Raw genomic sequence first — 116,807 nt, forward strand, 5'->3', positions numbered from 1 at the left:
TTCTCAAACTCATTCCTCAGGACCCCACACAGTTCATGTTTCCAGGTCAATTGAATATTTTTGAAATGTGACAGTTGGTGATATACCGGTGCCCAGCTGGTTGGCCTGGAAAACGTGACCTGAGTACCTACTGTAGTTTGAGGACCACGGATCTGCACCGTCCATAATACTGTAGCTTACATTAAAAGACATGGGGCCATATTATCTAAGCTTCAAAAGTGATAAAATGTAGAGTGATAAACAGCCAGCCAATCAGCTCCAACCTGCCATGTAACAGACTGTGTTTGAAAAATGTCAGACAGCAGCTGATTGGCTGGCTGTTTATCATTGTCCATTTTATCACTTTTGAAGCTTAGAGAATCTGGCCCATATTCTTCTAGGGCCAACTCAGATTAGCTACAGATTAGTTGATAATACACAGGCAGTAACTATATTCAAATCTTTCCTATTGTGATGTTGGACAATATTTCGGGATGAATAAGTGGCCTTTAGGGAGCATTTTCTCTGCCACGAACTAAGTCATCTCAAGCTGGGCAAACAGTGGTGCTGAGTAATCGCTGATGGCTAGATAAGAAATATTACTAAATATTATAAAGCAGTTGTAGAAGTATATTGTTATCATACGTTCTTGGTGTGCTGTTATTTATTGCTTGTTTAAAAACAAATGATCCCGTTGGGGCCCATTCATTTTAATTAACTGTAAAACAATAGTAACCAGAACGTGGCCACACATCTGTTATGCAAGAACGGGTCATAAGGGGGAAAATGATCTTCTATTGATACGGGCCGAGGAGTGGAAAGATTTTTTGTTTCACACAGTTAGAGCAGCGCGTATTTTCCTGATGTAACTTCTCCATATGGTTTGTCGGTTTGACGGACAAAAGCAGGTCATAGAGATGTTAAGCATTAAGATGATGTGTTTCCAAAAGTGTTTATTTCCCATCCTCTACCGCCGGGGAAAAATAAACTCAGAGAAAGTTTCTACCACGAGGTTTTGTGAGGTAATGATGTTTTCACGACCTATAGCAACAGTTTCAATGGATTTCAATATTGAAGACATTAGTGGGCTATTTTTAAACATCAGCGCACACATTTCTTAAATAAACTGTGGACACAATTGTCCCATTGAGAGGACAAAATATAATGGCTCTTATTCTGGTTGACTTGCTCGGGCGCGAATTTGCATGCTTGCGAATCAACCAAAACCCGCCCTGCGAATGGTGGTACGCCCACCCCCTTTCGCACACACCGGGTTCGTTTGCCCGGCATGAGAATGGATGTTTTACATAAATATCCATTCAGTGGGAATCTCCCCCATCTTTCGATGGTCGCCGAACATCGAATGGTGTTGAAGGCGCAAGCATATGTAAGGGTGGCCCGACCATTCGTACATATGAGCGAAGAAATGCAGGGAGTTGGGCGGGCAGCTGACATCCGGTTACGTCAGCTGCCCGCCCCCTGCACGTGTGTCATGAACGCATGAGCATGTGTACGCCCAGCGTTTTTATGGGAATACCCATGAAACGCTGGGCGTTCACATATGCTAATGCCCCAGTCCAAAACCCCACGCCCCTCTCCGCCCCCCCCGCTCGCAAGACTTTTCGCGGAGTCCACACGCACCCAGCGTATACACATGCACAGAAATTCTGCTGCAAATGTGCATACGCAAAACATCGGTCCCCCGTGCGAATTCGCCCCCGAGCGAGTCAACCAGAATAAGGACCTATATCCAGAGAAGGAAGTTTCAGTCTTTATAAGTGCTGGTCCGGAACCTGGGTGGCCACATGCACTCAAATGGGCTAATTCTGACCTGTTTGGTCAGGTTCCAATTCGGCCTCGTCTTCGATGGTGGGGTGGTCTGTGCATGCGCGAATATGCGCATGTGCAAATTCCCTGCGGGAACGCCTTTGGCGAGTATAGCACTCGTTGTGGCGTTAGCAATGTGAGGGGCGGGTAGGGGGCGGCAGCAGGCGGATGCAGGGTTGTCGATACCTGCATGGGACAGGCAGCTGATGTCACATGACATTAGCGCCCGCCACCAATTTGGCGATCTGCGGACATCTGAAAAGTAAGTATGGATTTACTTTTCAATGCGAAGGATGAAGAAATCATACGATGGTCAGCGACCATCAAATGACTTTCGGCCGCATGCCAGGGGATGTGTTCGTGTAGACATCCCTTCCCATGCTAGTGACGGCATTCAGGCGCTGGGGGAGGGACGACATTCGGGCGGGTGACATTTACCTAGCGAACAGGTCTGAATCAGGGGTGTGAAACAAAATTCAACCGGAACACAATAGTTCTGCGCAAAACTAGACAAACAAAAGTAAATTGATAGCTTCTGGCTGTGAAGTCCAATCCCCAAACCGCCTTCCCAGATGGCGGTGAAAACAACTTGGAAAAAATGAGTATCACCAGGGATACAAATGGGGGTCGGTCCTCACTATCAGCGCTCACACAGATATGATTCAACCACACCTCCCTTAAGGTTTTGTGGTGATCCTCTTCTCCAAATAACCGATAGCAAGAGTTAGGGACCATGGACCATTTTCATACTCCAGATCCACACACACTCCGTCCACAATGGATATCCCACATAGGAAGAGAGGAGAAGAACAATTGCGCAATACCACTTTTTATTTATGTACACACAATAAGACAAATCAATGATAAAAATACACAGATCCAGTCGAAAGGAGAAGGGGTGGAGTTGACCATATAAGATGGACAACCAGGTGAAAGGCTCTCTGAATGGGTATAGACGGTGACAGATGTTAAAAACCCGGGTGGCCACAGCGTCCGTCCACAGAGAGGTCACTCCTTCTCCAGATCTCCTAGTCTATAGGTGCAGCCTGCTCCAACGCGTTTCGGACACCAATGTGTCCTTTTTCAAGGAGTATGGCTGCAATGGCGCTAGTCACCCTATTTATAGGGGAACTGTCTGTAGGAAGTCCAATCATCAGTGTCAGTCCGCAATTGCGGTACTGACTTCCGGTATCGGCTTACAACTTCCGGTCGTGGTGTTGTGAGGGAACAGACATGCCCCACTTCCGGATCGGACATCAACTTCCGGTGGCGGCGTTACACAGTTCATGCCACACTTCCGGATCTCGTGCTTCATGCCGCAACTACATAACGGTGATATGCGGCTAGTGACTGCGAACGGAGTTTGTTTACGTCTCCATGGCAACTTGTCTTTCTTAGTCTGTCACGGAGATCTATCTCTTGATATAAGAGATATGGATACATTCGCCCACTTTGTTTTCATATCGGATAGGACAAGTCCATTATAAGCAGCACTATAAATATAAAGTGCATATATTAGAATATTAAATTAGTTAAAAAAACATAGTTATATGAAAACATTAAAAATACTATTAAATATGTCACAGGAATTATATCTTAAAAAAATACAAGAAACATGATGGCAGTAAAAAGACTAAAAGAATTTATAAAAACCACTTTACTTCAAAGTCGGCATTAAGACCATTGGGTTTGAAAGTGTTGAAGACATTTTGAAGCATGACCCAGTTCTTGGTGAACATCTACCCCCCCGACCTAATTTCATTTATAGGCGGGCACCCAGCATAAAAAATAAGGTGGCCAGTAGTTTCCTTCCCACAGCCAAACGCCCAGGTAGAATACTTACCAAGGGGTTCCACAGGTGTGGTATGTGTAAGGGATGTAGAGAGGTGGGTAGTAATGGTACCAGCAAAATGTCAGATATAACCATAAATGGGACCAAACACACTATAAGTGATTTTATTACCTGCAATACCAGGGATATAGTTTATGGAATAGAATGTTTCTGCCACAAATTTTATATTGGGCGAACCTCACGCCCTTTTAAAGTTCGACTGTGTGAACATCTTAATAATATTAAGAAAGGGTTAGAATCTAACTCTCTCTCCCAACATTTTAAAATGGTACATAATTTTTCTACAGCTGGCATTGTTAGATTTTTTGGCATTAAGATCGCCCAGACTGGCCCTAGAAACAAAAATATAGGGACCTGCCTGGCGAGAGAGGAGATGAGACAAATCTACAAGTTCAACACTCTCAAACCCAATGGTCTTAATGCCGACTTTGAAGTAAAGTGGTTTTTATAAATTCTTTTAGTCTTTTTACTGCTATCATGTTTCTTGTATTTTTTTAAGATATAATTCCTGTGACATATTTAATAGTATTTTTAATGTTTTCATATAACTATGTTTTTTTAACTAATTTAATATTCTAATATATGCACTTTATATTTATAGTGCTGCTTATAATGGACTTGTCCTATCCGATATGAAAACAAAGTGGGCGAATGTATCCATATCTCTTATATCAAGAGATAGATCTCCGTGACAGACTAAGAAAGACAAGTTGCCATGGAGACGTAAACAAACTCCGTTCGCAGTCACTAGCCGCATATCCCCGTTATGTAGTTGCGGCATGAAGCACGAGATCCGGAAGTGTGGCATGAACTGTGTAACGCCGCCACCGGAAGTTGATGTCCGATCCGGAAGTGGGGCATGTCTGTTCCCTCACAACACCGCGACCGGAAGTTGTAAGCCGATACCGGAAGTCAGTGCCGCAATTGCGGACTGACACTGATGATTGGACTTCCTACAGACAGTTCCCCTATAAATAGGGTGACTAGCGCCATTGCAGCCATACTCCTTGAAAAAGGACACATTGGTGTCCGAAACGCGTTGGAGCAGGCTGCACCTATAGACTAGGAGATCTGGAGAAGGAGTGACCTCTCTGTGGACGGACGCTGTGGCCACCCGGGTTTTTAACATCTGTCACCGTCTATGCCCATTCAGAGAGCCTTTCACCTGGTTCTCCATCTTATATGGTAAACTCCACCCCTTCTCCTTTCGACTGGATCTGTGTATTTTTATCATTGATTTGTCTTATTGTGTGTACATAAATAAAAAGTGGTATTGCGCAATTGTTCTTCTCCTCTCTTCCTATGTGGGATATCCATTGTGGACGGAGTGTGTGTGGATCTGGAGTATGAAAATGGTCCATGGTCCCTAACTCTTGCTATCGGTTATTTGGAGAAGAGGATCGCCACAAAACCTTAAGGGAGGTGTGGTTGAATCATATCTGTGTGAGCGCTGATAGTGAGGACCGACCCCCGTTTGTATCCCTGGTGATACTCATTTTTTCCAGGTCTGAATCAGGCCCACAGTGCAATCGGGCAGTTACACAGAGCAAATGCGCCTTTGGACGGGCCGTCCGGCACAATTGCATGAGCAGAAAATGAGTTGGTTCCACCTTGTGGACATTTCTATATCTGGCAGTAGGAGTTTACTTGATAACTTACCCTAATATGAGTAACTGCCAAGCTGTGCTAATTATTCGGGATGTGTTCCACATTCTGGGGATGGGGTTGCCGGCAGTCGAGTAGGATTAGGCTTAGGTTGTGGGGTGGAAGGTAAGCGGTGTTAGGTTTAGCGGGGTAGGAGGAGAGGGTACCGACCTATGTCATAGGTGATGTGCACTACAGTCCACCTCTTCCATCCCGCAGGCTAACTCTAACCCTTCCCTATCTCAGCCTAACCCCCCCTCCCCTCCAGTATCTCACCCTTCCCTCCCACAGCCTAACTCTAATGGTAGTTGCTAAATCCAAGTGGGCTAAAGGACCTTCCACACCCAGGGGGAGGTCCCTTCTTCTGACCTTGCCCCTCCCCCTCTCTTCCCCTGTCACGTGACAGGTACTTTAGCCCACTTGGACCTAACCTAACTCTAACCCTCCAATTAGCGTCTATCAGTAACCTTGATGTCCTGCAGCCTAACCTTAACCCTCCCCATGTTGGCTAACCCCAACCCACCCCTCCTATAGTCTAATGTCGGCACTCTGCAGTATGCTGTTCACATTTTTTATGTCGACACAACATAATACAACCAACCGAACAACTTGATGTCATTAGTACATTACCCCAGCAACTTGAAAATTAAAAAAGTTATAGCTCGCAGCCTACCGTCAGATCCCAAAGGCATTTTTAAACCTATCCAGATGATAGATACAGAACCTCAGTCATCAATATTCCCACTTTGCACAACTTCATAGAAAATTAATTTTAAGATACGTGTCTCAGCGGCTATAAGGGGGAACGCATAACTCCATGACAAGGCAGGCGTTAAAATGTCAATACCAACTTTCCAATCACTTTCAGAAGTGGAAATGGAATCTGATTTGGCGAAAATAGATGGAGTCTCCACCAAGGAAAACATTTCTTTATATTGTGGCTGTGCTAAAGCAATTAATAGAAATGTTGCAAACATTTATACATGAGATTTATAGGTTAAAAAATGAATCATAATTAGTTAGGCTTTAAGATGTATAAAATAGCCAAAACCAACAGCGAATCCAGCTGAGGAAGGTGAGGTCATCCCTTGTGCGAGCCTAATAAGTTCGGCCACCTGTAGAGATAGAAACAGGCAGAAGAATGAGTTTTCCAGCCGTGGACGGAGGGCGAGATTCCCCTGGATATAAATGCTCTACAGTTATTTCCACCAGCCTCAAAGGCGATTTTAGTAATCCCTTTATTTATTTCTTGTAAACACATAAGGCCCCATGCTGTGTTTGGACACATTCACCTCCAAATTCACAGGAAGAGATATAAAACGCAATTCTGTGCATATGCAATGGTGGACTAATCACAAGAAGTGCGCAGCTCTGCGCCCTGTCACAGGGGTGGTTTACGTCAGGCGAATAGCATACCCTCCAACATCTTAAGTGCAGACACCAGTACACATTCGGAAAGGGGATGTGGCCATGGGTAAACAGGGAGTGGTCATGGGTAAAGGTGACGTGACCATGCCCCTGTCTGGAGGTGTACTGGGCATTTTTTCCTTTTATAAAGTGATACCCCTTAACACCAAGCACATGCTGCCTATCTCCTACACAGAACTCATTCCACCCATTCTCACCTCGCTTGTTCAGGTCATACCTCACCAGCAGGAAGTAATCTGCCAATCTCGCCATGTCCCCGTTCTCGTGCTGCTCTCTCAACCCTGGACTCCTTGAGCTGCCGCCAGCTTTCCTCCCAGTGTCTGCCCAGCCCGGTATTGCACATGCACGAATCCTGCTGCTGGAATTGGTGGGTGACAGCGGAAGGGTCTGCGTTGCCACGTGACACGCACATTGGCAGGGACCCACAATGCATCACTGGGAACGGGTGCAGAACATGGTCAGAACCGGATTCAATTTTCTTTGGACCCGCTGGGTCCGTGGATGAATCGCCTGTCAAGCTAAAGAGAAACAGGAGTCGCTGTTTGTTAGCCAGTACAGACATTCAAAAACGGTACTGTACCGGGTATATCGGTACAGTCGGAGCGCCTGGAATCAGCCCTTACACCCAGATAGCGGAGAACACGTTCACTATTCAGTTTGAAAATATAAAAAACATTCCCTAAAAGAGCAGGTACTGTACAACCAGTGGCATATTTATAATGGGTCAAGGAGGGCCCACACCATGCAATGATTCAAGGATTATACTTTCTGGCCTCCAGGGTCGGCAGCCGCTGTGTAGCAACAAAATCTCCAGAAAAATGGAACGGCAGCCATTTTACTGGTGTTTCGCTCAAGCACTATAGAGAAATCACAGAAAAAATGGCCACCATGCCCATCCGGCTGCCACAGCAGCAGAGTTTACTAGCAATAGAGCTGCCCTGCCGGCTAGGAAAGAGGAGAGGTAGGCCGATGGAGAATACACACTGGTCCCCTCCGCTCCCTATGTACACTGCTTCTTCTCATGTACCAAGAGATAAAGGGGGAAATTTCCTAAGATGGGAGTTCTATTTCACATGAGATGTTGCTATGGGCAACCAATCAGAATCTACTTTTTATTTCTTTAGCACCCTCTAGAAGATAATAGATAGTATCTGATTGGTTGCCCATAGCAACAAATCAGCTTCTGCCTATAATTTTATAGAACGTACTTAATAAATGCTAGCTTAAAGGTGATTGGTTTGTTACTTTATTTCACTGCCTGATGCATCAAAATTATAATTCCCAGTGTTTAGATTTGTGCTATCTCCATTCCCCTCCTCACATCATGTCCCTGTCCTTGTCACATGCAGCAGTGTCATCACGGACATATTATGCATGTCCTGATATATAGTCTGTGCAGCTGCACCCCCCAGGGGTGCTTGGGGTGTGTTACCTCCACAGTATTTGTTCACAGATTGTCATTAATATGTGCACCAGGTTTGGTGTAAATTGCTCCAGTCATTCCAGAGTTATGCTGTATGCTGAAATACTCTGTGCTGCTGCATCAGCCCTAGGGGTGTCTTACTCCCACAGTGTTTGTTCACAAATAGGACGTCATATGTTTACCTAGTTTGTTGTAAATTGCTCCAGCCATTCCAGAATTATGCTGTCTGCTGAAACACTCTGTGCTGCTGCATCAGCCCTAGGGGTGCTAGGGGTGTCTTACTCCCAGAGTGTTTGTTCACAGATAGGAAGTCTTATGTGTACCAAGTTTGTTGTAAATTGCTCCAGCCATTCCAGATGTATGCTGTCTGCTGATATACTCTGTGCTGTGCCTCACCCCTCAGGGTGGTAGGGGCAGTGTTGCCTACCCTCCTGGAATGGCCGGGAGGGTCCCGGAAATTGGGTCCCCCTCCCGGCCCCCCGGAAAGGGTGGCAATCCTCCCGCATATTCCCCCCAGCTCCCGCTATGTGTCCCTCAGTGGGGGGGTCCGCGGGTAAAATGCCGCTAATGCGTTCGCGGCATCGCGATCGTGGCATTTTAGCCTCGCCCCCGCAAGTGCAATGCCTTAAATACTGGCATTGCACGGCGGGGGCGGGGCTAAAATGACGCTGTAGGCACGCCCCGGCTCTTTTTCACTCCCGGCTATGGCCCCGCCAACCTGCCTAACAGAGCTGGCTGCCCTCTCCCAGAGAGGGCAGCTCAAAATTCGGCAAGTATGGGTAGGGGTGTGTTACTCCCACAGTGTTTGTTCACAGATTGAAAGTCATATATGTACAACGTTTGGTGTGAATTGCTCTACCCATTCCGGAGTTATGCTGTCTCCTAATATACTGTTCTGCTGTCCAAACTCTAGGGATACTAGAGGTGTGTGACCCCCACAGTGTTTGTTCCCAGATTGTAAGTAATATGTGTACCAAGTTTGGTTTGAATTGCTGCAGTCATTCTGAAGTTATGCTGGAACATACTGTACATATGAGAATACAGCATAAATTGTTGTTCTTGTTTAATAAAATAATAACTAATTAATTTTGATTTGGAATTTTTCTAGTGAGCTCAGAGATTATTGTCAATCAGTGCATCAGTGTGCAGTGGCAAACGCAGGATTTTTAGAGGGGGGTTTCCAAATGTAATCCGAAATCTCCCACACTACAGTGCATTGGAGTAAGTACGGGAGTCTGGAGGAGCGGTAACAACCCTGAAATTTGGTCTTGTTATACAATAAATTCTGTATGGAATACAGTATTAATATTTAACAGTACAGATGGTCTACAGTATAGGCTGTTTTAAACATTTAAATAAGATAAGTGGTAAGGAAAAGTTTAAACATATAATAAATAAATAAATAAATAAATAAATACACACACGGACTAAGCTCACAATCTCCCAATTCATGATAAGGCTCCTGTCTCTTCCTCCTGGCAGCTGCTCTCTAATCCATTGCGATGTTTGAGGGCTCAGATCCACACATACAGTAAATGTGGTAGAAGCTGGTACACTAGGCATGTGCAGCAGCTCTGCTCTGTCCCTTACACTGCATGGTGTGGTGGCAGCTCTACTGATCATATTATATACCAGCTATTGTCATAATTTAAGGCACTTGCCTTAACTTGCAACCAGAAACCCCCCCTGCGTTTGCCTATGGTGTGAGTCGCACTGAGCATATGTTTTGAAGGGCTTCTATCAGTGGGTGTGATCGGTGATCTTGGTAATCAGAATGTGTGTAAAACAAAAATTAGTTATTAATTAATTCAATTTTAACCGTAATTCATTTTGATTACAAATTTTTTAGTTGCCTCGGCCGTGTTTTAATACGCACGTACAGTATGTGAGATTTCACGATCTTGGCATGTAAACTGTGGATTTGTATAGAAAAACAGACAGAAGGACACATTTTTACTTTTATATAGTATATATATCATACTTAGCAACTTTTTTTTATCTCTTCTCCGGGAGGGGCGAGACTTGGCTGATGTCGGCAAACCCCGCCCCCATGCACCTCAAATGTGGCAATTCACAGGTCCACGGATTGGGGAGGACCCGCAAAATCCCGGACTCGGTGCCGCGGGTAAGGGGGGTGCGGGGGCAAAGCGGGAGACTTGCCTACCTTCCCAGGGGCCCGGGAGGTGGACCAGATTTTCCCGAGCCTCCTGGCCATTCCAGGAGGGTAGGCAAGTATTATTTATATATACAAATGAAGCTGGTTAATGCTGGCAAATAGTCGTTGATAGTAGTTATGATGATGATCAGTGTGTGCACAGTGTTTGCAGCAAGCATAAGTATTGCTAGGCGTTAATGTATCTATGAGAGAGTCTGCATCTGTCCATAGTTACGCCTCCCATCCCTGTAGTCTAAATAAGAGGCTAGTATCAGATTGGAGTCAATCTTCTTCCGAACCTGTGTGTTCTACCTGTTTTCTGGGAATATGCAGAATTCATTTACTTACTTTGCGTAATGTAAGCTGGTGTATGTCCAGCCCTGTGTCAGCCACATAGCGTTCACATGACAATATGGTAATACGGTCTATGCACAGCGCAGTAGCTGAGTCTGTGCACTATGGCCCAGCACCCCATCACCGATACACGTGATGCCATGACTAAGTGTCATGGGGTTACTTGGCGACTACGAGTAGGGCTGGCATGGGCATTTTTTGTAATCAAATACTGGGACAGTGACAGGGAGAGTAAGTGACTGGGGAGGCAAAGGTGACAGGGACAGTGACAGGGAAAGTAAGTGATTTGGGAGGGATGGGTGACAGGGAGACAGTAAGTGATAGGAGGATATAGGGTGACTGGGGAGGCAGGGAGGGTACTTTTGTATTATCACGGCGCTCAAGTTTCTTACGTACGGCACCGTAGGAAAATCGCAACGCATGGGCCATTTTAGGCGCCGTGCGATGCGATTTTCGTATGTAATTTATTCACTGCTCTCTTAGCCCCGGCGGATCGCATAGCATCGCACCTCCCGCAAAATCGCATGCGATTGTATAGGGTGTGCGATGCCATTACATTAGCTATACAATAATAGGTACTTGTAACCTAGAACAGCGCCCATCGCGGGCATCGAATGTACATCGCATGCCATTATAATGGCATGCGATGCGACCGATGCGATGCCCGCGATTTCACATAGAAATGAATGGTAAAAGGTAAATCGCGTTGGTCGCATCGCATGTGGCCAAAAAACCGCATGCGATACGACCGACGCGATTACCGCGATTTACATAGGGAACAATGTTAAATGGCCCACAGACCCCAAATAGCCACCCTGAAGTGTGAATTGGCCCCCCAATTGTTAACGCCACCCCACGATCAACGTCAACCCGAAGCGTGTCGAGCGCAGCGAGCCCACGAGGGGCGGCGGTACGCGTCCTCCGACCTTTTCATACCCCCACTATCCACGTCGGCGTGGAGTTGAGAATAGAAAGTGTGGTGAGCGCAGTGAGCCACCGAGCCTGAAGCGTGGCGAGCGCAGCGAGCCCCGCGAGGGGACGCGGATACCTGTGAATTGTGTTGGTCGCATCGCATGCGATTTTTTGGCTGCATGCGATGCGACCGACGCGATTTTTTTCCTTGCGATGCCTAGGATCAAAATCGGCGGCGCCGTTCTAGGTAACAAGTACCCAATAATATAATTGTATGACACCCCCCAGTATCCACGCCACCCGAAGCGTGGCGAGTGCAGCGGAACGCGTCCTCCGACCTTTTCATACCCCCACTATCCACGTCGGTTTGGAGTTGATTTTATATAGTGTGGAGAGCGCACACGCAATACATGTCAAGTAATCCGCGTCCACTCGCCACGCTTCGGGCTCGGTGGCTCGCGACCCTATATAAGATCAACTCCTCGCCGACGTGGATAGTGGGGGTATGAAAAGGTCGGAGGACGCGTTCCGCTGCGCTCGCCATGCTTCGGGGTGGCGTGGATAGTGGGGGGGGATTAAACCGCATTGTATGTCACACAATAATATTATTGTATAGCTAATGGAATGGCATCGCACACCCTATGAAATCGCATGCGATTTTGCTGGAGGTGTGATGCGATCCCCCGGGGATAAGAGAGCAGTGAATTAATTACATATGAAAATCGCATCGCATGGCCCTTAAAATGGCCCATGCGATACAATGCAATTTTCCTATGCAGAATAGCCCACTAAGCAAATTGCTTAGTGGGCGCTGTGATAATACACAAGTACCTGTAGGGGTGACAGGGACAGTGACAGAAATAGTAAGTGACTGGGAAGGCAGGGGGTCGCACGGAGACAGTGACAGAGATGGTAAGTGATTTGGGAGGGAGGGGTGACAGGGAGACAGTAAGTGATAAGAGGATAGTGGGTGACTGGGGAGGCAGGGGTGAAAGGGACATAATGGGTAATAGGGAGATAGTGGGTGACTGGGTGGCAGTGGTGACAGGAAGATAATGAATTCCTAAAACTGAAAGTCCTATTATCGCAGAGAACTGATATTACAGCAATGTAATTAAACAATTATTTTAATTGATTGGTTACATTCAAATGAATATTAGTTCAGACCACAAAATGTCTGCTTCCCCTCTGTTAATACGACAGGTGCCATAATTGTTCCCTTTGATTTCCACTGGTTGCAAACTCATGAATGGTGGATCTGGACAGCTACCTCAGCTGTGTTGTTGGCATTGTCTAACAAGGCTTTTCTGCACTTTGTCCCTACCATGGCCACTGAGCACATGATGTCACATGTGAAGGGGGCGGAGCCCATGGCAATTGCAGCTCTGACCGGAGCAAGACTGTAAGACTTGCAGTGTGCATACCAGGAGGGTCCAGGTAACCCCCTACTAGCCAGATGCAGGGCCATGGGTGATTAATAGTTCCCACTATAAGACTCAACCACGCTAAGGGCCTGATTCAGACCTGATAGCTAGGCTGCGTATGTTCTATGGGACACCCATTAAATGCTGGGTGTTTCGCAGCCCGCGCCCTACCCTCCCCTCCTTGAGCAAACAGCTCGACGACTGTTACAATTTGCCAAAGCTGTTCGCCCCTGAATACGGACCTGTGCGAATTGGTCTGAATCAGCTCCTTAGTTAGCAATATGTGCAAAAAAAAATAAATATATGCTAAGTAAAGCCACACATAGGGGGTTATTCTGGTCGAATCGCTCGGATGCGAAATCGCACCCTTGCGAATCAACCAAACCCCGCCTTGCAAATGGCTGGCTGCCGCCACCCATTCGTTAGCACGATTTGCACGCATGATTTGCGCACAGTAACATCCAATCGCAGTCCAGGGGGGACCTCCCACATCTTTCGATGGTCGCCGACCATCAAAAGATGTGGAAGGCGCACGCATATGTAAGGCAGCTCTGGGAAGGAAATGGACGGTGATGTCATCCGGCCGCACCCTCGTCGCTGCCTCATTAGCATGAGAACATCCAGCGTTGTCATGGGAACGACCAATAAACGCTGGACATTCTCCTATGCTAATGAGGCCACCCAACACCCCTCTCCACCCCCTGCCCTGGCTGTGTGCAGTAAGACAAAATCGGTCCCTGTTCAAATGTAGCGCTGCTGCGAATGGACCTGAATAAGGTCTATAGAATGTGATAATCCTGCTGATATAATTGCATACAAAATGTTATTTTCATATTGCAATCCTGCATCGCAGCCTCAAAGAGCTCAGTACAGGCCGAATCCATTGCGGCCTTCCAGCTATTGTTACCAGATACCACAAGTCTGTATTTAGAATCATTTTCAAAGCACAGACTTTTGGGGGAACTAAAAAGAGAAATGAAATGTTAGAAATACCCCGTCGTATAAGTTACTATTATTGTTTCATATATTTTATTTGGCAAAATGTTTTCTATTTTGGGAGCCTCGATGAGATCATTTTATTTCTTTCTAATAAATCTTATGTTTCGTTACGGTTCAGTAACTAAATACAGGTTTTCGTCTTTATTTCCCCCTTTCTTATAAAAAGTTTCAGCCCTACTATCAATTATCCGGAGGCACATGGCAGAGGGGCTGATGGATTCACTGCTCTTATGATATTTAAAAATACATTTCGGACACGCAACAGATAAATCATGAATATACAGAAAATAAAAAGTAGAACCAAAATGAATGACATATGCCAGCCTACTTAATGGAGTTGTATTTTAACCATTGAACTATATAGAAGGTCTAAGTTTAGTTGATTTCAAGCTACATTAAATATGAATGGTATTAGCTGAATATAGAACTGATCCAAAATCAGGGGGACAGTCCCAATTTTAGGGGACTGTGCCATTGTCTTAGGATTTTTTCCTCTGAGATCAGCGTCTTTTTGTTAGGGATGGCCATTGACCATTGATGATTCCAAAACGTGGTTTATAGTCAATGTAGAATAGTTTTGCCATTGTTTCCCTCCATCGATGTCAAGCAAAAACTATTTTTTTTTCTTTTTTCCCCAAGGGGCCAGGAGATGGAGCAAAGCTCCGTCCCGGACAACCGTGAAGCCCCACTCCATGTTTTTGATTGTCCCGCAGGCCAATCAGTCAAAGAAAATGGATGACAATCAATAGGTAAACACATTGATGGTCATCCATTGCATAGTATGTCACGATTGATGGCCAGTTGCACTATTGTCATTGATGGCAACGGCAACAATGGCCATCCCAATTTTTGTTTTAAAAAAATGCTGATCGTGGGGATAACCACACCCAAAGTGACATGCCAACACCCCGTCCCAATTCTGAACTCCCAAATATTGGGAGGTCGTGTATATTTAAATGGCATGCATGGTGTATATTTGGAAGCAGTGGATAAAGATTCTCTTGAGCAAAATGTTGGTTCGGAACTCTTACCCAACGTAGAATAATATGGGTCATTCGTTCTCTGTTGAGAGCCTAGGTTGCCAAAAGGATAACTTGGCCTGGGTATAGCAAAAGCTCCACCCAAATACAGTAGGCCCCTCCGGGGTCTTGTTCTAAAAATTGCCACTGATACCAATTTGCACATATTGGGGCCAATCAGCTTCTGTAATGTTTCAAACACAGCTTATAACATGGCAGTTAGAAGCTGATTGGAGAGTGATAATGTGGAGCCGATTGTCTGGCACTTTATCTGTCTCCACTAGGTTCAGTACATCTCCCCCATTGTAATTTGAATTCTTCATATATATAGCTATCTATCACACTCTAAAATGTCAATTAGAACCTCACTGGTTGCTATGGGAACTTCAATACTTGTCTTCTTCAGAAGGATTGGACCTTTACCCATAGAATCAATAACTTAAAGAAAAAACAAGACAGAGGTCTACAGTATGTACTAAGCCTTGGAGAGAGAGAAAAAGTGGACAGAGAAAAAGCATCAACCAACCAGCTCCTGGCATTTTTCAAAAACAGCCTGCAACATGGCAGTTCGGAACAGATTGGCAGATACTCTATCTCTTCCGAAGGCTTAGAACATAGACCCCATTGCTTTTAAAAACCAAGTAAATGAGGGAATCCTGACAGGTGTACCATAAGTATGTTTACCCTCTCCCTGTCCACCCCACTACCCAACTCTTCCACCCCCCAGCGTAACCCTACACCTGCCTGCTAGAGGCTGACCCTGAACTACCCACCCCGCTAACTAAATCTACCCCCCCCCCCTTTCCACGTGCCTTAACCCCTTGAGTGGTAAGTTTTGCCGGGGCAGGACAAACCTACCAGGGCAGGTTTGTTCTGTACCAGCAAAACCCACCACAGATTGTAGGAGCCCCCCCTCACCTTCGCTCCGGCCGGAGGCTGAGCTCCCCTGCCCCCGCTGCCCCAGCCGCTAGTCACAGCAGTGACTCGGGGGTGTTCCCATCGGGTCAGGAGGACTCAGGCGCCTGAACTCCTGAGCGCTCCCGAGTCCCCCCGAACCTGCCGCCTACATCACTGCTGTAAAGTGAATGGCGGCTGGAGAAGCGTCAGGGATCAGGGGAGCTTCAGCGTAGCAGAGGTGGTGGGGGGTGTGACCGGGGGGGGGCTCTAGAGGTGGTGCACACCTGGACACCATTGGCGCACACCTGCATATTAGTGGTATGCCCGGAAATGTTCCGGGGCAGCCCGCTGCGGTGGCACAGCTGAGCACAGAAAAAAAATTGAAGGGCATACCACCCAAGGGGTTAACCTAACCGCCCCACTTACTTACGATCAGGAAGCTGGAAGTCAGGATTCCGTAGCTGGCATTATCAATGTCGGCAATACGGCGCTAGCCTTCTGCCTCTAGTCGTGATGCGTCACTAGTTGGTATTGTGACTGCTGGCATCACATCCGCCTGGACATCCCTTGTCCTCAAGTGACTTCTTGCCTTCACATTTACTGGGTGCCAGATTTTCTGTCCGTGATATCACAAAAGATCAGTCGTTCTTCTCCAACAGAATGAAAAGATGATTCCATTAATGGAGTTTACCTCTTCGGCATTGTATCATGGTAATCAAACTACTGGACTAGCGCTTTTTCCAATGTCTACTTAAGCTGCTGGAAAGTTTTGTTTTATTGGAAAACTTAGCAGGTTTTAATTGAAAGCTTTCGAAGTCTGTGGGCTACAGAATCTGCCAGCAATTTTATGTGCCCACTCTCGTGCTGAAAGAATAGGTTTTATGGCCTGCACACACTGTATTCTATAAAAGACAATATTTAACACTAGAGACTTATTGTTTCAAGGTGTTCGGATATCAAGAGGAAAAAAAAGAAATTTTAAAAATATTTCTTTTTTTTAGAACGTGTTACTGGGGCTCCACATAAAGATACACTACCGTTTAAAAGTTTGGGGTCACTTAGAAATGTCCTTATTTTTGAAAGAGAAGTACATTTTTTTTCATTGTAGATAACATTAAGACAGACTATGCAGATCTTCCTAGCAAGACGCTCATCGTCTGCTGATCCGCTCTGCCAGTCCCTCCATTGGTTGTCTGTATTTTACCGTATTCAATATAAAATACTTCTACTCGCATATAAAGCTATTAACCATACTGCACCAGCATATATCTCCTTACTTATCACAAAATATCTCCCATCTCGGCCACTCCGCTCTGCACAAGATCTGCGTCTCTCTTCTGCACGGATCACTAGCTCCCATTCACTATCACAGGACTTTCATCAGGCTGCTCCCACCCTATGGAATGCCCTTCCACGCACAGTCAGACTCTCCACTAGCCTCCAAACTTTCAAGCGTTCCCTGAGAACTCACCTCTTCAGGCAAGCCTATCATATTTAAGTACACATGCATAACCCTCTGAGGCACTAATGTATTATATAGCTTCTCTTCTGGAGTTACAACTTGGTGGGACTGCTATGCTATTACTGGTGCCTGTCCTTGTGTTTCAGTCCTATGTCCCTATAGAGTGTAAGCTTGCAGCAGGGCCCTCTTACCTCCAAGTCTGTCTGTTGTTACCCAGTTTATTTTATCACTGTCTACTATTGTAAAGCTCAACGGAATCTGCTGCGCTATATAAGAAACTGTAAATAAATATAGGTTAATGTGGTAAATGACTATACTAGCTGCAAACTTCTGTTTTTTATAGGAATATCTACATAGGTGAATAGAGGCCCATTTCCAGCAACCATCACTCCAGTGTTTGAATGGTACATTGTGTTTGCTAACCCTTGTGCAATTATGTTAGCACAGCTGAAAATGGGTTTACTCCTAACAGAAGCTATAAAACTGTCCTTCCTTTGAGCTAGTTGAATGTCTGGAGCATCACTTTTATGTGAAATTTGATGGTATATCCTTTTTTTTAGAAATGAAGGCTATTCCATGCAAGAAACTGAACATTTCCTGCAACGGTGTGTACTACTCCCTTCAGAGAACAGCACAAACAGGCTCGAACCAGAGTAGATGGTGGTGCAGTCAGAGCAGCTCTGTCAATAAAATCAGGCTGAATATGGTTCAAGTTGCTGCCTTCACAGTGTTCTGATGGAAGGGTCTCGCTTAGGTCTGATTCGAAGAGAAGTGCTGATGCCATCTTTACTGTGAATGTGTATGCAGCTCTGCGCATAAATGTGCAAATGTCGCACACACTGGGAATTGCACTGAGACGCCTTCTGGCTATTCACAAAGCCAATGATTATGTACAAAGGCGCAGCATTGGGTGCAGATGTCCATTATCAGAGCTCCGAGAGCATGCCGGAGCCATAGGGTTTTATTTAGCGAAATAGGAGTTGTATTGAAGATAGGATATTGCCCATAACAACCATATTCCACTCACTATTTATTTAGCACCTTCTAGAATATAATAGATAGAATCTGATTGGTTGCTATGGGCAACAACCCATCTTCAATAGAACTCCCATCTTAGTAATGTACCCCATAGTGCCTGTGCACAGGATTACAGTTTGCGAGTGCCCCTAAACCAGTCAGTACACACCTGTGTTTGAGCCGCCTCTTCCCCTTTACCTCCAAACGTCCCCAGCGTGCCATTCATTTTGTGAAAAACTGCAGATGGTATTGTAAACTGGAGTTATGGATAATAAGATCAACAGTATATCAATAGTCTATAGGTCAACGCCAAATGGTCAACAGGCAATAGGTCCAAAAGGCGCAAATGAAAACAGTTATATGGTCAAGAAGTTCAAAAGGCAGACATGCTAATTGTCGACACAGAAAAGGTAGACACTTTATTTTAGCCCTAAACCAGCTCATAATGCCCAAGACCAACCCCCCCCCCCCCCCCCCACACACACACACACACACACACACACCAAGTGCATTGTGCCTAACACTATCCTGAACATTCACCCTAACCGTCCCCTTTCCCAGCTTCACCCTAAACCTCCTAACAAGTGGCTAACCCTAAAACTGTCCCAAACCATTAGAAACCATGCGTCAACCTTTTCTGTATTAACCATTTGCTTGTAGACCTTTTGACACTGTTCACCTAAGTCCATGTAGACCATTTTACTGATTGACTGTCTATCTCCCATCCAGATACCTGTGAGTTGACCCATGTGCAATGCAATGCCCACACATGCACAGATCATTGATTTGAACGTGACAAATTGGGGGCCGGTTCTGATGTCATGTTAAGTCATCCGCCCATCCCGAGCAGGCAGGGGAACGTCTGAGTTTCCGATGGGCCCACCGAGTGTTTCTATGGGAATGCCCATGAAACGCCAGATGCCCACCTCGGAACTCCACTCAGACAACAAGCGCCCTGGAAAATTAAATACTCCCTAAAGGTGCTCGCTGCAGGATTTTGCACATGTGCATTATCGCATATGCGAACAGGTTTGAATTGGCTTTTTTGGGTTGCCCTTTCCACCCCTTACCTATTTTAAGAAAGAAACCCCATTGTGGCCATAATAGAGTGGGCACACGGATTCAGCAGGCAGTCTGATTTTAAACAAAAGAAAAACATTCTTACAGTATAAAAAAGCCATTCTGTTTTAAATATAGAAGAAACTATTAAAACCTATAAAGTCTTACACAGGAAGACTTTACGGATATCAAAAAATTAAATTTTAGTTTGAAATCTACACCACTTAGAGGCCACCATGTATAACAAACCAAACTGGGCACAACACAACTTTCTCCAATGTATTTTTACTGAAAATATGGTTCATTCCCAAAGGAAAATACAGTAAAATTTACAAGTGAATGTTGGCTTTCATTTCTATACATGTCAATTGTACAATTTGCAAAACTTAAAAAGTTTTGAACTTTAGTTAAATTTAATATTTGTTATCACTTCTGTAATCATTAAAATCATAACGCTATATTCCATTTAGAAAGCAGAGCAAAACCTCATATCCCGATGTTACATCACAGAAACGTATTTATCACATTTAGGTGATTTGATGGAAGGAAAAAAGTCTCAGCTGCTACTGTACATTAATATCAGACCATAGAAAGATTCACACACTGCTGAAATACATAACACAGGTCTTTCACTAGTGCAGTATTGGGCAGTTTGCAGAATGGTATCTTGGCGTAACCGACAGGATCTGCTAGCTGGCACGTTTCAAAAGAAAGTTTCTCTACACAGGGGGCAGGTAGACTTGTTGCTGGAGGTAAACCATTTGTACTAAAAGACAAAAGAAAAGATAAAACATTTTAATATGCTACACAATGATTTCAATGCACAAAATCAGTAAATCTCTGAACTCTAATGGTGCCCATACACTAAGGCGATATTGCATACAATCTTTCGATTTTGACCGCATCAGTGCGATAAATCATAGGCTTGTATGCACATCGAATGTGTCACCTGACGCAATGTGTGGGCTCGCCAGTCGAATGTCACATCAAATGTTGCATGTGCAATCGCTTGCAATGCGCTTGGCAGGCATCAGGAGAGCTGGCGAGTGTCGGTGTAGCGGAGCGGGAGGAGGGCTGGTGGATGGTGAAATTTGAAAAAACATTTAAAAAGAATGGACGGCCCTCGCATTCAGGTAGCCGCTGATTGGCTGAGAGAGCTCTCAGAGGGCCATCCGTACTTTTGAATTTTTTTTTTTAGAATTCTGCCACCTGTCTCTGACTACCCCCCCTGTTCCGCTACAATGATACCCGCCTGCGACATTGAGTACTGGGAAAAAAGCACTTACGATGCCATCCGATGCGACATCTGAACGTACAAGTGTATGGGCACCATAAGGATGATCATTTATATAGTGCCTACATACAGTACTCTACAACACTGTACAATGAGTGAGGAATTATGGACAAGTTAAGATCATCACGACCGAAACAATGGCGCAAGAGCAAACTAATTTCTAGAATTTACACGGTAAAGAATATTTTGAAAACATTGTAAACACACTCAAAGGGGGATATCCTATTATCCCCCGAATCCTCTTCAACTGATGGTCATTATCACGGTTTCCAACAAGCAGCCATTTTTACCAGCCAAAGATGGACTGGCGAATGGGCGAAAACACATGGGATCGGATAAGACCCTGATCCCATTTGTTATTACAGGTCCCAGCGGCTACTTATTGTGGCTTATGCTTTGCGCACCTCAGGCATGTGAAGCATAATCCCTGATAACAGTAGTTATCAGGGGAAAGGATGCCAGCATCAGGGCTAAAGGATAGCACTGGCCCGAACCTATTATCATAGGTGATTCACCGCTGCTAATAGAATATCCCACACAGGGTTTAAAATAGAATATACAGCTTGCAGTGGTCCCATGAGTGGTAGTGAAAAGAATGTTGTGCAATGCTGTAATTGATACGGCATATGTCATTTACGGAGATTGCGGAAATGGGTTAAAAGCCTCATTATGTCCCTGCAAGTGGGAGTTGTGGACAAGTAGAGTGAGGCTACAAGTAGCAGCTGCTACTGATGCACTTAGGGCATATTCACTATCTCACTTCTAAATAGCTGTATACTGAGGTCATCCAGCCACTGTCTTCCCTGTGTATCGCTTGGTTGGTACGTCCAGAGGGCGAGTGTGTTCCAGGATGGCAGCTGTTTACAATAGAGTATTCTTCGGAGTTCTGTGTACAATCGTTAATGTCAATCTTGACAGCAGTGAACCATCATCTACATTTTGCATAGTCAAAAAAGAAAGTACAGGGTCTGGTATGGTACGGTACGGTACGACATTGCACTCTCCCGTAGCCATTAACCCTTGAGTGGCAAGCAAATTTGTCAAAATAGGTGTGAAGTTTGCTGTAATGTTTACCTTATACTAGTAAGCCCGCACAACATTTTTATTTGAATTTATATAACAAAATGTGAGCGAACGGCATTTTGTTGGCACACAAAGGGTTAAACCACCACCAGGATCAGCAGGGATTTATACAAAATCAGTCACACACACAATATACAAGTGTTATACATAAAATGACTTCGCATATTTTCCCTGTGCATCCTGATGACAGGTGTGGTATGACCTCCCGATAGTCAGGATTCAGACAGAGGGTTGAGCTCCTTGCGGTCTCAGTGGATCGCTGAGTTCACCACAAGGGAAACAGGCCCCGGAATTTGGGATTCCGACTAGGGCTTTTAACAGTCGGATTCCGAAGTCTGTCTACTGGCCGTTGGAATCTCGAGTCAGGCAGCCATCCGGCACCCCCTGGTCGGACTGCATTGTGACAGCATTAGCAGATGTGCATGGAACCTGGCAGCTCACTCACATCTTGCATTGCATTTGGCTAGATGTATGGGGACACATCTCTTTATATAGTTGTGCAGTAGGATCTGATTAAGACACAGCAGTCTCTGTAAGCTCCTAGAAGCAGGGTCCTCCGACTCCTGTTCCCACATCCCTATTCTCTAGCTCTCCAGTGGTAGCCTTCACCAACTCAGTGGCCATCTAGCCTCGAATTCCTCTCACTCGCATGTGCCTATTCCAACATAATCACAGCCCCACCTAAGCATATAGATGGTCTGCTCCCACAGTGCCTAGATTTATTGATTACAGATCCAGGACCAATCAGAGTGCTTATTTCTGCTTCCAACCTACACAAGCACAAGCAGAACTACTAACCTGCCTCTGCGTTGCTCAAGGGTCAGCAATGGAATAGCTGTAGGTGACAGGGACAGGGACACACTATTCCCCGAACCTGCCCTATAGTCTCTGGATAGAAATGTCCAATATTAACAGCAAAGCCTTTTTATTTTTTTATATTACCCTTGGACTACATCAATACAAATACATATCACTGCGAGCCCGTTATTATTGCATCATGTGATGCGTCTCAGATGATAAACAAAAGATAATGCCAAGCATTTTTTATAGTCAGGGTGGACAAAACAATCTAAAGTGAAGGATCCAGGGAAAACGGCCATACATGTAACATCACCCTCGCCAGCAGCAACTTGTTTTCTGTTAGCTGCATTGGCTACGTGGCTCCTGGGATTTCTCCAGCCCAGATCGTAACACACAAGAATCAATAAGATGACACTTGTAATCCCGTTACATAAACAGCGTATTAAGAGCGCAAGATCCACATGTAACACCTGGGTTCTTAGGTTCATCGAAACAGGAAAGCGAGGGCCATGCACCGGCTAAAGATGTTTTTCCTAGAGATCAGATACCGGGGCACAGATTAGGCAGAAGAGCCCGAGGTTGGAAACCTGCTATTATTTAAGCTGCCTCGTGTCTCATACATTTGCCAGACATTTTCCTGTAAAGCAGAACTGCAAGTACTGAAGGGCTGGACTTAAAAGCTTAAGTAGGATATTGCTGGCTATGGCTCAGGAGAAACTACCACTGCAGAGAGAGAGACCATTCCTGGTGGACAGTGTCCCCCCACCCTCCACCCTGCTCGTAAACACCTGGCCGGCCAAGCGTGGGGATTATCTGCAGCTATTACTGGGAAGAGTAAAAACAAAAACATCTAATATTAACAAATAAATAAGTTCATTAGAATCTAACAAACCTTTCAAAGTAATTAAAAACCCTGCAAAACGTTAGAGCAATTATTACATAGTTACATTTATATACTGCTTATAACCAGTGGCAGCTCCGGCACAATTTAAAATTCAACGACTGCTACCAACTGCCATTCCAGAGTTTGGTATTGGTAGTGGCGGTACAAATGAATGGGTAGCCGCTGCATTCATTTGTAAGGGAGTTTGTAAGAGCGCCTCTCCTGCCCGGCACTTCCCCACTCTGCAGACAATAGGTGTGTGCCTCCTGGCCCTGATCAGATGCGATACAGATGGAGCCATCCTGGCGATTCTACGGCCATCCGCCACCATTCGCCAGCCAGCAGAAGGGGGCTTGCATGCCCTCTTCTGACGGAGCACACCGCTGCCCGCACCCCCCTAACCCTGCTTGTCTCCCTGAAGCGGAGACGGGCAGGGTTTCCGCCATCCGCCGCCGACTGAAGGGGACGTGCATGCAGGTGAGAAGCTTGCGTGTCCCTGTCAGATGCAGCGCCTCTCCGCCAGCAATTGCCAGCTCAGGGAATCTGGCTATTACCTAGGCTGGCTGAGAGGCGCTGCATCTGTACATTGCGGGTGTCGCGAGTTGGCGGGGTATCGCATACGCATCGCCCTAGTGGTTGGGGGCCTTCAGATCTCCAGTCTACGATCCAACGCACACAGGAATGTGCATTGGATCTAATGACGATTTGGCCAGTTATCATCCAATCTGTTGGGCCAATCAGTCGGAATGGGATGAAATTAGGCCAAATCGGAGAAGTGTATGGGCACTTTAGACTACATGGTCACCAAATGTCTTTCAGGCAACAAAAAGGCTGCTTACCTTTGTGTAAGAGTATAACGTGTATAACACAGTCGGCAGTATTCAATGAGAAAAATTTGCCCTGTTTTATGGCGAATTTGTGCTTTTTTCGCCTTGGACGGAGCATTTTGCTCTCCAAAAGCGAGCAACCCTATTCAATGTGAAATATTCGCCGTCTTTCTAAGTGATTTTCGCCGTCTCTCGCCGTGTAGCAATTCTCCATCTTTTCATGGAGAGCTGGAATGTGAACTTTTAAACTAAAAGGTTTTTTATTTTAATTTTGGTGTAAAAAAAATCAGGATTTTTTTTCTGTGAAGGGGCATGTTATTTTTATTCATGTGCTTATAGCACATGAATATATATTTAATTTAAAAAAAATATATTTTTTTAATTATTATTCTTTTTTTACACAGAGCAGCCAGCAGGGGGCCGGAGCGCTCGAGCTGCTCATTAGATATTCATATATTCACTGCATCCGATCATTACATATGCACGATCGGGTGCAGTGAATACTGGGTCCCCCGCTGGCTATAGGGGGGGGGCAGCTTGTGCTGCCTGGGTCCCGGGGAGCCCCCTCCCCTCCACATATGTTCTGGGGCATCCAGGGAGACTTTAATCTCCCTGGCTGCCACCGTCCCACGGCTCCCTGCCAGCTCCCTGCCGCGGACGCTCATCCGCTGCAGGGGTTAAGACTCGCCGCGAGTGGCGGCGAGTCTTAACCACATTGAATAGAGTGAGCAGGAGTGGCAGCGAGCCCTCCGGAACACGGCGAGTACATGGCGAGAGAAAAAAATCTCTAATTTTTCACATTGAATACTGCCCAGTATTGGGAAATGTGGAGGATTCCTTTAGGGACAAATTAATTCAGCTTCGAAGCTTAAATCCGCCTTGAAGTACTGAAGATAGCCAAATTCAGCATGGATGGGTAATTATTAAATCAAAGCGATTATCGAATGACTGCGCATTCGTACCGTACGCATCGCACATGCGCGAGGGGAAATAGCGACTGAAAATGCGTATGGATCGTAAACCCAATGGAACTGCAGTTTGACTGACAGGAAGCATTTGGGGGTGGACACCTGCCGTTTTCCGGGTGTGTCAGAAAAAAGGCAGGCGTGTCCCCACGCATTTTAAGCGAGGGTCTAAGATGTCAGCGCTGGCCTTGTTCAGCCTAAGTGGCAGATTAGTGGCAGCCTCAGTGCTACTCACATTCGCACACACACAGCAAAGTCTCTCCAATGTTCCGAGAATTGCGCGAGATCTGCGGTTGGATAGCGGTAATCAAACTATTCGCAATTCATTCACAAATTTGCACGGGGCGTTTTCTCTTACTGTCTGGACAGCGGCATTCTACTCGCAGACAACTGCAACTTCTCAGATTAGCGATACACACCGAATTAGGCCCTTATTGCAGATCTGTGCTCACCCTCTCCTGAAGCTTGAACAGAAATCTGCAATAAGTAGAACCAAAAGGCATTACCCCAAAACTATGGGCAACTTTCCTGGAATATATGGGTTAACCAGCATGTGTCGCAGGTTTACCATGCAATGAAAAGGGCTTGTAATTGAATATGTCTGGGTAGAAAAGCCCTTTCCCTTGCACAGTGAGCCAATTTGAAGACATTAGCACACAAGACTTCTGGGAGATGTACAGCCCCACTAATGCCAGGGATAGAACGATCCAGCGGACGCAGCCAAGACATAATCTACCAGTATCGCAAATGTGCAGGACTGCCATTTTCTCCGACATACATCACCATACCTTGACAGCAATTTGAGTCCTGTTGTTGCTTATTCTCCAACATAAAACCGAAAACACGGACCGCATAATTTTTTTTGGTCCGAGACTGTTGTTACAAACTTCTTACATAAACGTAAGTTCTTACATAAATCTATCTAATCCCTTTGGTGACATTTGTAACAAGCTGCTTAGGAGGGTGGGACTTCTTAATCTACCATCACTGTGGTCAAAGGGGGAGGAGTCTTTCAAAGAATTGAAAAGCCCAGGAACAAAACAAAAGCTTAAAGCGCACTAGGTTACAGCAATACTATGTATAAGTGGACTCATGTGCTGACTATCAGAATGCTGTTATGGCCACAATCACGATGTTGACAATCAAAAAGTTGACATTAAAATATTTACAACAAAAAAGTTGACAATACAAATTTTAGTATAAGGTAAATTTGCTGATGTTAAGGAATAGGTCAAAATTGGGTGTCGGCATTACTTACCGGTCAACATTTTGACTGCATCAACACTGGTGTCTGCATAATGAATGTTTGCAAAACCAACGACGACACAAGTATCAAGCTAAACGGTAATACTTGACCTTATGCTTTCTTATATGAACAATTTTGAACAAAAGCAGCAGTCATTAGTCTACTGGTTAAGGTGTAGCGTAACAGTTGCTGATGACGCTTCATTGTAGAAAGTCCATCACCGTTAGCTCTTGGCTCACCAGCTCGGTTGCCGGATGACTGACCGGCAGTCAGGATTCCGACATTTATTACACAGACGTCGGAATCCCGAATGCTAAAAGCCTGACAGACCGGCAGTGGTTATTCTCCCTCATGGGGGTCCACGACCCCCATAGAGGGAGAACATAATAGGTGGTGAGCGCAGCGAGCCACTGTGCCCGCAGCGTGGCAGTTGCAACGAGCACGCAAGGGGCTTTGTTGAGTTCCCCCCGCTGTCTGAGTCCCCGCAGTCGGGATTTGTCAGGCTAATGACTGTCGGAATCCCAACTGTCGGTGTGTTATACCACACCCCACCGGCTCATCCAACACATTCCTTAACTATGGGGCTTACCAAGCACTCTGAGTGAAACTTCTTCTTGCAGGTCCTGCAACCTTTTTTGGGTAGAGAATAATTTGACCCATGAATAACAGAGAAGCAGATCATGCAATCTTCAACGCCTTCAAACCTCTTGTCCACATTGTTCTTCCAAAGGGCTAGGCCTTCCATTATACTTCCGTTCTATGGAAATCACACGTAAAAAAGTCAATTATTAGCTTTTTGTATTATTTTTACACCTTTCTATAGGAATGCATATGGACACTAGAAGAGAACAGGAGTAATGCGCTTTAGTAATGACTTCCTTAGCAGCTTAAAATCATCAAATTTTGATTTTAAAACAGAGGGCAGCTCTAAATACTCTAGGCTCACTGGATGAAAGCAATGACATTGTTATTATGGAATAGGGTACTACAATGACAAAATGAAGACTGGAGACGAAATGCATTTCACTGCATTAGACATAATGGAGAGGTGAAATGCATATACATTAAATTATACACTGGAGGCGAAATGCTTATACACTGAATTATACAGACTGTAGAGGCGAAAAGTGTATACACTGAATTCTATATACAGGAAGCAAAACACGTATACACTGAATTATACACGGGAAGCGAAATGCATATACACTGAAGGCGAAATGGGTATACACAATTATACAGACTGTAAAGGCGAAACACGTATACACTGGAGGCGAAATGCGTATACATTGACATACAGACTGTGGAGGCGAAACACGTATACACTAAATTATAAACACATTTTAAAGAACTAGTATTTGTAACATTTGAAAGTACTCTAAAAACAAGACTTAAACGTTTACTGACATTTTTCCTCTCTGTATTTTTATAATAGACAAAATAGTACAGGAAAGTAGAATATGTATGTGGTAATACATTCCCTATGTTCTATAAAAGGTACAAAACTCGCAAGAAATTACTGAACCACGTGTAACAATTCTCAAACAATAAAACAGATTGTTGATGTGATATTAATTCATTACTAGCATGTAAAGGGCAGAAAAAATTAAAATGCCCGAGGGCAGGTAAAACGGAATTAACAGAATCCACTAACATTGCTCAGAGCCTGCACCTTTATTGTGCTAGATAGATAGAGATCATTACAGTCACAGATAACGGATCCCTTTCTTTATCATAATGCTGTCTCTGCATCCCTGTGTGTATACTCTGCTCAGTGCGGTTCGGTGCGTTTGCTCTAAAAACCAAATGGACCGCACATAATTTGCCCACCTGGTGCGTCAGGTAAGTGTTGAGTTGCAGCATCCAGTTGCGCCACTGCTGAACGGCCACACCTAATCTCCGGCCGCTTTCGACAATGATTGACCCCAAGGGGTAGTTCTGTGGGAGCTGGATAATGAGCTCAATACAGATGTCGTCAACAGAATAAGTAGCGATTACCTCCCGGGTAGTAGGACGAGCTTTCACCTAAGCGCACACAGGGTTAAAACGGTATTAATGTGGGGACATAAGATGGCTACAAAAACAGATTACAAAAATAAATAAAAATTGTCCCTTTCAAGTCCAACGTCTAGTCAGGCTCAACAGCCCTAGCGCTAGTAGCAGATCCATTGGTGAGCCACTTTAAAATAAGAACATTAACATCGTTCAACATTCAATGTAGACCATTTTTAAAGAAAAAAAAATACAATTATTATAAACCAGACTTTTTGAATTGCAAAACAAGAAATTGGACTGCAAAGGGTTAACATTTTCCTAAAAACAAAATTCCATATCCTGATACAGTAAATACTCGGGATAAGTTTCTGCCTACCAAATACACTAATGTCTCCATTCTGTGGGGTAGAAGTATGACGCAGTCATAAGGGAGGAGAAGTGAGCCAGAGAAGTGGCCCATGGCAACCAATCAGCTGCTCTGTATAATTTTATGTTATGCAAATTATAGATGTTACTTCAGTGCTGATTGGTTGCCATGTCTCCAGCCTGTAAGTAGCTGTAAGAGAGATATCCCAGGTTCTCCCATCCCTTTGCAGCAACCAGCCAACCAACAATGAGAATTGGTACCTTGCAGTTTAGGTATAGTTACTGTGATCATTATGGAGAGGTTTTCAACTTTTGAAGAATGAAGAAATTGCCCAAAGCAACCAACTAGCTTCCACCTATTATTATTTTTTTTTTTTATGTACTTGGTAGATTCTAACTAGCAGCGGGTTGCAGTATACCCCCCTCTGTGTATGTCTGCTGTAAATGAGCAGACAAGTAAGTCAGGCTGAACCCATTAATCAGCCTCTACAGCCAGATGAGCTCTTTGTGCTGGGTGTAGATGAAAAGGTTGACAGTCATGTGGAAGACAGCAAAATGTCAACATTAAAAAAATGTCAACATGCAAAAGGTCAAAACTTTTAAAAGGTCAATATGAGGTTTTTCGGGTCTCTGCAGACACCCGTCAACATGGAGTCCCAATAATCATGGCGCGTACCCTCGCATGGCGCCCTTTGTACGCCATGCTTCGAGCACTTCTGAGTCCATGTCAAGGTTATAGCATGAAAATCTCCTAAAATTGGGAAAACCATGAAAAACCCAGGTCACAACTCTCACGTTGACCTTTTGATGTTGACCTTCAACTGGCTAGTTTGGCTAATGACGGGGACATAAAGGGATCTATACAACCAACCACCAGCAAAGCTGGAATAAGCCTCTCCTGGTGCAAAAGCGTGACTGTCAGTATACATATAAAGGAACTTACGGTCATGCCATCGAAGACTTGCGTGCTGCACTGTACAGCGATGATTTCCTGAGAAGACAGCACGCCGCTGACGTACTTGGTGGTGAATTTGTCAACCACGCTGAAGATCCTTTTGTCGCAGCCATTCCACCACAGCCGGACCATGGCCGGCAAGTCCTGTAAGGTGATGTGATACACGCAGCATGCCAAATGGGGAATCTCGTACTGCAGCGCGGCGGATCCTGAGAAATGGGAACAGAGAAAAAAAAACAGAGAAAAATGCTGGACCCCTTTTCTCTAGTATGATGGACTCAATGAGGTTTTCCACATCATTACTAGTTCCAGAAATAATTTTGCACTAAGAGGGTAAGAACTTACCATACACAAGTTCTAAGCAGGTTATACTTCTCCATTAGAGAACATAAACATGTATAGGTTGCTAAATCTTCCCCGTAATTCTCCACATAACACATGTTAGAAGGGATGCAGTTTGCACCAAGCAAAACTATATTAATTTGTCATGGAATATTGGGGCAGATGTATTAAAGCCTTAACAAGAGATAAATTCAAGGGTGATAAAGAGATAAACGTCCAGTCAATTACATCCCAACTGCCATGTTACAGGCTGTGTTTGAAAAAAGTCAGTAAGGAGCTGATTGGCTGGACGTTTATCTCTCCTTATCACCCTTGCATTTATCTCTTGTTAAGGCTTAATACATCTGCCCCAATGTCCATTAAAATACCTTCCCTTACTGAAACAGAAAATCTCTGTCAGTACCCTGCACACTGATGTAACAACTGGACACTCGGCGGAAAAACTCTTTTTTTAGCCGCACCCCATAGAGGTGCTGAGATAACGATAATAATGTCAATGTAAAGTATAAACATCCTAAAAGTAATTTTATTTTGATATTATGTCGATCTTTTTGCTGTTTTCTACCCTAGAAGCCATCATAAGAAATGTAAAGTAGAGACAAAACCAGCAGATTAATGACAAAAGAAAGAGGTTTTTATGCAGAACATCCATTTGCAGCCCTGCGGGAAACTCGCCGAACGAGGGGGGCGGCGTTTAATCCACATGCAACGCTGTGAAATTCGCAGTGCCCCGTGTGGACCAGAATAATGTCCAATGTCTACAGTGACAATATATTTATGAATAAAATCGGTTTATTTTACTGACGGATATCAAATAAAAAATCTTACCATTGTAGGATTACTGACACTAAGTTGTGCTAAAACGAATATCTTTTCTACAGTGTATTACGTCTCGCTAACGATTAATTATGTAAAGATGCAGATATCCAGCTTCCAGCGTCATGATATATTCTTATCGCAGCCAATCCCGCCCTTCATCAATCCTCTGTAAAGAACTTTATTCTATTAGCTCTGTGCTGGGTAGCCCTCTCATAATCCTATTTCTCTAATTGCTTTGGATGTGTGCCGTTGTGATTCCAGTTCCAGGGAGAGAGATAAATGTTGCTGATTACTTCTTGGCTGATCTCCGCTTTATTATCCATGTTTCAGATTAGCGCAGAGATGACACATTTTGGATAGAGAACAAAACACACCAATGTACTCATGTCTGCACCCACTAAATCTGCAATCGCTGACATTCTACATAAATCGCTGTCTGTGGTTTATATTCCCGTGACTTTACTTACTGCGGGACATTCAGCTTCACCGACTTGTTCACAGGGTGTAAACGTTCAAGCTACAGTCTCAATGTAACTGAAAAATTCCATCTATATACTGAATATATAAAAGTCTAAATCCTTATCTTTTTGAGGTGAAGTACCACCAGTGACCACTAGAGGCCACTCAATGGACCAAATGACTCCTTAACAGAAAGTGAAACCAAAATAGGGATGGCCATCAGTGCAGTCCCATTGTTGGTTGCCATCGATGGCGACACTGCAACCAGCCTTCAATAGTAATAAATGTGATGGATGACCATCGATAGTTTTACTTATCGATGGCCATCCCTTTTCTTTGACTGACTGGCCCGTGGGCCAATTAGAATGTGGGGGTGGGGCTTTGTGGTTGTCGGGGGAGGGGCTATGCTAAGTGTCCAGCACTTTGAAAAAAAGAAGCAAAACATTGGTTTTGCTGTGCCAACGATGCAACATCGGCCATAAACCATCAATGGTTTTAAATCATCGATGATCGATGGCCATCCCTAAACCAAAATGATCTGTTTCAAACTTGGTGGATATGGAGAGAGGAGGGAGCTGAGAAGAAAGAATGGAGGTAGGAGCACATAGGGACTAAGCTGTCATTTTGACGGGCTTGTAACTAGTATATAATAGATAACACAGCCGTTCCCACTAATGATACAAATGTGTCCTCATACATCTAGCCCCAATATGCCATGGAGAACAAGGTGCATGGCGTGTGCCAGGTCCACCCAAATCCGGTAACGTGCCTGTTCTTTTTTGCTGAAATTGATACAGCGCAGTGCGACTAGAATGCACGAGGAGACTGCGCTGATGTGATCTACGACACATATACTGTGTGTGACTGAGTCTGAAAGCAGAACGCAACAGAACAACCGGATAAAAGTTGTGGCTGCATTGTAGCACTTTGTGTACAGAGTCAGAGACTCAGCCGCACACAGAAATACAAATGGCATATCAAATTAATCAGCGCAGTCTCCTCATGCGTCCCATTAACATCGGGTGGGAAATTTTCGAAATTGCGAAATGCGTCAGATGTTACAGGTTCCAGTGGATAGGTGTGCACTGACGCAGTCTCCTTCACTCACCTTCTACAGTTAAGTTTAACTCTTCGGTAAAGAAAGTTTTGAGGTCCTTGCCAGCTGCGTCGCTCGCTTGCATGGGAGCGATTGGTGTATGAGGCATAAGCTTGAACAAGTTGTAAAGAAGTTTATTTAAACTCTTTGTCTTCCGCAGATACTGAGAATAGAGGGCTCGTAGCTGGCAAAACAAAACAAAAAACACTTGTCATACATTTCACCAATATATAAATGAAGTGTTAAAAAAGTTAGGAAGCTATGAGCAGTAGAAAGGGGAGGAGCATGTCAGAGCAGGGGGCGGAGACAAACTTACAAAAACGCACTATTTTTTATTCTTCTTCCCCTCCCCCCACAGTATCACACAGCATAGCAAGCGGGATTGGAATATCTTTAATGTTTACAGGCTGCTAGGAGGGCATTCCGGTTTAGTCAAAATAAATTAGCAAATACATTTAGCCAATAATTAAGGCATTTCTATGTGGTTTAAAGTCACATAAAGCTTAAATATACCTAGTTTTCCACCAATTTAAAACTATTCACTCTTAAGCCAGCAACTCAATTGATTAATTAAATGTGAGTATCCCCCAGCTCTGAGATGTATCATTCTGCACAGAACAAGTGACCCCAGGTTGTACCCCCCATCTGATCTCCAGCCTGCATACCACGGTCTGATACAGGAAGGATGGAACGTCAATATAGATAATAATTACATACTTGAGATGGTGCAGCCTTGAAGAAAGTCAGAATTAGTTTCCACGTAAGAAGATAACCCAGAACAAAGCAGAACTCTTCTTTTAGCGGCTGGATTACGGCAAACTCTCCCACTTGGATTCCTTCTAGCAGACTTTCGACTAAATCTTCCTGAAGGGCCAGGACAGACATCAGAGCCGCTGGTGGGGACCTGCGTGCAAACAACACATTGTGGCGTATAAGGGAAAGGGGGCAAGGTGGTGCCACAGACAAGGCAGGCATTGGAGACTCGGCTACCACAGTCTTCAATGGGTATGGATCATTAGGTCTACAGCAGTTAGGTCGACATGCATTGGGTCAACACCATTAGATCGACATGCAGAAAGGTCGACATGTCATTAGGTCGACACAAGCATTAGGTCGACAGTCAAAGGGTTGACGTGGGGGTTTTCACTGTTTTTTTTTTTACACAAATGCCGACATGGACACTGAAACGTAGCATCTAACACAATTTTATTCTCCCACCACCACGTCCTTGTAGATGGAAGGGCATGAAATACCGCCTGTCGGCACATGTCTACTCAAAAAACAGTGAAAAACCCCATGTCGACCTAATGCTTGTGACGACCTAACGACATGTCAACCTACACCCAAATCGACCTAGACCCATGTCGACCTATTGGTGACTACCCAATGTTTGTCGACCTAATGACCATATCCCGTCTCCAATGCACCAAATTAAGAGCCTGATTGATAGGCGTACACTGTTGTATTTGTATCTGCAATCCCATATGTAGCTTAATATGTTGGTGCTGTAACCAGCTGGAAATGCATTGGGACGAATGCACAGAGCAGGCAAAGATCCTTTGACAATCAATACCCTATGTAGCCCTATCGTGTAGAAGGTCCACCAGTGCCATGTCTTTTGGTTATGGGATGGCAGTGGTCGGAAACAAGTCAGCGTTTTTGCAGGCACACTTCATTACCTTCCGCATCAATCGGTCCCTGGCTGTAAATCCTCACTGCAAGCGGAATTGCGCACTGTGACCGTACTGCATGCGGCTGACAAGTGCTCACAGGCATTGGGTACAGGCCTTAAATAACATAGATTAGGCAAAATAATCTTCTAATGCCAGACAAGTGTAAAACATTGGTTTGTACAGGTTGTGACAAGGATCACATACACTGGATTACATTTCAAATAAAAAGGTATTACAGACAGACATTTCTGTAGTATTTCAGTAGATCACAAGCAAGTTAGAGTACATACCACAGTTTTACAAACAGGGTGCTGATTCCATTACAGTAAGTTCTAGGACCCCTAACACTAACCTCTTTCAGGCCTATCACCTGGCCAGCTGGTCCAGCATCAGGGGCCCTGCCTCTTGTTTCTCAAAGCATTTTAAAACCAAATGACAGGTGTCTGTAACCAAGGTTGCTTTACAGTTGACCACACCTAATACCTGGCCTGGATTCAATGCAGCCACACTATGCTGATCTATATCTCAAGTAAGTCCCTTATGATCCTGCCACAATATAGAACTACAAAAACACAAAGATAAATAAATACACAGCAGTATTGTTCTAGCTGACTTCTCTGCCTTTATATCATAGCTTGGCCTAACGTGCCATAGATTGGACATGGCTCACATTGCTCCACTCTGTTCTCTGCGACAGTGATGCGCAATGCACACCACTGAGAATTATGGTACCCCAGCACCTCTATTGGGTGCAAGGGAAAATGTAAGAAATTGGTCCTGAAATCTTACAAGCATTGACGCCAAGTTAATTAACCCCATTGTACAGGGAATGTTAGGAGTGTATGCACTGATTAGCGGTGTGTTATTCTTGTTAAATCTGCACCAGATCACAAAACGCCTCTCACGGTTTAAAGCTTGCAATTAAATCGCCAATTTAGGGCAATCACACGGTTAAACAGCACAAAGTCTATGGAAATCCCTGGGATCATTTTTTTTCCCCTTTAATGGTGGTAATAGGAACAAAAATCTGGCACTTTTCAAAGATGAAGAAGAAATTCCGTACGGTTAATAGGAACATACTGGGAATGTGAGTGCTGGGAATAAACGTCTTTCACATTTACTTAATCAAATTTGAATTATTGCACGTTAGATATTCATTTATTTTCGTTGTGCAGGTTTGTGCCAATGTTTTTCCCACTGAAATAAACCCAACCATACTACAAGGTGACAGATCACACTTGCTCTGGGCAAACCGTCATCTATGAGTCAGTTTTCAGTGGGGATGTCCCTCTAGGAACAGTATAAGCTCGAACAAAAACGAACAAACGCATCTGCTGGAAATGGGCAAGTGTTACTCCCTTTTTAGCCCTGAACGGTCAGGAGGGGGAACCCCCCCCAAATGCTAAACTATAAAGGTCTCCACGTGCAGGATTTAAAGGGGAAATCCACTTTTTTAAATGATCAAAATAATAAATGATGGAAAAATGCAATTATACAAAAGGGCCTGTTTCTGGCCTAAAGTGGATGATGTGGCGCTGGGGTATGGGTCATTGGGGTCAACCACTGAACGTCGAGATGGCTTAGGTTGACACCTGAAATAGGTTGACATGCCTACGGTCGACATGGATGGAAGGTCAACACAAGCATTAGACAAAGGCTAGGCTGACATGTAAAGGTCGACATGGGTTTTTCAGCTTTTTTGTCCCAAATGTCGACAAAGTCAACATGGACACTATTTGAGCGAACCCAATCACCTCGTCATGTTTCAAGCACGGCGCCTTGCTACGCACGGCACACTCTTCTATTCTCCAAAACTCTGCCCTGACACTTCCATACCACGCCTCCCTAGGCTCCCCTAGCCGCACCAGTGGCGCTCCCCTAGCCGCACCAGTGGCGCTCCCCTAGGACTCCCACAGCCACACATATGACACATCCTTTCTTTTTGCAAAGACTTAAGGTGGCCATACACACGCAGATTTATCTTCTGTTCCGGTTGGAACAAAAACATGGTTATGGATGACAGCAAATGACAGTTTACCATTTGCTTGGAAATGCCGGAAAACTGACAAACTGTCACTCATCCATAACCATGTTTTTTATCCAACCAGTTAGATCTGAAGATAAATCTTACTAGTGTATGGGCACCTTTAGATCCCCTCCCAGTCCCCACCCTGAACAACCCATGGATCTGCAGCTGCCTACAATAATAGTGATGTTACGCGTGACTACATACACCATTGGAGAAACATGAGCATTCGGGGCTACCAAGACCTTTTGGCAAATGCACAGTAGCAAATAATCACTCCTTTGCCAACTTTGATGCCACGCCCACTTTTGAATCAGGCCCATTGTGCACAGAAACTGCCCTGCTGTGAGAACGAATACCGCAGAATATTTTTTTTTTAGAAATAATAGGGTTGAAATAAATAAAAAAATAAAATGCATTTAGAAACCAGAAGCAGGGCTCCTGATGCTGGACAAGCTGGCCAGGTGATAAGCCTGAAATAAGTAAGTGTTAGGGGTCCTAATACTTACTCTAATGGAGTCAAATTCCACAATGTTTATGGGCATGAATTCAGGCAAAATATTTAATTGCATCTGACAACCAAAAGGAAACAATGGGACTGACAAAAGAAGAATGTGGCACTTACAAGGCGGGTTCTTCTTCTTCATCGGATTTCAGGTCATCATCATCAAATGCTGGCAGATCAACCATAATTCTGTGGATGGATACATACAGGTCTGATCAGCAATCACAGCATTTATTACAATACAGCATGAGTATACCCATTCCAGCTAGGGATTAATAATTATATACACACTCTAGTTGGATGGACAGATGGAACGAATTCCCCTTGTGAAGCAAGGTGTGTATCCACCTACGCCATCATCTTGGAGCATGACAACATTCGGACTGCAATTAGCTCATACACTAATATAAGGTAAGCGTTGGTCTTTGATGCTGAGATTTTCCCACAGGGATTCCCAGCCACATATGGTGCCAGTTTTTGACAGCTGTTGGCAATTTCTATATTTCTTTCAAGAATCATGGCATTCCGTCACCGTGGCGAGTATTTGATCAGTGTACGGAAATACATTTACGTAAACAGTCCATCCCAATAAAATGCTATTAGTACCTTTGCTAAATAATAGAATATGGGACAGCCTGCCATAAAACTATCCTTTGTTCTCCACAATCTGTCTCAAAACCATGCTACATGCATCTAAAAAATATATAGAAAATACGATCACACCTTACACAAGACACTGCTAAAACTCTAATCTATGCTCTCATTCTTTCCTGCATTGATTATTGCAACTGCCTACTTACTGGTCTTCCCCAATACAGACTCTCACCACCACAATCCATTCGGAATGCAGCTGCAAGGCTGATCTTCCTCTCTAGATGTTCCTCATCTATGGACCCACTCTGTCTGTCTCTCCAGTGGTTACCTATTTACCGTACTCAATATAAAATACTTTAAATTACGCACAAGGCCATAAACCAAAACGACATCAATGTACATCTCACAGGATCTAGGTCTCTCGTCCCCAAGTGTTATTCTCTCCCATTCACGACTGCAGAACTTTCTTTGGGCTACACCCATTCTGGGGAATGCCCTCCCATGGACAATAAGAGTCTCCAAACCTTTAAACGTTCCCTGAAAACTGACCACTTCTAGCACATTATCAGATTCCAGAACCGCCCACATAACCTTTATGAACCTTTCCTATCCAAATACATCCCCACTGTACTGTCCAACCATATCCTCACTTATTATCTCTCTTACCTTTCTATCTCCCTGGCTCCAGGCCAACATTGCTGGCTCACTGTCTCATACAGCACCAAGAACCTTTGCAATCTAGTGGACCTATGGTATATGCCTATTAATGCCTATTTCCCTACAGATTGAAAGCTTGTGAGCAGGGCCTTCTTATGGTGCCCATTCACTAGGGCGATATTGCATACAATCCTTCAATTTCGACCGCACCTGTGGAAGGAATGTATGCACGGCGAATGTGTCACCCAACGTGATGCCCGGGCACGCCGGTCAACTGTTGCGTCGATAGATATTATGTGCTGCACATAATATTTATCGAATTGCATGAGCAATGGCATGTGGTTTTTAACCACATGCGACCGCTAGTAATGCAATTAGCGGCAGGAACGCTTGCAGGGGAGAGCTGTGCAGGAGGGCTGGTGTGCAGCAGAATTAAAAAAAAAAAAACATTCAGAAGAGCTCTCTCAGCCAATCAGCGACCACCTGAATGTGAGGGCCGCCCATTCTTTTAAAAAAAAAATCAAAATTCTGCCGCCCGCCGCTGACCACAACTGCACACCAGCCCTCCTGCACAGCACTCCACTACACCAACGCCCACCATCAGCCCTCTTCCAGCACCCAATGTGACATTGCAGGTGGCATGCGACATCAGTGCTTGAAAAAAGCACTTGGGCACCATAAGATGTGTATGGGCACCATTACTTCTATGACTGACTGTAACTACCCAGTTTTATCACTGTTTCCAATTTTTAAATCGCAACTAAATTTGAAGCACTATATAAAGGGGATGCAGTTGAAATCCCGACCGCCGAAATTGCGATCCACGGATTTCGGCGTCGGGATTTTGACCGCCGGGATTTCAAACCAATCCTATATAAAGAACCTTTTAATACATAAATAAAAATAATTCCACAGAAGTCTCTTATTTCCATCCATTTTACAGTCTCTCCATTCACTTTTTCTGTTATATCTCTGTAAGCACTGCTGGGAAATGTTTAGAAATCGGCAAATTGAAGAACGTCAGTGGAGCTGCCCCTTGGAACATTCCACTCCGCACAATTACAGCGGCTGCTTCTTGCCCGCACCTCAATACCCAAGGAGCAGACATGGGGCAAGTGACATATTCTGCAAAGCGGCCAGCAGCATCCCCTTTATATACACTGGTTGCCAACTGTATCCTTGGTCTTCTAAGTTGGGCACACTGTAGTATGGGAGTGTGGGTCAAGTAGTGCAGAAGCTTAATATGTGGAAGCAGTGGAACTATAGTGGGTGCAGGTGGTGTTTGCTGTGGGGCCTGAAGCTGCCTGCCTCTGTCAAAATCAAAGAGTGGAGGCCCCCATACATGATCACGATTTGGGACGATTTCACCTGTTCCCAGCAGATGAAGCATAAATCAGATGCCTTTGATGTCCTGTCGGGTCCGATGCGCGATCCTGTGCACATCGGACCTGTAAGGGGGGGAAGCTGGCTGGTTTTTATTACACCGCCCGGGTCTTTCCACAAGTGATGGATCGTATGTGAGGGGGGTCCAAGTCGGATGTCGGATCGGCATGCTGGTCCAACCTCCGAATTGGACCCCCCCTCGCATAAGATCCATCACTTGTGAAAAGACCCGGGTGGCGTGATAAAAACACGCCAGCTCCCCCCCTTACAAAAGCTAACTAGTACAACCACAAACATCTGAACACCATGGACGAGTACCCCGCTAACTGCAAAGGCCTCTGGGTAATGGTTCCAGAGTTTTACTGGTGGAGAGAGCAGGAAGGTTTTTCTAAACAATAATAATAAAACTGGACTCTTCTGAGTTATAACAGAACTGATTAAATAGATAAAAGTTATTGTTAGCAGATGCCTTTCCATACGGCTTCAACTTACTTTTAAGGTTTAATAGCCCTCAAAGGTCAGCAGGAAACAAGTGGGACAATATCTGTATCTTTCAGCATACCACGGCCTGTCTATGCGTTTCAGGATTTATTGCAGGGGCTATTATTGTTGACTGGAATTACACCGAATTGCAGACAAAAGTCAGATTGTTGTGTATGTCTGAAGAATTGCTAAAAGGCCCAAGGGAAGCCAAGCATTGGACAGCTAGAGGCAATGCATCTTCTTTTACAAAATCCTCCTGTCACTGGATTGTCTGCACTGTAGTAAAATCACTGCACAAAAATGCTAGATATGGGGGGGACGGTGAAGTCAACAAGGAGGAATTAAAGAAAGGCATGGTAACTAAACAAACAGAGGAGCTGGCACCCCACGTGGCGGAGGGAGACATACACGGTGTTCTTACTTATTTAGCATATGGTAAACTGCGACCTGCACGGCTCTCTCTCTGTGCAGCAGGAGTGGGGCCAGAGTGTTGAGCAGGCTTTGTAGACGATCACTGAGGTTGGTCTTCTGTCCGGCCACAAACTTGGCCGGGAGCTTGTGGTTCAGCAGCTGGTCCTTTGTAATGAAACGCAAGGCTTGGCCAAGCGATTGCAGGACGGGGCTGTGATAAGACGTCTCTGAAGCCTTGCTCTCCCCTACGCAGGACAGACGCAGCCGAAGAGAAAGGAATACAAAAAAAAAAAAGGATTTAAGCAGAGGAATTCCACAGATGCATTTTTAAAATGTTTAGTATGACAAAGACAGAACTTGCTCCCTGATGTAGTCAATACACAAAGACAGAACTTTTGTGGAAATACTTCTTCTTTAAGATTTTACGTCATTTATAATGGGATATAAAACATTCTGAAGATGAAAACAGACCAAGAGAGAGACAGAGACTGACCAACTACTGCCCTAGAAAACCAGATTTAATTTCTATATTGTGTATTTACGGTATATACAATGTATAACAAGAATCACAGAAAATACAATAGTGTTCTCGCACCAATAAAAGCCGTTTCCTATTGCAGAGATTTTTTTATTTACAAATTTACAGATCAGAGCAGTTTATCGGTTTATTGTCAGAGGTGTAAGCCCGCTCCTCTCTGCAAACTGTTCCCATCTACCTGAAATGCAGTATTAAGATCTAGTACGGGGTTCCCAGCATCTGCATTTGTTTCCCACAATCAGTAGAGTGATTCCCTCTGTACACATGGAGCGATTTGTCGCTGAGCGATATATTTATTTATTACCGGTTTCTTATATAGCGCACACATTCCGCAGCGCTTTACAGAGAATATTTTAAACATTCACATCAGTCCCTGTCCCAGTGGACCAAAAGAAGAGGAAATATAGATAAACTATAGTAATAAGGCGCTTGGTATGGGTGTGCTTGGCCAGGAGCAGCAATCCAGAAAAAGGAGGAGTCACCTCCAATACAATATACACAAGAAAAGGGAACGGTTGGATGCGCTAGTAAACACTTATAACATTATAATTGTATGGAAAGAAAATCTGGTCAGGTGTGAAAAGGGGAATATACAATTTAATATGCAAAACAGTAAAAAAAATGGTATAGTACACAATATTAAAATTCAATTTGGACAGGAGGTTAATAGTCACCCATTTTGTTGTTCGTATGCCAGTCGTTAATCACCTACGCGTTTCGCTGGCTACAGCAGCTTTTTTTAAAAAGCTGCTGTAGCCAGCGAAACGCGTAGGTGATTACTTTCAAAGGGACCTATGGTTAACCTTACCCTTGCCAGCAAAAACCCTTGCCAGTGTCTATTTCATCTGTACACCTGATTCATCCAAGGAATCTCACTCCTAAGTGGTTTACTACAAGCTATACAGGGAGAAAAAGTGGACTGGTCCAACTACCACCATCCGTGGCACACAGAATTTCTTGGAGGTACGCCACCTACTAAAGGCCCGGCAACTCTTTGTGGAAGTACCAGAATATCCCCACTCTTCCTAAAAATACCAACCAACTGGATTACAAATCTTTTGTGTTCCTTGGACTACCATATAAAAAGTACCCACTGGGGTTCCCTCTCAAGGACTGGCATACGAACAACAAAATGGGTGACTATTAACCTCCTGTCCAAATTGAATTTTAATATTGTGTACTATACCATTTTTTTACTGTTTTGCCTATTTAATTGTATATTCCCCTTTTCACACCTGTCCCAGTGGAGCTTACAATCTATATTCCCTACCACATATACACACGCACACAGACATTCTAGGGTTAATTTGTTGGGAGCCAATTAGCCTACAAGTATATTTTTGGATTGTGGGAGGAAGCCGGAGTACCCGGAGGAAACCCACGCAAACACGGGGAGAATATAAAAAAACTCTGCACAGTTAAGGCCATGGTGGGAATTGAACCCATGACCTCAGTGCTGTGAGGCAGTAATGCTAACCATTACACCATCCGTACTGTAACAGGCACTTCATCACTTCTCCCCCATTATCACTTCTTCATACATCTACCCCACCGGGTGTACACATTAGCCGATATGTACAATATTGTTACTAATATCATGTAAAAAAACCTGTACTAATGTGTACGCACCTTACCCCTGCAGCCTAACCCAGTATGTGTGCACCCTCCTCTTAACTTCAACATTCCAACATCTTTCGACATTGCTGCCTATTGACATTTTAACAAATGTCAACATAATCAATCAGTTATAACTGTATCGACATGATGGATATTTGAGTACATCCTCTTGAAATTAAGGCCAATAATGATAAAATTATGTGGGTTTTTTTGTCAAGAAGCAAATTTTTTTTTTTTTTAACAAACTCGTCTCAGCTGTAGCCTTGTATGTAGTAGTAGTACGTTTATTTATAAGGCGCCACAAAGAGTCCGCAGCTCCGTACATAGCAACATAGTAATGGTAACATAGTAATGTTTAGTGAATGCATACATAGAAAACCAAAGTGGTGCTTGGCAGAGCCTGGTTGCTGATGCGGCCTGGACATTATCACAGGATCAGTAAGCATACGCAGTTGTTCGATAATAGCCTGGCTTGCGAATTCGCTCCCTGGCGATCTTATCTGAATGACCCCATAAACCTATTCAATGGCATTTTTATCCATTTGATTCTTTGGTTTTAGGACATAATAAACGTCACATGGAAAGAAGAGTCTTCTAAGATGAGTCAGGAGTACAAGATAGCCCTCCTGTTTGACAAGAAACTTGTCTATTAAAGGTTCCAACAGTGGCTCTATGACAACCTCTCAAACTACATTTAATACCCAAGAAACCAAGGGGGAGATTTAATAGGATAAGAGATTTAGAAAGTGAGAGATTTGCCAAGAAACCTCCAGTTTTTTTAAAGCTCCAATCATTTACACTGCAAAACCAGTTTGATTTAGCAGTGTAAATGATTGCCGCTTTAAAAAACTGGAGATTTCTTACCAAATCTATCATTCTGATTCTCTCGCCCTATTAAATTTCACCCAAACATTGGCAAAAGAAAATAAGAATCAAAGCCCAGTTATGAGGTTATTGACTGATAGTTCACTACTTTCAATACACCGCCTGTTGAACAAGTCCCAAATCCTATACTATCACTTGGCTGTAGATGGTTTCCTTTATATTCTAGTAGTGTGGAAATTGCTTTCAATGTAAAACCTTCCCGTATTCAAAGTCTCCGCCCAACCGCCAGTGTCCAACATCTTGGGTTTGTCTGAAATATCAGATTTCCTTGGACTAGTTCCAAAGTCTGGAGGAACATCGGCTTATCACATTGGCATTCTTAGCTTTGATGTATCCAACACATTTACCTACAGAAGACTAATGTAGGGTACACACCAGAACGACAAGGGCCCAATCCCATCAATCTAGATCCAATCCCGACCGATTGGATGTAGATTGTAGGTAGATTGGGCCCTTTTTTGCCTGTTCCGGTCCGCTCCCGATCCGAAGTGCGGCCCCGCGGGTCGGTCGGTATTCAGATCCTACCTGCAGCAGGTAGGATCTGAATAACGACCATACACCCGTGTGCGGGTCGCGATCGGATCGGAACCCGCTCTCGGAGCACATTGTCAGCGGGTCGGGAACGAATTCGGGCCCGTTCTGATGGTGGGGGGGGGGGGGGTCTGCGCATTCCAGTATCCAACCCGGCGAGGCGGTCACGTGTGCGTTTTATGTCCCCATGAAAACACTAGGCATTCCCATAGGAACACAGGCGGGTCGACCATTAAATGATTCTTCTCCCCTTTTGCCGCACACGGGCGGCCATATTTGGCCCCTTCCGACCGGGTCTGAATTAGGCACTTTGTGCGGGTAAGTCGAGAAGTCCATGGAGTACCCTAGCAGGGCTATTTGAGGATAAATGTAATGTCGGACACACTGGTACGCAGCCAACTGACGAGAGTTGGGGGCTGTCCGTCTGGTGCTTCCGCGCTTACTGCATTACGTAACGTTCCATTTCCCCATAACAAGATACCAGTAAGTAATTACCTGCAATGTCTACCAGCATCAGTAACAGTAAACTGTGGACTCCGTCAGAGAAGAATTTATTCCACTCGCAGATAATGTCGGCGGGAAGCTGGTCAGAAGTGCTCGCGGTGACGGCTTGGAAATAACCAGATAAATCCGATGCCAGGTTGCAACTTGCGCACGCAAACAGCCGGACAAGTGGAACACGGTAGAGCCTCGAGCTCTGACTCGCGGTCTGAGAATGAAAGACAAGTAATAGATTAGGCCAGGGAGATGCTGTGTCGCACCAACATTTTTTCCATCTTATCTAGAATTGAACGAACCTGCAACACATTATGCTGCAATAAATAAATCAAAAAACAATCCTTATAATGACTACCAGAGCAATAAAGAACATTGAAATTTGATTTATACTTTTTTTATTGATCCGTGCACTTCGGCTCACGCATAGGCATTAAGGGTTGCAGAAGAAAAGAAAAAAAACAAGGTTTAAAATAAAATCGTTTCCAAGAAGAGCGGGCAAAGTGCAATTAAGATAGTTACGAAGTCGCTACGGTATTTATAGCTCAACACTGCCCTCTGCAGGAGTACTCTGGTAACTGCAGGTGTTTAGACCAAGGCATTACAACACTCGCCCAACTAAGCATCACACAAATCATTTCCCAGCGTTGCTCACGACTTAGCATAAATCACAACAAATGCAGCGACTATCTAGGAATGAGCCTGCTTGCTTCAATGTAACATGTCAGACCGCTACAGAATGATTCAAAGAGGGCCCATGGTCTAGACATTTTCACTGAACAGCTGCTCTAACATAACGCATTATCAATCATGAACAGATTTTGTATGTTCTAGATCCCTGGAATGAAAATAGGGCTTTACATGCCACTGGTGCGATACGCGATGCACGGAACCTTCTTGTGCACAAACGAAAGTCGTGTTTTGGAGGAGAGTGACGCGGGGGAAGTCTAACAATTATTCAGTCATTGATCAGTGTACGGCACACAGATCCTGTGCAGGCTGTATACATGTTTAGCAAGGGAATCTATAAGGTCCCATTGATAATATTTAAGGACGTATCTCCTAGGCAAGGAACGCCGCTCATTTATTTCATATGAATGACAACAGCCATTGACAAATTAAAGATTAATGTTCAATTCACCAATCCCCATGCATAAAAATCCAGATTCCCTGATCCCAGCGGGGATCTCGTAAATAGACATTTTTATTTACATACTTAATTTGCCCGATCCACCGATGGAGCTCCAATCACTGATGGTTGCCGATCAGTGCAACCAGATGGCGTATCGTGGCTTCCAACGGATAGGCCCCGCTGGTGTATGGGCCCCTTTATTTACATTTTCAACAGAACCAATCAATCTATTTGCCAAATAATCAGTATTCTATGTCACATGTTACACAAAAGGTAGACCCCTTCGGTGTGTGGTAGAGGAAAAAAAAATCAGAGAATGATAAACAACGGGATGATTGGGAAGTCGCCTATGTGCCCTCACACAGCAGCATCACCAGCCAAGTAGCACTGTGGCATAGGCGAACTGGTGTTTCTATGTGGCATAATGTGTATTAGGGGCACTACAGTGGGGCGAATTGTGGTGTGGAGATTATTGCTCACTTTTCAGGCATATGGTGTCCGAAAAGCTGCTGGTCTCTAAAGTAGAGAACCAAAACCATATTAAACTCTGTGATGAAGGGATCTAAAGGCCGGGAAGCACCCTCCTTATGTCCCCATCTGTTATACAGGGGCCAGCAGACAGTAGCAGCCTGGCTCCTGTGTTGACAACCAAAACTCCACCAGAAAGTCAACCAGATATTAGTTGGTGCTCATGGGTATGGCACAGCAGGATGTACGAGTGATCTCAAATCGCAGCAGAGACAACTTAGCCCAGGATATGAATACAATAAGAGAAGTCATGCTACTCACCTCCAACCACGTCCACATGGAGCACCTTATGAAATCCCACTCGTCTGCTCCCAGAGAGGGCAAAGCGGAGGCGGAGTATCTCAGCAGGAGAGACAAGAGTCTGATCATTTCTACGTTTAGGCCGATCAGCTCCAGGCTGGCGTCTTGCAAATTGCTGCACAAATATATAGACATTCCCATTTACATCATATTTAATGTATGTGGTGCACCACTGTAAGTTGCAAACTTATAAAAATAGATAACATTCACAAAGAAAATGTTGGGCCCGGCAGTAAGAGAGCAGACGAAACACTTATTGGGGTTGTGACCATACAAACTATGGGGCCCATTTATTTAAGAGTTACTAAAGCTTTTGGAATTGCCCATAGCAATCATATGCTGGTTGTTTTGGGCAACATCACCTTGGGGCTTCATAAAGCACCGGACACTTTACAGACTTCAGCTAGGACACAGCTGGTCTTCACTCGACAACAGAGATGGCCAAACTGGTCCTCCAGATCTGCCAATGGCCCACCTTTTCCAAATCACCTCGCTGGTGCACAGCTGTAGTAATTACCAACTGTCACAATTCCCAGACTCCCTAGCTGGTGCACAGCTGTAGTCATTACTAACTGCCACATTTCCCAGATCACCTCGCTGGTGCACAGCTGTAGTAATTACCAACTGTCACAATTCCCAGACTCCCTAGCTGGTGCACAGCTGTAGTCATTACTAACTGTTACATTCCCCAGTTCACCTATCCGGTGCACAGCTGTAATCATTACTAACTGTTACATTCCCCAGTTCACCTATCCGGTGCACAGCTGTAGTCATTACTAACTGTTACATTCCCCAGTTCACCTATCCGGTGCACAGCTGTAGTCATTACTAACTGTCACATTTTCAAACTTGCTGCATTCATTCCTACTATAGATCCACAGGTGACCTGAGACACATGGACTGTTGGTAGATCTTGTGGACAAGATTCGCCACCCCTGCTCTACAATGTGTATTATCTAGGAGTACAACGAGTCTCATAATGCCAAGGGCTTGTGGCAGAGAATAACCCAAGTAAATACCATGAAACACAACAAAGAGTTCATCAGACATAGGGTGGGCAATCCCGGGATCCCAGAATTTGACCCAAAACTGCTGAGATTTCAATCCCGGGATTGGAGTTTTCAATCCCGGTATTTCGGGATTAGACGGCGCATGCAATCTAATCCTGGGCAGCGTCTGAGCACCCGCTCAGATGCTGCCCGGCTGTTCCCGATACCCGGCCTACGGTTCTGCGCAGCGTGACTGTCAGAGGTCCTGCCATCCGCCCACTTCCACCATCCCCATGCGCACCACGCCGCCCAATTTAGGAGGCACCCTATCTCTACCGCACACTAGCGGTGTGTGTGTATCGGTGGCCTCGCACTCCGCTCCGGCCACCGCTACACTGGTAAGTGAATGTGCGGCGCAAACGCTTTAGGAGGGTGCGGGTGATTTCATTAAATTAGGGATGCTAATCCCAAATCCCGGGATTGAACGAATGCCAGGGATTGGCATCCCTAATCAGACAGCAGGTCCTTCCCACTTCTCCGCTTACCAGTCCAACCTGCGAGGCTTCCCTGACCTAACCAGCTGCCTCCATTTCTATATCCCTCTGCCTACAGAACAGCAGGTTACAGCACCAAGAGTCTCCAGTCCTCTCTTGGTGGACACAACCTCTCCCACCACTAGAACAATTATACACCGAGGGTGCCAAACTTACATCCTGTATTCAATTTCCACCTACTTGTTCCCGAACACAGTCCTGCCGGAATGCTAGAGGTATATTTTCTTAAGTGCGGGTTCTTATAAGTGAAGATGTTGCCCATAGCAACCAGTAAGATTCTACTTCTTATTTAGCACCTTCTAGAAGATAATAGATCGACTCTGATTGGTTGCTATGGGAAACATCCTATCTTCAATAGAACGCCCATCTTAGGAAATGTACCCCTACCATTTAGCCAACACCTTCAAGGAGCAAATATTTAGATTTTGTCTGGTTGCTATGGGCAACGTCCCCACTTCTAAAAACTCGCTTTAGTAAAACATACCCCCTAGTGTCGATCGCTCAATATCCTAATGGCTTCCATTTTCTGTGTGGTACATGTGGAACGTTCTGGGCTGATGCAGGATGTCAATTTTAAGCGACAATTATATTTTTATTTGGACTTCAAACTTTATGTATAGAATGGACCCTGACAAGGAAATTATAACCTAGTAAAGTTCGGTACACACTGGGCGTGTATGGGCAACGATGATGGGGAAAATCGCAGGGCTGAAAATCACTCAATGCATACACACTGAGAGATTTTCCCAGGAGTAGATGACTTTCCATAGCAGGGCGCTATTGAAAGCTGTCCACCCCGTCGCTCATCTGCTGGTAATACTAGCAGATGAGCGGTGGCCAACAACCATGATGCGGTAGTGCGCATCAGTGCGTGACGGCTTTGGAGTTGAAAGCAGCTCGACCTTATCTTAGAATCCTTACCTTAGAATCCTTAAGATCGCAGTGATTGCTAAGATACATACAGTACATGAATCTGCCTGTGTATATGTATTAGGGCGGAGTGAAAAAACTGAAATTGAGAAATTCAAAATCGGCTAGTGTGGGAAAGTTGTGACTTGACCTGAATAAGAAACGTGCAAAAGCATTTTGATCTGAGTCAACATCTTCTGTTCTGGCAAGAGGCCTGAAGTTTCACTTTTTAGGTGAAAATGACGAAATCTATGAAGATGCTCCAATCTAGTTACAATTATGTCAGGATGTCTTAGAGTGGTTCATTAATATACTTTAGCATAGTAAAAAACAGTACGAGCTTGTCCTAGTGCAAAGTGACTGACTGGCGGGAGAAAAAATCCCTAATAATTGACCCATTTTCATGGTCACAATTGTGAATATTGTGTGTTTTCTCCCAAACGTGTTTATAATAGAAGAAGCACAAATACTCTAAATGGAATTTCATTGACACTGTGTGAAATATAACACTGCATAATAGCCCTTAATCAGACCTGATCGCAGTACAAATTTGTTCTCAAAATGGGCAAAACAAATGCTGCATTGCAGGTGGGGCAGATGTAACGTGCTGAGAGAGTTAAATTTGGGTGGGGTGTGTTGAAACTGAAATCTAAATTGCAGCAGGTATTTACCCTGCACAGAAACAAAATAACTCAACACAAATCTAAAGGTGGCCATACATCTACAGATCGATTGTCAGATCTGGCTGGTTGCAACAAATACCTGGTAATATCTGAATGACAGTTTTTGGCAGTTTTCCAGCATTTCAAAGCAAAGTGCTTTCATCCATTACCAGTATTTTGTTCCAAACAGACAGATCGGACAATAAATCTGTAGATGTACTGTATGACCACATTAACTCCCTCTGCACATGTTACATCTGCCCCACCTGCAGCTGCATTACAGCATATAATTATGCCAAAGATAAGCCAATATATTAACAGTTAAATACATTAAAGTGCATTATGCTGTAATAAGTATTGCTGATCAATCCTGCCTAGCAGGGCTGTCTTTTTGTATGGGCTTAATGGGCACTTGCTCAGGGGCCCCCGGCGTATAAGGGCTGTATGTTGATAGCTGAGGATCCCCTTTTTCCAGGGATACCAAAATTTAGAAAATCGGCCCTGGGGAACTGCAGATATCCAACTTCAAAGCAGCAGTCCACATCCGACCTGTTAATTACAATTTCCAGTCATATTTCTCAGGTTCTCTCTGACACTAGCGGCTTGTCTCTATCATGCCCAGAACCAGAGATATCAGCCTTCAAGCAGCCGGTCCCTGCTCCAGCTCCAAACGTCTGGTGTAGTTTTATATTTTTGTCAATGGATTGCTCTCGCTCCTGATCTCTGATAACCAAGTTCCCAGCACCTCCTGAAAGTTGGGACTCTAGGTTTTTATACTAGGCTAAGAAATCTATTTCCAGATAATGGCGATATCTGCAGTCAAACAAGCTGCCCTTCCACCGGAAAATGACGAATATTAAGCCCACTCCATTATCCAACCGTCCCCTGTGTATAAAACACCCCCTACCTCCCTGGAAGTCATTTACAAGGGACCCTTCATACAGCTCAGTGCCCCCTTCCACACGTTAGTGTTCACCCTCCCACCACCTGTGCAGTAAAGGAGTAATTAGCAGAAGTTACTGCTCCAGGTCCTACATGTTGAATGGAAGATAGAGCACCCCCTGCCACCCGTGGGACATCAAAGCTGCTGCTGATAGCACCCCCCATCCCTAGGAGGGGAGAATGGGTAAGGGCCCCAGTGCATTGCTTTGCCCAGGTGCCCACACTGCTGTTAAGACGGCCCTGCTGCCTAGAAATGAACACAGTGATTGGCATATATGTACTGCTGGACACCACTCATAGAATGATTAACCTGTTATTTTTTAAATCAATGTTCTTGTTTTTTTTCCCCTAAACATTAGATGTATTTGTTTATGTATTTATTTATTTACAGTTTCTTATATAGCTCAGCAGATTCCTTTACGCTTTACAATAGTAGACAGTGATAAAACAAACTGGGTAATGACAGACAGACTTGGGGGTTAGAGGGCCCTGCTGCAAGCTTACAATTTATTACATCATAATACACTTCAACGTATTTAACAGTTAATATATTGGCTTATCTTTGGCATAATTATATGCTGTAATGCAGCCCAATCACGTTCCCAGTATATGGGATGCAACACTGTTTTTCTGTCAATAAACAGAAGTGATATGTAAAATGATACATTAGACAGTTTACACTTACTTGTAATATTTATTGTAACAGTTACTGTTTTTCAATAACAGACTGCAACAGTTATTTCTTATTTATATACACAGGATTGTCTGTCTTTGTATATCAGCGGTGGCCAACCCGCGGCTCGCGAGCCGCATGCGGCTCGCCGAGCTGTAAACTGCGGCTCCAGCCTCCCGTCTGCAAAGCGGGGTTTTGAATTTGGCGCCAATTCGGCTGCCAAATTCAAAACGCCGCATCGGCGGCCAATAGGAAACGACTGCGGCGAGCCATCAGCGCTCGCCGCGCCGTTTCCGCCCTGCCCCCGGCGTCTGACATCAGACGCCAGCGGGAGGGCGAAAAGTCTTCTCCACGCCGGCGGAGCGCTCCTGAAGACGCGAGAAGCCGCCGGAGGATGGCGCAGAAGACGGCGGCGGGGAGAAGAGTTCCGGCGCCGCTGAAGAGGCCAGAAGACGCCGGGATCAAGACAGAAGATCTCCGGCGCCTTCTGCAAGAAAAAAGAAGATGGCTCCCGGAGAGGCCAGCGGGGGTGGGAAGCAAAAGAGCTGACGAAGCTCCCCCCAGCAGCCTCTCCCAACACCAGGTAGGGGCCTTTGGCCTCCTACCCTCCATCCACCCTAGACCACCGGGTGTCGGGCACTAGGCCCGTGGGCAAATTCAGGCCCTTCTGGCCTGTGTGCGCATTAGTCGGGCCCTCTTGGCCCGTGGCTCATTTATTTGCAGGTGGGGCAGATGCAACATGTGCAGAGAGATTTAAGGTGGCCATAAATCTACAGATTTATTGTCCGATCTGTCTGGTTGGAACAAAATCCTGGTAAAAGATGAGAGCAAATGACAGTTGACCATTTGCTTTGAAATGCTGAAAAACTGTCATTCAGATATTACCAGCTGTTTGTTCCAACCGGCCCAATCTGACAATCGATCTGTAGATGTATTCCCACCTTTAGATTTGTGTGAGTTATTTTGTTTCTGTGCAAGGTAAATACCGGCTGCATTTCAGTTTCAACACACCCCACCCAAATTTAACTCTCTCAGCACGTTACATCTGCCCCACCTGCAATGCAGCATTTGTTTTGCCCATTTTGAGAACAAATTTGTACTGGGATCAGGTCTGATTAAGGGCTATTATGCAGTGTTGTATTTCACACAGTGTCACTGAAATTCCATTTAGAGTATTTGTGCTTCTTCTATTATAAACACGTTCAGGAGAAAACACACAATATTCACAATTGTGACCATGAAAATGGGTCAATTATTAGGGATTTTTTCTCCCACCAAAGTCAGTCACTTTGCACTAGGACAAGCTCGTACTCTCTTTTACTATGCTAAAGTATATTAATGAACCACTCTAAGACATCCTGACATAATTTTAACTAGATCGGAGCATCTTCACAGTTTTCGTCATTTTCACCAAAAAAGTGAAACTTCAGGCCTCTTGCCAGAACAGAAGATGTTGACTCAGATCAAAAAGCTTTTGCACGTTTCTTATTCAAGTCAAGTCACAACTTTTCCACACAAGCGATTTTGAATTTCTCAATTTCAGTTTTTTCACTCCGCCCTAATATGTATACCTGACTCTTTCATACATGAAATCATCTGCGATCTACATCTTATCCAAAGCACTTAAAAGAATTGTGTAAACTTGCAGTGAGCAAAGAAGCCATGCAGTATAACACACCTAGTTATTGCGATACACTGTCAGCCAGTACAGCTTCCTATGTACTTTATATGCAGACAGAAATGTATAGACTACTTACTTACCGGCTGAACAAAAACAGATTGCCGTTATCATTCTTCCATTCCGAGATTAGCTTTAGTATGGCCGGCAGAATCTCCGGAGATGGAATGGACTCAAAATCCAGGCATGAGCAGATGATCGCCAGATAACCGAATCCACCTGGCAGGAAATCACGGGGAGAAAATCAAAAGCGCACCTTTTATGCTTGTATAAATTGTAACATAATAATAACTAGGTGGCCCCTGAGAAAAGTTCAAATGCGAATAGGCCAAAATTAAACCTTGTTCGATTTTTAACCCTTTTTAGTGCCAAGTGAATAGGCGTGAAAATTGGCAAGCAAACATTTGTATTCATCATAACGACCTGTAATGTTACCTTCTATAGGAAATATCTTTTTTTTTTTTTTTAACGCCACAATTTTTATTTGAATTTATATAACAAATGTGAGCGACGCTGGTATTTTTAGAAGATATTTTGCACATCTCCCACAGAGATGTTTGCACACAAAGGGGGGTATTCAATGCCAGGGTCACGGCAGTCGAGCTTGCTCGACCGCCGTGAACCAGTCACGTTCTCGGTCAGCTCGACCGAGAACACGCAGGCGGGATTCAATGTCCCGCCTGCCGGGGAGCGAAAAGGGGGCGTGGCCGCGAGTTGCGGCCGGGAAGAGGCGAGCTGCAGCCGGCAGCTCGTCACTTCCCGGCTGTTCTCGGCAGAACAAGCCCGACAGCTAGTGATGTAGGGCTCGTTCTGCCGAGATACCCTGCTCAATGCTGTCGGGGAAGACAGCATTGAATAGGGCCAGGCGGGCATCTCCCCGATGGGAGGTGCTCGCCGGAGATTGAATATCCCCCAAAGGGTTAAGCAAACAATACAGTGTGCAATTCTACGGTTCCTCATTTATGGATTTTGGTTAATTATGTATGAATGGAGAAAAAGGGATCGTCACCAAAAATCACCTTTTATAAAATAATATATATGATGATGAAATGAAGAATGGGTAAGGATATGACAAAGTTGGCCATCTAGTCTCCTGAGATAGCTGCAGGGTATCACACCACACAAGGCAATGAGTATGCTGTGGCAATGAACCCAAATAGGATAGAAAGATGCTAAACTTATATCTTATTTATTATATTTTGAGCAAACCGCCTCAATTTATGACGATATTACATATCCAGCATGCATGGGGCATAGCGTGTACTGAGGTATTTACATCACGCCAAAGAACAGAATCTCCCAAACTCCTCATCCCATTACTTCAGCATGTGAAAAGATGAAGAGTACGCCCTCTAGTGTTCACTCACCATCTGTACAGGACACAGCTGAAGCTGTGCAGGTCATAAGCCTGGCCGTACATTGGATTATAAGAGACTCCTTTTCTTCATTTCTTAAAAATGGAGACAGGCACTGGACAGTGTGCAGCCGGCCTTGGGTCACAGGAAAATACCTACGTGGAGACAGACGGAAACATTTACCGTACAGCATAAAGATATGGACACGTTTCTTCAGGATAAAAGTGAGATCTGCATCATGACCAATCGCAGTTCCTTCCCAGTGTACTCAACGGTAACCCGTAGTAATAGCCTGCAGATCAGGAAACTGCCACATAAAGCCCACCTCAGCAGAAGGGAATTGTACGGACCACCAGCAAAACTACAATTCCCAGCATGCCCTGCCACAGGTTTAGCATTCCCTAAAAGTAAAACTGTGGCAGGGCATGCTGGGATGTGCAGTTTTACAACGGCTGTAGAGTCACAGGTTAAGCCAGAACCAATTTAGTATATGCACAGCTGATACTATAAAACAGTCCTCTCAGCTGGAAACTCCGGGACCTATAAAAGAACAGACGACTGACCCTTCAGTGTTTGCCGTCAGCAGATCCAGTTCCTCACATCCAGGAATCGTCAGACTCAGGAGTTTGCGTAGAGTCAGGGACCAAAGCGTTCCGCTCTCTAATGACCTGTAAATGGGAGAGATTAGCTTCCATTCATTTATGCAAAACAAAAAAGGAAAGAAGACACAGGAATGAGAATTAGTCATAATCCCCAATTCTGATCTAACTGCCAGGATCTTGGGTGAGTTATTAGAAAGACAAAAAACATTCTGAGAAGAAGGGAGAACAAAAACCCCTCTTCCCCGTGACTCACCGGGTATAGAGCAACGTCAGCAGAGCAGGAATGCGGTCGCCGAGTCCCTTTAACCTTTCATGGGCTATGTCCATTGTGCTGAGCATATCGCAGCTCTCTGTAATAACAGCCGGGGGTCTCTCCAGCTCTGCGCACCACTGTAAGCTGTAGAGCAATTCTGCAACTGAGAAACCATAGGCGGATATTAGGGTGTATGACAGCTGTCCGTCAATAAGCTATTGGTGATAATATCGTATGGGGCCTACACATGGGGTGATTTTAGAGAATTTTCTACGCGATCCGACTTAATATGACTAGATCACTTAGAAACTGTCCGAGTGTAGGGGCAATAGCGATGTGGGGCACCGCGTGTGGCTATCGCCCGGCGATAAAGATCCAGCATGCTTGTTAGATCAGGTCAGGGCCAGTGATCTCACCAAAGAACACTGGCCCCCGTCAGAGGGGTTATTCTACGGGTGTGGATCGTATTGTCGACTCGACTTAGGTCGACAGTCATTAGGTTGACACTGTTGGGTCGACAGGGTTCTAGGTCGACATGGGACAAGGTCGACAGGTGTGTAGGTCGACATGGGACAAGGTCGACAAATGGGTTAGGTCGACGTGGTTTTTTCACTGTTTTTGGACCCGAATGTCGACAGTCGACATGGACACAGTTTAAGTCAACCGCAGCCGCTCGCTCTGCTTTGGGCTTAAGTTACCACGCCCTAGTGGATGGTAGGCCATGAAATTCTGCCTGTCGGCACATGTCGGCTCGAAAAAACAGAGAAAAACCCCATGTCGACCTCGCGACCTGTCGACCTAACCCAATTGTTGACCTAAAACCATATAGACCTTGTCCCATGTCGACCTAGACACATGTCGACCTTCATTCATGTCGACCTTCATCCATGTCAACACAATGACTGTCGACCTAAGTCGGGTCGACAATACAACCGCATCCTATTCTACTGCTAGACTGGGGAAATAGCGGCGGGCCCTATTCAATGCCGACATGTGCCGACAGGCGGTATTTCATGCCCTACCATCCACTACGGCGAGCCATGGGAGAGGACGCAGTACACGTAGACAGTGTCCATGTCGACAGACACAAAAAAAACATGAAAAACTCGTCGACCTTTAGTATTTCGACCTTTTGACCATGTTGACCATTTCACTGTCGACCTTTGGACCCTGTCGACCATTAGGGGTCGACCATATGACTGTAGACCTAGACAATGTAGATCTAATATACCATAACGGTATCATGGATAACACTGGCCCTGACACCGGCGATTATATATTTATCCAGTGCACTGGGCTGGGGCGATAGCAATGCGCGGGGCGGTGCAACGATATGGCACCTACACACCGTTATGTGCGGCCATTTTATGAGCGATCTAGTTAAGGAAAATGGCCTGAAATCGCTACGTGTGTAGGCCCCGTAAGAGGGAGATGAATTTTACTAATGGAGGGGGGTGCTGGATTTCTGTGCATCTTCTTCAAATACTGCGCCTATCACCCTTGGTGTCTCCGCAAGTTTCACCTCCGGTGTCACCCAAAGTGAAAGACAAATTAACATAACAAAAGGGGAGGATGAGGTTCTGGGAGTGGAAGAGAAACAAAAAAATGCTGATCGAAACAAATTCATATTTACATCAACTTCAACCTCGTGACCTCGAGAGCCAGGATCTGTAGGTCGCAATTCCCTTACACACACACACACACACTCTAAGTGAGCAATGGCTAATTGGAAAAGCTTTCTAGCTGATGGGTGGCTGGAACAATCCGCAATGTTCCCGCAGCGTTCCAGCTGGCCAATTAATGGACACTAATTGCGTTTAACCTAAACATAAGTTGTTCTGTCCTAGAATTGAGATGATGTTTTGGCAGCTTTAACGATCACTGAATGGTAATTCCAAAAATTAGAAAAAAAAATGAAAAATTAAACTGTCTGCTACAATAAAATAAAGAGGGAAATGTTTTCCAGCGATATAAAAGAAGTAAAACGTTTCACTCTCCGCATTCCAATAGAATGTGCTTACCAGCAATGTTTATTTTCATTTCAATGTCCTTGTCTATAACAATCGTGCCGTCCTCTAGCACTCGAAAAGCCATTCTGCTCAGTAAAGCGGCTGTGCAGAGGTGGTGGGGCAGCCAAGTCTTGGAGAATGATTTAAGATCTGTCCCAGATGTTTCAGAGTTCAGGCTTAATCTCCCTTCCAAGAGCGGTTTGCTCGACCACTGTAACAGAGCGGAGCTGTCACAACAGAATCAATGTGCTTTCAGCACCTCGTTCGTTTCAATTACAGATCACAGGAACCTACCTTCGGGTCATTACATGCATAAAGCAGTAAGTAAGGAAACACAGACCTGTCCGGGGAGACACTGGCGCATCTTCTGCCATCCCTCGTCATCCGGCATCATCAGGGCCATGTGCTCGGCCAGGAAATTAGAGGCAGAGGGCCCAGATTCCAGGATCTTGTTGTGCAAGTTATCCACGGCGCTCATTAGTGACTGTAGACTGGACAGACAGAAGTTCAAATAGACATTTAGCCCTCAGACAATGCAGCAGGGACATTGCTGAACAGTTTAGAATGAAGAGGTAGCACTGGATTGGGGAGCCAACTATGGCAATAACTCTGGGACTTGAATCACTTGGCGTTGGGAGCAGTTGTATCCAATAACACAGTATTTTAAATAATAACAGTAAAAAATGTTGGTTCTACATGCAATAGCAATGCCAACAGGGTACAAGCCATAGCAAAACCAGTCGCAGGTAGAGCAGAGTTTATTACAGCAGATGGTGGACATCATTTTAGAAGAGATGGATCAAGCCTTAAGCTGGCCAAACATCTACAGATTTATTGTCAGATCTGGCTGGTTGGAACAAAAACCTGGTAATGGATCAGAACAAATGACAGTTGACCATTTGCTTTGAAATGCTGGAAAACTGCCAAAAACTGTCAAGGTGCCCATACACGTTACAATTATTGTATACATTATCGCATCTCAGCTATGAGATGAGATCTAGTACAAAAACCCTGTGCAGCACACACTTTTTGTACTAGATCTTATCTCATCTCAAAACCGAGATGCGATATTGTATACAATAAGTGTAACGGGTATGGGCACCTTCACTCAGATAGTACCAGGTTTTTGTCCCAACCAGCCCAATCTGACAATCAATCTGTAGATGTATGGTCAGCTTTAGTGTCATTTTAATGACTACGAGATAAGGGATCGGTTACTTTTGGGCACCTTCTCCATATTATCTCTATCTCTTTGAAACGAACTTAGAACCAAGATAAGCAGAGCTCAGTCACAAGGTAGCACCAATTCGTATATATAATCAGCACCACAGATACTCCCCCACCACCCTATACAGTTTTATACTGGTTCCCAGGAAGAGTCTCCTAGATTTTTAGCATGAGATGCAAGCTTCTTATTTCTAATTGGAGTCTTATATGCAGCCAATCAGGCCCTAGTTTTCTGTAGGGGCCTGTTGCAGTCTTGGAGCACCCACTGTGTCCTGGCAATGTGTGTGACTTACAAAGCAAATGCTGTAGGTGCTAGATGAGGTTCTGGCCAACACCACCATTGAAGTCCAACGGTGATATTCAATTGGCACTTGTCGCGGATTATGTTTCAGGTGGCACCCAAAGCATAATCCCCGATAATCAGCCTGCAAATCTGCAATATTGGATGGGTCCGGGAGGTTATTTTGGGTCTCATTTGTTATCGTCCAAAAATAGGACCTTTTACACACAAAATAAAAATGGCCTCTTATTGGATAACCACAATGGTGTGTGTGGGGGTGTATCTGATTAAGGGCAAGGGTATCAAATGTATCTAAGTCAAAGGAGAACGGTATCAAGTGTAGCAGCCATGGGTGCGAGTACTCTAGACAAAGAGGAACACAATCATAAGGCACATAACTAGTATTTGGTATCTACAGTTTCATAAAGAACAATATTTCGCATTTTCCAAAAAAACAAGGTACTTCAGCATTAACTCTACTAACATCCAACATTTCCGAAATTATTCGTAACCATCACAATGCCCACAAATGATCACAATGAACTCAAACTGCGGCCTTACCTCTGCACAGTCAGGAGTGACGCCTGAACCTGATCTCTGATCCACGTGGCAGAGCGAACCAAGAATGTGCTTCCTTGCGGGATACTGTGACACTGGAGCACGAGCGAATTCAGACCAGCCTCCCATGTGTGCTTCAGCTTCAACATCAGAGTTTCTAGCAGGAATACACAAGATTTACCAACTGTCCATTCACAACATTACTAACAGGGTCTTAAGCCCAGCACTTTTGTAGATCCTGAAACCTGCAACAAAGAGGTTTGTGTGTGTGGGCATTGTAGTGCCAATCTCAGGACACACCAACAGTGCATGTTTTCCAGGTCTGCTTTCACGCATAGTTAACGACCCCCGTTGGCTGGACATGGAGGTCAATTCTGGCTATGTAGCCAACGACCTACATGCGGAGTCCCGGTAACCTCATTGAACCACATTGTTCATTATAATGTTCAATGTGTATGTGCAATATCATCCACCCGTGTTAGCGATAATCAGCAGTACCGTGGGTCGTCTACTATGTACGGGCTTAAGTGTAACAAGTCTCAGGTAGTAGCAGTGGGTCTCTGTGGTTCCCCACTATTTCCCAACGCATACGGATTATAGATGATTTTCCTAAAGTACACCCCTTAAATAAGAAGTGTCCAAGATCATATTGTGGAACATTTAGGCTAGTGTGTCCGGCACACAGCCGAACGCCCTAGCACCGACCCTGCCTGTACTTTTTACGTCTCCGCTCCGATCTGATCTCACCTTATTTAGAGGACAGGACATGTGACAAATGCCCAGGATTTATTCATAAATATTTATAACCAAAGTAAAAATCCTGTTTTGTACTTGCCCGGTTCCGTCAGTTTATTCTTGTCCTTTTTTGTCTGATCTTACTGTGATCTAGCACATCCCTAAGTGCAGGTGACGCATCTGTTAGTATAGAAATAGGTCTATAGTGGCATTATCACAGTGTGGTGCAGCTAGGGGTGAGCAGTGCATCAAGCACTATCTGTGTATGCAACACATTATTACTTCTGTGTTATTCCTACATCACAGTGTGGTGCAGCGAGGGGTGAGCAGTGCATCAACACTATCTGTGTATGCACCACATTATTACTTCTGTGTTATTCCGATATCACCGTGTGGTGCAGCTAGGGGTGAGCAGTGCACCAACACTATCTGTGCACGCACCACATTATTACTTCTGTGTTATTCCGATATCACAGTGTGGTGAAGCTAGGGGTGAGCAGTGCACCAACACTATCTGTGCACGCACCACGTTATTACTTCTGTGTTATTCCGATATCCCAGTGTGGTGCAGCTAGGGGTGAGCAGTGCACCAAGCACTATCTGTGTATGCACCACATTACTACTTCTGTGTTATACCGATATCACAGTGTGGTGCAGCTAGGGGTGAGCAGTGCACCAAGCACTATCTGTGTATGCACCACATTAGTACTTCTGTGTTATTCCGATATCACAGCGTGGTGCAGCTAGAGGTGAGCAGTGCACCAAGCACTATCTGTGTATGCACCACATTATTACTTCTGTGTTATACCGATATCACAGTGTGGTGCAGGCTAGGGGTGAGCAGTGCACCAAGCACTATCTGTGTATGCACCACATTATTACTTCTGTGTTATTCCGATATCACAGTGTGGTGCAGCTAGAGGTGAGCAGTGCACCAAGCACTATCTGTGTATGCACCACATTACTACTTCTGTGTTATACCGATATCACAGTGTGGTGCAGCTAGGGGTGAGCAGTGCATCAACACTATCTGTGTATGCACCACATTATTACTTCTGTGTTATTCCGATATCACAGTGTGGTGCAGCTAGGGGTGAGCAGTGCACCAACACTATCTGTGTATGCACCACATTATTACTTCTGTGTTATTCCGATATCACAGTGTGGTGCAGCTAGGGGTGAGCAGCGCACCAAGCACTATCTGTGTATGCACCACATTATTACTTCTGTGTTATTCCGATATCACAGTGTGGTGCAGCTAGGGGTGAGCAGTGCATTAAGCACTATCTGTGTATGCACCACATTACTACTTCTGTGTTATACCGATATCACAGTGTGGTGCAGCTAGGGGTGAGAAGTGCACCAAGCACTATCTGTGTATGCACCACATTATTACTGCTGTGTTATTCCGATATCACAGTGTGGTGCAGCTAGGGGTGAGCAGTGCACCAAGCACTATCTGTGTATGCACCACATTATTACTTCTGTGTTATTCCGATATCACAGTGTGGTGCAGCTAGAGGTGAGCAGTGCACCAAGCACTATCTGTGTATGCACCACATTACTACTTCTGTGTTATACCGATATCACAGTGTGGTGCAGCTAGGGGTGAGCAGTGCATCAACACTATCTGTGTATGCACCACATTATTACTTCTGTGTTATTCCGATATCACAGTGTGGTGCAGCTAGGGGTGAGCAATTCACCAACACTATCTGTGTATGCACCACATTATTACTTCTGTGTTATTCCGATATCACAGTGTGGTGCAGCTAGGGGTGAGCAGCGCACCAAGCACTATCTGTGTATGCACCACATTATTACTTCTGTGTTATTCCGATATCACAGTGTGGTGCAGCTAGGGGTGAGCAGTGCATCAAGCACTATCTGTGTATGCACCACATTACTACTTCTGTGTTATACCGATATCACAGTGTGGTGCAGCTAGGGGTGAGAAGTGCACCAAGCACTATATGTGTATGCACCACATTATTACTGCTGTGTTATTCCGATATCACAGTGTGGTGCAGCTAGGGGTGAGCAGCGCACCAAGCACTATCTGTGTATGCACCACATTATTACTTCTGTGTTATTCCGATATCACAGTGTGGTGCAGCTAGAGGTGAGCAGTGCACCAAGCACTATCTGTGTATGCACCACATTACTACTTCTGTGTTATACCGATATCACAGTGTGGTGCAGCTAGGGGTGAGAAGTGCACCAAGCACTATCTGTGTATGCACCACATTATTACTGCTGTGTTATTCCGATATCACAGTGTGGTGCAGCTAGGGGTGAGCAGTGCACCAAGCACTATCTGTGTATGCACCACATTATTACTTCTGTGTTATTCCGATATCACAGTGTGGTGCAGCTAGAGGTGAGCAGTGCACCAAGCACTATCTGTGTATGCACCACATTACTACTTCTGTGTTATACCGATATCACAGTGTGGTGCAGCTAGGGGTGAGCAGTGCATCAACTCTATCTGTGTATGCACCACATTATTACTTCTGTGTTATTCCGATATCACAGTGTGGTGCAGCTAGGGGTGAGCAGTGCACCAACACTATCTGTGTATGCACCACATTATCACTTCTGTGTTATTCCGATATCACAGTGTGGTGCAGCTAGGGGTGAGCAGCGCACCGAGCACTATCTGTGTATGCACCACATTATTACTTCTGTGTTATTCCTATATCACAGTGTGGTGCAGCTAGGGGTGAGCAGTGCACCAACACTATCTGTGTATGCACCACATTATCACTTCTGTGTTATTCCGATATCACAGTGTGGTGCAGCTAGGGGTGAGCAGCGCACCGAGCACTATCTGTGTATGCACCACATTATTACTTCTGTGTTATTCCTATATCACAGTGTGGTGCAGCTAGGGGTGAGCAGTGCACCAAGCACTATCTGTGTATGCACCACATTATTACTTCTGTGTTATTCCTATATCACAGTGTGGTGCAGCTAGGGGTGAGCAGTGCACCAACACTATCTGTGTATGCACCACATTATTACTTCTGTGTTATTCCTATATCACAGTGTGGAGCAGCTAGGGGTGAGCAGTGCACCAAGCACTATCTGTGTATGCACCACATTATTACTGCTGTGTTATTCCGATATCACAGCACGGTGCAGCTAGAGGTGAGCAGTGCACCAAGCACTATCTGTGTATGCACCACATTACTACTTCTGTGTTATACCGATATCACAGTGTGGTGCAGCTAGGGGTGAGCAGTGCACCAAGCACTATCTGTGTATGCACCACATATTACTTCTGTGTTATTCCGATATCACAGTGTGGTGCAGCTAGGGGTGAGCAGTGCACCAAGCACTATCTGTGTATGCACCACATTATTACTTCTGTGTTATTCCGGTATCACAGTGTGGTGCAGCTAGGGGTGAGCAGTGCACCAAGCACTATCTGTGTATGCACCACATTATTACTTCTGTGTTATTCCAATATCACAGTGTGGTGCAGCTAGGGGTGAGCAGTGCACCAACACTATCTGTGTATGCACCACATTATTACTTCTGTGTTATACCGATATTACAGTGTGGTGCAGCTAGAGGTGAGCAGTGCACCAAGCACTATCTGTGTATGCACCACATTACTACTTCTGTGTTATACCGATATCACAGTGTGCTTCTACCTGATAAGTGAGCGGCATCGGCTGGCTGGGCACACAGCTGGAAGACGGTAAGGAGCAGGTCCTCCGCTGACGGCATCTGCAAGCAGTTTTTAACTGAACGGAAGAAGTTGGAGGCGACGTCGCAGATAAAGGACACGGACTGCTCAATGTCACCGGCCTCAGAGAGGTCTTTGGCTTGAGTCAGGGCGCAGTGAAGTTTATCAATCATTTTCTCCATGTAGCTTTCAGCAATCAATGACTCTAAACAAATAAATAAATAAAAAAGTGAATGAATGAATGAAAAAAACAATTGTTCAGACATAATTGCATATGCCATCCTTTCTAGTATCCTTTTGGGGGTCGACCTAGACATTGGCGGATTATTTAGACCTAATCGCAAGGCTGCTTTTTTAGCAAATGGACAAAACCATGCTGCACTGCAGGTGGGGCAGAAGCTGTACTATATATGTTGATTTTTCTAAAACAATGAGTAAAATAATCAATTCTAATTGCAAAATCATATGGGGTTGTGCGCAGAATCCTTACTCGCCCGCAGGTGCTGCGCAAGTCTTAAAACTGAGTTTTCTCAGTGAGTCCCGTGTATAAAGGGTATGGATATATTTGGGTTTCAGCAGTAGCGCCAGATTTAAATGAACCTGTATGGCGAGTGGCATCCTAGCTGACCATAGAGAATGCTACAAAATCGGAGCTCTATAAAGCCAGCAAGGGTGAGTTCAGTGTACAGGTGGCACTAGACAATGGGCAGAAGTCACGGTAAAAGGGACAGGAGTCCGGGTTAACCCTCTCCAGCATGTGGCGTGAGTACAGCAGCAAATCATTACTGATCAGCAATGGCTCCTACCTTTTATAGGTATGGGTGCTGTGCCTATCCATGAGGGTGAGGAGACTCCAGTGTCCTGGATCCCCACGCCTGCACAATGGAGCATGCAGGTTCCGGTACCCGGCACAAGCGGCAGCTTGAATATGCATCCGTAACCCGCCAGCTTCAATAGGCTGCAGCCCATAGAAGTCGGAAAGATCTGACAATCAGGCACAGACTGGCTTCCCAAAGAAAGTTAGCTGGTATGGTAGCTGGTATGGTAGTCCTGGAGGGAGTGAATGCCTTCCAATGGAACTGCCTGTCATGTGCATGACTGGCAGGGAGCATATCCAATAGTGAAGCCAGAGAGCAATGTAGTCACACAGACTGCAACTGACTCAGCTGAGCTCACTAGAGTGGCAGATTTGGAGCCCTGCGGCCCATAATTTAAAATCGATCATTGATACTGATAGAAGGGTAACCCAGTTACTAGAAACCCTCCTGGTGTCAGTTTAAGCCCAGACAGCACTGATGGGGTTAATGTATCAGTTTATCATTTGAACCGACACATCCTGGGATAAATCCGGCTCTACTTAACCTTCTGCCCTGTGATGACCATGTACAGTGCACAGACCATTACAGCATTTACATATTTACACAACGGACTGGTATAAAAAGATTAATAGACAAGATAGTAAGAACGTATTCCAAAAAGAAGTACTCCCCAATCCCTTTTAACTAAGCAGATAAGGAAAATCCACACTTATGAAAAACCTTTGTTGATCGTAGATGTTCTCTTTCTTCAGCCAAGGAACATTACTTTTATTTCAATGTACTATTATTAATGATGACGGTAAAGTGTAACGTTGGCATCGCGATGCGCCTACGGTGAGATTACAGCGATGTTTTGCTGTAACACATTATTCCATTGCATCATCTGTACTCACCGTTCTTAACATGCTCCGAGAGAACTAAGCTCAGCAGGGACCATTTGTCGCAGCGATGGGACTCCGGCTGGGCCGTCCTGCCCGTCAGACCACTGGTACACAAATCACTTGCTAGAGAGATCAGCTTGTTTCCCAAAACATCACCTTTCAGCCAATCAGCGATCAAGGAGTGTTTCAGAGGATCTGAGCAGGCCTGATTAAAAGGAAAGGCAAATAAATTCATTTAAAAAGGGAGACCAAATAAAATAATAATATAACATTTTCCTCCCCAATCATCTAGTGCAGACAGAGATACCATAGGACAGGGATGGAAAACATTCGGCCCTCCAGCTGTTGCTAACTACACATCCCAGCATGCCCTGCAACCGTTTTAATATGGCCAAATAGCAAAACTTGAGCAGGCCATGCACCTCATTAGTGTCCCATAAACTTCTGAAATTCTTGCGTGTTCTTACCCAATGAATTTCGACTGGAGACCAACTTTAAAAAGATGGTCTCCCATTGAAACGGATTGATGGTACGGTAGCTATCGGTGCACCCCCCCCCCCCCCCAAGCAAACATATTACCAGTGACCGAAAGAGGATCCGGATTTCATCTATGCCCTGTGATATCTGTGCCGTGCTTAAAACATCCATTAGAAATGGATCCGGCTATTTGCTCTTGGTTTTTATTGGGTTTAATAAATTCTGTGCTTACAAACTACACCATTACATAGACTTATTTTTTTATTATACCAACTATATGACTTTGTGAGCCGGCATCAATATCTGGAAGGATTTATTCAGACGCGATCAGTAAGTTGATGTTAAGCAACTAGATCATTGCCGGTGGGGGTGGTTACAGCAACTACTGTTAATGAATTTAAATCAAAACTGGAGGCATTTTTGGCCACGGACTTACTCAAGTCAGTAGGTACAAGTCAAATAGGTTGAACTCGATGGACTAACATTTTTTTTCAGCCTTAATTACTATGTTACTATACTCACAGAGGGGCGTTATTTCCCCATGTATCTAATTTCATTGCCTTCTATCTATTCTGGCTGGGTCCTAGTCTGCACCAAATCTTTAACACTTGGGACGATATAAGATTAATGGAACTATATCAGGGAGGGATTTCAATTAGCCGCAGTTATTTGCCGCGGGCTAATAGACCCCCAAGGACTATTCAATTAGCTCTTAAGGCAGCCCGCAGATGGCACTTAGCAGGGATTATTTTTTTTTAAAGGTCTGAGGAGACTCGAAGAGAAATCTAAAAATAAACTGTTAACTGTGAACCCGTAAACACAGAGGTCTGGGAGCTTATCCGGATTCTGGGTCAGATGCACTAAGCTTCAAAAGTGATAAAATGGAGAGTGATAAACAGCCAGCCAATCAGCTCCTAACGGTCATGTCACGGATTGTGTTTGAAAAATGTCAGGCAGGGGCTGATTGGTTGGTTGTTTATCACTCTCCATTGTATCACTTTTGAAGCTTAGTGTATCTGGCCCTCTATGTGAAAACAGTTTATTTACTGGGCAAGAAAAAGGGTCTTTAACTGAATATCTCCCTACACATACCCTCCAACATGACCCATTCCATTAGTTACAAAATGCTGCGTTCCTGGACTTCCCTGCCAGTGGCAGTTACAGTGGTGAGGCTCCAGCACAGTACAAAATTCAAAGGGGGGGGGTCACATCAACTGCCAGTGAGTCCAGGACAGTGATGTTTGGGGTGGCAGTAGGTGTGGCTCCCCTATTACAATATTGGACTGTGCTGCAGGCTCACATCTCCAATAACAAGTCCAGGAACAGAGCATTTTGTACCTAATGGAATGGGTCATGTTGGAGGGTATGTCTATGTTCATTGTGTAGCCTCAGGTACATCTGCATTCAGTGTCACAGAGTGGCGCCGTGCAGCACAGAGTGGCGCCGTGCAGCACAGAGTGGCGCCGTGCAGCACAGAGTGGCGCCGTGCAGCACAGAGTGGCGCCGTGCAGCACAGAGTGGCGCCGTGCAGCACAGAGTAGTCCTGAGCTGTGGTGGGGCCTGTAAAGTTTGCTATGGGGCTCCATTAGGTATGGCCCTTCCCTTACTCAGAATATGCAGTTATGAAGGAGAAAGGAGATATTATTTCCTATACATGGCAACGCTGCCAACAGTAATTTGGACACAATACTAGGCAGAAAACATCTGGCAACAGAGGACAATAAGGATTGGAGGTACCACAAAAGTGCGGTATTAAACAAAGTGCAGCGACATATATATTTTTATATATATATATATATATATATATATATATATATATATATATATATATATATATATATATATATATCAATCACCAAAAAGGGTAAACATCCAGAAATACCCCGAAAGTAATGGAATATCGACAACAATAGGTGTTAAACACACAGGCGCACAGTGTAACCTTTTCCTTTTCCTTCTCAGATGGAAGCCTACAGCGTGGACAACGCGGTGCCGATCTAAGGATACCATCACCTGTTCCGGACTTGTGAGTGGGACCTTCATTTGAACCTGCTGCTACTATCTATACCCAGCTGTTTGCCCCTTGGGGATATCTTTTATGCTGTCATCTTGGAGATCATCTTTTAACCAAAGATTAATCGGCACTATTTCCTCTTTATGCTTTGCCCCCTATGTCACATTGTGTGAATAGGCGGCTATCGTTTCAAGTTTTGAACCCTGTTATTGCAATATCATCTATGTCAATCAAGTGATATACGGTGACTGTTTCATTTATTTTTATTGTGGAAAAGGCTACACTGTGCGCCTGTGTGTTTAACACCTATTGTTGTCGATATAACATAGGACAATAGCTTGCCTTCCTCTTCATAGATTAATAGCCTGCTAATGCCACAGCAATCAGTCATTAATGATATTCCCAGCAAACACAGCAACAGGCTGCAGATTACATGGTAAGGGTCAGTGTTCTGGAACGCACACTGTGATATGGGGTACAGGGACCATAGACATTACCTTGCGAATGATGTGCAGGAAAACATGCCACTGCAAGTCCATCTGGAACAGAGATAATAATCAGACATTAGCTGTGTATCTGGGGATTTTAAAAGAGGATTACCAACGTTTATCGATTTCGTTTTGCTACACAAATGGTCCACTCCTGCTCCTTCCAGGATATCGATCCTTCTGACCTTCTCAGTAATGTGTATCTATATATCTAATTTCACTGCCCCATGGTGCAAACTGGGTTTGCAGTGACGAGGCTAGCGTTCATTCTAGCTCCCTGCACTTTGTAAAATCCTTGCAGTTCCTCCTTCCTGCCCGGGGTGTCACTCTCTGCTGTGGTGTTTCTACAACAGTCTGGTTTCTATCTCAGAATTGACATACAGTACAAACCAGACTGTGTGAGAAGTACCACAGCAGAGAGACACCCCTGACAGGAAGGAGGAACTGCAAGGATTTTTCAAAGTGCTGGGTGCTAGAATGAACACTCGAAGCGATGGGCTAGTTTCCACTCAACCAGGCTGCTCCTTATGTTGCACAAAAATAGGGACTGAGGATTGGTCCAAGTGGATTGACTCCGGATATATCTGAATATGGATGATATTATCTTGTATAATATTGGGATTGTGAGGTAAAAGAGCCCTCATTACTTTAAATGAACAGACTTGGACTTGTTACTTCATAACCTACGTTTCTATTAAAGTTGTAGGACTTTAGGACTGTATTGCTATTAGGGTGGTATTCGATTAGCCAATTTTAAATGGGCTTTTCCATTCAGAAACACATAGGGCCCACATAAAAAGCGACGCAGTACACAGACGGTGTCCATGTCGACTGAGTTGACATTAGGGGGGGGGGGGGGGAGGAGTGAAAAACTCATGTTGACCTTCCCATTTTCGACCTAATGCTTGCAGATTGTGCCGACCGTTTGACCCTGTCGACAATAGTCATGTCAACCTTAATCCAGTCCACCCTATGACCCATACCCCATCTATGGCCAGGACACGGGTAAATAGATGAAGGGAATATATTATCAGACCCGTGCCTTGCATATGTTAATAAACAATGTAGTTGTTAATAATCAAAATGTATTTTTATTCTTTGACAGTGCAATTAATGCGTTTATGGTTCAGATGCGGTGTGCTGAGTAATTATGTATGGTACGGCCACATCATCGCTGCCTGCAGAACTAAGTAACTGATACTTAGGGGGGTATTCAATCCCCGCCGCTATTTCCGACTGGGGAAATAGCGGCGGGCGCCTATTCAATGCTGTGTTTCCCGACAGCATTGAAGAGGCAGGTCGACAGAACGGGTAGACAGGGATTTGGCCACAAAAAACGCCGGGAATTCAATCTCAGTATTAGAGTGTGCACGCGCAGTCTAATGCCAGGCCGCGTGTGAGCACCCGCACAGACGCTGCCTGGCTTCTCCCGTCCGCAGCTCTGCACAACGTTACCTGGTCAGCCAGCCCCGCCCACCTGGCTCCCGTCTGACCGGCTTCCAGCTGTACTGCCTGTGTGGCTCCCGCACCGCCCCTGCCTGGCCTCCGCACCGACCCCCTGCCTGGCTCCCTCCTGCTCAGCTCCCACACCAGTCCGGCTCCACCTGCATATGGTAGGTAAATATGCGGTACGGTCGGGGCTTTTTCTTCTTTTTAATTAGGAAAGCCAATCCCGGGATTGAGGATTTTTCAAACTCAAATCCCGGGATTGGAAAAATGCCCCGGGATTGGCTTCTCTAGTCGTGACCCGGGATTAATCATCTAACTCACCAAAATGACTATAAAATCATATATTTGTTGGTTTCTAAGTGTTCAAGCACCCTTAAAAATTACCTTTGTCAAGTCGTTCAGAAGCAGTTTTCTTTCTAAAGGTTCAGGACAGCAATACAGAACACTGTACAAAATGTCTACTAAAAAATCGGCCACTTCTCGGCTGCCTTGTTGCAGCCACACGGTTAATTTCTCATGCAGAAACTGCACTGCTGGATTTCCGGCTTCCTGCGGCTGGCCCTTGTCCACCAAATCCTTGCCAGGACTTTGTTCTAGGAGCACCTGGAACACCCTGATGGATGGCAAGGCGCTCAGGAGGACAGCCAAGAACCTCAAGTGTCGGTCAGATCCTTGCTCAGAAATATAAACCATGCTCAGCTCCGCCAGCCTGCAAACCAAGTCCTCCAGGCGCTCCTGCCTCAGCTCAGTAAGGTGGCTCTCCTTACCGAGAGCCATCAAGGCCACCTGAGATTCCAAGGGATGAGAATCCACTCTGAGGTCTACGTTTCCAAGGTCTTCTTCATCTGTAAAACGGATCTTTGCTTCCTTCTTTTTGCAAGTCTTCACGGAACTGTTTGGGTTCTTCAGCACCTGAAGAAGTCCAGATACCCCGGCTAGTTCCCTCTCTTCTGCTTCAATGACATCGACATGCCGCACGCACACATGTTCCAGGCTCTCCCAAAATGAAGACAACACATTGGTGTATGCCTTGGAAAGGTCACCGCTGTCCTCTTGGCTTTCTGCTTTCCTTTCCCAGGAACGTAGGGTTTCTTCTACTTGGCCAAAGAGTGGACTGTTCTGAAGTTTTGGATCTTTAAACGAGGAATCGATCAGTGGGATTAGCTATGGAAGACAGATGTGACAGGGTTAAACGGTACCTGCACCATCTTGTTATGCATCTTTTTTTTTTTAAATCTCTAATTTTCAGGCACCATAGAGAAGTTAACATCAAAAACAGTGTGTTACATTCCATGGTACTTGTGTAGTTTCACGGCGCCAGCATGCTACTTCCGGGTGTACGCTCGCCACGAAATATGTCCAAAAAAGTAACAACTCCATGCCAACATGGATAGTTCATACCTCCACTATCCATGTTGGCATGGAGTTGATTTTAAACAGCGTGGCGAGCGTAGCGTGCCACCGAGCCCGCAGCGTGGGCGAGCAAAGCGAGCCCCGCTGGTGCCGTGAAACTACACAAGTACCCATTCCATTAAAATACTATTTTTTTTTATTGATCACGCTACCAGTAAGAGAGAAGGCTTCATCCCAATAAGTAAAAATGGTACTTATGTATTATCTGGGCTGACGATTTTTTGATTGTATGCCTTAACTTAAGGCATACAATCAGATGCGATGCGATGCGATGCGATGACCCGATTTTTCCATAGGATTCAATGTTAAAATGGACTGAGTCCATTTTAACATGGAATTCAATGGGAAAAAGGGGTCCTTTTCATACCCCTACTATCCAAGTGGGCATGGAGTTGGATATAAACCTGTGGCGAGCGTAGCGAGCCACCGAGCCCGAAGCGTGGCGAGCGAAGCGAGCCCCGCGAGGGGACGGTATTCTGTGTCCCCTCACGGGGCTCGGTGGCTCGCCACGCTTCGGGCTCGGTGGCTCGCCACGGGTATATATCCAACTCCATGCCCACTTGGATAGTAGGGGTATGAAAAGGACCCCTTTTCCCATTGAATTCCATGTTAAAATGGACTCAGTCCATTTTAACATTGAATCCTATGGAAAAATCGGGTCCATCGCATCGCATCGCATGCGATATGGTCGGATGCGATGCGATGGACCCGATTTTAAAATCGGCAGCCCAGTTAGTACATAAGTACCGTAAAAATAAAGGGACATTCCCACCAAATAAGCATAAAATCACCTTTATTTCCACAGTTCCTCCAGCAAAGGTCTGGAGACATTGGGAAAATAATATGTAATTTATCAGGAACCAGATACCAACGTTAGTAAACGTTAAGAGTTTTCTTTAATATTGGTCTTGATAGAAGCTTTAGCTGTCCTAGTCGGATATCTGTCCAGTCCTCTTCGTCTGTGCTAATCTCTAGGAACAGATGTATCAAGCTGAACAAAGTGATACAATGGAGAGTGATAAACAGCCAGCCAATCAGCTCCTACTAGGGTGGCTAATCCTGGGATCGGGATCGGCGGGGTCCTGGGATTTAGCCCCAAAATGTCCGGGATTTCAATCCCGGGATTGAAGTATCCAATCCCGGCATTTTGGGGTTAGACTGCGCATGCGCAGTCTAATGCCGGGCAGCATCTGACCACCTGCTCAGAAGCTGCCCGGCTGTTCCCGTCCCGGCATGCGGCCTGCGCAGCGTGATTCGGTCATAGGTCACGCTGCAGCGCTACACCACCAGCGCCGGAACCCGCTCCCTGCCGGCTTCCCCCATCCACACACATCATACCTGCCGCCTGACTGCTGCCGCCTGCCCCCTACGCCGCTCCTCAAAAGTAAGTGATGGTGGCGCCGGAACCCGCTAGCCACCAGGCCTCCCCCAGCCGTACGCATAATACCCGCCGCCTGCTTCTGCCCCCCAAAAGTGAATCAGTGTGGGGCACAGGGGCAATTTTTTATAGGGATGCCAATCCCGGGATTGGGCATTTTTCAATCCCAATTCCCGGGATTGAAAAAATGCCCCGGGATTGGCATCCCTAGCTCCTACCTGCCATGTCACAGGCTGGGTTTGAAAAATGACAGGTAAGAGCTGATTGGCTGGCTGTTTATCATTCTCCATTTTATCACTTTCTGAAGCTTGATACATCTGGCCCTAAGCCTCAGGGCTGTAGCAGTCATGGACAGCGATTAAATGGGGGCGCCTACTGTTTTTGTGGGCACTCCCATAATACACTGGGCGGACATCAGCGACCGTGCCCAGCACATCATTGAGAGAACGCCCCAGCAAGTGTGAAAAACCCCACCATCTGAGGACGGGGCTGAATCGGCCCCATAGTTACTTACTCTTCAATATCTTCCACAAAAAAGCTTTAAATTAATGTTTCTGACTAATCTCTACAGCAGTGATGGCTAACCTTGACACTCCAGCTGTAGTTGAACTACACATCCCAGCATGCCCTGCATCAGTTTTAGCATGGCCAAATAGTAAAACTGTATAAGGGCATGCTGGGATGTGTAGTTCAGCAAAAGCTGGAGTGTCAAGAGTAGCCATCGCTGCTCTACAATAAAACAGACTGCTGATAAAAATGATGGCACTATGACGACAAGTAACCTGAACTCTGACCCCTCCCAGCAGTGTCAATTGTGTCACTTCCTGAGTAACACGCATCTGCAGTGTCCAAACACTTTTGGCAGTCCCCAATCGCGTATCATGTCACAATGTACAACACAGACAGCCCTGACGATATTCCAACAACAACATCACAACATTAACCAAAAATATACAAAAGTATAGATTAAAAGTAAAATGAACACAGTGATAAACAGACTGCATGAAAAGGAGAGAACGCAGTACAAGAGCAAAGCTGAGGATTTTTCAAAAAAAGACAAAGAAATGAAGAGAGAGAGAGAATAAATGTTAAGTTTGAGCTATATAATAAAATCACATGCTGATAAAAAATGATTTCATCATGTTGCTGAGCTTCCATGCACCTTGGACCTAGCACCTACTACTGATTCTTATTCAAAAAATTAAATAAACTTTCACAACCATGTCCCAGTATGGCTGGAAAATAGATAGACACAGAGGGATAAGAGAACGAGTTGAAAAAAAAAAAAAGAGTAAGACAAGAGAAGGGTGAAGAGAGGAGGTAAGAGCAAAACGGAGGACAGTATTCAATACTGATGCCGATAACTTTCCCTCAGGGTATTCAACGCCCCCCTGCAGCGAGGTTCACTCGCCATCTTCCACCCTCGCATGTTCCCTGAGGTGAAAACGGCGAAGCTCGCCACAAAATGCACCGTTTAAGGGAATCCTCGCCGGCCTCTCACGTTGAGGATTTCCTTAAAACATCAAATACGGCAAGGGGTTTTGATGGCAAGGATGGATTTTCCTCGCCGTAAAAACCCCCTCGCTCTCGCCATTGAATACCACCATATGTAGCAGGAAACAAAGATAAAAAGGGGAGAGAAAGTGGTGGAAGGGTGTCAGAAGGAAAAAAAAAACAGATGTGAGTGGGATGGAGAAACTCAGGGCGTGGGGAAAGCCATGACAACAGCTAGTGGCTATATACCACATATCCTTATTAGTTATCTCAGTAGACCTGTAACCAGTTATCTGGCCCCTATTACATATTACTGTTCAGCAGCAGTAGTTTTGTGGACCAATAGCTTGATCAGGGAACCACTTGGACACAAAAACATAAGAAGGGCTGGAATCCGGATTAAGGGTCACATAGGCCTACAGTTGAAAACAATGAAGGACCTATTGTGAGAAGCGGTAGGGGTGTGGCCAGTTCTGCGTGGGAGTGGCCATTGCCATGTGGATGTTTACACCCCTGCACTATCAGCCCCACTGTCTCCCCACACAACTAATATCAGACTCTGTACATCTCATACTTGGTCTGTAATAAGCATCTGACGGAACCGGATGTGTTCCTCTCCATCCCCTGCGTTTTCCTGCATGGCGAAGCGCAGGCATTCCGTGTAGGTGGTGAGAATGGCGGAGTATTCCATGTGGCTGGCGATGGCTCGCTCGCTGGACAGGCTGTTAGGGTAAGAATCACACAAAAAAAAATCAAGTTCCATTGTTGCTACTCATTGCAGCCAGCAGCTGACTTCCAATAACAGCCTATAAACAGTGTCACTTACGGTATGCGGATTGCAGCATTTTACAGCACAGTTTCCAGTTATTAATGTGTAGGATTAACCTGATTGGCAGGGGCTGCCCTGCCAAAGGGAGTAATAACGCAATCAGTTGTGTCCGTCGTTCGGTTGATTACAATACATGTAATAAGTTGCTGAATAGAATACTTGGGGGCTGGAATGTTTCCTGCGAGGCTGCATGTTTTCTGCCAGCAAATATCATATAAAACTGCTCTAATGGTTCCGTCGTCCTAATAATACTGTAAATAAATACGGGTAATGGGAGAATACTTTGTGCTCGCCAGATTCTCTCTCCGTCATAGCTAGTATTCTCATTTTTGCAATGTGATGCGTTGATTAGAAATAACTTTTTCGTTTCTTTATTTACCAACCCGTGGGCCTGATTCAGCCAGGCTTGCTAAGCAGCAGTCGTTCACTGCTCAGCGAGCCCTGAAGCGGCCACGCCCGAATGTCCCCCGCCGCCGCCCATTCCCCTTGGTACCATGCAAAAGGAAGCACGAGAACGAAATTCCTCGCATGTGGCTGAAGGGGAGGGAAATCATTTTCCCCTTCCGAAATAGAAGTCAGTCTAATCTGTCTTATTTTCAATGGTGTCCGCCAAAGACGGGGCGCGCGCTGAAGTCATGCAACATCATGGACAAAAACCCCCAGTGGATTTAATAAAGAACAACAGATCTGCTCTGTGTATTCAGATAGAGAAGTCGTGCGCCACTTTAGTACAGCTCACTTTGGTGCATCAGTCATTTTGATTTAACAATCTGGGCTCAACCATGGATATTCATTAAACCTGGACAGTTTTGCTAGCAGTATGTGCCACCGTAATGCCCGGCTCCCCGCTGCTAGTGCTAGTATGTGCCACCGTAATGCCCGGCTCCCCGCTGCTAGTGCTAGTATGTGCCACCGTAATGCCCGGCTCCCCGCTGCTAGTGCTAGCAGTATGTGCCACTGTATGGCCTGCAATGCCGGCTCCCTGCTGCTAGCGTTAGTAGTATGTGCCACTGTACTGCCTGTAATGCCGGATCCCCGCTGCTGGTGCTAGCAGTATGTGCCACTGTACTGCCTGTATTGCCGGATCCCCGCTGCTGGTGCTAGAAGTATGTGCCACTGTACTGCCTGTAATGCCGGATCCCCGCTGCTGGTGCTAGTATGACACTCTACAGCCTGTAATGCCGGATCCCCGCTGCTGATGCTAGCAGTATATACTACTGTACTGCCTGTAATGCCGGATCCCCGCTGCTGGTGCTAGCAGTATATACTACTGTACTGCCTGTAATGCTGGATCCCCGCTGCTGGTGCTAGCAGTATGTGCCACTGTACTGCCTGTAATGCCGGATCCCCGCTGCTGGTGCTAGAAGTATGTGCCACTGTACTGCCTGTAATGCCGGATCCCCGCTGCTGGTGCTAGAAGTATGTGCCACTGTACTGCCTGTAATGCCTGATCCCAGCTGCTGGTGCTAGCAGTATATACTACTGTACTGCCTGTAATGCCGGATCCCCGCTGCTGGTGCTAGCAGTATGTGCCACTGTACTGCCTGTAATGCCGGATCCCCGCTGCTGGTGCTAGAAGTATGTGCCACTGTACTGCCTGTAATGCCGGATCCCCGCTGCTGGTGCTAGCAGTATGTGCCACTGTACTGCCTGTAATGCCGGATCCCCGCTGCTGGTGCTAGAAGTATGTGCCACTGTACTGCCTGTAATGCCGGATCCCCGCTGCTGGTGCTAGTATGACACTCTACAGCCTGTAATGCCGGATCCCCGCTGCTGATGCTAGCAGTATATACTACTGTACTGCCTGTAATGCCGGATCCCCGCTGCTGGTGCTAGCAGTATGTGCCACTGTACTGCCTGTAATGCCGGATCCCCGCTGCTGGTGCTAGAAGTATGTGCCACTGTACTGCCTGTAATGCCGGATCCCCGCTGCTGGTGCTAGCAGTATATACCACTGTACTGCCTGTAATGCCGGATCCCCGCTGCTGGTGCTAGCAGTATGTGCCACTGTACTGCCTGTAATGCCGGATCCCCGCTGCTGGTGCTAGAAGTATGTGCCACTGTACTGCCGGATCCCCGCTGCTGGTGCTAGTATGACACTCTACAGCCTGTAATGCCGGATCCCCGCTGCTGATGCTAGCAGTATACACTACTGTACTGCCTGTAATGCCGGATCCCCGCTGCTGGTGCTAGCAGTATGTGCCACTGTACTGCCTGTAATGCCGGATCCCCGCTGCTGGTGCTAGAAGTATGTGCCACTGTACTGCCTGTAATGCCGGATCCCCGCTGCTGGTGCTAGCAGTATATGCCACTGTACTGCCTGTAATGCCGGATCCCCGCTGCTAGTGCTAGCAGTATATGCCACCGTAATGCCGGATCCCAGCTGCTGGTGCTAGTATGACACTACGGCCTGTAATGCCGGATCCCTACTGCTGGTGCTAGCAGTATATGCCACTGTACTGCCTGTAATGCCGGATCCCCGCAGCTGATGCTAGCAGTATATACTACTGTACTGCCTGTAATGCCGGATCCCCGCTGCTGGTGCTAGCAGTATGTGCCACTGTACTGCCTATAATGCCGGATCCCCGCTGCTGGTGCTAGAAGTATGTGCCACTGTACTGCCTTTAATGCCGGATCCCCGCTGCTGGTGCTAGCAGTATATACCACTGTACTGCCTGTAATGCCGGATCCCCGCTGCTGGTGCTAGCAGTATGTGCCACTGTACTGCCTTTAATGCCAGATCCCCGCTGCTGGTGCCATGATCCCCCATAGTAGGCATTGTGACAAAGAACCCACTTTGTCCTCTTCTCCCTGGCTAAAAACCTGAACACAATGAATGATGCAGTCTACGGCCCGGCTTATAGACCGAGTCATCTGGATATACCTCATACATACCCTAGGATTAAAGAGTCAAACAAGGTGCTGTAGAAGTCCAGACGAGTGCTGGTTATTTCGTGCGGGATTCTGCTAATAAACGGGAGCAGGTTGGGGAAGATGACGGTAGCCAGGCCTCTTCCGCCCTCTCTTAGGACTGTCCACAGCTTGGGCAGTACGCCCTTCTTTAGATTGACATGATCCCAGCAGTTCTGGAATGAACATAGAAACATAATCCAGTAGCGATCTGTACAATAAAATGACAGCGCTACTAAGGGGGGTATTCAGTCCTAGGCTACATTTACGTTTTTGGGCAAAATCACCCTATTCAATCCCCAGGCCAATTTTTCGCCTAGTTGAAAAATCTAGCGTTGCCGAAAACCACGTAAATTAGCAAAATTGCGGCAAATTCACATAGTGTGGGCAAGTTCCTGACAGTTTTTGCCCATGCCCAAAACAAAAAGGGGAAATGGCATGGGCGAAAACGTACACAAAAACGGGTGAAAAGGATGCTCATGATTGAATACGGATAGGCGAATTCTGCAGTTTTTTTTTTTTCACCTGGTGAAAAACTCGGCCAAGATTGAATACGCCCCTAAACGTGATCCAATAGGAAAGTGGATCCTGTAACAGTCAAAAACACATGAATGTTACACGACCATAACGTAGAAGATATTTAAAACGATCAATGAAGTTGCATGTATTTCTGGTGTACCGCTAAATAAGAGGCCCGAGGCACCACCTCCAGGAGCCTCATCACAGGGAATATAGAAGGAAATGAAGTGCCTAATACTTGTATCAAATAACAGACATTATGGGCATTATTCAGATTTAGAGATCAATGTCATTTGTGGAACTTTATTGTTTTGGGCGGGTTTTTTCACATTTTATAAACGCGCAGAACACAATCTACGCGTTTCACATGTGTACGACCAACCTGCTCTTGTGTTTGTGACAGAGTCTTAAGGGCATCAAGATGAAAACCTGCCTGCAGACGCATTTTGTGTTCCGGTCACTGAATAAAGGCCCCATAAACCTCCTTCAAGAGTCTATCAGTTCTCTGTGCTGCTGCTTACATGTTGTTAGAGAGCAGAGTTCTCCAACATGGCCTCTAACACTGCATACAAAGGCACTAGGACCCGGAAGCACCAAGTGGTTGACCTCCAACCATCTTTACTGTGTAGAGTGTTACAGTACTATGCAGATGCCAAATACTTCGCTCCTGAGGGGATACCATGCACCTCCAGTACAGCTACAACTGACAAATGTTATTAAACACGGCAATACCTCTGTACCTCTTGATACCACAAAACGCCTGCTTAATCTGAATAAGGGCCAATATACCATGGGCAGCTATTGGTCTCTGGCACATCTGTGAGTGGTCAGTTATAAAGAATGAGTAACGCAGGTGCTCTTGCCCTTAGTCTAACTCAGTAAAACAAGGATATTCCAACCTGCATTCGGCACATTTGAGTATAAAACAACACATGTGAAAAGTAACATATTACAAATGAACCACGAAAGAACGGCCAGCAGTCAGCTTACCTCTATGGTGGTTATAGTGTACAGGACAGACTCCCACAGCGCCGGACACACCACAGCATCGCTGTCATCAATACTCAGCAGCACAGCCAGACACACCCGGGAGGCCTCAGCGTTCACAAGGGCGGGAAGATGACGGCACAGCGCGGAAATCAGCTCGAAGAATGCAGAACGGATCTACACAATACACAGACTATTCATACAAGGAAATACAGTAGTCCACAGGTGCTCAAACTTGGTCCTCAGGACCCCCACGCCGTGCATGTTTTGCAGGTCTCCTCACAAGTGAAATACTTAGCTCCACCTGTGGATCTTCTAAAATGTGTCAATGAGTAATGAGTGCACCTGAGCAGCTGTCCGGTGACCTGGAAGACTTGTACTGTGTGGGGTCCCAAGGACCGAGTTTGAGAACCCTTGCAGTTTGCATTTCTTCACTCATTGGAGTTACACTCGTATCATTACATAACAGCGTGCTTGCAGTCAGGTTAGAGGCTTACGTTTGGTGACTTGTGCTTGCTGTACTTCCAGAAGGCATTGTGGGACATCAGGTGAGCGAGCCCCTCCTGCAGGGAGCCGCACTCGCTGCTCGGTAGAGCGGACAGAAGACGCTTCAGGGCCAGCATGGAGCAGGTCACAACGCGGAAGTACTTGGCCTCCCTTTCCTCATCCGGGACAGTCCTGGGACAGATACGGAAATATTAATATCCCAAGGGAAATAAGCAGCTTCATGCAACGTTCCACTGAGCTCAAATGTTATATATTATTTGAAAAGGCTTTAAAATGTTGAATTTACATTTGCTGTTCGGCTAAGTCTAAGCCATTGTACACAGACTCGCTCCTGCATTGTACTCCGACCCCTTGCCTGCTTACATCCTGCTATCTAGCCACCACCCACTTGCTTGCACCTCTTGTAATCTGTCTGTCTCCCCTTCCTACTAGATTGCAAACTCCCCCGAGCAGGGCCCTCTTCCCTCCTGTTGTCAAAGCCCACTTCTCTTCACATTTCACTCACAGCTCTCCTTTACTCACTCAGTGACCATCTTCGTCTGCATACTCCTCTCCATCATTGGCCTCAAGCCTCTAGTTGTATATTGATTGAGTCCTCACTACTTATATTTAAGCGGTAATGTGTTTTGATCTGTGGCGCTCTTTATTTGTACTGTACTTTTGTTATTTATTCAATGTTATGCCAAGTTTTGTCTCCCTGTATTGTTCCTTTGTACGGCACTGCGAAACACTTGTGGCGCCTTATAAATAAAATTCTACTAATAATAAACTTTTCCATGTTGCTGACTCCTCTGATTTCTCAGCCAGTGATCTGAGCAGTCTGAAGTAAAAAGATTAAAAAAAAAATTATTTTTTTTTTAATCTTTTTACTTCAGACTCCTCGGATCACTGGCTGAGAGATCAGAGGAGTCAGCTGCCAGCTGATCAACAACATGGCAGCTGCCCCCCCCCCCACCCCAGTGCTCTGCCTCTCCTGTCTCACCGAGCAGTGGCTGCTGCCACAAGTAGGCTTCCTCTGCTACATGGGGCACTCGTCTGCCAACTCCTGGGGCTTCTGAACTGTAGGAAACTTACAGCGGAGACAAGCAGCCAGCTACAGGCCATAGTCAAGGTTACAGCCAGCCTTCAGCAAGCAGAACTCAAGAGTCTGTGAAAAATGTCTTCTTAGTAAGTGCAGCATGGGGTAGGGTAAAGTCATCCGTGGGTGCCGAGGTTCTGGGAAGCAGCAACAGGGGAGCAGGAGGGGGAACACTGAGCACAGACTTTATGAGATGTGTCTGTGGATTGGGAGAACAGGGCAGCACACAGTGTATGATGAGGGGAAACACCCTCCGCCACACACTGCCTCTCACTAGTCACCCTCTGCCACACACTGCCTCCTTATGCCTCTTGTCACCCTCGGTACCCACTGCCTTCCTATCATCGTATGCAGCAATCTGTCACTTCATATTCACCCTCTAACAACCCAACCCTTTGCCTCTTCCTAGTCAGTCATTGCCTTTCCCTGTCATCCACTGCCTACAAAGTCTCCACCTGCCCCTCTGCCACCGGTTGTATCCTCCCAGTCACAGCAGGTATGAACTTAACATTTGCATGAATATATTCACCCACTGAGTGCCAACATTAGGATGGATAAAAAGGTTTACTTGGCAATTTTTACACCTATTTTGACAAATTCACTTGGCACTCAAAAGGGTTAAAAACACATGCAGGGCAGGAAATGAAGGCGTGAGTGGTCCGTACACGTCCGTTCTGTGCCTCCGCAATGCTACTGAGCATGTGCAGTCTGCAGACCACCCAGTGTACCGACCAAAATAGTTTAAGAAACCATGGTCTATACATTCACAGGTTTATCTGAGGTCATCTCTATTTGCAAACACTGAAGCCTGGGAGATAGAAAGAAGAGGAAAGTACCATGGTGCTAATGCAATGAAGGATATCCTCAGCTACTAATTGACAAACATGGCGGTAAATATTACCAGAAGTATCAGAGTAATACAGTAACAGATAATGGGGCAGATGTATTAAGCCTTAAAAAGAGATTAACACAACGGTAATAAAGAGTGATAAACGTCCAGCCAATCAGTTCTTACCTGTTATATTATAGTCTGTGCTTGGAAAGTTAGTTAGGAGCTGATTGGCTGGACATTTATCGCTCTTTATTACCCTGGCGTCTATCTCTTTTTAGGGCTTAATACATCTGCCTTATTGTTTAACAGCAAATACACAAATAATAAGCAGGAATAGGCGTACTGTGGGTCACTTAGCGAGTCAGGCGTTTCCTTCATCAGATGATCAAGCAAAACCTAAAAAAAAAAAAAAAAAAAAGGATTAAAAACAGTTTATCGCTGTATATAAGCAAGCGTTGCAGTTTGTGGTGCCATATAAATGATAATAATATAAAAGTTGCAAGAGAAAATACTGGAACAAAAGAGACTGAAAACCGCTCACCCACAATAATAACAGACTGATAAATATATATTATATTTGGCCTCTTGCTGGTGTTACTAATTAATCGTTTCCCCGGATATTCCCTGTCCGGCTTCCTCAGGAGCACACTTGCTCCTGAGGAAGCCGGACAGTGAACATCTGGGGAAACGCGTTGAGCTGTTTGAATGACCGCACATCCATCCGATTATCAAGTGATGTCCCATCTCCCACTGACGTCCACATTCTCCTGATTAAATTGGATTACAATTACTTCATGGGATACCTGCATTATTCCTAATATCCAGCATAAGGAGAAGACGCCCAATAGGGAGAAAATGTAACCCTAAAGGTGGCCATACATCAGAAAGATATTGTACCCAATCATACAATTTCAATTGATTGTAAGATGGATTGTATGCAGATTGTGTGCACATCTTGTGTACACAATCATACAATCAATCATAAGATGGATTGTATGACTGATTGTATGATGGATTGTATGCAGATTGTGTGCACACAATCATACAATCAATCATAAGATGGATTGTATGACTGATTGTATGCAGATTGTGTGCACATCTTGTGTACACAATCATGCAGCAGATGGATTGTATGACTGATTGTATGATGGATTGTGTGTCCAAAAACCACCAAGGACTGCCGGGGATTTCAAGGGAAATTGTACACAATCATGAGCGCGATCGATCCTAAGATCGATCTTTCTGATGTATGGCCAGCTTAACAAGCGAACTTTTTGGGACTCTATCATCACCCTGTTCTGGTCCACAAAAATACCAGGAAACATTGGATGGTAATACACATCAATATCTTTCATTCGATAAAAAAAAGCCATTTTATATGGAGCTCCACAATATATGATTATAACATCTATGTCATCTTTTTTGCTCATTAGCATATATATGATTTTAGTTATACATTTTTTATGTATCTTTTATATGTGAACATTAAATTGTCTTTTTAATTGAGAAACCGTCTGGTCTACATATTGGTTCAGCCAGCGCTGGCACACCACTTTTTGTTTTATCTTCCATTTGTTTGGGCTTGACAACCCAGTGCCAGCAGCTGTTGATAGCGCACCACCCATAAATTTATTTTTCTTCTTTACTAAAAAAAAAAGTCCAAAAACATTGGGGTGTTTTAAGGAGCACCTTACAGTCGCTAGAGCATCCATAGCTGCAGAGCTGCAGCTTCATGGTTCCAGCAGACCCACCCCCTAGTCATGACATCACATGTTCAGAGGCGGAGCCAGCAGGAGAAAGAATATTTATTTATTTATTAACAGTTTCTTATATAGCGCACACATATTCCGCAGCACTTTACAGAGTATAGTTGAACATTCACATCAGTCCCTGCCCCAGTGGAGCTTACAATCTATATTCCCTACCACATGTACGTGCACACACAGACATTCTAGGGTTAATTTTTTGGGAGCCAATTAACCTACCAGTATATTTTTGGATTGAGGGAGGAAACCAGAGTACCCGGAGGAAACCCACGCGAGGACGGGGAGAATATACAAACTCCGCACAGTTAGAGCCATGGTGAAGATCACCTTGTTATTTACTATGTTAATACAAATTAGAAGTACAGTATGGTTCACTGATATCTTATTTTAATCTTTGGAATCCACTACTCTATGGTTATTAGCAGAAGTACATAAATAGCTATACAAAAAAAAGTAATTTTAAATAGGAGTAGAACATTTATTAAGTTTCACTAGATAAGCAGAATATTTGTAAAATGACAACTAGAAAATGGTGTACTCAAATGAAAGACATGATACGGTAGGGACTGTGGGTTATTAATGGCTGGTGAGATCCTTACAAAGTAAAAAGAATGGTAAGATTTGCAAAGTAATATGAAAAAGCATTTCCTATCTTCTATACGGCCGCGTTACAAAATTGTTTTCAATTGTTTCACCCACTTCATGAAAAAGTAATTTATTTTTAAAAATGAACAATAAAGATTCTTTGTTTTTTGCTCTCTTCCGGCAAGTTTTTTTTTATATATTAGTTTCCGGATAGCTGACAGACAATGGGGGGTATTCAATGTCAGGGGCACGGCTGTCGAGCTAGCGCGACAGCCGTGCCCCTGTCCCGTTCTCGGTCAGCTCGCCTGGAGCTCGGCAGTCGGGATTCAATGTCCCGGCCGCCGAGCGGCGAGAAGGGGGGCGTGGCCGCGAGTTGATGGCAGAAATAGACGAGCTCCGACCGGGAGCTCGCCTACTGCCGGCTTTTCTCAGCAGAATGAGCCCGACAGCTTGTGAGGTCGGGCTCGTTCTGCGCAAAACCCCTGTTCAATGCTGTCGGGGAAGACAGCATTGAATAGTGCCCCGCTGCCATCTCCCCCGTCGGGAGATGGCTGTGGGAGCTCGAATGACATTGCATACCCCCCAATGAGCGGTATTCAATCCCATTCAAATTTTTTTGAGAGGTAATTTCGACTTGCCCTATTCAATGCTAGTGCTGAATTTTCATCTGGCTGAAAAATCCAGCAATGGCAAAAACCACACGGATTTAGGAAATTGCAGCAAATTCACATATTTTGTTGAATTCACAAAAGTTTTTGCCCATCCTGATGCCCCACCCCCTAAAAAAAAAAAAAGGAAGTGTAATGGCATCTGCGAAAATGGACTTAAAACTGGCAAAACCGCTTGTGAACGAATACTAATCGGCGCATTATTGACGATTTTTCAGCTGGCCACGAAAATCGGAGACGGGATAGAATATCCCCCAATGTCTAGGTTGAAATGGTCAAAACAAACAAAAAGTCAACATGACTGGTTGACTCATTAAAAAGTTGACAATAGATTGGGAGTATTTTTATTGAATTTTTAAACTATTACATATCTGATCACCAATGTGGACTCTGACTGGGTCGCTACCTGGACAGAAACATGGCAAGCGAAGTGAGGGGGATACACTACATCGGTGATGGCTAACCTGGACACTCCAGCTGTTGTTGAACTACACATCCCAGCATGCCCTGCTACAGTTTTGCTATGTGGCCATGCTAACACGGATGCAGAGCATGCTGGGATGTGTAGTTCAACAACAGCTGGAGTGTCAAGGTTAGTTATCACTGCACTACATGGTGGTGTCAACATTTACACCAATACAAACTGGAAACCCAGGTCTACCTTTTCAAGTATCAACATTTTCTGTGTCAACCTGCTGCCTGTGTCTACCTTTTTATGAGCACCACTGCAACAAAATGGTATTCTAGTGTACCTTTCAGACAAAATAGCCCGGCTCTGTATCGGCATTTGAGTCCCAGCCTGACCCACCCCTTTCAAACAGAAAAGGTAAATTACCGGGTCAGACATTTTTACCCAGTAATTTGCTGATCAGGGTATGTCTTCTGTGTGAAAGGGTCAACCCTGGTCGAAATTCCCGGGTCTTCGACCCTGGTAAACACAAGGGACGGGTTGAACCGGGTTAACCACTTCACACAAGAAAAATAACCCGTGTTGAACTGCAAATTACCAGGCAGAAATGTTTGACCAGGTAGATTGCTTTTCTGTGTACTGATAGTGTGTACACACGGTTCGATATGGCTTCCGATGTTGACGATATCGTCAACATCGGAAGCCATATCGTATACATATCGCATACTGATTGTATGCATTGTAAGGGCTTCCTAGCCCGATGCGCGCTCCCGTTTAAGGGGAGATCGGAGGGGAGATAGAGTGGGCAGCACACTCTATCTAGCACAAATCGCAAGCATATCGCATGCATCGTATGTGCCTTGCGATATGCTTAAGATGCGATGTGCTATACAATTTCCAGGGCCCTGTCAGTCATCCTGTTGTTAAGTCAAAATCGCTTAGTCAAAATCTTAAGCAAATCTTAAGGCACATAGGAAATCGCATAGCAAATTGTATGGTAAAAAGTCAAAATCTTAAGCATATCTTAAGGCATATCTTAAGGAGTAGAGAAAAAAAAAAAAAAAGGGAAAAGTAAAAATCGGACAAAACATCGAATCGTACATCGGATCGCACAGAACATCGAACCGTGTGTACACACTCTAAGCCTTGAAAAGTGATAAAATGTAGAGTGACAAACCACCAGCTTCTAACACAGCCTGTAACATGACAGTTAGAGGCTGATTGGCATAGTGTTCATTCTAGCACCCGCGATCTTTGAAAACCCATGCAGTGATTCTAGCACAGGTCTGGTTTGCATATCAGTGCTGATATACAGACCACACTGTGATAGAAGCACTACAGCAGACAGCGACACCCCAGGCAGGGAAGAGGAATTGCATGGGCTTTCAAAGATAATGGGTGCTAGAATGAACACTATGGCAGGTGGTTTATCACTCTCCACTTAACACTTTTTCATGCCTAGTAGAACTGGCCACCCAATCTTTTAATCAATCGAGAACAGGTATCAGTAAATAAATGTGCTAAGTAGCCAATGAGATCAGAGATGTTCCTGATTCCCTCCCTCCCCCCCCCCCCCCCTCCCCCTCAGACACACATGCCAATAAAAATAGCGACACTTGTTCCGTTTCCATGGAGACTCCGGCGGCAAATGCTCCAAAATCCTAAGAAAATACAATGTAATAGCAAATAGCAATTTTTCATCATTCAGGAGATGATCCAAAATGCATTGTAAAAAAAAAAAAAAAAAAAAAAACAAGGTTTACAAATGTAAAACATTTGGCTTTTTTTGGGCTGAAGGTCACGGAGTGTTATTTATTATGTCTTGGCACGGACCCGCTAAATGCCTGTTTATATATAATTATGACGTAGCCAGCATGGAAAATCCCATCAACTGGCCCGTGGACAGCTTTTATTAATCCATTAGTACAAAAGGTAACACAAATAAAAATACAAACGTAGGATCAGATCTGATACAGAGAATAACATTACATTGCGGTCTAAGCAGGAAATGATCGCGATGTTCTAGAACATTACATACTCTGTCTGAACTAACCCTAAGAGAGGGAGATCACTGTACGGGACTCTATGAACTTGCGCTAAACTTCAGACACAGCCAAAGTAAGGAGAACGAACGAACGCACACACACACACACACACACACACACACACACACACACACACACAGCGAGGATCAGAACAGGTCCAGAGAGGGGCCTTCTCCCTGTACACGACGTAAAGCAGATTAATGTCTATTTTCCTGATCTATAGGTGGCCAAGCCACAGCAGATGTTGGGGTTAGAACCTTGGGTAATGACTGATTTAAATTGGCGCCAATACAATGTACTACACAAAGGGGAAAAACAACAGATGTGTACGTGTAATTCAGTTAAACCAATATTGTTGAGAAATTAGTTCTTGGAAATAATGGTGCAAAATAAGAATTGTACAATTTGTGACATTAATAATCCAAATATTTCTCCCTGCTCCATTTCTGCCTTTGCCAATATAAAGGAACAACGAATATGTAGGCAAAATGAAGACGCTTTATTTACATCACTCTTAAGGTGACATAATTAGGCTTACCGGGGTGCTCATTACACCCTGGATGATATATCCGCTGTTCAGTCGAATGGCTGATATATCGACGGACCATTGGCAAGTGTGTACCATCGACATATCTGTGAAGGGTGTTGTTCACAGGTATATATAGCAACACAGCCGATGCCTGATATATCGTTCTGTATGTACAGGCAAAGCACTGACCGCCCATACAGCCGCTGCAGGATCATCCGGTGATTGACAGCATGTGCCTGCCCAGTTAGAATGGTGTTAGTTATTTTGTGTCTGTGCAGGGTAAATACTGGCTGCTTTATTCTTACACTGCAATTTAGATTTCAGTTTGAACACACCCCACCCAAATCTAAAGCCCCGTACACATGGGGCAATTTCAGCAATAATTACCGGGGATATGGTCACTGAGCGACCGTGCCCAGCCCGGAGGACGTCCCTGGTCACAGGAGCATGCTCCTGTGACCAGAGGTTTAGGTCCAGGCAGAGTGTCTAGTTTTTATCAGCGACCATCTCTGAGCACCATATTGCTGAGCAATTTAAGCCAATATTGCTCAGCGATCATACTGCTACGTGTGTACGGAGCTTAACTGTCTCTGCACGTTGCATCTGCCCCATCTGCAGTGCAGATGGAGGGTATTAGGATGAACACTACTCTGGTAAATCAATGACTTTACCCGCTAATCGGCAACTTTTCGCGGGCAGAATATAGAACAGGGAAACTATTAAATGAAAAATCAAGTACTGCCTGCAAAAACGCTAACAATCACCTAGTTTGAAAAGCCGCAGTTTAGGAAGTAAACCCAACTTTAATGAATCTGCTTACTCTACTTTTTAAAATGTATAATGATTAATTAAAAGACCACCACCAATAATGTTGATCTTTTTTCATAACGGCATCGACATGGATGAGGCTGAAATCGCAAACCTTGACTTAAAAGGACCATGAAACAACCATACATACATTTCGTACATTACGGTGGCTATTTTTGTGTACCGATAAGTTTCGACAGTCCGAAACATTTTTCGACAAGAGTGGTTCGAATTTACATTCGACCAAACTTTCGGACGGTCAGAAAATTTTTCCACAGTCTGAAAACCTGCGGATCAGCAAAAACTATGGCGATGGCTGTTTTTGGAATGGTGCCATTCCCAGGTACCCAATAGAGTTGTGCAATGCGACAGCTACCATATATGTCACAGTCAAGCATCACAGCTATGGCACCACTAATATAATTTACCCCTAAGGGGGGGGGGGAATTCATTATCATCTATGTATAGGTCTAGTGTCTGTTTGTTTGTCTCCAGAACACTGCCATCTGTGGAGTGAAACTACATCTCTTTCTCTCTTACACATGCAAAAACACAGAGGCAATCACAAGGTAGCAGACTAGCTTTCGAAGCATTTGCTTCGAGCGGGCTTACTAGTATGCATATATTTCCCGACAGGGGAATTAATCGACACTTACCTATTCAATGCTGCCGTTAATGACAGCATTCTAGGGTGTCAGATTCCACTTTTTTTTTGGCAGAAACGGACACAAATTGGCGAATTCACAGACGTTTTTCGACAATCCGTGGTCATTTTTACCAATGCACAGACTTTCCGACACTCAACAGCCAGAACATTGAATTCCGATCGCCAAATTACTGTCGGATGAAACGAAAATATCCCGGGACGTTCCAACAGTCGGAATCCCATATTAAATACCCCCCTAAATTTATAAAGTTCTAATTCTAAACATTTTCAACTGCCGGGGACATTAACTCCCAATCTTGTACTATTGTACAAATCTGGGTGACCCCTTATGCAAACACCAATCATGATTGAAAGTTTTAGGGCCCTATTCAATGCGGTCTTCCCCGACTTCACAAGCTGTCGGGCTCATTCTGCCGAAAACGGCCGGGAAGTGACGAGCTGCCGGCTGCAGCTCGCCTCTTCCCGGGCCGCAACTTGCGGCCACGCCCCTTCTTATCCCACTGCAGGCGGGACATTGAATCCCGTCTGCATGTTCTCGATCGAGCTGACCGAGAACGGGACCGGGTCACGGTGGTCAAGCAAGCTCGACCGCCGTGACCTACACATTGAATACCCCCTTAGATGCATGACTACGACTCAGGAACGTTCTTATTGTCACCTCGGACATTACAGACTCACATGCAAAATTTCATCTTTGCAGAACGCCAGGGCTTCCGGCTGCTTGTGTGGGGGGAAAGCGGCTTCAAAGGCTGCTCTGGCTGCACTTGCTGCTGGCGAGTATGTATCGCACTGGGCGATTAGCCAGAACCCCATCAGACTTTTTAAGTGAGGGGCCAAATGTTTCTTGACTTTGAGAATAAGCTGTTCGAAGGCTTGTTGAGTGGCCTCCCGCACTCTGCGGTCATGGTCCTGCAAGGAGAGAAGTGCAATTAGTTCTCACAGGACAGCTGTACAAATAATCTTCACTTGTTTCAAAATAAGTTACATGAGGATAATCCACACCCTATTGTATGGATACAGGCGTTGGCAACCACAGAGAAAATATCTGTACGGGTCACAGAAAAGGGACGGGAGAATCAGCTTCTATGAGGCCACAGGGGAAGCCGACAAGGACATTACTTTGGAAATAAGGTCCAAAAACAGGAGGCAGGCACGAGGAATACAACTGCTCCTGCTACGTTAGACAGCTAACTACAGACCTGCGAGCTTAACATTAATAGTGGGTCAATTATTTGGGGGATTTTTAAGGGATGGGATCTAAAATATTTGGTACTTGTTTCCTAGCACGGCGCCCATCGCATCGTATACCATAAGCCTTACAATGGTATGCGTTCCAACGTGACGCAATGACACCCGATCTTATTCAATTTAAAATTGTATACCATTGTATATGCCATACAATGCGATGGGATATGATTTTAAATTGTATAAGCACCCTAATGGGTGCTTTCAATGTTAAATGGCCCCCTATAAGATTAATTGTATAAGCACCGTAATGGGTGCTTACAATGTTAAAAGCACCCCCACGCCACTGCCACTATCAACGCCAACCCGAAGCGTGGCAAGCGCAGCGGTACACGTCCTCCGACCTTTTCATACCCCCACCATCCACGTCGGCGTGGAGTTGATTTTATATAGTGTGGCGAGCGCATCTAGCCCCATGAGGGGACGTGGAATACATGTAAAGTAATACGCGTCCCCTCGCGGGGCTTGCTGTGCTCGCCATGCTTCGGGCACGGTGGTTCGCCAGACTATATAAAATCAACTTCACGCCGACGTGGTTAGGGGGGGTTTGAAAAGGTTGGAGGACGTGTACCGCTACGCTTCGGGTTGGTGTTGATAGTGGGGGTGGCGTGGGGGTACATTTAACATTGTAAGCACCCATTAGGGTGCTTATACAATTAAAAATCGTATCGCATGCGGGTATATGGCATACAATGCATAAGATGCCATATGATTGAAAATCGTGGGTGCCGTGCTAGGAAATAAGTATCAAAATATTTAGATACCCATTGCCAACTGTGTCCATGTCGACATTCGGATCAAAAACCAGTGAAAAACCCATGTCGACCTTCCTCATGTCGACCTTTATGCAAATTCGACCTTAAGTCATGTCGACCTTGGCCCATGTCGACCTTAAGTCAGGTCGACCTTCCTGCCAGTCGACCTAGTGGGGTCGACCTAATGACTGTAGACCTAAATGCAGTCTGACGAATGACCGCATCCCATTAAAAGGGGTATGGAGACTAGGACCCCAGATGTAATTATGTCACTGTACAAAGCGTTGGTTAGAGCACATCTGGAATATGCGGTACAATTCTGGGCCCCGCACTATAAAAAGGACATCATAGAACTGGAAAAAGTCCAACGAAGAGCAACAAAACTAATAAAGGGCATGGAGAATTTAAGCCAGGAAGACAGATTGAACCATTTAGGATTGTTTATGCTATAAAAGAGGAGTTTAAGGGGGGACATGCTAAACATGTACAAATATATCAGGGGCCAATATAAGGAACTGTCAGACGCCCTCTTTACTGTAAAGAAAGACTCAAGGACATGAATTTAGATAAGAGGAAAAAAGATTTCGTTCCCTTAGAAAAAAAAAAAACATTTTTTACAGTCAGGGCAGCAAAACTGTGGAACTCTCTTCCTGGAGATGTAGTGTCAGCAAACAAAATAAATTTTTAAAATAAGGTTGGACAAACATCTATTGGTTAAAAACATACAGGGGTACATGCAATAATCACAATCTGTCCTTAAATATATCAGTATACACTATGTATAACAAGGGATGAAGCTAATACACCAAGGTTGAACTGGATGGACGGGAGTCTTTATTCAACCTTAAATACTATGTAACTATGTAACAGGTGTCCAACAATGGCTTCAGAGAAAAAGATATCATGGTAAATGAATAAGGCCCATTCTGTTACTCGGCCAACTGGGAGCATAAATACAACTCTGGACTTCCTGAAGTCCTCACATAGGGCCTTATTCTGGTCTGTGCGGCCGGAGCCGAATATGCGGCCAGGACCGTGCGTCCTAAACCCCGCCTTCCGTACGGATCGCTCACTCCGTCCGAATGCGGTAAGCCGCTGACCGCACGGAGCACGAGTGGATTTCTCATGAATACACCTCCTCCATCTCTGGGAACCTCCCCCATCATTTGATGGTCGCATACCATCGAATGCAGGACCGAGTGGTCAGGCAGCTCCCGCGAGCTCAGACCACTCGGGCATTTCTCCGTGCAAAAGCAGGGATCTGGGCGGGCAGCTGACATCCGGCAATGTCATATGTCCGCCCCCTACACGTGCGTCACGGCCGCATTACCATACGTACGCCCAGCGGTTTCATGGGAACGCCCATGAAAGGCGTATGCATATGTTTATGAGGCCAAACAGCCCTTCACGCCCCTCTCCGCCCCCTGTTCGTAGTGTAAACAATTCATGCGGAATTTGGACGTATGTCCCTTTCGCACATGCGCAGATATGCCTCTGCACATGCGCAAACACAAAACATCGGCTGAACGAACGCACGCGGACATATCCACACCAACCAGAATAAGGGCCATAGGGACGGCTCTTTGGAGAGCACTTGTGCTAGGTGACGCCTTCCCAAACATGTTCTGTAGTAAGAAAGGAATTATTCTATAGAATTTGACCGTTTCTAAAGCTATTGTGCACATTGTACGGAAAAAAAAATCATACTTAGTCAAAAAAAAAATAATAATTAAAGAGGAACTTAACCTGGTGCTTAGTGGGATGTGAGAATAGAGAAGGTTTAAGCCTCTGCTTAGCTAAGTGGTGTCAGAGTGGAGAGGAGCAAGGAAAGGGGAGAGGAGCCCACGGGTAGTGGATACTGAAAGGAGAGGAGCCGAAGAGTATACAGCTAAATTAAGCTAATGTTCCATTATAGATGCCTCATTATAAATAAAATCTGCATTAATTGGTCAGATGGACACTATGGGTGACATTCTATGGGATGAGATAATCTGACTTATGCAAATTTTTTCGCAAAAACTGCAGTTTTCGCACTTTTTCCCTAATTCGCATATTTAATGAGATGAGAAAAACGGCAAAAAGTGCGGTTTTGCCGCGAAATTGCACTTTTTAAAAGTGCGATTTTTAGTTTTCACCAGAACTCGCATCCAGAAGTTTTTACATTAAAAAGTATACAATTTGCATATTTAATGAGATGCGAATTAGAAAAATGTGTCTAAAATTCGCCAAAAAAAATCAGACCAGGTTCTGATATGCGAAATGGCCAGAACCCTGCACAGATCATTGAGATCTGTGCATGGCCCTGTGGTAAAAAATGTTGAAAAGTGTTTTTGTTTTTTTAAATGGCGTGGGGTCCCCCCTCCTGAGCATAACCAGCCCCGGGCTCATTGAGCCGGGGCTGGTTCCAAAAATACGGGGGATAAAAAATAGGATTTATGGTCTTACCTTGATAAATCCCTTTCTTTGAGTCCATAGGGGGCACAGGAGTTCACGCTGGGTATGAGAGTTGAGGTAGCAGAGCGTGCACCAAAGGGTTACAGAAATGTAACCAGCATGCTCCCTGCCTCCCTTCTCCCTCATATCCCGCCCCCTGACCCTGGGTCACCAGTTTCGTTAGCAAGCCCAAGGCAGGAGCGGAGCAGAGAAGAAGGAAGAGCAAACACATACACATAGCAAACAAGGCCAAAGCCATGGAACTTCCCCATATAGGAAGCCCCGCTACCAGGTGCGTCTGGGAGGGCGTCCTGTGCCCCCTATGGACTCAAAGAAAGGGATTTATCAAGGTAAGACCATAAATCCTATTTTCTTTATCGTCCACTAGGGGGCACAGGAGTTCACGCTGGGACGTCCTAAAGCTGTCCCCTCACGGGTGGGGGACGCTCCTGGACTGCGGAAAGCACATGTCTACCAAACTGTGCATCAGCCGATGCAAAGGTATCAAACGCATAGAATTTGATAAATGTGTGGGAAGAAGACCAAGTCGCTGCCTTGCAGAGTTGTTCTGCCGAGGCCCCTCGACTAGCGGCCCAGGATGTACCCACAGACCTGGTAGAGTGTGCCGTAACCCCCTCAGGGGGAACCAACTGCGCTGAAAGATACGCTTGACGAATGACTGACCTGAGCCATCTCGCCAAGGATTGCTTGGAAGCAGGCCAACCTCGCTTCCTGGCCTCATAAAAAAGAAAAAGAGAATCCGACTTACGAGTCGCCTTAGTCCTGCGCAGGTAAATCTGCAACGCATGGACTACATCCAGAGAAGCCTCCGCTTCTGATGACCCAGGAAAAGAAGGAACTACAATCTCCTGGTTGAGGTGGAATTTTGACACGACCTTAGGAAGAAAATCTAGCTTGGTACGTAGGACTGCCCTGTCCGGGTGAAACACCAGAAAGGGGGGCCTACAAGACAATGCACTAAGGTCGGAAACCCTTCTAGCCGAAGAGATAGCCAGGAGGAAGGCCACCTTCCAGGACAGCCACTTCAAATCCACCTCCTCCAAAGGTTCAAAAGGAGCTGACTGAAGAGCTCTGAGAACTAAAGCAAGATCCCATGTAGCCACCGGTGGGCTTACCGGAGGCTGCAGATGAAGAACCCCTTGAAAAAAAGTTTTTACATCTGACATGAACGCCAACTTCCTTTGAAACAAAATTGACAAGGCAGACACTTGTACCTTTAAAGAGGAAAGGCGTAAACCTAAATTTAAGCCCGCCTGGAGAAACTCCAGCAGGCGGGACAAACGAAAACGTCTAGGCTGAAAACCTCTAGACGAACACCAATCAAAATAGGTCCTCCACACTCTGTAATAAATCCGTGCTGACGAAGGCTTTCTAGCACGCACCATAGTATGAATGACCTCCGGTGAAAATCCTTTATCCCTTAAGAGGGATACCTCAATAGCCAGCCCGTCAAAGCCAGGCGGCTCAGGTCCGGGTGGTGGAGCGGACCCTGAGAAATGAGGTCTGGACGTAGAGGCAGTCTCAGAGGAGACGCCACTGACAGATTCCTTAAGTCGGCATACCAACCTCGACGGGGCCAGTCTGGGGCCACTAGAATCATCATTCCTCCTTCCTTCTTGAACTTGCGTAGAAGACGAAGAAGAAGCTGAAATGGGGGGAATGCATACACCAGACGAAACGGCCATGGTGCCGTGAGAGCGTCTACCAGGAAAGCTCCGGGGTCCCTTGTCCGAGAGCCGTACCGAGGAACCTTGCAATTGTGCCTGGACGCCAACAGATCTATTTCCGGCACTCCCCATTGGGACGTCAGCCACTGGAACACTTCTGGATGAAGTTCCCATTCCCCTGTGTTGATGTCCTGCCGACTCAGATAGTCTGCTTCCCAATTGAGAACCCCTGGGATGAAGACTGCGGAGATTGCGGGAAGACGTCTCTCCGCCCACCTGAAGATTCTGGACACCTCCTTCATTGCTCCTTTGCTGCGTGTCCCGCCCTGCCTGTTGACATAGGCCACGGCTGTGGCGTTGTCGGTTTGGACTTTTACCGGGCACCCTTGAATGAGAGCTTCTAAGGCCTGAAGAGCCCGCAGGATTGCTCTCAACTCCAGGACATTGATAGGCAGGCGACTCTCCTGCGCTGTCCAGCGACCCTGAACCGACTGAGAGTTGCAAACCGCCCCCCAGCCCCGAAGGCTGGCATCCGTGGTTATTAGAATCCAAGATGGAATCCAAAATGGACGACCCTGGGATAAGTTGTCCGCCTTCAACCACCAAGTGAGAGACAAGCGGACCTCCGGAGATAGCGTGATCACCTGACTCTTCAGACGAGAATGATCTCCTGACCATTGGCTTAGAACGCACAGCTGAAGCTGTCGCAAATGGTACTGTGCATACTCCACCATGTCGAATGAAGCGACCATAGAGCCCAACACCACCATGCAACTGTGCACAGAGACCCTTCTGTGACTGAGCAGGGAGAGAATCTTTTTCTGTAGAGAGTGGATCTTGCTCTCCGGCAGAAAAACCCTCTGGAGCTGAGTGTCCAGCAGAGCGCCCAAGTGGACCATCCTTTGAGAAGAAGTCAGAAATGATTTTTTCCAGTTTATCTTCCAGCCGTGAGATGATAGAAGCGTAATCGCCAATTGCAGATGACTCTGCAATAGGACTGGAGAATTCGCCACGATCAGGAGATCGTCCAGGTACGGGATCAATCGAACCCACAGACGGTGCAAGTGAGCCGACATAACTGCCATCACCTTGGTGAACACCCTGGGAGCCGTGGACAGTCCGAAGGCCAAAGCCCTGAACTGGAAGTGGTCCTCCTGGATGGCGAACCTCAAAAATCGCTGATGGTCCAGCCGGATGGGAACGTGGAGGTACGCGTCCTGGATATCGAGCGAGGCCATGAAGTCCCCCGGTTCCAGGGATAGAATAATGGACCGAAGAGACTCCATACGAAACTTCGGCACCCGCAAAAACACATCGAGCGACTTCAGATTGAGAATCGGTCTGTGAGAACCGTCCGGCTTGTCGATCAGAAACAGAGTGGAGTAGAACCCCTGCCCCCTTTGTTCCTGAGGAACTGGAACAATAACGTTCGAGTCTAAAAGGGATCGTATGGAAAGCTGTAGCGCCAGTTGTTTCGCTGGGTCCCCTGGAAGACCCGTGCGAAAATAACGCTGAGGAGGGGGAACCCGGAACGTTAGGGCATAGCCCCTGGAGACCACCCCCCTTACCCAAGCATCCGTTGTGGTGTCGCACCACATCGGCGCAAAGGACAGGAGACGGCCCCCCACCCTGGGATCCCCGGGGCGGGGCCTCGCCCCGTCAGGCTGCAGGCTTGTCAGTCTGCTTGGCCGCTGGGCGTCTGGTAGCCCAGGGCTGCTTGGTGCGGGGTTTGGCTGTTTTGGAGGCCGAGGCAAATCTGGCAGAAGATTGACCTCTGGCCTTACCCTGGGTCCGAAAGGACCGAAACGTTGACTTCTGCCGAGGAGGCGCCGCCGAAGGCAAAAATGCCGTCTTAGAGGCCGCCAGGGTAGTCACAATTTTGTCCAACTCTGGACCAAACAGGGTATCCCCCTGAAAGGGGAGAGCCTCCAAAGCCCTCTTGGAATTGTTATCCGCTCGCCAGGACCTAAGCCACAAAACACGTCTAGCAGCAATAGTGGCTGCGGAAGCCTTAGAAGCCAGGACTCCCGAGTCCAGAGCAGCCTCCCCCAAATACAAACTAGCCTTTTGTATATTCTGTACGTGGCCCAGGAGAGATTTGCGACTAGAACCATCGGACAATCCCGACTCCAACATGCCCGCCCATTCAGAAACTGCCTTGGCAACCCATGCTGCTGCAAGAGAGGGACGCGTGATTGCGCCCACCTGTGAATAAGCAGTTTTAAGGAAATTTTCCAATTTCCTATCCGACGGGTCTTTTAAGGAAGAAGAATCCGGAATGGGCAGAACTAAAGAGCGCACCAGCCTGGCCACATAAGCATCTACCGGGGGAGGCTTCTCCCACTTAGCCCTCTCTGAGGGAGGGACCGGATAGAAAGAAGTAAGGCGCTTAGAAAGCTGGAACCTTTTAGCCGGCTGAGCCCAAGCTGTCTCCAATAAATCTTCCATATGGGCCGAAGGTGGAAACTGAGCCAACACCTTTTTAGGCCGCTTAAAAAGCGGGCCCTTACTACTAGGAGCAGGGGCCTCATCCTCCAACTGGAGGACTGCCCTGACCTCCCGCACCAGTGAGTCTACCTCTGCTGAGGACAAAGTGTCGTCGGCCACAGTGGATCTGTGATCTGAAGTATCAGTAGACCCCCCTGCAGCCGAGTCCGAATCGGAATCGTGAGAATCCTGCACAGGACTCCTCTGCCTAGGCTGCCGCCTGGACCCCCTGTCAGCCAAACTAGCCGTTAACCCCTGCACAAACTGTGCAAAGGACTGCAACCATGGGGGTTCTACATAAGCCTGAGCTACCCCACCACTGGTACTAGCGACAGGGGGCAGGGGCGCAGGGGGAGCTGGTGCAGACAAGCGGTCAATAAGCTGTGTCATTACCTGAGTCAACGTCGAGGCCCAGGCCGGTTCCTGCTAGGTAGGAGGCAGAGGTAATGGGTTTGCTTCCACCGTGATACACCTGGAACAAACCTCCTCCTCCTCTTCTTCTTGAGACAGTACATCCGAACAGTCTCTGCAAGTACGCTGCATTGGAGAAAGAGCCTCCTTGCTCTTCGCCTTAGGCATACTGACGGAGCAAACAAACAACACCAGCAGCAGTTACTACCAGACACAGAATAAGCAAGTGTCCCTATATAGGAAAGGCCCAGGGGCACCACACACTTGCAGCCTTTCACACAAAAAGCCTTAGCAAAGCAATTTGTAAAGGGCAAATATATCACAGTTCAGCAAGCTGAACAGGAGACAGAGATTATGCAACACACAAACTCTGTATGGTGACAACTCCTTTCACCTGTAACAGACAAGATTGGCCTGTCTATACACAGGAAAGGAGACAGTAGCAGAGCTCAACAAACCAGCCAACAGCAGGAGAGGAGAATACTATACCAAACCAGGCTCCAGGAGCAAGGTGTAAGGGAGAATTCCAGCAGCCTCCTGTCTCTATACCCAGCATGTGCCAGAATGGCTGCTGATTAGGCTTTTTAAAGTAGGAGCTGGAACACCTGGGGCTGTGAGAGGTAGCACTCAACACGTCCCCAGGGGTGGGGGAGGGACCTCAGGACATCCCATTAACCCCCTCAGGCATCAACCTCCGGGGACCCACCTGAATAACAGTCCCTGGTGGTCTAGTGGAAGGGTGGCTACGCCAGACCCACACCGCCTGCCCCCCCGCTGGCTCCCACAAAACGGGCGGTGATCTGCTGCTAGACGCGGTCCCCTGCACGCAGGGAACCGCTGCTTACCTGTCCCAGGACGGGGCGCAGCTGCGGGAGCCTCCGGAGTGAAGACCCCGCGACGGAAGACCCCAGCCCAGTTGCCAGCGCTGCCGTCTCCGTCTCCGGGTGTAGGAGCTGCGCCGCTGACACTCACTAAAAGAGCAGTCGCTGCGGCAGCTCAGTAACCCTGGCTGTACTAACAGCCGAGAAAAAAATGGCGCCGCTCAGTCTGCCTGAGCGCCAAAGAAAAAACTGGTGACCCAGGGTCAGGGGGCGGGATATGAGGGAGAAGGGAGGCAGGGAGCATGCTGGGTACATTTCTGTAACCCTTTGGTGCACGCTCTGCTACCTCACCTCTCATACCCAGCGTGAACTCCTGTGCCCCCTAGTGGACGATAAAGAAAGCATAGGGGTCCCCCGTATTTCTGAAACCAGCCCCGGACTCTTGGACCGGTCCTGGTTCCAAAAATACGGGGGACAAAAAATCTGGGGGTCGCCCGTATTTTGAAACCAGCACCGGGCTCCAACAGCCCTCTGTGTCATGCCACAGCCGGGGGACACTTTTTATATAAGGTCCCCCGGCCGAAACATGAGCACCGTGGCTGGTCAGCCTTGGACGGGGTACCTGGAGGAGTGGGGACCCCCCCATAAAGGGGTCCCCCCCAGGCTTCACCCGTCCAGGGCTGAAGCCCGGGCTGTCACCGGCGTCGGTGGCCAGTGGACGCCGGCCTGATAGGGTTAAATCTTCCATACATAACATTGCTTGATACAGGAGAACTACAAGTGTCAGCAGACCTCCCCCGCATGCTGGGACTTGGAGAACCACAAGTCCCAGCATGCGGGGCATTAATGGGCCCGCTGGGACTTGTAGTCCACCTGTAAAAAGAATGTTAAAAAAAAAACACACACACACACACACACAGAAGTAAAACTTTATTACACACACACTCACACTCCTCACTTTTACACCAATATACTCACCAATCCAGGTCCAGCGCTGTCCTCTTCACAGCCGGCTCCCCCCGCACTGACAGCGGGGAGAACCGGCTCTCTCCGATGCCGCTAACAGCCTCTGTAGCGCTGTCCCAGCGCTACAGAGGTTGAGAGCGTGATTGGTCGATGCGTCTCCATGGAGACGCATAAGCCAAAGACGCTCTCAGCCTCTGTAGCGCTGGGACAGCACTACAGAGGCTGTTAGCGGCATCGGAGAGAGCCGGTTCTCCCCGCTGTCAGTGCGGGGGGAGCCGGCAGTGAAGAGGACAGCGCTGGACCTGGATTGGTGAGTATATTGGTGTAAAAGTGAGGAGTGTGAGTGTGTGTGTAATAAAGTTTTACTTCTTTGTGTGTGTGTGTTTTTTTTTAACATTCTTTTTACAGGTAGACTACAAGTCCCAGCGGGTCCATTAATGCCCCGCATGCTGGGACTTGTGGTTCTCCAAGTCCCAGCATGCGGGGGAGGTCTGCTGACACTTGTAGTTCTCCTGTATCAAGCAATGTTATGTATGAAAGATTTAACCCTATCAGGCCGGCGTCCACTGGCCACGGACACCGGTGACAGCCCCGGACGGGTGAAGCCTGGGGGGGGGGACCCCTTTATGGGGAGGGTCCCCACTCCTCCAGGTACCCCGTCCAAGGCTGACCAGCCACGGTGCTCATGTTTCGGCCGGGGGACCTTATATAAAAAGTGTCCCCCGGCTGTGGCATGACACCGAGGGCTGTTGGAGCCCGGTGCTGGTTTCATAATACGGGGGACCCCCAGATGTTTTGTCCCCCGTATTTTTGGAACCAGGACCGGTCCAAGAGTCCGGGGCTGGTTTCAGAAATACGGGGGACCCCTATGCTCAGGAGGGGGGACCCCCACGCCAATTTTTTTTTTTTTTTTATGAACACAAAATGACACATTTCCTCAAAATCGCACATTTTCATGCCTACAATTCGCACATTTTCATGGCTAAAATTCGCACATTTTCATGCCTAAAATTCGCACATTATCGCACTAAATCGCACTTTTCATTCCAGAATTCGCACCTCATTAAATATGCGAATTCGCGGCAAAAATGCAATATTAAAAAAGTGCGATAATGGGCGATTTTGAAAGTGCGAAAAAAATCTCATCCCATAGAATGTCACCCTCTGGGTATAAAACTATTTATAAAGTGCTGTTTGGTTGTAGCCGCTTTCCTAAATAAAAACACGAGACTTCTAAAGATCATGTTCCGTTCCTTAGAAGCCTTTATCCAGAGTCCCGCTGACCTACAGCTAAGCACCAGCGTGGTAGATCATTTACTTTCTGACTCCTGTTGAAGCTCCAATGTCTGACCAAGGAAGGGATGCACTTTAATCACTACAAAACCTTCAGCGATATCACATCCATGTGAACAGACTCCAAATTGAATGTGTATTACACAATACTAATAATAATACTAATAATACTAATAATAATAATAAGTAATCAATATATACCATTTGGAAAACAAAATAAGTCTAAATTCATTAAAGGTTCCCCCGATCATTACCTACCAGGGAGATCTTGCAGTAGTTCCTGGGCCAATAAGTAAGGACTCCTCGAACAGTCTCTTTGTCCCTCTCCTTGCACATAGCACCAAACTCTTGCATTGCCTATAACAACAATAAGATTAACAATCATACCATTCCCTAGAAATAATTGACTTAAACTAGAACACTGACCCCACACTGTAAAGGCTTGCATACTGTACATATGCGAGTACTTGGGACAATCCTATGTTTTGCAGATAACAGTACCCCCTATTTTAAAGACTCAAGATGGATGTGGCTCCCTGCCTCATCGTGCCACACTCTTGGGCTGCCTGATATTAGCCGTTGCTCTTTTCTAGAAGGTTAATGCACCGTATCGCTAACGAGATCTTCTGATTGACCAGGCAGCTTAGCCAACTAGATGTGATATACAAACCACATGAGCGCACACACTACACTACACAAATTCTCTTTACGAAACGTCACAACCACACCCATCCCCCCCCCCTCCAAGGTCTCGCACATGCGTAGAAGAAAAGCAATTTGCGCACTTCTGCAGGAAACTGAATTTGGACAGTGTACACAGTAATCCGGATTAAAAAGACCCCACACTAGTTGCACAAGTGAATGTGTGGTAAAGCAATAACATGACATCAGAGAACTCGGTGATGGGTCAGAGGTTAGATGAGGTCACAAAGGAAGGGGGGTTTTTGCTGCGAATGCCGTTAATACGGCATTGCAACAGCAATTCGCTGCTTTCACTCTTGCTATAATTGAGCCCAACATTTTGACCAGACGCCCAGGGGGTATGGTTCATAGGTTAGACACGGTCTAGGGCGACTGTCAATAAGTCGAAACCAAAAGTTTGAGATGCAATAGGGAGATGGTGCACTAGGTCGACATTGATGGAAGGTGGACACAAGTAAAAGAGCTCAATGTCGACAAATGAGAATACGGACCCCTATTTAGTGTAGGGTGCACTTTACTGTACCTAATGAGAGTCCACAAGGATGGTAAAGCATGAAAAATGTCCCCAAAAAGTGGGACTCATGTCGACATTTTAATGTGCCGACCATTGCCAAATCATCCTTTTGTAAATGTCGACCTTTTGCTGTTGGCCCGGATCCCACCTAAAACATGACTGAATATAATATGTATCACACAGGTGATGTTCAGCAACAATCCACTTACTTTTAGTTTTGTGGTGACGTCCCTCTTGGACAGCTTCCGTAGCACCATTCGGAAGTCGGCATCGACCAGGCTGTCGACCTCTTCGGCGCCCTGCACGGCGGGGACATAGCCCAGGTCGCTCTGTGATGATCCAAACCCGGTGAAACCAGGCACTGTCCCGCTTTCCTTGGCAAGGAGCTCTGCGGCCCTTCCGCTGCTCGATGGCTGAAATATATAGACAGCGTTTAGTTTCCACAGCTGTGAGCTACACACAGGACCACCGGCCATAGAGCCACAGCAGTCACATTACCCAATGGCTTGCCAGCAGCGTGATGTAGAGACGTGGGGGATATGAAGAGCAGACAAGTGTCCGGGTATCTAGTAACAAGGTTCACACTCCATAAATCAGGAATGTTCAAACTATGGAACCCCAGCTGTTGTGAAACTACAAGTCCCATCATGCCTTGCCATAGTTTTGCTATTAGGGAATGCTAAAACTATGGCAAGGCATGCTGGGATGTGTAGTTTCAGAACATCTGGAGGGCCTCAGTTTGGACATGCCTGCCATAAACTCTACTTCATCTCACCTATTGATACCCCTTTCACACTTGCAAAGATTTCCCAGGTTTTTGCACATGAACGCGCATCAACCCAGGATTTAGCTAATACCTCTTTTACACCAAGAAATAACCCAGGTTGGACCCAGGTCAGCTTTGGTGTAAAAGGGGTCAACCCAGGTCCAGTAACACTGGTCTCCTACCCAGGTCCTGACCAGGGTTGAACACTGGTTGGACCTGGGTCGTGGGCGGTGTAAATGGTACCAACCCAGGTTGGGACATCTGAGTAGTGCTGAAAGGATACCAGAAGTGCTGGACGCCTTTCCACAGTGCGCTGCAGTGGCAAAAGACAGCAGCCAGGAAGGATACGGGCAGTGCAGACAGAAATCATAATTGGATGCAGTATAATTTATATTATTATTATAATTATTATTATTATATTTTTTTTTGGGGGGGGGGGGGAGCACATGGGAGATTCGGTCTGCTGCTGCAGTGGAAGGGGCTGGGGAGAGCACATTGATGATGCTGCACTTTTATACCGCTATGTGTGCTTGAGCAGTGAATAAAACTTTTTGAAGAATATAAAAAAAAAACTTGTCATGTCTTTTAATTTTTATTTTAAATCATTGAGGGAAATTTGGATGGCAGTTTATCCTAAAATGGACATTTTTAATGTCATCCATAGGGAAAAGCAGTGCTCACCCAGGTTCAGTGTAAACGGTGCAGACCTGGGTCCGACCTGGGTCACAGTGCTGTGTAAATGGGGTATGAAGCTGGGTTCAACCCTGGAAACTCCCATGTTCAAAGACCAGGGTCCGACCAGGGACTTTGGTGTAAAAGGGGTATAAGTGTGAAAGGGTCTTGGATGAATATCCTGTGTTTAGCATTCCGGGATTTCTACCCAGGTCCTGACCTGGGTAGAACCCGGAATCGACACAGGATGCGGTCAGTGTGAACGGGTATTCCGGGTCAGCATGACCCAGATCCCGTTCACTGCAGTGAAAACACGCCGCTGGGAGGTGTCAGCACCGGCCAAGCCTCCAGATGACGCCACCTGCCTGACTTCATTCCGGATCGGGTGGCCAGTGTGAAAGGCTACATTCCCGGGTAGTGTCCGGGGATGCATCTGGGAACACATTCCCGGGTCTGCGAATGTGAAAGGGGTATAAATGTTGAAAGTATAGTCTGCATAGTCAACTAAAAGGGCTATGGGTCCTAGTGTCAACGGTAATTAGGACATCCACTATTAGTCAAGTCAAAATGTCGACACATAAAAAGGATGACATGGTCAAATGGTCCAACTTTTTCATGTCAAGCAATAGGTCGACATGAAAAAAGTTTGACATGAGTTTTTCATGTTTATTGGTGCCTATGTGACATAAGTCAACACACTGTCATATTTCTCCTCTATGTCCGCGCAGATAGTTATGTAAGAAAAAAACACCTTAAAAAAAAAAACATGAAAAACTAATGTCGACCTAATGGGATACGGTCAATAGGTCGAACCTATAAAGGTCGACATGAATTTTACACTCTCCATTTTATCACTTTTTGAAGCTTGATACATCTGGCCCTTGGGGTACTAACGACACTAGATGAGTACTGTAGTTGCAAAGAGATTAGTATAAAGTTGCAGATTTAGTATAACGGTACTATGCGCACAGCAAGGCGTGGGTCACTCGGGTGTGGTATGGAGGTCCGGCAATCAGGATCCCGGTGGTCAGTATCCCGACATCGGAATCCCAACTCCCGGTGCTCCGACAGGGGAACGAGCATAAAGAAGACCATTGCGGGCTCGGTGGCTTGCCACAGGTCCTATTCTCCTTCTATGGGGGTCGTGGACCCCCACAAAGGAGGATAGCCCCTGTCTGTCGGGATCCCGAATGTCAGGCATCTAAAAAGTCAGGATTCCGATGTTGAAGTACTGACCGTCAGAATCCCGATGGTCGAGCAGTCATCCTGCGCCAGATCACACCACTATAATTACCTTACTCCCTGTATTAGACGATGTACCTCGCATAGACGCTGCCTGTAGTGCCAGTGGCGCAACTAGGCCACAAAATCTGTGGCGTGACTAATGGGGCTATTTGGGCCGATTTGAGGATGGGGGGGTGGGCACATATCCGTAACCCAGCTTAAACTACTGTACATGGGCATAAACTCAATGGCAAGATGGCATATTATATATAAACTGAAACACCACATTGTCATACACAGAAATCATAGGGTGATGTGACTTTGTCTATGGGTTGTATTTGTGACCCCCACACCCCAAACAGGCAGTCCTGGCACCTTTACCCCCACTGGGCTGGTGTGGGCAACTCTCCAGGGGCTGTTGTGAAGCTACAGGTCCCAGATTGCCTAAGCATGGTACACAGGTCGGGTTTCCCTAGTTTGCCCTCCACCCCTCAATGTCCAAGTTCAGGGCCACTCACTCGGACGTTTCCTTTCGTCCTCTGCTTGTTCTTCCCCCCCATCCTCCGATCTGCTGCCTCACACCGGGAAACGTCTGTCCGGGCCGGCACTCCGCCGAAGCACCGTTGTTGATCGAGCAGTTCGACTATCGATTACCTCCTCTGAAACCTTTACTACCGTCATCATCAGGCCTGAGTACGCTGCTGCCGCTCACTTCCGCCCTCACTAGTACATCAATGGCATCGGCACTCGCTGCAGAGACTGGAGTCCTGGAGTGTGGTAGCAGCTTCTGTCATCACTCTGGAAACTCTTTCTAAAAAGACTATATGTGGCTTTTATAATCCCCTCTTTCCTTGTGACACTGTACCTCCTCCTTTTTTATATATAGTTTTCAATTTTCTGGTGCCTATATTATATATATATATATATATATATATATATATATATATATATATATATATACTCGCAATGGCCCAACACTTTTCTAAATTATGGGTTAATGGGGCAGATGTATTAAGCCTTAACAATAGATAAAGGCAAAGGAGATAGAGAGATAAACGTCCAGCCAATCAGCTCCTTACTGACTTTTTTCAAACACAGCCTGTAACATGGCAGTTAGCATGTGATTGGCTGGACGTTTATCTCTCCTTATCACTCTTGCATTTATCTCTTGTTAAAGCTTAATACATCTGCCCCAATGTTATCTAGGAAAACTGGATTTCCCCCTACAGAGGCAGCAAGAAAAAACATCACTCCTGGACTCGTATAGTGAAAAAAAGCTTTATGTGGCCTACATTGTTTCAGGTCCCAGAACTGTCTTCAGGACACGGGTACCTTTGATAAATCTGCACTGCTACAAGCAGCAAAACGCGTTAGTCTATAGCCTGGACCAGGACCAGCTGATCACTTTTAGACCTCATCAATCGGATTCCCCAGCGCTCTGGGTTGCCCACTCTCAAATCTTGAGAGATATCCGCTTCCTCACCATCCCGCTTCTGCGGCCCATTATTGTCGTTACCACGTGGATACACTCCCGAGCAGGAATCAAGGTTGGTCACAACGAACTGAGATCACTGACCAGTTGGTCTTAAAATTCACCAACCCTGAGGACACCTGCCATTTGATACCATCCCCATTATTGGAGCCTCAAGCGACTTGAGACAACTGTGGCCAAAACAGCTTCCAGCCCTACTACACCAATTGGGTTTCTAACCAACTGTGGCCCCACAGTCGCATCCATTTGAGGACCTTTTTGCTACTCAGCTTTCGGGACTGGATCATAATCACCATCAGTGGTAACTATTGGGCAACCCAAATTATCCCAGATATTAACCTATATTCACCATTTATCGGGTTCATTCCATTCAGCCTCCGGTCCAGTTATTGATTCACCTTTTTATTGTTGTATGTAATTGATTTATGTCATGTTGTTTTAATTGATATTAAATATTTGTACGATTATTTCATCAATACCAGCGCCACTTCTTTTTCTTTTTTACACGGGTCCCTCTGAAGACAGTCCTGGAGTGACGCTTTTTCTTGCCGTTTCTCTCTCTCTCTCTCTACATAAATACATATATAGATATATATTTTTTTATAAGGCGCCAAAAGTGTTTTGCAGCGCCATACAGAGGGCATACAATAGAACTGTAGAAACAAAATTTTATATTACAGTAAATAAATAACAAAAACCTGGACTTCCCCGGCAGCTCCCCGGTATTCCTTGCATCCAATTTGGCACTTGATGTGACATTTTTTCATGCGACACATCGCATGTAAAATGGCTCCCTGGGAGTTGCTGGAGGAGTTCAAGGTAAATTGGATGAAATACATCGTAGCTGCTAAAAATCACCAGCGATGTGCACCTGACAGCCACATATTCAATATATTCAATGTGCAGAAGGTTCAATCTCCCGATCCAATACGCTGCACACAGGGCTGTGCATCAGATGGGATGTCAAAACACGCGTTTTCGTCCGATTTTATCCGACCCATCGGAATCGGGTGAACCACTGGTCATCCATATGTATACTTGCCTATTGTTATTGTTACCGCTCTGGAAGAGAAGCCCAGAGGGGCAACACTTAGGGCGGTGTGGACGAGGCTGATGTTTCCAAGACCCGTCCGCGTGCCACACAAATGCTGCAATTCGCGGGTCTGCTGAGAGGGGTGGAACTTAAATTATGCATTTTAGTCCCACCCCCTCTCCATGGACCTGTGAATTTCGGTATTTTTTTCAGCAGGGTAGGGGGCTCGGGGGGAGGGGGGGCAAGCGGGGGACATGCCCACCTTCCCGGGAGGGGGACCCAATTTTTGGGAGCCTCCCAGCCATTGCAAGAGGGTAGGCAAATATGTTCATATATATCCCATACATACTATATGGACAAAAGTATTTATTGCAGTTATTATTAGTAGTTATTGCATCTAGGTGTTTAAATCAGACCTGTTGCCACCGGCGTATAAAATCAAGCACCTATTTATTTATCATTTATTTGCAGTTTCTTATAAAGCGCACACATATTCCGCAGCGCTTTACAGAGAATATTTGAACATTCACACCAGTCCCTGCCCCAGTGGAGCTTACACTCTATATTCCCTACCACATGTACACGCACACACAGACATTATAGGGTTAATTTTGTTGGGAGCCAATTAGCCTACGAGTATATTATTGGATTGTGGGAGGAAACCGGAGCACCCGGAGGAAACCCACGGGGAGAATATACAAACTCTGCACAGTTAGGGCCATGGTGGATATTGAACCCATGACCTCAGAGCTGTGAGGCAGTAATGCTAACCTAGCCATGCAATATCCATTTGCAAACATTTGTCCAACAAAATGGGTCCTTCTGAAGAGCCCAGTGACTTCAAGCATGGTACTGTGGTAGGATGTCACCTTTATGTGACATTGTGATAGGATGCCACCTTTAGGTGGCACTGCGATAGGATGGCACCTTTGTGTGACACTGCAAAAGGATGCCACCTTTGTGTGGCACTGCGATAGGATGCCACCTTTGTGTGGCACTGCGATAGGATGCCACCTTTGTGTGGCACTGCGATAGGAGTCCACCTTTGTGTGGCACTGCAATAGGATACCACCTTTGTGTGGCACTGCGATACGATGCCACCTTTGCAATAAGACCTTCTGTGAAATTTCATCCCTGCTGGATATTCCATAGTCGGGTATGATATTAGAAAGTGGAATCATTTAGGAACAGCAGCAACTCAGCCATGAAGTGGAAGACCACTTAAAATCACAGAGCGGGGACAATAACTGCTAAGGCGTATGGGGCTCTGCTGATTCCATAGCTAAAGAGATCAGAACTTCAGCTGGCATGAATTTAATGTGGTAACTTAATGGAACAGGTTTCCATGGCCGAACAGCTGCAGGCAGTACGCTATATATCTGAAAAGAGGACCCCCTAATAAAAAAGTGTGCCTTTTATCAAAATTACAATATGGAGGAGGAAGACTCGGGGCAGGGGAAAGCTGTCATATACATGGTGCACCTTGAAAAATATAACTTTATTAATATTTATTTAGACCAGGGTTGCCTACTTTTGATAAAATCATTGCAGGGAGAAAAGTTAAAGACATTGGGCGGGCCTTGCGTCACCAGGGGGCAGGCCTTGCGTCACCAGGGGGCGGGCCATGTGTCACCAGGCGGCGGGCAATGTGTCACCAGGGGGCGGGCCATGTGGGCCCTGCTGTACCTTACTCCCGGGCCCCTCTAGCCACTGTCCTGCCTCTGCTCGGTACCATGGATAGAGAACCCTCTCGCTACTTCAGTCCCTGAATCACTGATGTATTCTCATCATCTCCCTGCTTGGTCCCCATAACAACTGCTGTAACCTGCTGCCTAAAATGTGATGGCTAGAGCGTCTAATAATGATTAATGCTATTTATTATGTGATCACAAAACTTATACAATGGTGCCTTAAAAAATATATAGTCCTGTTATACAACAGAGCTGCGGATAATGGGGATGGTGGTGTGGGTGATAACCTGGCCCGCGCAACAACAGTTTGGGATGATGTATGACAGACAGTCCAGCGGTAGGTTGCAGGGGCAAGCGTCCCTACCCTCCTGCAGTGCACCTCCGCTTATGGTATCTTTAATGTGCAGTGTGCGCTTTCATGTTATAAACATGCAGAGTCTGCAGTAGATGACGTTACAGGTAACCACCAGTCTGGTCCCCCGGCGTGTGCTCCCTCCCCCGCCGCTCTGTTCTCTGCCGGGATCTGCATGCGCGGCAGCCTCTCTGGCTGTAGTCCCACGGTGTTCAACGTTGCCTAGCGACGCTTCCGGGGAGGTGATGTCGCAAGACTTAACCTCCTGGAGCGCGCTGGCAACAGAGTGACAGGTGATGCTGTTTCGGCCGGTCAGGCATTGGCGGCAGCATCACGGGCATCTAGCGCATGCGAAGTACGCAGCGCAGATGATCTTGTGGCAGCTGCGGGAGAAATGGGTCCTCTCCTGGGAGTCCGTGAGATGTTCCAGGATTCTGGGAGGCTCACGGACATTCCAGGAGAGTCGTAAACCCTGAATTAGACTGCAAAATAAAACAAAAAAACATAGATGAATCAAAGATGGGAAGTAAAAATAGTGTGTTAAAAATAAGGTGGCAAGACTACAATGCACTGTAATTAATATCTGTATTTATAAAGGTTTGGAGACCCTCTGGCGTAGGTATGTCCAAACTATGGCCCTCCAGCTGAAACTACACATCCCAGCATGCCTTGCAATAGTTTTAACATTTCATGATAGCAAAACTGTGGCAAGGCATGATGGGACTTGTAGTTTCACAACAGCTGGAGGGCCATAGTTTGGACATGCCTGTTCTAGAGTCTTATTCTATGTAGCTGTGTTGGTTTGTGTCTTCGTATTAAGTACTCTAGGTGCTTTTTTAATGAATGCAAATATACGGAGGATCTAGTGGTTCCCAACTTGGGTTACTTGTACCCGTGGGGGTACTCTGCAGACTTGTTTGGGGTACTTGAAAATAATATTGATATTGTCGGAAGACGTTTACTGGGAGCTACCCTTATGCTGTGTACACACGGTGAGATTCCCTTGCTATTCGACTTAAAGGATCATACACACTGGGCGACTTTCAGCTGAAAGTCGCTCAAAACAGCAGGTTTCAGCGGCTTTCAGCTTAAAGCCGCCCAGTGTGTATGGTCCGGTGATGAGCGCTGCTGCACGCTCCCGCAACATCACCGGGAAAGCCGCTCATCCGCTGGTTATACCAGCAGATGAGCGGCTTTCAGGACGGCTTTGCATAGTGCTCCGCTATGCAGCGCTGTCCTCCCCCCCTCCGTAGGCACCGGGCAGGGGGAAAGCTGCTCAGTGTGTATGCACTGAGCGTCTTTCCCGGCAGCGATGATTGACATCATTGCTGTCCATACACGCTGGGCATATTGGCCCAGTGTGTATGGACCTTTAGATTCGAGTGCTATGCAATCTTTGCCATCTCTGTACTTTTAACATACAATCAGCATTTGATTTGCACTATATAGTCATTGCTGCCCTGTCTATCTGGGTTTTGATTTGTACTGTCACATGAGGGCGCATCGGGATCGCAAGGTAAAAAAACCTGTGCGATCTGCAGGCGATTTTGACTATATATAGTCAAAATCTAATGTCAAATCTCACAGTGTGTACACAGCATTAGTCATCAGCAATCCTCTGCCCCGCACTGACATGGGTGGAGGAAGCAGCGGCATTAATTCTACAGGCGTTAGCGGGAACCCCAGAGACAGTGCACAGCCAGCGGCCAGACACAGAGGGCCCCAATTCCTGACCGCACACTACTCCTCCGCTACCGGAGACAGTACACAGCCAGCTGCCAGACACAGAGGGACCCTATTCCTCACCGCACCCTACTCCTCCGCTACCGGAGACAGTACACAGCCAGCAGCCAGACACAGAGGGACCTGATTCCTGACCGCATCCTACTCCTCCGCTACCGGAGACAGTACACAGCCAGCGGCCAGACACAGAGGGACCCGATTCCTGACCGCACACTACTCCTCCGCTACCGGAGACAGTACACAGCCAGCAGCCAGACACAGAGGGACCCGATTCCTGACCGCATCCTACTCCTCCGCTACCGGAGACAGTACACAGCCAGCGGCCAGACACAGAGGGACCCGATTCCTGACCGCACACTACTCCTCCGCTACCGGAGACAGTACACAGCCAGCGGCCAGACACAGAGGGACCCTATTCCTGACCGCACCCTACTCCTCCGCTACCGGAGACAGTACACAGCCAGCGGCCAGACACAGAGGGACCCGATTCCTGACCGTACACTACTACTCCGCTACTGGAGACAGTACACAGCCAGCAGCCAGACACAGAGGGACCCGATTCCTGACCGCATCCTACTCCTCCGCTACCGGAGACAGTACACAGCCAGCGGCCAGACACAGAGGGACCCGATTCCTGACCGCACACTACTCCTCCGCTACCGGAGACAGTACACAGCCAGCGGCCAGACACAGAGGGACCCTATTCCTGACCGCACCCTACTCCTCCGCTACCGGAGACAGTACACAGCCAGCGGCCAGACACAGAGGGACCCGATTCCTGACCGTACACTACTACTCCGCTACTGGAGACAGTACACAGCCAGCGGCCAGACACAGAGGGACCCAATTCCTGTCCGCACACTACTCCTCCGCTACCAGAGACAGTACACAGCCAGCGGCCAGACACAGAGGGGTCCGATTCCCGACCGCACACTACCCCTCCGCTACCGGAGACAGTACACAGCCAGCGGCCAGACACAGAGGGGCCCGATTCCTGACCGCACCCTACTCCTCCGCTACCGGAGAGAGTACACAGCCAGCGGCCAGACACAGAGGGACCCGATTCCTGACCACACCCTACTCCTCCGCTACCGGAGACAGTACACAGCCAACGGCCAGACACAGAGGGACCCGATTCCTGACCGCACACTACTCCTCCGCTACCAGAGACAGTACACAGCCAGCGGCCAGACACAGAGAGACCCTATTCCTGACCGCACCCTACTCCTCCGCTACCGGAGACAGTAACACAGCCACCGGCCAGACACAGAGGGATTCAATTCCTGACCGCACCCTACTCCTCCGCTACCGGAGACAGTACACAGCCACCGGCCAGACACAGAGGGACCCGATTCCTGACCGCACCCTACTCCTCCGCTACCGGAGACAGTACACAGCCAGCGGCCAGACACAGAGGGACCAGATTCCTGACCGCACCCTACTCCTCCGCTACCGGAGACAGTACACAGCCAGCGGCCAGACACAGAGGGACCCTATTCCTGACCGCACCCTACTCCTCCGCTACCGGAGACAGTACACAGCCAGCGGCCAGACACAGAGGGACCCTATTCCTGACCGCACCCTACTCCTCCGCTACCGGAGACAGTACACAGCCAGCGGCCAGACACAGAGGGACCCGATTCCTGACCGTACACTACTACTCCGCTACTGGAGACAGTACACAGCCAGCGGCCAGACACAGAGGGACCCAATTCCTGTCCGCACACTACTCCTCCGCTACCAGAGACAGTACACAGCCAGCGGCCAGACACAGAGGGGTCCGATTCCCGACCGCACACTACCCCTCCGCTACCGGAGACAGTACACAGCCAGCGGACAGACACAGAGGGACCCGATTCCTGACCGCACACTACTCCTCCGCTACCGGAGACAGTACACAGCCAGCGGCCAGACACAGAGGGGCCCGATTCCTGACCGCACCCTACTCCTCCGCTACCGGAGAGAGTACACAGCCAGCGGCCAGACACAGAGGGACCCGATTCCTGACCACACCCTACTCCTCCGCTACCGGAGACAGTACACAGCCAATGGCCAGACACAGAGGGACCCGATTCCTGACCTCACACTACTCCTCCGCTACCAGAGACAGTACACAGCCAGCGGCCAGACACAGAGAGACCCTATTCCTGACCGCACCCTACTCCTCCGCTACCGGAGACAGTACACAGCCAGCGGCCAGACACAGAGGGACCCGATTCCTGACCGCACCCTACTCCTCCGCTACCGGAGACAGTACACAGCCAGCGGCCAGACACAGAGGGACCCGATTCCTGACCGCACCCTACTCCTCCGCTACCAGAGACAGTACACAGCCAGCGGCCAGACACAGAGGGACCCTATTCCTGACCGCACCCTACTCCTCCGCTACCGGAGACAGTACACAGCCACCGGCCAGACACAGAGGGATTCAATTCCTGACCGCACCCTACTCCTCCGCTACCGGAGACAGTACACAGCCACCGGCCAGACACAGAGGGACCCGATTCCTGACCGCACACTACGCCTCCGCTACCAGAGACAGTACACAGCCAGCGGCCAGACACAGAGGGGCCCGATTCCTGACCGCACCCTACTCCTCCGCTACCGGAGACAGTACACAGCCAGCGGCCAGACACAGAGGGACCAGATTCCTGACCGCACCCTACTCCTCCGCTACCGGAGACAGTACACAGCCAGCGGCCAGACACAGAGGGACCCGATTCCTGACCGCACCCTACTCCTCCGCTACCAGAGACAGTACACAGCCAGCGGCCAGACACAGAGGGGTCCGATTCCCGACCGCACACTACCCCTCCGCTACCGGAGACAGTACACAGCCAGCGGACAGACACAGAGGGACCCGATTCCTGACCGCACACTACTCCTCCGCTACCGGAGACAGTACACAGCCAGCGGCCAGACACAGAGGGGTCCGATTCCCGACCGCACCCTACTCCTCCGCTACCGGAGACAGTACACAGCCAGCGGCCAGACACAGAGGGACCCTATTCCTCACCGCACACTACTCCTCCGCTACCGGAGACAGTACACAGCCAGCGGCCAGACACAGAGGGACCTGATTCCTGACCGCACACTACTCCTCCGCTACCGGAGACAGTACACAGCCAGCGGCCAGACACAGAGGGACCCAATTCCTGACCGCACACTACTCCTCCGCTACCAGAGACAGTAACACAGCCAGCGGACAGACACAGAGGGACCCTATTCCTGACCGCACCCTACTCCTCCGCTACCGGAGACAGTACATAGCCAGCGGCCAGACACAGAGGGACCCAATTCCTGACCGCACACTACTCCTCCGCTACCAGAGACAGTACACAGCCAGCGGCCAGACACAGAGGGACCCTATTCCTGACCGCACACTACTCCTCCGCTACCGGAGACAGTAACACAGCCAGCGGACAGACACAGAGGGACCCTATTCCTGACCGCACCCTACTCCTCCGCTACCGGAGACAGTACACAGCCAGCGGCCAGACACAGAGGGACCCGATTCCTGACCGCACACTACTCCTCCGCTACCGGAGACAGTACACAGCCAGCGGCCAGACACAGAGGGACCCTATTCCTGACCGCACACTACTCCTCCGCTACCGGAGACAGTACATAGCCAGCGGCCAGACACAGAGGGACCCAATTCCTGACCGCACACTACGCCTCCGCTACTCCTTAATATAAGGACACGCATAACACTCTCTTCCAAGCCACTTGTAAGATATTTCAAATTGAGAGGAGGGGTACTCCTAAATGAAAACCTAATTAAGGGGTACGGGAGAAGAAAAAGGTTGGGAACCTATGATCTAGCAGGAAAGAACTGTGTGCATCCAATACATGTCTCAAACAACACTGTTGCAATGGGTTAACTCATGAGTCCAAAACAATCCCTGTGACCTTGTAACAGTATCACCCCTGAATGGGAGCTGCTAGACACAATATTGATATAAAGCTACATCTGGCATGCTGCAGATATGTATATTAACCCCTTCAGTGGCATGCCTGAAAATTTTCCGGGCTGTGCTCCAGTGCACTGGCAAACCTGGAAAAATTTTCAGGATTGCCACTGTCTGCGCTGCTTAGCGCAGGGCAGCGCCGCTAAGTGCAGAGCTCAGCTTCAGTCGCTGCCTGGCTCCGCCTCCTTCCTCCTGGCTGTGTGCTGTAGGGTGACCAACTCATCCCTTTAATCCGGGACACAAATTAATTACACAGGTTCTGTGGCAATTTAAAACCAGCTGAAAGCCAGCCACAGAACCTGTGTAATTAATATGTGTCCCAGATTAAAGGGATGAGTTGGTCACCCTAGTTTGCGGCATGACCTTGCCAACGTCCCACTGCACACAGGCTGGTTGTCAGGGGCATGGACGGGCAGCAGCTAATATAATACCCAAGAGCAATGCCCGGCCCTGGGAGACACAGCAGTGTTTTTTTTTTTTTTTAAGGGAGCGCTCCCCCAAAAAAACCATGCCCTGTGGGGAGCGCTCCCCCCCAAAAAAAACCAACCACTGAAGGGGTTAATAGTATCAATATTTCCTAATGGGTATATGTATAGATGCAATTCAATTTTGCATTAGTGCTGTGTTACTGCAGTATTTATATGCCCCAGCTGTAGTTAAATGGTTAATTCTGTATATCTAGCACAGTGATGGCTAACCTTGACACTCCAGCTGTTGTTGAACTACACATCCCAGCATGCCCTGCATCAGTTTTACTATTTGGCCATGCTAAAACTGATGCAGGGCATGCTGGGATGTGTCCAGGTTAGCCATCACTGATCTAGCAGGTACTTATCACAGGGTTTTGTATTATAACAACCGTGGATAATTAATTATACAGAAAGATAATTCATTTGTTCTGTCATTCCAGTGTTAATCGGCCCAGGTAGCCGGACTATTTGTAGACAACAAGTAGATAGACAGCCATTAGGTTGACACCATTAGTTCGACAACTCAATAGGTCGACATGCTTTTAGGTCGGCATACCATTAGGTCGACACTGCCATTAGGTCGACAGTGTCTAGGTCGACAGTCAAAAGGTCGACATGGTTTTTTCCACTGTTTTTTGAGCCGACATGTGCCGACAGGCGGTATTTCATGCCCTACTATCCACTAGGGCGTGGTGGGAGAATAAAATAGTGTGCCAAGCGCAGCGAGGCACCGTGCCCGAAGCATTGCGAGCGAAGCGAGCGACGCGAGGGGCTGCGGTTCACTTCAAACTGTGTCCATGTCGACTGTGTCGACATTTCGGCCAAAAAACAGTGAAAAAAAAAACCATGTCGACCTTTTGACTGTCGACCTAATGACATGTCGACCTAATGACATGTCGAACTAATGGCGTCGACCTAATGGCTGTCTATCTACTTGTTGTCTACAAATGGTCCCACATCCATCGGCCCACATGTAACGATTTGCGATGTTAGATCACTCAGAACACTCAGCAACATTGCTCAGCACTATGGGCCTTATTCTAGTTCACTCTTTCTGACAAAATCCTTCTT

At 46.3% G+C, this 116,807-nt stretch overlaps 1 protein-coding gene across 1 annotated transcript; it reads right to left on the minus strand.

Moving 5' to 3' along the window:
• Positions 1–19,720: 19,720 nt before the first annotated feature.
• On the minus strand, positions 19,721–105,662 carry LTN1 (listerin E3 ubiquitin protein ligase 1). Its single transcript, XM_083171864.1, has 30 exons — positions 105,503–105,662; positions 102,532–102,735; positions 101,365–101,463; positions 89,686–89,916; positions 81,875–81,927; positions 79,612–79,792; positions 79,118–79,291; positions 77,594–77,784; positions 74,444–74,591; positions 69,969–70,748; positions 68,145–68,186; positions 65,169–65,361; positions 63,423–63,662; positions 59,032–59,185; positions 57,304–57,454; positions 56,976–57,174; positions 54,955–55,117; positions 54,663–54,767; positions 54,112–54,254; positions 52,828–52,963; positions 46,299–46,452; positions 44,378–44,591; positions 40,322–40,556; positions 36,904–36,972; positions 33,297–33,483; positions 32,592–32,763; positions 29,852–30,072; positions 28,378–28,572; positions 27,140–27,307; positions 19,721–20,217 (listed from the first exon to the last, which is right to left on the minus strand). Exons 1-30 carry the CDS (start codon positions 105,542–105,544, stop codon positions 20,155–20,157), a joined length of 5,307 nt encoding a protein of 1,768 aa, XP_083027990.1. The 5' UTR covers positions 105,545–105,662; the 3' UTR covers positions 19,721–20,154.
• Between the last annotated feature and the right edge of the window lie 11,145 nt (positions 105,663–116,807).

This window comes from Crinia signifera, chromosome 2 (assembly GCF_055691185.1).
Source record: "Crinia signifera chromosome 2, ASM5569118v1, whole genome shotgun sequence".
Classification (NCBI taxonomy): domain Eukaryota; kingdom Metazoa; phylum Chordata; class Amphibia; order Anura; family Myobatrachidae; genus Crinia; species Crinia signifera.

Coding starts and splice junctions, on each gene's coding strand:
- LTN1 (XM_083171864.1), bottom strand. CDS start 105,544: ATGGGGGGGAAGAACAAGCAGAGGACGAAAGGAAACGTCCGA. Junction 65,362..68,144: donor TCCTGCACATCATTCGCAAG/GTAATGTCTATG, acceptor CCTTTTAATCAG/GCCTGCTCAGATCCTCTGAA. Junction 63,663..65,168: donor CTCGGAGCATGTTAAGAACG/GTGAGTACAGAT, acceptor TTATTTGTTTAG/AGTCATTGATTGCTGAAAGC.